The sequence below is a fragment of the Tachypleus tridentatus genome, chromosome 9 (genome assembly GCF_004210375.1).
Source record: "Tachypleus tridentatus isolate NWPU-2018 chromosome 9, ASM421037v1, whole genome shotgun sequence".
In the NCBI taxonomy this organism is placed as follows: Eukaryota; Metazoa; Arthropoda; class Merostomata; order Xiphosura; family Limulidae; genus Tachypleus; species Tachypleus tridentatus.
This window is the reverse complement of record NC_134833.1, coordinates 72811631-72951766: the sequence shown is the minus strand read 5'-3', so window position 1 is coordinate 72951766 and position 140136 is coordinate 72811631. Positions and strand designations below refer to the sequence as shown.

Sequence of the window (140136 nt, the reverse complement as noted above, 5' to 3'; positions counted from 1 at the left end):
TTAAAATACCTGTAACAAATGTTTATATTATCTTCTTATAAGGTTCATCAACGCTGCTCAGACTTAATAATTAAATAACTGAATAATCTATACGTTTGCAAGAAATCTGCAAATTATGTTTCTGAACAGACATTTTTTTTATATTTAAAGTTTGCTAACTTCAAAACATTGAAGTTAAATTGAAGTAGACTGTAGAGCACCATTGTCCAAAAACCTACATACGTACGAGCACAGTAGAATAAGTAGTGAATAATATTTTATCCTCAAATTTTACAAATGCGGCAGCTGTTTTGTAAATTATGTATTTTTTTGCCATATCAAAGGCTTAGCAATTAAAAGTTTGTTCGTGAGAGTTGCGATATGATTAAAGTATAAACTCTTTCTCCCTCAAAACAACTCGGATGAAAACATGAGTATTTTTCATTGATTTCTAATTTAACAATATAGATTTTGTTTTATTTGGTAAACTAGCATGATTACTCTAAAAATATTAAATACTAACAGAGAACGACCTGATCGAATGCTCAGTGTAAAACCGAAGTTGAAATGAGTGAATTCTTTTCTCTATACCAAATTTTAATTTATATTGTAAATCAGTATCTCAAAATGGTTAAAAACTTGAAACACTATCGAAACTGAGTCAGGTTAAAATTAAGCTTGAAGTGGATCTTTAAAAACTTAAAATGGAGAAAATATAAGCAAATATATACCCAGACGAGACTAAGTTTAGCTGTTTATAGTGCTTTGGAAACAATAATATGCACGTAGAAAATAGATAATAGTTACACGTTTTGATTTCTTTTTTTTGTATGCTACTAGAATTTATTAATTTAGCTACTGGAAAATTTTGATGCTCAACTTGTCACATAAATACTCAATATTTATTTAAAAGCCAGTAGATAGTCTAAAAATATCTTTAATTCGAGTAACAATGATATCTGTAACAATAAAAAAGAAGGTTACTGTAGAAGGTTATCAATATGAAAAGGGAATATTTGTCTTCGCCCATGAGAAGTTTCCGATAAATTAATGAATTTAGAATTATTCGCAGAAAATATTCCAGGAAAAATGTTTTTGTGTGTTATAATGTTCTTCTTCATAAATACTATTACAGAATTACTCTAAAATATGAAAATTTAACAGGTTAGCTTATCCAAGGCCATTGTAATAAAACATTCTGTCTCTTCGGTCTTACAAAAACTATACTAATTATGCAATCGTAAAATTTAATTTTTAACAATAATAAACCTAACAAAGTTTAATTTATTCATACTGTTTTCAACTTCAGCACTGTGCTCAGATGTAAGTTATTATTCAACTTGATAAACGTCCAAAGTTAAATTTTAAAAAGTTCTTTCAATTTATTTTGGAGAATAAAGAGACGGTTTTTTCCTACTTATTTTGCTCAGTTAAAATTAAACGATTATAAAATAAAATATTATCTACGTTATGCAAATAGATGGAGGTATTTTGCTATTTTAAAAAATGCATTAATTAACGAATTATGATTTCAGAGTGGAACTTTAGAATTTTATTTGAATACAGTTTCTATCTAAGAAATTAAAAAGACCACATCAATTTTTATGGAAGCATTTTTTAAAATGAAATTCAGTTGAATTTAAAAATATTTTACTTTTACTGAAGTATAATATTTTCTATCTTTTTGAGATTCTTATGGATTAAGAATTAGTTTTTATTACCACTTCTCTTTTAGGATATCCCATTCTTTTATTGATAAACTTTACAGCTGTTAGTGATATTATTATCACTAAAACGTATAAATGATGTTCTTTCACAAAGCGCAGGTGGACGTTTCCATCTGCGATTTAGTTCAGAATCACTTCCAGTTCTTTGCCTATAGTATACACAAAAGAGTGTTGTGAAAAATATTTGGTTGTAAATATATATTTATCTGCTACACACCTTCTGTTTCCGTAACAGACATTTACTTCCGTATACATGAGTATACATGAGTGCTGGATGTAATAGCAAAAGTATTTTACACTTTAAATGATGGCATTTGTAATTATTCCAAAATAAGGTTTTATGTAAATGTGTCCGGTAATTACTATAATAGCTTGGTTACACTGAATTGCACAAATAAACATTTAAATACATTTCGGGAGGGCAAATGATTCTAAATATGTAACTATTTTGTTTATTTTTACTAATAAACGTTTATCTGCATGATTTGTTGCCAGTTGTTACTTTCTTTCAGATATATAGTTTAATAATACTCACATAAAAAGTTATTTTTATTATATTTTTCAAATCTAGTTATCGTATTTTTTACGTAATCCATTTTTAAGAAATGAAAGTGGTTGTCACTGAACTGATCTAAAATGAAATCTACTTCATTATTTTTCTAATATTTGAAAAATTATTATTCTTTCCCCATTCACAATACCTTAATCAGCCTTCCGTATATGAGTCGTAAGAAGCTATGTCGTGTATATAAATGTATATATTAACACAATTTTTTGCAACGACGTAATACTAATAGCTTTTAAATTGCCATGAGATTATTTGTCCTTAATGCTTTCCTTATATTTCAGAATTTTTACTGATGTGCTTTATAATCCGTAATATCATCATCACTTCAACCATGTTAACACATTTTGAAAGTAAATAATAACAACAATTATATTTTATAAAATGCATATTTTGATATCCGCAATTATCAATGGTTTTCATGTATTTTATATTAACTGTATCTATTTTACTTAATAAACAAAACAATTAAGTCACGTTTATTTAATTGTGAAACGTTGGATAAGAACTTATTTTAAAATTTCAATATCATTGTTGTTCATAATTACCACGTGGTTAAAAGTATTGTGAAATTCAATTCGAACAAACAGTAGAATCATAAAAATAGTTGACATTTAGAGAACTGGACACTAGATGACAAGGTTAATATTTTTGGGTATAAAATAATAATAATAACAAAGTAATAGTAGGTAGGATGCTTCCAGCAGCAAAAAGTGTATATAATCAACTGACTATTTCTACTGATGCTTCTAGTGTTTAATTATTGACCAGTGAAGCTGTCTTCAATTTCAAAAATGTGGGGTTGGCAAGTAGCAGATGTTGTTAAAACAATAATGCAAGTAAAAAAAATCGTAAAACGCAAAATGAAAATTTGTGTGTATTTTCCATGGACCTGAGGAACCTCTACACCAATTTTGGTGAAGAAACATTCACACTCTGCGAAGTATTTACATGGACATACAACAGATAGTACTATTATATTTATATAGGTGAGGCCAGTGCATTAGATCTGAAGTGTGTTATATTCATGACGTTGTATGTACACCCAAAGAAGGGAGAAAAATAAAGTTTTTCATGACAGGAAACAAAGGCGAAACGGGAAATCGTGACCCCTGTTGCAAATCTACATGCATAAAGGACAAACATTTCACGAAATTTGGGGTTGCATATCGCGTAATAAAAACGTTTTTCTATTATTATTCAACCAAGAGTTCCATTACTGTATGATACATAGCGTGGGATTAGGAGAATTTTTTCTCCTTAAAGGCTTATTTTTAACTTTTAATAAATATGGTATTGGTTATCAGTTTGATTTTATATTTTGAACTTTGACTTTTGCTATTTAAGATCAATTTCTTATCCTTATGTCTATGCTATTCTTCTAATTAGCCATTAGTTTTTCTCATTCCAGTGTACTTCAACCTCAAAGTTCTTTTAACACTGAAAATGTTAAGAAGAAATTAAGAATTTACTTTTCCCCAAAAAACTTGATTTCGTAGCTGAATTGAAGATTTCATACGTTTGTCTGATATTTGACTTGGCTGAGCTCATTGTCAGGCCGATGCTGAAATCTTTAATAACAAATATAAGAACAATTAACTATATATCGGCATGAGAGTTTTGCATTGATTTTTATTTATAAAGGAAAATATGTTTTTAATAAAAAATGATGCTCATTCGAAAGTATGTATTACATCTAGTAATATTAAACTATACTTTATTTGGTTTTAACATTGCCACTTAAAGTGAATTTAAAGCAAAACATTTTTATAACTGAACAATTACAATATTTGTGATGTACCCGTCTGGTTAAACTTCTGAACAATGAGAATTCATCTGATTTTATACTTTGACTTTTGCTATTTAAGATCAATTTCTTTTCCTTCTATCTATGCTGTTCTTCTAATTAGCCATTAGTTTTTCTGATTCTAGAGTGCTTCAACCTCAAAGTTTTTTTAACACTGAAAATGTTAAGTAATTAAGAATTTGCTTTTTCCCAAAAAACTTGATTTCGTGGCTGAACTGAAGATTTCATACGTTTGTCTGATAATTGACTTGGCTGAGCTCTTTGTCAGGCTGATGCTGAAATCTTCTGAGGTCGTGCAGACTCTATCAAAAATTACAGTTCTGGCAGAACAAAAGCCTTCATAGGCATACACGGCAATAATGGAAACAAACACACATCTCCTCAACTTCCATAATACTGAGTCTTCAAGTAGTTCCGCAACAGAGAACTTCATTATTACTAAGTATGATGATAGAGGATTTGGTTAACTGATCACAGAATAATCAATCTTACTCCTGAGATGTCCTGTTGCAGAGGTGCCACTAGCAGATGAGCTATCACCTTCAGCAGAACCACTATATCCCCAATCCTCCAAAAACTCTTTTCGGATCTGAAATCTTACCAAAGTAAACAACTCACTGTGATAATCTCATTGAGGAGGATTTACAAAAGTAAACCAGCCATCAAGATCACAAAATCAACAACAGATGTTCCAGCCATAAAAGCCACTCTGGCTAATGAGACCTTACTGCACATCACACTTTCACCATTACGAGTGGAAATGAAGCTTCAACCTCAACATTTACTCGAGATGATGAGATGATGCAAGAGGTTTACACTGTTCAAGGGGCCCGAAGATCAGCTTCAGTGTCAAATGAAAGTCAAAATGTCGATGACACACCAACTACCTTTAACAAATGACTAGCCCTTCATCAGACTCGGCTGATAAATTGACACTGTTTAAACATGGCTGTATAATTGGTAACTGCTTGGGCTATGTATAACAGAGAAAAAGACCGACCGACTCAGCCGAAGGAGTCTGCCAGCTGCAGATGGAGATGGTCTAGACAACGAGAGTTCTGGCCTGGGCTCACGAAATTACCCATGCCACTAACAAGGCTGTACAAAGTTTATAGAGTCTTTAGAGGATCGGTTTTAGGGGTTAATATGAGGGTGGGAGGAGGCAGGCATTAATGATGCTGTTGAAATAAGAATATACATTGTATATTGATCTAAGTATATGTTATGTGTATCTCTGTAGCAATAGATCTTTTTATTCTGTGATTCACCTTCAGAGTTGAACAATTTGTTTCTTTTTTGCTTGTTCGTATAAGCCCAGATATACTTCCCTTTTATTATATATATATATATATTATTTTTAGAGCATTTCATGTAGTTTTTGTCTATTTTTATTTCTTTTAATTGTTATTGCATTTATGTATCTAAAGGGTTTGTTTATTTTGTGGAATGGTAATTTATAATCTATATTAAAAAGTTTATTTATTTGTAGTACTGGCCCTGATGAAGTTGCAATGGCTAAAAGTTTGCTAAAATAAAAGGTTTTTATTATCTGGACAGTAAAGGTCGTTTTTCTCTTTAATTTTATTGTCAGAATGTTAGAAAACCCTCCAGTATGCACAACAAATTATGTAATATAAAATATTTTCATCAATCGAGATAATCCATCGTAGTGCTGCAAAAAACTTCGATTCTGCTAAACGAAATCTTTTTACTTTTAAAGCTCTTGATAGATCATTCGCGGTTCCAAAACAGTTATAGGCTTCGCAATTCTAATAGAGCGGATACTATTACCATGAAATTCATGGTACAGCTGAAGAATCACTAATTTCAATATAATGACAATGTTACAACTGAATTCACTTGATTCAACTATGGAAACCCTAAAGGCTTGGAGACCTCTTAAGAACAATAAAATATTGTAAAAGATGTGTGGGTGATCTTATTACTAATCTTAATGAAACACTACAAAATTCTTGGACCACCTCAACAGCATTAACAATAAACATATAGCCGAATGAGAACGTCTAAGACAGTAACATTATTAGATATTAATACTAAATAAAACAAATAACGGAACCTTAACTAATACCATATATCGGAAACCTCAGAATTAGAATGTTATCTTTATTTTACTTCTTGCCACCATTCTTCCCAGAAAATTATGGTTATTAAATTTTGTTTGTTTCAATAAATTACGTCAGTTTTAAGAAAATGAGCATTAAAAAAAGCCTAAACTTAATGGATATCCTATCCAGTTTATTAAACAAAATAAATTAAATAACAAAATAAATCAGAACTTGTAGTCTGCAACAATCAAAGTATTTCTTATATCAAAGGATCATCTGAGCAGATTAAGACATTTAAACAGCACTAACATTAGAACAGCATAATGGCCTTGCATAAATTTAAGAAATATTTTAGTTGACCTAAAAAAATCTTCCCATCGAGCTCGAAAATAGGATTAGTTATATGTCACACATGTCATAGAATCTAGTATGGCGGCAAAACAGACTGAATAATGGTGATATCAAGATTAGCATGACAAGGCGGATCTAACAATAATAATATCAAAATTAACATGGCAAAATAGACTAAAGGTTAGTGATATCAAGTTTCTATGAAAAAATTGACAGAACAATATTGATATCAAGCTTATTATAACAAATTGGTCCTGACGTTAGTGATATCACGTTCTCAAATACTGTTTATTTAGGATTTGCTAAATAAGATTAGCTCTTGCTTTTTTTCTCTCTCAAGAGAAAATAAGTTAAAAAATATTGACCTATCCTTATAAGGTAAATTTTACCCCCTGCAACCATTCTATGGATCGTTTTCAATAAGTCAATATTCATTATTCATACTAGGTGGCCTCTCATCTATATTAAGTATGTGATTCAAATTGATATAATCCAAATGCATTATCATGCAATTATCATAACTGAAACCTGCTTGTAAAATTTCAACAAAAAATTATATGACAATCGTTGAAATCTCTGCATCTTTTTGTTTTGATCGAAGACTGATTTACATCTTTTAAAAATGTTTTAAAGTTATATGGCTGGAAAACAACAAAAACAAAAACTGAAGATACTGAGGGCTGAAATCAGATTACAATATTAAATATTTTATGGGGTTATCAAAGTTCTAGGATCTGGAAAGGTTTGAAATGATATAAACGTTACATTGTATTTGATTTAAACAAAATGTAAAAAAAGTGTTAATTTTTCTACACTTAAAAATATTTATATGCATCAAACTAGTTACTAAGTTCTGGAAAATAATTTTGTTTTATTTTTACTTCCCCAAATGGGTTATGAAGGTTTCCTGGAGGACTATCTGTTTTAATCACTCTCACTACAATAAAATAGTGTGTTGTCTGTCAGTCAGTTAGTAGACACTAAAATGACGTTACATAAGGAACACTTAATGTTGCAGTTTGTACTTTCATGACGTCAGTAATACGTGCGCATACTATTAATCACGAGAGAAATTATACACTGTATAGGCTCAACACAGCATAACATATGAATTCAAAAGCAAGAAATAAAAATATTTGTTACTTTTGTATGTATTTACTTTAATATTGATGTTTGTGCGAGTTAAATATATATTTAGAAATGCATGTAACTTATATTGTTAAATGTATAATGTGAAATTCTCGCCTACTCACTATACTTGTAGAAGATTTGCAAGTGTAAGAACCAATAATGTACACGTGATGGAAAACAAAAAGTGTCCCCTGTAAAATGTTATTAATTTGTTATATCTTTTATTAGATAACAGAAAAATATGCAAAACCGTGTGTTTTCAGAACGCATCTCTCGACAGGATCTGTTCAAATATGATCTCAAATCCTAATTTTAACACAAGCTTTCGTAAATGTTTGAGCTTTTCATGACTGTAGTTATTTGTTCTTATAAAAGGTGTTGTGCACTAAATGTTTGAGCTTTTCATGACTGTAGTTACCTGTTCTTATAAAAAATGTTGTACAATCTTCTTATTTCAGTTAACTTACAAAGCGATCAAAGAAGTCTTTTGTGAAGTCGTTAAAAGATATCTTAAAAATAACGAAATTGACGTTATGAAATGGCCACGTTAATCACCTGATATCAATCCGATTGAAAATTTATGGGCTAATTTAAACCGATTAACGAAAGATTGCAAGCCAAATATGGAAGATGAACTTTTTTAAGTCATTCATTCAGAAATATCTGCATAAACTCATTGAAAACATACCACATTGATGTGAAGCAGTACTGAACCCCATGGGAGTGCCGAATAAATATTAACTTGTGAAGCTGGTTTGTGTTATTTTGAGTTTCAATCGATTGCAGAGAAACTTGTTTAATCATTTTGTAGGCCAATTGGAATTAGGAGATCTAAGAAACTACAGCAGGTGTACAACACTTTTTATGAGAAAATGTAACTAAAATCATAAAGGTTCAGATATTTACAAAAGCCAGTAATAAAATTAGGATTTAGGATCACGTTTGAATATTTCGTCGACTGCGTTCAAAAAACATATAATTTTACATATTTTTGTGTTATATAATAAAACATACAACAAATCAATAATATTTTCCTGGGGGGTATTTTTGTCCGCTCCTTGTATATATATATATATATGTAAATACCCATATTGTTGCCAACTTAAATTTGGAGAACCTCGCCTAATGATTATAAAAGGTAGTCATCGTAACATGAAGAAAACCAGTTTTGTATTGTTGGTTTGCTACAGTTAGTATACTATAAACCTTGAAAGTTGTAACTGTGATAAACGCTTATTAATCGGAAAATTACAGATATTTGACCAAGAACTCTTATAGCCTTCGAACATTACAAACCGTTTAACTTAATAGGATTAAATTCGGACGTTAGTATTTCTACGAAGACATTACATAACTCCAGCGGAAAGAAAAAGGGATAGCTAACTACCCGTTAAGTGAACTCTACAGATATCAACTTCAAATTAATTCGCTCACCGTGAACCGTCGATAAAATATTTGGTTCCAGACCAAATAGAATACTCAGTATTGTTTATAACATTGTAAAAATTTTGTATATAAATTATTATTTATAATAACCGTTATTTGTAAATTGTATTACTGTTTGTATATTAAAATATATTTGTGTTAAGAAAGTAAACTGTCTCTCCAGCTGAGAAAAGCTGAAGCCAAGACTTTTGGAATCTTAATATTAAGGAACAATACAATGTTTAAACGCAAAATTGTACTTTTACATAATAATCTCAAAAAATTATTTTACTTACACTAAGCCAAAGTACTGCCAGTTAGTAGTACCTTAACATTCCCCTTGGTTTCTCATTAGATAGAAATTGATCTTTAACTATCCTAAGGTTTTTACAAAAGTTTTGTGACTCTAGAATTCTACAGTGAGATTTATTACAAATAACTGTTTAATATTTTCCAGAATTAAGTTTCTCAAAATGTGGATTTTAACACATTGCAAAAATAGCAATACTTTCTAAGTGATATCTGAAAAAAAAAACTTACTAAAATTGTCACTTGGGTTTTTATTACTATGTCTTTAAAAAAGCAAGTCTTTCCTAACATTTTTATTATTTCGTTTGATGAATTATTAAGTTATTCCAATCATTTGTAAAGTTCTTGAAAACGTAGCATAAATTATGATACCGGAATCCTTGTCGTGTTCGTGTAACCTTGATCAACTCTTCTCATTGGAAGGGGCAGTTAAGGAAAGTAACCCGACTTTTTCCGAGGTTGGTGATCTAAACATTTCAAGAATCAAGAGTTGAACATTCGTTCATGAGAGTTACCAGCTCATACACCTGGAGTAGTAATTTCCGACCTGGGATACACATGTCCTAAGGGGCATGCGCGCACCTTTTAAAAACATTAAAAAAATAAACCTCAAGCTCAAAATTGAGGGGTAGTCTCGGTGAATTACCAGTGTGTTCCATTATTCAGCCCACAATTTCATATGATTTATCTTTTTGTTATTATAAATCACTCTTATTTATAACTGTGGCACAGTGGCTTATAGAATGGCTCTGAGGATTTGTTTTTTGTTGTGTTTTTTTCCAGTACATACTTTTAGCTCATAGCTCTGTTATCTGTTGGCCGATTTAAAATATAATTACAGTTTTAAACTCGGGAGATCAAACCCTTTCGACTGATGTGCCTGTTTGTTTGTTTTGGAATTTCGCACAAAGCTACTCGAGGGTTATCTGTGCTAGCCGTCCCTAATTTAGCAGTGTAAGACTAGAGGGAAGGCAGCTAGTCATCACCACCCACCGCCAACTCTTGGGCTACTCTTTTACCAACGAATAGTGGGATTGACCGTGACATTATACACCCCCACGGCTGGGAGGGCGAGCATGTTTAGCGCGACGCGGGCGCGAACCCGCGACCCTCGGATTACGAGTCGCACGCCTTACGCGCTCGGCCATGTTTTGTTATCAACTGGAAATGTTACATCAAATTCGTTGTGAAAATTGTAAACTTTATTATTCCTAAAAACTTTGTTACTCGAAAGATACATTGATTTATTATTTGCTTTAATCACTGCAAATTTCAACTCCCAACTTTCATTAAATTCTCGTTTCACATTTTTCTAGTCACGCGCCATTCTCTTTTCGGAAGTAATGCAAGAATCAACTACTTTGTCTTTATTTTCTGAGTGTTCCCCATCATCTGGATTCTTTAGTTTTCGAATTATCCACTTATCCATATTATGAAATTAAAAACAAAATAAATTTAAACACATGAAACTTGTACAATAAAATATGTTTGCAAGTACATGCAAAACAACTCACACTCGATAACAAACATTTAAACCAGACTTACGTTACAAAATGGGCGGGATCTGTGGCGGTTATGAAGCGTGCGACAATAGCGATAACGTGAGGCAGTGCAGCTGCTGATTACCAAATTTGCGATAAAAAATAAATGGTGGAAAAAGTTGATTCCTAACATCGAACTGGCCACATGTGGCCAGCGGCCATAAAGTTTCCCACCCCTGGACTAGAGAGAAGGCAACTGGTTAACAGCGCCTTCAGTAGGCAACACCTACCCATATCATAGCTTACAGTTGTGTGGTATAATTACAGAAAATAAAAGTCTGGTTAATATTTATTCTTAAATTGCTGTTACCTTCTTGATCGATTAGAGACGGTTGTAAATCTAACGTAATAAAAAACGCACAGAATAATATCAAACAAACAAAATAAAAAACAACCTATGCAATTGTGGTATGCAGGCAAATTATACGCTTTCTACTTCCTTGTTAGTTATTAGTTAGTTATCACCATTAGATTCCATCCAGGAACATAGGGCCGCAATCGCCAGCGGATTCTTCAACAAATATTTAAGTGAGTAGGTTGTTAGCCCACTGCACCGAGCCGTCCCTAATCTAGTAGTGTAAGACTAGAGAAGGGGTTCCCAACCGGTGGGTCGCGACCCCCTGGGGGTCGCGAAGCCTTGGCAGGGGAGTCGCGTAGCCTTGTTAGAAGTAGCTTGGGATAACATTAATTTTATTTCATCAATTACATTTTCATGCTCTTACATTTTTTTTGTTTCGGTGCAAAGCAAAACGTGTACTACGTTAGTTCAATGTCATTAGGTGATATTATGGGTGTATGTATGCGTGCCTGTGAGTGAATGTGCCTGTGTGAATGTGTATGTGTCTGCAACTGTATGTATGTGTGTACTAGTGAGTAGCAAGTATGTGAGTGCACGCGCATGTACGTATGCTTGTGTGTATGTTTAGCTGTGATTAAGTGTGTGTGTGCTCGCTGTCGACACGTGAGTCACATGTCCGTTGCTGATTGGTGGATGACGAATCGCGCGACTGGCCACGCTCCCTTCTCTCCCAATACTTACCCCATCAATACTCTACCTGCACCCCCCACAAGTAGTCAGTGTGAGATTTACAGTTGCCAAAGTGTTCATTATTCAACATTTTTTATTTTATTTTAACAAGGAGATAAGTAAGCAGTAGAGGTGAGTTGTGTCCATGGCTAAACGGCGCAGATACTCAGAATGCTACCTCAACATTGGCTTCACCACTGCTCGCCAGCGACGGCATCGAGAAACCACAGTGTGTTTTGTGCCATGCTGTCCTGAGTGCAGAGTCAATGAAACCATCAAAATTCAAGCGTCATCTCGAGACGAAACATCCAGAACACGCAAAGAAGGGTTTGGATTTCTTCAAACGGCATGAACGGTGTCTTAAAAGCCAAAGAATCGATAGAAGTGGGTCGTTTCAGCAGGAGAGTGCAGCCGTAGTGGCAGCTTCATATGAGATTGCATTCGAAATTGCTAAACAAAAAAAGCCTAACACGATTGGAGAAACACTTCTTAAACCCTGCATGATGAAAGCAGTAAATCTTATTCTTGGAAAAGCCAGTGTAAAGAAGATGCAGCAAGTATCCCTGTCAAATAATACTGTACATAGGCGCATTTCTAAAATGTCTATGGATGTGAAGGAACAGGTTTTGACTGAAATCAAGGGTTCTCCTTTCAGCTCGACGAGTCAACAGATGTAAGTTCATGTTCTCAGTTGCTTGTCTTCGTGAGATACATTAATTCAGGTGACATCAAAGACGAATTCTTATTCTGCAGTGCACTTGAAACCACAACAAAAACTGATGATGTCATGGAAAAAGTTTCAACTTTTTTTCAAGACGAAGATCTTCAATGGGAAAACGTGTGTAGGGTTTGTACGGATGGGGCACCGGCTATGCTGGGATCGAAATCAGGATTCCAGTCGAGAGTGAAGAAGCTAGCACCTCAACCAAAGGGCATCCACTGCATGATTCATCGATATGCTCTCCCTGCCTCTCTGCAGGAAGTGCTTGAATCTGTAATCAAAATTGTAAATTATGTGAAGACTCAAGCACTCAACACTCGCCTATTCAAAGAACTATGCAAAGACATGAATGCTGACCACGAAGTCCTTCTCTTCTACACAGCAGTACGTTGGTTGTCGAAAGGAAACGTTATTAATCGTGTCTTTGAAATGAAAGATGAAATAAAGCTATTCCTGGAGACTCAAGAAAGGAAAGATCTTGTAGCTCACTTCGAAGATGAAGCATGGAATAAAAGGGTTGCGTACCTAGCCGACATTTTTGACCAGCTGAACAAGCTCAATTTGAAGCTTCAAGGAAGGGAAACACATGTTCTCCTTTTTCAAGATTGTCTTCGGGCCTTTGTTTCCAAACTGCAGAACTGGCGTCGGAAAACTAATCTTGGAAACATCGCTATGTTTGAAAAACTTTGTGGAGTGACGGATGAGCCTCAGATCCAACTGGATCAGTTCCTCAAGGATGAAATTACCGAACATCTTCAGTCTCTAGAAAAGGAAGTCGAGCGTTACTTCCCTGAGCTATCACAGGAACAGGAGGCCCTGGTAAGGAACCCATTTTGTACCGAACTTGATGTATCCAGCATCCCAGATGATATCCAAGATGAATTTCTGGATCTAAGAAACGACTCTTCAGCTTGTGATCTCTTCAAGGTGAAATCCGTGACTCAGTTCTGGTGCGCTATGTATCAGATATATTCCAAAGTCAGCATGATAGCTTTACGTGTCCTTGTTCCATTTGCTTCTACCTACTTGTGTGAGGCAGGATTTTCCACTCTTGTCAATATAAAAACAAATAATAGGAACAGATTGAATGTTGGAGATGTCATGAGACTGGCTCTAACAAACGCTCGGCCACGAATTTCAAAGCTTGCTGCTGAAATGCAACATCAGGCATCTCACCTTCTTAAAATTTAAGAAATATATGTTCTTTTTGTGAATTCAGGTTGGACCAATGTGATTTAATTTGCTAATAAATAATTACAGAATTTTTAAATATTTTTTTAGATATTTCTTTCCCTCTCCTTCACAGAAAATAAAAGAAAAATTAAGCTGCTCATAGTAAGCCCTAAGTAGGGGGTCATATGGGTTTCAAATTTTTAGGTAAGGGGTCGCGAGTGCCAAAAGGTTGGGAACCCCTGGACTAGAGGGAAGGCAGCTAGTGATCACCACCCACCGCCAACTCTTGGGTTACTCTTTTACCAACGAATAGTGGGATTGGCCGTAACATTATAACGCCCCCATGGCTGGGAGGGCGAGCATGTTTGGCGCGACGCGGGCCAAAAACCCGCAACCATCGGATTACGAGTTGCACGCCTTACGCGCTTGGCCATGCCAGGCCACACTTCCTTGTTACAATGTGTAAAATTTGCAGTTTTCATTTAGTACGAATATATGCAATTTTTGCATAAATATATGTTACAGAGTCTGAACCATTAATGATGATGGTGGCTTACAAAACCGAAACTTTAGTGAGTTTTTTAGGCCTGATTCTTATTTTTAGTAAATTATTTATCGTGCAATTATCTTAACGCTGTACTCCCTTTAATTGTGTATTAATTGCATGAGCGCTATTTAAATGTATTTATCTAACCATCAGGTTAACTTCACTTTAGCTCACTTAATTTCTCTGTTGTTATCTAGAGATAATGTCTGCTCTGCCTGCAAGGATATTGCTAACGCTGCTGTACCCCCCCCCCGCTAGTACGGCGGTAAGTCTCCGAATTAACAACGCTAAAATCAGAGGTCCGATTCCCCTCGGTGTACTCAGCAAATAGCCCGATGTGGCTTAGCTATAAGGAAACACACACAAACCGTAACGCTGAATATATTACGAGAAAGTTAATATCAGCAATGTTGTAGTGAAAGACTAGATGGAAGGCAGCTAGTCATCACCTCACCCCCATCGTTAATTGTTGGACTACTTTTTACGAATGAATAGCGAAATTCATCTTCACATTATAGCGCACTAACGGCTGAAAGGGTGAGGATGTTTGGTGAGACAGGGAGTCTAACTCGCAACACTCAGATTGCGAGTCATGTGTCCTATCCACCTGGTCATACCTTCGAAGTTAATGAAAATGTATTTCTCTTCTTTTTAACCGGATACATTTTGAGTAAGATGTTTATTTTTGAGTAAAATTAGCACTAACAACTAATTTTGTAGCCTGCTCTATGGCCATGTAGATAAAGCTTTACTATTGATATGTTATATCTGTTATTGGGCGTCCTTTTTAGGAGGATCATTGATGTGACATTTAGAACAGAAACTTCGACTAAAAACATAAAAGTAAAACAACCCACAAGTATCAGAAAGAACAAATATACACTATTCTAAACGAAAATCTATAATTCAATCATAAAAGAAACAAAAAAGCTTTTTAAAATTCATCGTTGTTGGTTTTACATAGAGTGAGGGGAAAGGCATAAGAAACAAAATTAAAACCAATACTATTTGTTATGTATGAAATAACTTTTGGGTTAAAAAACCTTTAATTTTGAGATCGCTTAAGATTCATTGAATGCTATAGTTCATAAGCAATAAACACAATAGATTGCATAAAAACTTAAATTGTTTATCTCTTATTTTTACAAGCGATGATAATAATGAACCAATACGTAAAGATATTGTTGAAGTTAAGATGTAGCCACAAGAGCAAAAGAACCTTTATTACTTGAGATATAATGCTGGCTTGTGTATGCCAATATATATATATACACACAATTGTGCAAATTAGTTGAAACAAGACGGCAAATTACGATTTTTTATTTTCTTGCGTTTTATTTCAGAAAATCCAAAAATTACTCACAAATTAATACATGATATGACCGCCTTTATTTTTCAGAAGATCATTAATCTGCTTTGGCATCGAGTCCACGAGTTGACTGCAATTTTATTTTTTACTAATTTTTGGATCGCGGTACCACACCTCAATTATGGCCTCAATTAGCTTATCTTTCGTAGTACAGTTTCCTCCCCGAAGTCTTTCTTTACAAATCGCCCAAAGATCAATAGGATTTAAGTCCGGAGAGTTTCCAGGCCAGTCCAGCACCTGTATTCGCGTTGTAGTCATAAAATTCTTCACAAGTTTTGATGTGTGGCACGGAGTCAGATCTTGCTGAAAAATGCCAGATCCATATAGAAATCTCTTTTTCAATTATGGAACGACTCTTCTCTGCAAAACTTCGATGTACTGTGGTCCTCGCATCATACCTTCTACGATATGTAAGCCTCCGACGCCACAGTAGCTGAAAAAGCCCCAAAACATCTTCTTCAAGGGATGTTTTACGAACTGATTGATGTGAGATTCTCGAAGTTTCTCATCTGGAGATCTGCGAACATGCAGACTTCTTTAACCCCGTACGAAGAAACGAGTTTCGTCACTAAATAACACCTTCCTCCATTGTTCTTGCATCTAGTTCTTGTATTTCAGACCCCATTGATATCGTTTTTCTTCATTGAGTTGGTAAGAAGTTGTTTTTTTGACTGGTCTCCTTTCCCTTCTAACGCAATTTTGAATGACGTAATATTCTTCAAACTTTCGTCATATATCCCAAAAATAGATCGACCGTACTGCAAAACACAGCTAATGATACCGTCTGTGTGAAAAAATGACTATTAAAGGAAATCGGCGGGTCCAGCGAGCCTACACCGGCCGCCATGCTAAAAATATTGTAAAATGACCATTTGTTTCAATTAATTTGCACAAGGGTGTATATATTTGGATAATTTCAAACTATTCCTTGTTAAATCCAGCTATTCTAACATTCATGTAGATTTTTATAACAGACAAAATTTAGTAACTCTAAAGGTAAAGATATAACACGAGAAAGAAAGTACAGTCGACAGATAAGTTAGCGGTTTTATGTGTGAGTAAAATGAAAAGTTTTTATTGTTATTATTAATTAAATAATAAACTTTCGCATAATTTATTTTCCTTTCATTTAGTTTTAGATTAACGATATATATATATGCAGGACTTGATTACAATGGCTCATAAATACATTTTTATGTTCATTGCTAGCACTTTCACGTCGTTACATTTGGGTATATTGTCGTGTCTGTTTACCCTCATAAGATAAAATCGATTTATGTTCATAAAGATTCGTTATACGACAGAGCGAATGACAGAACACTGACTTATCTGCTCAAAAATATGTTATTTTCTTTGTTTAAAATTAAGCACAAAGCCACACAATGAGGTATCTGTGCTCTGCCCACCACGGATATCGAAACACTGTTTTTTAGGAGTGTGAGTCAATAGACATACCGTTGTGCCTGTGGAGGGGCAAACAGGTTACGCTAGGAGATTAACTATATGTTAATTATCTGTGTGTATCCCGCTAGTACAGCGGTATGTCTCCGGATTTACAACGCTCCAATCAGCAGATCGATTCTCCTCCGTGGATTCCGCAGATAGCCTGATGTATCTTTGTTCTAAGAAAACACACACTTATCAATCTGTGTTACCCATTCAATCAAATCAAACTTTAATATCATAGAAAAAGAAATAAAAGAAAGGCTTCACAGTGTGTAATGATATGTGTATATATACTGTACCCACGTTCACCATTTTTAAAGTGAGAACTGACACATGGGTTTAGAACCTGGGACTATTTGAGAAGCAAACGTCTTAATCACGAAACTAAGTTTAGGTTACTGCAGATTTTTGTTGTTGTTATTAGTCAATAAAAACAGAATTTGGCAAAACTCTCTAGCAATGTTGATTTTAATCAATAACTAAAAACCAAACATTCACGAGGAAAAAATCTCGTTATGATTCGGAATTCAGCAAATGCTGAACAAAGTAAAGTGAAATAAATAAGTTGGACTTATTCATTTTTCTGAACAATGTTCAAATTCGTACTGAAACAACCCAGTACGAGTGGGTTTCCGCCCCTGTATAAAGATTTACGGAGGTGGTACAAAACAATCTACAACATCTGACTGCAGGTTAACGAATCCAGCGAAGGACAAGGTGTTATCGAATTAACTCTTCAAGGTAAAACTCGAAGAACAGTTCTATAAAATGGTGTAGAAAGGAACTCCGTAAGAACATCGGGCACGCAAGACTAATAAAACAATTTCCATGCATGAGAGCTCAAAAAGAGAGAGAGAAAAAACAAAACACTGCTAAAATTGTAAAACCACTGTGTGTGAGCTATTCGTTGTCTGGATACACATCGTCAAAGTTAATATAAAAAATTCCAGTGTTATGGGTGAAAAACAGACAACATATAAAGCGGATCTAAATAACAGTAATTTTTACCTAGATATCTATAACTGGAAGTCTTGGGTTTCGACAATATGAAGAATTTGCTTCTTTTTTTTTTTTTAATAAGGACAAATGTTTCCAATAACACAACGGCCTAGAAAAATAATGTTTTATTTGATTTCGTTGCCTGTAGATTTGTCTATAGCACTGTTCAAACCAATTTATTTTTTTTGCATGCGTCTCTAAAGTATTGTTGGGGTCAATTTCTTGTGATTTTGCTGACAAGTTAATGGCGAGTTCAGAAGCCATTCACGTTACGCAGTAGATATTAACAGAGAGAAGTTCTTTTAGTGAAGGCTGTATTGCAAAAGAATTTTTCTTTAAAGAAAACCCAAATTTCTTAACAACAAATTGTGTGCATGTGTAAACATTTAACATCGATTGATTGTTTAGAAGCCTGGTTTCTAGGGAAGTTGGTCCACAGATATACCACAGTGCTGTTGGGGAGGGGGGGGCAACACTTTGCATCTTTCGTTTGTTTTGATAATACATTGTCCATAGTTTCTCTAATATTTAATGGAACACAGCCAAAGAATGGAAATAATTGAGTTGAAAACTAAAAACAACTAAAATTGGTTAAAATAAATAAATATATACATATATATACACAATAAATAAAAAAACAAAAACACAAAGTTTCGCAACCGTTAACGTGACATCATCAGGTACTTTACATGATGTATTTAATACACCCATTGGCGACGTCATGAACACAACCTCGATATCAGCATAATATACCTCCACTCCTTGTATTTCATTTATTATAGGTCTATGTTGTTTTATTCAAATAGCTTCTTTTATTTTATGTTTATTAACATTAGGTTCGTGTCTATATATTGGGACCTTATGCATTACAGGTAGTAGTTTTATAAAATACAGAACATTTTACTAAGTTATTGAGTGCATTTAATCCTATAGTTTTTGGTTAGTTTAATTAGTTTTGGTTAGTTGTTGTGTTATTATTTACATAGTGTCAATCAACGAATCTGTCAATTCTTTCCTAGTTCATGAAAGATTAAAATCCAAGAACACACCTTCTTTTACAAGTTTTAAAACAAACATTCATATTTGCAACAACACAAACTTCGTTTCAACATAGTAAAGAGTTTTTATGATCAAATTAAGGGAATATCTACGGTTACTCCATGAGCGCCCGTTTTAGCTGACATTTTTATCAACATACTTCATTATAAAACTAAAAGTAATGTTAATTTACCATTATGTTTTTGTTTGTAGAACAAATAGTAGAACAATTTCTAACATTTTTAAGTTCATTAAATCTACTCACGAGAATGACAAGGGAGTGTTATTTCTTAACTTTATGCTTAATGAAGTTAAAAATCCTTTTAAAACAATTTTGGAATAAAGCACATGATGATTTTTATTTGAACTATTGATCAGCTCATCACAAATATAAAAAAATATAAATTATAATTTCTTTTTAGTATAACTCAGATTAATAATAGGTAGGCAAACAACGATTTGTAAGCATTAGAAAAAGTTTTATTCATGATGGAATTTACTATCTGTTTCGACAGAACATTGGTCTGTCTTCTTCAGGTAGGTTAGTACTAAATATTACATTGTTTATATGTCTCTGTAACGATATATAAACCTGGGATTGTTTAGTACTGATCATATCTAAAGAAGACAGACCAATGTTCTGTCGAAACATGCAGTATATTCCACTATGATTAAAACTTTTTTATGCTTATGAATCGTGTTTGCCTACCTATTAGTATATTAGAATAATGTACTTCCTTATCCATGTATAGCTAAAAAGTTAAGAAAAGAGGTAGATGAGGAAAGAAATTATCTGGAAACTGTATTAGTAAAAACAGAGTGATTAATGCAATAATGTGATTGAAAATGCTTAAGTGATATATTGACAAAAAACAGATTTAAGTTTGATTTACTATGCACCTGGCTTATTAACCATGATAAAAAGAATGTAACAAGACATGGGGAAGATATATAAATTTCCAGTTATGAGTCTATTCACCACGAGAAACAGAAATAAATATATCGCATTTGGAAAAGAAGTATAATGTAGTATAGGATATAAGGACCGTAACAGTAGTTGAAACCAAAAAAAATTTAAGAACGGCGGAACAGAGACGTATTCCATCATATGCTTACATTTTAAAGATTCACTGTAGTGAAAATAAAACTGTAAAAATTATTTGCCGTTAACCCAATGTTAATAATCGTAATATAAAAGAAGCTATTTTAATAAAATAATACAAACCTATAGTGATTAAAATGTAAAGAGTAGATGTATATTTAACCTAAAAACCAAGGATATGTATACGATTTCAAGATTGATTGTATTTAACGCTATGCTCAGTTGTGTTCGTGCTTTATTTTTCTATCTAATTTTAGCTGTATTAAAATTTTAAAGTATGGAGGATAGCCCCAGTATTTTTAGAAAAAATTGAGACTACAACGTAAACTTTGGAAATTTTATATTTTACTTCTGTTTTTATAATTATGCTTAAGAATGAATGTATATTTTTGTTTTTACCTTTCTGCTTTTCAGTCTATTTTGGATAAATCTGATTACTTCACGCTTACAATATGGTTAAGCTTATTTTCCTTGCATGCAAACAGCTGAATTATAACTGTTCGATACATACATAAGTATACGTGCATGTTACAATAATATTTATAGACGATTTAAAATTCTACGCCACTGTAATTAAACAGTTGGCTTATCACAAATAAGATTGTTCAATCTAATCGACAGTATTTTCATAACTTTAGAAGTTGATCATATTACTGGTTATTATGTTTCAGTATCACAAGTTTTATCTATTGGTTGTTTTTTTTTTTATTTATGGCAAAGTTGCTATAACTATCTATTTCTGTCCTTAATTTTGAGCTGCTGACCAGTGGAAAGCAGTCAGTCGGCAATACTCTGTCATCCACATTAATACTTCCATTCTTATAAAGCAACCACAGTGGAAAATACATATCTGGTGGTATCGCACGGACTAGAACTGAGCTCGCCAGCTTAAAAAATCCAGAGCTTTTCTAAGTCATTCGTTAGTTTGAATGTTCTCACATGAGCTATCTACGTTAACCATCCCCAAGTTTTAACTGATAAAACTAAAGGGAAGGCAGCTGGTATATATCACACAGCTACTCTAATCTAATGATGACTCGTCACTTTTATAAACACAAATATGAACAAAATGGACCTCAGAATCATGCTAATTTCAACATCATATTAAATATTCAGTGATAAATCTATATTGGGTGTATCTTTCGATATCGCTGAAATAATTCTATGTAAAATGTATTTAAAAACTCAGATAATACTTGTTTTTGTTTTTTAAGAAACACCATATTCTGGAACAATGGCAATATATTCAAAGTCTTTTTTTATTTGATAAATTAGTTTAAAACTCATCATGATGAAATATAATGGTAAACATGTTACTAATTTAGCTCTATTAGTATTTTTGTTTATTTGTAATTAAGCACAAAGCTACCCAATGGACAATCTGTGCTCTGTCCACCAAGGATATCGAAACCGAAATTTTAGCGTTGTAAGTCTGCAGACATACCTTTGTGATACTAGAGGTTTTGGTGTTTTTGTTAAATTAGGAGTGAGAGAAATTACTAATGTTACATGGAACTTAAATCTATGTTTGTGCATGGTGTTAGTGGGTCTCAATTCTGCAACTCGAATTTCATTACCAATAAAAGAAACATTTTAGAAAAGAAAGTTAAAATAAATGTTATATTCGAAATTATAAAATATCAAATCGTATTCAAAACTCAATATAAATTAATGAATATAATTTGTTCAGTCGTTGATCTTTACGTCGTTCATTTATTTTTTGTTCAGCACAATACCCATTGTAGGGTGTTCACCGAAGGAATGAAGCTCTGAATTCTATCATAATAATACCTTAAGCTTACTGTTGAGCCATCTAGTACACATTTTACTTAACCTCGATAGCATAAATTCCACACTGGAAGGTTTTTTTTTTTTTTTTGAATTTCGCACAAAGCTACTCGAGGGCTATCTGTGCTAGCCGTCCCTAATTTAGCAGTGTAAGACTAGAGGGAAGGCAGCTAGTCATCACCACCCACCGCCAACTCTTGGGCTACTCTTTTACCAACGAATAGTGGGATTGACCGTAACATTATAACGCCCCCACGGCTGGGAGGGCGAGCATGTTTGGCGCGACTCGGGCGCGAACCCGCGACCCTCAGATTACGAAGCGCACGCCTTAACGCGCTAGGCCATGCCAGGCCCCACTGGAAGTAAAGAAGATGTTCGTAACTTGAAGCACCATAAAAATAATCGTCATATTTCACACATTGGGTTTTAACAAAAGTGCTTTAATATTAGTAAAAAATCTAGCAAACATTACGTCCTTATTGAAAAGTAGGCTTTTGAAGCTTCTAAAGAATCCTTGATTTTGATCTATTCCAACTTGATTAAAAATCCAGAATACATCGAAACACAAGATCCAGTGTCAACATCAATGTTATTTAACATTTTTGACAATATTCATCCAATAGCATTGAAGTTAGTATATTTAACATGCTACCTTCCAGTGAAGCAATTTATGAAAATACAAATGTTCATGTGGATGAAAAACACGTCAAGTGAAGAAAACACATGCGTATTAATGAATGTATAATGGAAGTTTCTCAGTGAGGATTATCCACATAAAAAAAGGAATAGTTAAAATAAATACTGAGAAGCATTCCAAGCTACAATATATGAAGTGAAAACCAACAGTTTATTTACATTGAACAGATTAAATCGTAGGAGAGAGAAAGGCTATAGAAAGTTTATATTATATAATCGACACTAACTAAAGAAAGCGAGTCTTATAAAAAATTACTTGCGGAAATCTTGCCTGAAAAGAGACGTGGAAAAATACATGTCGATTAACAGCTTTTGACTATAACCAATTATCGTTTATTTTGGGTTGATAAAATATCGGAATCAATCCGATTAAATAACAGATCCACTTGAAAAGTGAGCACACAGCGCTAGTTGAATCATTATATAAACACAAAAAAACATGAATAAAAAGTAATGTTTTTGGTACCCAAATTAGGTATCAACAGCGAATTAAGAAACCAGGCTAGTTGGAAAACGGTAGTATTAGGATCTACCCAGTACATTAAGCATACAAACTGTCTAAAAGCGATGTATAATGTGTGAGAATAACATGATGTTAAAAGATAACTCGCTTATCGATTCAGAAAGATTTATTTGAAGACATAATAGCTTTAAGGAGAGATATTTTAGAAGTGTTAAACAGATTACATAAACTAAACCACGTCTGAATGTATCTCACGTAATGTTTTAATTAATAATCTGTTGGTTGTGGCGCTACATTTAATGAATCTTATTGAAGGTTCAATTAATGAAATAAGAATTTGGTGGTTTTAATGAAGCTTTTCGAAACAATTTTAGTACTGTGTATGCTCAACTCGCGACTGCGTAACGTGGTTTTAAATAAATTCATTTGTAACTGGGCTAAAAATCGAAACCCAAACGGCTAACCTACCAGTCTCTCATTATACCAGCATAATACAACTCGTACGGCAGGTAATGCACTTACTGTAAACATAAACGTATGTACACACAGTAACTCGACTTGTAAATTTCATGTATAATAATGTTTTTGCTCTTAAAAACGTACAGTGATAGATAGGCTATAGATGTTTTGTTATAAATTTCACGCAAAGCTACTCGAGTGCATGTGTGTTAGCAGTCCTTAAAGTGATAGCCTAGAGAGAAAGTAGCTAGTCAACACTACGTAAAGCTCTTGTTATTCTTTACCAACAAAGAGTGTGATTGACCGTTACTTTATAACGCCCCCACGGCTTAAGTGCGAACATATTCTGGAAAGGAATTCGGATCTTCGATCTACAAGTTTGCGAATCGATGCCTTAAAAAACTTTTTCGTGCTAAAGATATTTTATATTAACGTTTACACTACAAAGTAAAATTGTCCCTGCAAAGTTTTAGGTATAAGGCAAGTCACAATTTGGTGTTAAAATACGCAAATATTTAGTAGTATTAAGTTTCGGTACGCCATAACGAGGGATAAAATATCTAATTTCTCTTTAGAGGCAGAAATATAGTAACACTACCTGTCAAGGAATACAAGGAAAATAATGTGGTGTACATACAATTATTTTCTTTCAATTTTAATTTCGCAGGGTTTAGAATAATTATTACTATAGTAATCAAATTAGACAAGTAATTGTTTGTTTTGGAATTTCGCACAAAGCTACTCGAGGGCTATCTGTGCTAGCCGTCCCTAATTTAGCAGTGTAAGACTACAGGGAAGGCAGCTAGTCATCACCACCCACCGCCAACTCTTGGGCTACTCTTTTACCAACGAATAGTGGGATTGACCGTAACATTATACGCTCCCACGGCTGGGAGGGCGAGCATGTTTGGCGCGAACCCGCGACCCTCAGATTACGAAGCGCAAGCCTTAACGCACCCCTTTGCTTATGGTTAACTTTCATATGTGAGGAGTGCTAAAAGAACCAAGAAAACGCACATTTCTTTTAAATTATCTTTTGAATTTCATTATTACCACTGTTAAAACTAAAAATTCGTTTTAATACAACCTTTAAGAACCACACAAAAAAAAAAACTGAAACCTTTATGCACCAAGGCTGATATGATATGATATACATATCTAGACTGTTTTATCAGCGATTTGTTACAAAGCTTTGCTAATAATATTTAATTCGAAACAGTGCGCAATGTTGCGAGCTTAAAGTTATTTAGTTTGATCAAATATAGATTCCTGCTAATTCCAGAAAGAAAAAAGTTTGATTTATTTTGTATTTTATGGTGGTTACGAACTGATCAATGTGACTTACATCACATAAAAGTAGGGTTAGTATATGTAGCTCATAAAATATGAAGATTTATCGAAAAATTTAGAAGTTTATTTCAGAGGTGTTAGAGATTCTACAAAAGAAATTTGTTAATTTTAGGGCTGAGAAAAGTGTTCCTAATTTTGAAATGAAAATCGCTTCACACACAGAACAGTGACTACTTTGACTACATGTATAAAAACTTCTAGCACAAAATAAAATATTTATTGAAAGGTTGCCGAATTTCGTGAATACATAATTTGTAACGTATCAGACGATGTATCGATACAACCGTATCACGGCTTCAGAAAACGATACTCGTATTGTATTACTGTATCGACACGCTTTTTAACATTTACCTACAATTTTCGTGACGACAATAAACCTTCTGCTAAAACGGTTTTGTGAACATGTGTAATAAATGAACAAATCTAATAAAACATAGTTATCTGACTGGAAAACGCTCCTACTGTTGTGATTAAAACAAATATACTACTATTTTATGCAAAAGATTATGGCTAACCCATATTAACTACTGTGGGTGATGTTAAAACGAACATTCAACTAAAACACTCATATGTATTTGTAACTAGTCTCTTTTTATTACATATTGCAGGTTATTAAAACACTCCATTGGAATACACGTATTTATTTTCAACTAACTTATACAATCATCTTAATTCCATACATTATTCAAAACATACTTTCATCTACTGATACATACGACATCAAAAAATTTACACTTCCACGACTTAACAATCCAGTCTCTAATAGGAACTAATTAAAGACCCAACCAATTCAAAACATTCAATGAAACGCATCCGCACATAACAATCAAAGTCAAACTTAGAATAATATGTCGAAAATCTACATAACACGGAAAAACAATGCCATTTACCAACATCAACAAATATGCACCTATACGTAACATAAATTCGAAACTACAATAAATGATATCAGTGATACGTTTAATCTAAAACACAATAAAAGGTAAAAATCACACAGAGAACTTTATGCGCTTAACGTTTCGTTTGTTTCTTACTTTAATTCTGTTTTAATCCATAAGGTGTGTTCTTATACCTACTCTTCTTATGTTTTTATGATGAGTCAGTTCTTCAATTATTTCATTCTTTTTCATCATACAATTTTAGGTTTATAATTCTTAATTTCTGAGAGTCCATAGAAATATGCATACACTTTCTGCTTTTCATCCAACTATATGTGGTTAAATTACCTCTCTTAATAAACCCCATCTGTAAAATGCCCACCGATTTAATATAATCAACAAAATATAATAACACTGCATATTCTAAAATTTCATTACCTGCTCTTTTACTATAATATTCTTGCATAATTATACTTACTAAACCTAAGATGAGTTAAATATCATTTGCTATTTTTAGGTTTAATTACCTACAGAATCAGCTCGAAGAGAACGTTATAGTCGTATCTAAGGCAGTAACACACTCTTTAAATGTAATGGGAGATATTTTTCACGATAAATAACTATTTTCGTACTATTGTCATGCATGGTTAACTTTCGCTTAGTATGTAGCTTGAAAATGGACTTACAGACATTGTAATACTACTTTTAACAAACACTTCAACTGCCAAAAACACTTCAGGGGAAGGGTTATGTGAAGATACCTTGAATAAAATGACAGTTCCTTTGACGTATCCTGTTACAACTGTCCTACTTTTATATTACAAATACTGCTGTCTCACCCTTTTAATCTAATATACACCGAAAATATTATTATGAGAAGATCATCTAATTATAATAGTATAAATTAACACACAACAGCTACTCCAAGTAATATGTACCATAGTATTTATATATATTTTGATGGAGATCAACTCCTTAACCAATCAGTTCCACTTAATGGCAATGATCACAAATTTTATTTAAAATTTTATAACCCAAGAACCCGTTTAACATATCAAGACAATATAATAAAGGCCAAACTTTTAATAGAAATAAAATGAAAATACAACAAAGAAATTTTGAAACTCTGATTTGTCCATGCAACTATAAACTAATACCACAAATGACTGCCAAACAAGTATATTGATACACTATGTATTAAATGTTTAAGCCTAAAGTGTTTCTATTAACATTCATTTTCACTTCAAACAAAATCAAAAACAAATATACAAGCAGCCTTTTCTTTTCAAAATTTAAAGAAACTTTACTTTTAACAGTTCAAATTTGTTGTTGGTGGTGGTGGTGTAAGAAGCTACAAAAGAACTACAAGAGAATAATTTTTGTTATTTAGTTAACATTAAGTATGTCATAAAATTATGTGGTTAATAACAAAGTTAAAGGAGTCAACAAAATTCTCACGTTTGAAAATCCCACTTTTGCAGCAAGCTAATGAAAAATTGATATTTAAAAAAATTAGCCAAATCAGGCAAAGTCAAGAAGGGCATTAATCAGTGATGTCGAGAAACCCACTTGTTGAGATATTTATATGCAAAAACAGCTCGTTTGGGTTGAGAAAATATTTTACATAGAAGAGCGAACAACGTTTCGACCTTCTTCGGTGAACCTGACGATGACCGAAGAAGGTCGAAACGTTGTTCGCTCTTCTATGTAAAATATTTTCTCAACCCAAACGAGCCGTTTTTGCACATAAAGAAGGGCATTAGTTTCTAAATTCTTTTTTTTTTAATAAAGAAAAGAAAATGTAATCAATTAAGATCTATATTGTTAGCCACATTAATGCACATTCTATACATATATACATAACAGCTGTGAAAATCAAAGAACTACATTTATTATTAGGTCACAAACATCAAAATCTGATATCCAACTGTATATTCAAATTAGAAAACAAGATAAAAGAGGAACCTGCCCCTTGTCTAACAAAGTCGGAAGTAATCACAGCACATACATATGAAACATTCTATTAAGGACAACAAATGACCTAACTTAGCAAACCCATATGTCTTTATAACTGAAATTACCAATGGAACTAGAAACTTACTCTTGAATTCAGTGATAAATATACTGGCTAACAACTTCTTATTTTTTAGGGTAAGATAATTTTTTGTGATCAGAGATCTGCTACAGATATGCATGAATTGTAAAACTATATGAAAATGTAAAAGAAAAGCTAAAATCCCCAAGTATTATTACGGTCAGGAAACTTGAATCATGCTGATGTGATGATTAAAAACCTCACGTGATGGAGAAAAGAGAGAAGCTGGTGATGACCTTTGACTTCTCTGATCAATAGCAAAATCTGACATGTCAGGACAAGAAGAATTATTATACTTCCAATCTGTTTGTTCACATTCAAGACTTCCACAGCTGAAACGATTCTGAAGCCTCTCCTTTTGCTCATTCTGAGACAGTTTCATTTTACGCATATGAGGCTCATCAAAATTAAACTTGGTACATTTCATTCTATTCATATTATTAAAGTAGTCTGGGCTAGGGGATGGATTAAACCATTCAACAATAACTGGACAAGACTGGGCTCTATACAAACCCTTGTTGTTCTTCTTTGACTCTCTCAGAAGAAACCTGTTATCATTTGCAAAAAGTTTATGATTTTCTGAAAGCATTTCCAACACTGTTTTCTGTAAGCTTTGGTGTTTTCTATATTTTTCTTCCATGAAACTTTCTTCACAGTTTTCTGCCTCTCTAGTAATAAATTTATCAAGACACCTTTCAGGTTTTCTATATGGGATGCCATCATGAGAAAACTGCAGAGGTACTTCTATTAAGGAAGGAGAAGCTGGAACCCCTGAATCATGTCTTTGAGGAAAAATCAAAGTGGTCGTGACTGCATCACTTCTTTTGGGTAAAGAAACTTCATCTGCAAAGTATTTAAAATAAGCACCTGTACTAAGTCCAATTTATTTCTAAACTGGAGTTATCAAAAACTTTGTCGTTTACATAAAAATACAACAAGCAACATAAATCAATCGTTTTTAAATTGCAGCTATGGTGGTGGTGAATTTTTTTAGCAAAAATATACATAATGGACTATCAATGCTGAGTCCATAATATCAAAAATCCTATATTTTAGCAATTTAAGTCTGTAAATTTATCACTAACCCAAAAGGGGGGCCAAAGCTATGGAAAAGAAAGATTTAGCATGTGTCAACATACCACAAGCTAAAACTATACATTAAACAATTACCTATTCAAATATCACTACTGATCATATCTTCTACTGAGTCAACATCTGTTTTGCATATCATTTTTGTTAATTAATTATGTGTTAGTTTTACTTATTATTAAAAAAGAGCATTTTTTAAGTAACCTCATTTAATGTAACTTTGGTTCGTGCAGTCTTTGTTTTGAAACACCTATTTGTTGTAACTAAAGATATTGTTGTATAAAACCATGATTTAACAAATTATATCCTTATAAAGGAATTGATCATATTTAAATAATTGAAAGTGAATTAATTAATCGACAAACAATTTTATGATTTTTCATAGTTAAAAGGCCAGACTGATTCAGCTTAATCAGCTAAATCATGAAGTTTAAATGTTACATTTGTGTATCAAATAATGTTAAACAGGACAAAAAAACGTTAAAAGTACACAAAGAAATACCATTTTTAGGCAAATCCTCAATATTCATGAACTCTTCAAAGAGATGTCTTTCAGAAGGACTTGAAGCATCTTCAATTATTAACTGTTTATTTGAATTTTCCTTTGGAGACAAAATCAACTTACTGATTTTTTTGTAATCCGTGTTAATAGATGAGCTTTCCTTTGTTACCTGCACTGTCTGTAAAACATTTGTAAATTTTCTTTCACATCCTGATTGGTATAAAGATAAAAATGCCAAATTCTGACATTTACTGCCAAGAGGTGCTTCTTCTGGATATCTTATCTCTTTGGTATTATGTTCATCACTTTTGGTATCTTTAACTGATAGAAAAGGAGAAGAAATAGTTTGTTTTGAATAGTCAGACATTCTGTGATCTTTCAACTCGTGATGTTTCACTTCCAATGGTGTGTTTGCCTCTTTTTTAAAGGGCTTTTGACAGTAAATTAAGGAGGATTTATTTGGGCTAGCTTCACGAATAGTTGCAAAAGAGGTAAATGATTTTCGTCGAGGACAAGGTAAATTTGAAATACCTGATGATGCAAAGCCAGAATCAACAGTGGCTACATGCTGATATCTTTTACTAAGTTTTCCTTCTGTATCTTTGCCAGTTTTGGTAATTAGTGTTGATGTGTATATATTAGTTGAAAATTGATAACTAGAGATGTAATTTTTATTCACTGGTGAGTCACTGAGCTTTGAGTCATCAGTATTACTTTCCTCTATTTTGACATGAGAGTCTGTCAACTGATTATACATAAAGATAAAACTGTTGTCATTATAAATGCCTGGTTTCCTCCTTTTAGTGTTGTCTTCTACAACTCTTCCAGGTTGCTTTCTTTTGCCAGTTTCTTCTGGGTCTCTTTCATGGTTCTCAAAGCTGAGCTTAGAAAGGGCAGTAGTTGGAGATTGGTCTTCATTAGATGAGTTCTCCCCACCAAGGGATTCAGTTCCAGGTTTAGGCAGACTGAGCCTAAGGTTATGTTGCTTTTTCCTCTGACAAAAAGACCTTTTATCATTCCCATCTGATGGTGCAGACATTACCTCCAGCTTAGAATCCAGTAAACTATCTTTGAGTAACTGTTTCTCAAATTCAAGTAACTGACCCAGAAAGTTGAAATTGGGAGAAATGGTCACTCTTTTTGACTTCACGTATCTAACAATAAAAATAAAACTAGTCAAACACTCATTTATATGCAAACTGTACACTGCAGATGTACATTTTAAAGTAAGTATTTTAAACATAAATGTATACAGGGTGGGGATAGAACTTACAATACAGTTGGTTCCAAAGAAAATATAAGAAAGACAATTGAAACTAATTTTTTTTACTTCAGAGCAATAGTTGGAAATTAAGTAAAGAATTTTAAAATCTAGTTTTAAGTTGTTTCAGTGCTAGTTATAATCAATGATTAACAATGTTAAGTACAAATAATCATTAGCTAGTATGAGAAGTTTATGGCAGGACTGCATTTCATACACTTGTTTTTTGAGAAGTGTATAAAATAATGCCATTACTCCAAACAGGACAAGTACATAAAACTTGTTTACAAAATGAATAGGAGGGGCAAAGTTCATTCTCAGCACTGTTAAACTTCAGATTATTGTTGACAGTCTAAAAGTTATAATAATAATAATAGTAGTAATAAAACCGCTAAATAATTCGGATTTCAGTACTAAAACACTTTTTGGGAAGGAGAACAACTTAGGCACATTATGATGAAACAAAACTCTACCAAAGACAATTTTTATGCTAATATGTCTCTAAGCAAAAAAAAATACTTAAATATCCATTAAAGGTGATTACATCTTTTTAGCACATAACAGGAAAGGTTTAAAGCAAGCTCTGTCTCTGGTGCAATGTCTCATACTGAAGCATTTCATGAATCTTGCAAGCAACTTATCTAATGAATGGAAGAACAAGTTGTCTTAGCAACTATGCTAATAGCTTAACAGTAAATCTTGCCCATGAATTAGCTTCTTTAGCTGTTTATGCTAATGTGCCACAATCTCTTACCCTTCCACATAAGAAAGTGCTAAATGATATTCTGATACATCTATGATCTTCACTAATAAGCTGAATTGCAAAATCCTCACCACAGCAATAAAGGTATATCCATTGGTTTAAAAAAATGAATATCTATTAAAAAAACAACTAAAAATACAATAAAAGGAATGAAACACTGTCTGTCTTGGAACTTCAATTAATAGATTGACTTAGTGTTTTATGGCACAAAGCAGCTAGGCTATCTGCACCAAATGTCTGGTAAGAAGGTAAAAATAAATTAAATGTAGTAAAATACAGAAAAGGAAATGAAGGTAAAACAAAACATCACTGAAAAACAGAAAAAGCATAAAACCAATGTTGACACCTAGTTTACAATGGTAAGAAAGAAAGCAGAGTAAAAGAAGTTGTAAAGTACTTACTCTAGCAAAATGGTAATGATCATAACCTGCCAGGAAGACTAAAAGGTAAGTTCATGAACCACCGTCAGTCACCTGAAGTTGGCCTTTCCAGTCCTGGTTCAGGGTTATGTGACATAGCAGCCATTATCAAAATGTAAAATAATAGAAGTTTTAAAAGACAAAAAGCAATATCGTAATAATGAGTAGCCAAATGTCCAGTAAAAAAGTAAAAGTAAAGTAAATGTAGTAAAATTTGTAAAAGTAAACGAAGGTCAAAACAAAACAGCAATTAAAAACAGAAAATTGTATAAAACTGATGTTGACATCCAGTCTATAAAGTTGTAAAGAACTTCTGCAGCAGAATGGTAATGATCATAAGCCGCCAGAAAGACAAACACGCAAGTACCAGAACTGCCGTCTGTCACCTGAAGTTGGTCTTTCCAGTCCTGGTTCCGGGGTTATGTGTCATTATGGCCAGTACCAAAGGGTAAAGTAATAAAAGTTTAAAAGACATGCAGCAAAATTGGAATAACAACTCCCCAGGACAACTAACGGGTAGTTCAAACAGCAGCGTTAGTCACCTGAAGTTGGCCTTTCCAGTCCTGGTGTCGGTTATTTAATGTTCTGGCCATTTTTCAATGTCAAATTGAACTAGAGAGAATGAAACTGTGAAAAGGTGTAATGAATAAATATCCAACACTTAAATGAGATTAAAAAGATTAATGGCCATTACAAAACTAAAAACTTTATCAAGGTGGACAGTGTCACCATCACCAATAACACTGTCCAATGTTACAGATAAACCCTGGGAAAAAACATGTTTAAAATAGTGCTGTTGTTGACAATCGTAACAATGGCAAGAAAGTAAAATGTGGCTGATAGTGATTTGAGTGTTACACAAACTGCACACTGGTGCATCAGTTCCAGATAAAAGAAAACAATGAGTCAAAAAACTGTGACCAATGCGTAGTCTAGGAAAAACAACTTCCTCCTTCCGAACCTTAGGGAAGCTAGATGGCCAAAGCCCAATATAGGGTTTTATTTGAAAAAGCTTGTTGTTGCATTGCTCACTCCAAGTGCACTGCCAGCTGGCACGGAGCCGAGCCTCGAATACAAGACCATAGTCCATGTACGGAATAGGCTGGATAGAAACTGGATAGAAGTAGCAGTTAATGAAAAATGGGCCAGTTGGTTTTGAATATCAGCGAGAACAGGGTGTGAGCCAATGTGTAGCGATTCCAGGGCCAGTATAGAACTAAGCGAGTCAGTATAAATAGTGCAGTTGGAGTACTGCTCAGCTTCAATATGATCCAGGGCAAGAGATATGGCATACAGTTCAGCAGTGAACACAGAAGCTGTAGAGGGGATTCTGCGTGCAACCACCGAACTGCAGCAAACCATAGCAGAGCCCACTGAATTACTTGATTTGGAACCATCTGTATAAATGGGAACGGAATGATTGTTTGAAAGATGTTCATTAAATAAATGACGGTACTTCCAATCTGGAGTATCTGCCTTTTTCAGATGACTGAAAGAAAGGTCACATTTGGGGGCTGTAATAAGCCATGGTGGGATGGGCTGACCTGTGGAATCTGCAATGTTATCCAAGGACAGACCCAAGTCATCCAAATGCGCCTGGATGCGAAGGTCAAATGGAGCAATGGCAGATCATCTGTTCTGAAAAAGTATGGCCCACTGAGGAAGGAAAACACATCCCCAGGTGGGATGCTTTGGTAAGGAACGAAGTTTCAAAGAATATAGTAAAGATAGTTGCAAACGGTGAAGATACAGAGAAGGTTCATGAAATTCAACGTATAAGCTTTCAACTGGAGAGGTGCAGAAAGCCCCAGTGCAGAGTCAAAGTCCTTGGTGATGAATGGGGTCTAGCAACTTTAAGGCCGAGGGTCTGGCAGAGCCATAGACCATATTGATCCATAGTCGAGTTTTGATCGAATAAGAGCACGATATACCTTTAACATAGAACATCAATCTGCTCCTCAACTGGATGTAGAGAGGACATGGAGGATGTTCAGTGCTCTTGTGCATTTGACCCGTAGCTGCTTTAAGTGTGGTATAAAGGTCAGCTTACGGTCAAAGATAAGCCCCAAGAACTTGGCCTGAGGAACCACTGGCAGCGAAACTTCACCAATATGAAGTTCAGGATGAGGGTGAATACCCTGTTGGTGGCAAAAGTGCATGCAAACGGTTTAAGAGAGAGAGAAATTAAAGCCGTTCGCCAGAGTTCACTTCAGTACACAATTGAGGGCAGTTTGTAGTTGCCGCTCAATATATCTCATGTTCGACGACTGACATGAGATGTGAAAGTCGTCGACATACAGCCCATTCGCAATAGTGAGAGGGAGTTGTTCAGTGATGGCATTTATCTTTATACTGAAAAGTGTGACACTCAAAACACAGCCCTGAGGGACTCCAAGTTCCTGTACAAAAGAACGGGAAAATGTCGAACCCACATGAACTTGGAATCTCCTGTCCATTAAAAATATTTTAATAAACATGCGTAAATGGCCACGTAACCCATATGTATGGAGGTCTCGCAAAACGCCATACCTCCATGTTGTGTCATAAGCCTTCTCAATGTCAAAGAATATTGATACAAGATATTGGCGTTTGAGAAAGGCTTCTGTGATTGATGTTTCAAGTCGAATTAGGTGGTCTGTAGTGGAGTGCTGTAGTCAGAACTCACACTGAGTGGGTGAGAGGAGGTTGTTTGATTTGAGGAACCAAACAAGATGAGCATTAACCATCCTTTCTAAGGTCTTACAGAGGGAGCTCGTCAAAGCAATTGGACGGTAGTTTGAAGGAATCTTGGGATCTTTCCCTGGCTTAGAGAAAGGTAAAATAATATCCTGCCAGATACGGTTAAAGACAATTAGAAGGACATCAAGAGAAGCAGGAGACAGATGGTGCAGCATGTCATAGTGTACATCATCAGGTCCAACAGATGTACTGCCAGACCGATGAAGGGCCATTTTCAGTTCCACCAGTGAAAAGGGACAATTATAGTCAAAGAGACAGTCAGTTCAAAATGAAAGAGGTGAACGCTCTGCCCGAGTCTTGATTGCCAAGAAGGTGGAGGAACAAGCAGAAGTGCTAGATATCTGGCAAAAACTTTCACCTAGAGTATCAGCGATACTCTAGACAACAGCCACCTCCTGACCATCAGAGAGTAAGATCGAGAGGGGGACAGAATTGTAGTGCCCACTAACCTTTCAAATCCTGTCCTATATGACCTTGGAACTGGTGGTAGAAGATATGCTAGTTGTGAACTTAATCCAAGATTCCTTCTGGCTTTGACGTCTTACCCACCTAGCATGTGCACAGGCCCGTTGGAAAGTGATGAGGTTCGAAAGTGTGGGATATCTACGAAACGTATCCCAGCCCCGTTTTTGAGCCTTCCGTGCTAAGTGGCAAGTAGGATTCCACCATGGACGAGGATATCGTGGAAAACGTGTCGAGGTTTTAGGAATGCACTGAGTAGCTGCTTGTATAATACAGCCAGTTACCGCTGCCAGACAGTCGTCTATTGATGGCTGATTCATGATGGCAGGATCAGGTTCTGCGAAAGCAGTAAAAGTGGACCAGTCTGCCCGATCAGCTTCCACCGTGGCACGCGGGTAGTGTGGCATCGACCACGGCCAGTCTCTCTCAAAAGTATAGGAAAATGATCACTGCCTAGTGGATAATTGTCAACCCTCGATGAAAAATGGGAAAATAATGAAGGGGAGCAAACTGAGAGATCAATAGCGGTAAAGGACTGACTAGGTGCATGAAAATAAGTGGAAGAAACAGTATTGAAAAGAGAAAAATTGTGATGAGAGAGCATACGCTCTACAGAGCGACCCCTCCCATCAATAACAGCACTTCCACAGAGGGGATGATATCCATTAAAGTCCCTCAGGAGTACAAAGGGAGACAGCAACTGTTCAATGAGAGCATCAAGGTCTGATTGATCATATGTCTCTTCAGGGAACAGGTAGAGAGAACAAACAGTGATGGCATGACCCAAGGAAACATGGATGGCTACAGCCTCCAAGAGTGTGTTGAGTGACAAAGACAGGGTGGGCACATGCTGATCAACCAATAGTGCCACCCCTCCATGTACTTGTCCATCACACAGCCTGTCATTTCTGTACAAAGAAAACTGCCGAATGGTGACTGTATCAGCAGGTTTTAGAAATGTTTCTTGTAAGGAAAGACATACAGGATAGTAGGAAGCAATCTGTGTTTTGATATCATCCAGATTAGAACCTAAACCTCGACAGTTCCATTGTATCAAGGTGGCCATTTTTAATGACGGGTAGGCGAAGTGGCTGGAAAACCCTTCTGTTTACGACCATGTCTTTTTTCCTTACTGCCCGTAGTTGGAGGAGGTCTATCAATCTCCATGGTCTTTGTTATTGGAAGGGGATTCCAGTGACTGAGGACACGAGCTAATGATTGTTTTGGGGTGGGAGAAAAAAGATATATTAGAAGAAATGCCTGTATTTGAAACTAAAGGATGTGGATCTTGAGATTTGTTGGAATGTATGGGAGGAACAGAGATGGGTGTGGAAGTCGATTCATCAACCTTTTTAACCATGGAGGTCAAAAGGCTTTTCATTTGTTTTGAAAATGATTCTCTTGGAGGCACAGAGAGATCTGTCTGCACTCCCACTGTAGTTGTGGAATGAAGTGCAGCAGCATATGTCCAAGATGGAGTGGTGGGCAGCAATTTCCGAGCCTCAGGATAACTAATGTTATGTGTCGTTTTCAAACGCTCCACCTCTTTTTCCTCCAACCATTTTGGGCAAGAATGAAAGTAAGAGGGGTGAGAACCATTGCAGTTTACCCAATGTGGGTTCATGTCACAGTCATAGGCATCGTGGTCCTTGCCTCCACAACGAGCACGTGTCAGGGAACCACGACAAGATGTCTGTGAGTGGCCGAACCTCTGACATTGGAAACATCGGAGAGGGTTTAGAATGTATGGCCGTACCCTGCAAATTAGATAACCTGTCTTGATGGTGGCAGGTGCACGTGATGATGTAAATGTCAAAACGAGGGTATTTGTCGGCAGTATAACTCCATCTTTGCGAGTGGAGATGCGCCTCACTGTAAAAACTCCTTGAGTGGAGAGACCAGCGAGAATCTCCGACTTGGTGACATTCTTCAAATCCCTCTCAACAATAACTCCTCGTGATGAATTCAAGGTAGCATGAGGGGTAACCTCAATAGGTAAATCCCCAATTGCCGTTGAATTCAAGAGGAGTACACTGTGGTGGGTTGTGGATGTTTCAACTAATATGTCTCCAGATCAAAGCTTCTTTACTGACTTTGGAGAGCCAGCAAGACCCTCTAGTCCATTCTGAATAAAAAAGGGGGACAATTGCCCTAAATGTTTGTCTGAAAGAGAATGTAATATAAGAAAATGAGGTATGTGTGTTATAGATGTTGAAGATTGCTGCTCAGAGTCTTCAAGACGTGGTCGCTTACCTATTGACTGTTTTTTCACTATTTTATTTACATTATTTGAAGGAGAACCCATAGGAAAAAAGAAAAATTTTGGTACCCACTGCCCCCACCCACTATGGAGCCCTACAAGGGGACGCACTACAATGTCATGCAAGGACAATGCAGCAATACCAGGGTTTCGTGAGCACTATACCCAAACACCAGCATCAGGCACAATGTCCATAACACCCGCTGAGAACTTCCAACACTGACATTTGGTTGACTCTAGCCCAAGTGGACCAGCCAATTGACCCAAGGGGGCCACTCAAAAGTCGCCCGTCTACAGGAATTCAAGGCCAAAGTGGTGTGTTAGGGTTGGACCCCTCAACCACCAGGATCCTCTCCTCCCCTTCACTGGTTGCCACACACAGCAAACACGTGGGTGGATGTTTAGGTCCCAGAGAAGGTAACCAGACAGAACAGAACCTTCCCTGGGAGGTCCCCTCACGACGTACAGGAATCCACACCGAGGGGGGAACTTCAATTAAAGTGAAATACTAAAGTAAAATAAAAAGAAGAATTATATTTACTGAAATAATTATTATGAGATACATCTTATTTGGACTTGCAATTAATCACTGAATAAGAAATATGTGGCAATTATACTGTACTGAAGAGCTTTTTCACAAAGTTAAAGCAATTCAAAAGGTTCAACAAAACACACACATTCATAACTTGTACTAACAATAAAAAGTTCCATCATAAATTTACTGGATACATTTCTGAAATAAGCCAGAAAGGTCAAAACTTCAAACATGTTTTACAGATATAATTTAATTTTTGAGTTTTCAAAGAACTACAAAGCAACCCTACCTAATCCACTTGAAATGAGTGACAAAGATGAATCTTTAGTTCCAAAAATTAATACCTTAATAAGCAATTTCTCAAACAAATTAAAAAATTGGTCTGTTAAGAAAAAAATTTCAGAATTATTTTGTTAGTAATCCTCTAGAATCTGAAGTTAGCACAATGATTTATGTTTCTTTGTTTTGATGTTAAGCACAAAGCACCACAATGGCCTATGTGTGCTCTTGCCCCCCCACAGGCATCAAAACCCAGATTCTAACGTTGCAAGTCTACAGATATACAGCATTGCAACTTGGGGGCCCAGCAGAAAGAAACTGATTAAATCCTCTTAGAAACAACCAAAACACTGTTACCACAAAATTGACAATGGAAACTATGATATTTTTTCCAACCAAACAACATCATTCCCTTATGTGAAATAGACTGTATGCACACAATCAAACACTGACCCAACTCTAAAAACAAATTATTCATAATATTATTAAAACTTATAATATGTAAATTGAAAACTTTTATTTTTTCTATAAAAATTAATCTATGAGCACCTAAAATCTCTGGGCATCAGCAACTCTCTGGTCCTTAGAGCACAAGATCAAAAGAGAGGCAGAGGTATACTGCCAACTGACCTTCCAAATCTCATCTCATATGACTTTGGAACTGGTGGTAGAAGAAATGCTAGTTGTGAACTTAATCCACAGTTCCTTCTAGCTTTCATGTCTTACCTTCTGAGCACGTGCATGGGTCTTCTACAAAGCTATGTGGTTTGAAAGTGTAGGATATCTAAGAAAGGTATCCTAGACCTGCTTTTGAGCCTTCCGTGCCACCATGGAAAACTTGTGGAAGTTTTAGGAATAGAATAAGCAGCTGCTTGGACAATTTAGTCTGTTACTGCTGCCACAGAGTTGACTATTCATGGTTTACAGACAATGGCAGGATCAAGTTCCAAGACGGCAGTGAAAGAGGGCCAATAGGCCTTGTCCAATTTCCACCATGGCATGTGAGTCAGGTGGCATTGACCACAGCAAGTCTCCTTCATTATGATAAGAAAATGATCACTGCCCTGTGAATCACTGTCAAACTCCCTAAAGAAATGAGAGAAAAGTGAAGTGGAGCAAACAGAAAAATTACTAGCAGTAAAAAAGACTGACTAGGTGCATGAAAATAGGTGTAAGTACCAGTATTGAGGAGAGAAAGGTTATGATCAGAGATTATATGCTCTACAGAGTGACCCTTCTCCCATCACAGAATCTGTCATTTCAACACAAAGAACACACTGCTGAAAGGTGACTGTAAGGAATGACACACAGGACAGTAAGAATCAATTAGCACTTTGATGTCATCCAAATTAGAATGGAAACTATGACAGCTCCCACTGTATTAAAGTGGCCACTTTTAATCATACGAAAGAGAATTGGATGGAGAGCCCCTCTGTTTTCAACCATGTCATTTCTCTTTATTAGAAGGTCTATCGACCTCCACGGATCCTACTCTGGGTCGAGTGAGCAGGTCTCTTTCAGTAGATGAAGAATCCAATGACTGCTGGTGTGAACGCTAATCATTTTGCATCTCATGGCCAAAGGTGAAGATAGACCTATGAAAATGCCAAAAGCCATAGTCAAAGGAAGTGGATCCAGGGAGCCACTGGAAGGAACAGTGGGGAGAGATAGGTGATGATGTTAACTTTTCAACTCTCTTAACCATGGAGGGCAAAAGCTTCTTTGTGTGGTTTGAGAACAACTCTGTTGGAGACATGGAGAAATCTTTCTGCATTCCCACTGTAACAGTGGAATGGAGTGCAGTAGCATATGTCCGAGATGGAGTGATGGACATTAACGTACAAGCCTCAAGGTAATAAATGTTTTAAACCATTTTCAAATGCTGTATCTTTTTTTCTTCCATCAACCTATGGCAAGAACTACAGAAACAGGGGTGAGAGCCACTACAGTTAGCACAATGAGGGTCCATTTTGCACTTGAAGAGCCACTTCAATTAGCATGTGGCAAGGAATCATGACACGATATCTTCAAGTGACCGAACCACTGACATTGGAAATATGAGAAGGTTTGGAATATGTGGCTGTACCTTGCAATTCAGATAACCCTCTTTGATGGTGACAATTGGACGTTGTGATGTAAATGTCATAATTAGTACATTGGTCAGCATCATAATTCCATCTTTGAGAGTAGAGATACACCTTACTGCAGAAATTCCTTGGGTGTAGAAACCAGTGAGAATCTCTGACTCAGGGATATTCTTCAAAACTTTCTCAACAATAACTCCTCATAACAAGTTTAAAGTAGCATGGGGAGTAACCTCAATGGATATATCTCCAATGACCTTCAAATGCAAGAGGAGTTCAACTCTGCTTTGAAGTGGATGTTTCCACCAAGATGTCCCCAGAACGTAGCTTTTTGACTGACTTAGGAAAGCCAGCAAATCCCTTCTGAATAAAAAAAAGAGAGACATTTGCCCTAAACATCTGTCTGATAAAGAATGTAATATCAAAAAATGAAGTACAAGTGTTAAAGAAGTTGAAGATTGCTGTTCAGAATCTTCAAGATGTGGTTGTTTACTTACAAACTATTTTTTATTATTTTATTTTTATTTTGAGAATATTTTCATAATAAAGAAAGAATATTTTGGTGCCCACTGACCCCACCCACCAAGAAGCCCTTCAAAGAAACACACTACCATGCCAAACGAGGACACTGCAGCAATGCCAGGGTTTTGTGAGCACTATGCCCAAACACTAGCATCAGACATCATGTCCACAACATCCATTGAGAATGTCTAACACTGGTACTTGGTTGAACCTAGCCTGAGTGGACCAGCCAACTGATCCTGAGGGGGTCCACTCCAAGGCTGTTTGTCTACAGAAATATAAAGCCAAAGTGGTGCATTACGGTTCGACGCCTCAACCACCAGGATTTTCTCCTCCTCTTCACAGGGTCACAACACACGGCAAATACATGGGTGGTTGTTCAGATCCCAGAAAAGATAAACTGAAAGTACAGAACCTTCTCTAGGCCTGAGAGCCAATAGCTATCCAGTAGATGGTACACCTCTTTACAAACTTGGGCAGTCACTGGCAGAAAATTCCATGAGAAATAGTGAGGGGTTTATAATGAGATAATTATTTGTTTAATAAATGACAAACTGTTCTAAAATATATAATTATTAAGGGAAGATGGATAAAATATAAATAATACATGAAATAATTTGTGAGAAAACATTTCACCAAAATTTTCATTATTGTTCATCTTAACTCATTATCCTCCAATTTTGGAAAACCTTCTTGATATTCACTTGAAGGTTAAAATCAAGATTTTACTTTGCAAGTTTTGTAGAATTGCCTGGTTTGAAGAATTATGAAATTTGGTGTGAAGTACAAATATATTCAGTTTTGTTTCATGTTACATACATGAGTATGGTATCTGGACTCCCTAGCATATTAAAAAACAAAGTCCAGTGAGATATGGGCATATACGATCTCTAGGCCTGAGAGCCAATAGCTATCCAGTAGGTGGTACACCTCTTTACAAACTTGGGCAGTCACTGGCTGAAGATTCCATGAGAAACAATCGCAGAAGCCTGAAAATCCTAGTCAACTGGACCTCTCCTTATTTAAGTGAAACTGTGAGGCAGTACTCAGGTTCCCTAATCAATGTACAGCTGTGCGTCACTGAATTAGACTCCTGGGAGCTCAGAGGATTATGACAATGGTTGGTATGATAACTGACACATCTTTCACACTATGTAGGTGTGGCAAAAAAACCCTTTGGCAACAGAGAGGAGGTAATTATAGAAGGCTCAAGGAGCTTGAACCCATTAGTCTAAGCTCTATTGACTGGAGCAAAAACTAAACAAGGCAGTCTTATTCAAGGACATCACTGCCTACCTCTTCTCTGAGAAGAACCCTAAGAAAAACAGAGTAAACAAAGCTCAATCCTCTGAACCCTGGCTAGTTTGTCATAGTTGGTGAGCCTTCATAGTTGCAGTCAACAAACATCACTAGGATATTACATTTGCAACATATAAACCCTGATAGACATCTGTTTAAACAACATACATGGAAAAAGAACTGCAATTACTGACTGGGAACTAGCAAAATATAATACTGAAGTTGCAGCACTCCAGCAGGCTTGCAAATCAAGAAACTTCTGAGAGAAAATAATTACACTTTCCTTTAATCAGAAAAAAAGAGTTGTGACACATGAAAGACAAGAAGTGGGTTCTGATGTTCAAAACAGTTCACAAAATAGTCACTCTACTGCCATCTGATAGATTAACATCCTAAGGACTTCTAATTCATTAAGGCAGACACGTTATTGTCATCTTTATGGGAGGAAATTGTGTTCAAAAGTAATGTTGATCACCAGTGAAGCAGCTCCATGATACCACTTATCAAAAGTACTTAAAAGTTTTCAGTAAAGACTGATGAAAAAATTCCTAATTGGTTTTACAAAAATGATATAAAAGCTTAGAATAATCAATTAGATACTGATGGTTCTTAAATTCACACATATAAAGACAGTATTGCCACTACCAATCACTGGAAAGAGCACTTGCAAGACCTATTAAATCACTCATTCACTACAAGTGTCAATGTTCTAAAAACAATTAAAAACACTTTCAGTCCAAAAGGAGCTTTGAAAACATTCCAACAATGTACTGGTTCAATGTTGGTTTGATATCTTGTATAAGTAGGGCTTATTTGATTTTACATTTATTTCTTTGTTTCCCTACTTATTTCCGTTATTTTCTCTACTTTAATTATGCAAAGTCTGCCAATTTGACCAGTCTCATAACCATCATAAAAAAATTAGGAAATAAGTAAAAATTATGCTTTTCACCATGCTAGAATGACTACAAATTATAACAAGAAAACACAAATATTCAGTCTGAATTTTAATATATATATATTTATAAGATTGACCTTCCAGGCATACCTGGCTAACACTACATAACACTTGCATTGATGCAGTGCATATGTTTTCATGTTACCATATACAGTGATATAAAACTGACCTTATAGTATTTACAAATTGGAATTGGCTGTGTTTTAGCGTACTAGTATTTTATAATATATTGTCACATTTCAATTACTATACATTATTACTATTTAGCAACAAGTTATTGAACTGATTTTTCTTAAAATATAGAACAATAAATAAAAAGTAAAGCAAACATCTGTTCTAGCTATGACCTTTGAACACAGTTGCTGCTGGATGTAAGTTGCTATATCTTAAAATTTCATATGTGGAAAATATGAAACAAAATATTTTAAATTTTTATATATATATTATAACCATAAATTCTTAAGCCATAAACAGAGCACAAAATATGCTGCATATTTTAAAAAAGGATTCTAGGGTTCAAGTTACAATGTGGGATTACAAAATGTATCCTAGGTTTTGCAGGTGACTGCAGAATAGAACCTGCATTGCAGTGGGGATACACTGTCTCTCAGTCTTAAATCCAACTTGTTAGAAATAGGAGAGCAAGATGTGGGTGCTTAAGCCCACAACATCCCACATGTATATCACCCTTCACTGCCTGCAAAGAATTGTGGGAAGGTGACTGCTCTCCCAAATGAAAATAAGAATAAGAAAAAGATAAACAATAAATGAAAATATGTATATATACAGTTGAATAACCCACATCATAAATTGCTATATCAATACCATACAATCTACTTGAATTTATAAAGCTTAGTAACTAAGCTGTATTTATGGCTTATACAAATATGAAACTTAGCAGATTGAAGATATAAGCCTACCTTCTTGAAACCTTGATTTCAAAAAAGATGGTAGCTTTAACAAATTAAAATGGTTGAGAAAACCACTAAGGGGGACATCCTAAACCATTGATTGGTTATTCATATCATATACTAAAGTAAGTGTATACAAGGGAAAGAGGTGTGTGTGTGTGTGTTTTCTTTAAGCAAAGCCACATCGAGTTCTCTGCAGAGCCCACTGAGGGGACTCATACCCCTGATTTTAGCATTGTAAATCTGTAGACTTACCGCTGTACTAGCAGGGGGCTGGAAAAAGGTGAATGAGGATCATGGTGTTTGATTCAGTATGTAAGCCATATCTCAGCAAAATAAAAAGATATCAGGTTCTTATTTTATATTATAGCTTTTCAATATTAGTTATTTGAGTTCCCACTTTGTAGGAAACTACAGACTTAGTATTTTGATATCACAAGTATCTTATTTTAACCAGTGCTGCATTCTACAATTTGATACCAAACTTAGACATAAATTAATAAAATAGTACTTCAATAAAATTTTGAATGCAAGTCAACAAACATGATGACATGGCCTTTGATCCATCACCCATCATGAAAAGTTAAAGGAACTGGAAAGAAACAACTTCATGAATGGAATATATTCCATCAGATATTCTTAAATGCAGTAGCATTGAAAAAGTTGCATGAGAACTTAAAAGTGCTATCATTATCTTCATCTAAGAAAAAAAGAATGTTATCAGGTTATTTCTCTCTTCTTTATAGCTGGATAAACCTTTTTAAAAATTATCCTGAAATGCCTACAAATCACTGCAAACAGATTCCTCCAAAGAATCAATGGGGTTTCAGAACTAACAGATCAATTATTGAAATTATATCCATGTTGCACCAACCATAAGAAAAAGTGCTCAAAAACATCAAAACATGCTTTCTTGATTTTACAAGGGCATTTAATTCAGTATACTGAGAAACCTTGTGGAAGCTGTTGAGCTTATGAGGATATCCTGACAAGCTGGTGAAGATGATGATAAGAAATCACAAGTCTCTGTTGGTGGTGAGAAGTGAAATCCTTGATGCACATCATGGGATAAAGCAGAAGTGCATCCTCACTCCAGAGATGTTCATAATATTCTTCAATGCAATTCTAAAAATCAATAAAGAGAGGAAGCTCAAATGTTATTTACATTAGCATAAGAATAGATGGTAACGTTTTCAACCTTAGAAGGTTAAAGGAAAATATAAAAGTGCATGCAGTTTATGTAAAGAAACTTTTGTTTTCATGAACAATTCCACCCTTGTGGCCTATAATTTAGATGATGTACAAAGAGCTCTCAGTCCTTTTATTCCAGGAACCACAAAGTTTGGCTTTACCATCAATACAATGGAAACAAAACAATGAAACATGTACCACATACACACCTCTCCTATAAATCTGGGGGTTTCTCAAACTTTAGTAAATATAGAAGTTGTTTACAAGTTAAATTGCTAACATGTTTGAAGTTATTGATTCAAAATAAATGAGGTTACACACACACACAAAATAACAGAGAATCAGAAGCATTACAAAATTCCATCCATGTCAGAACCAAAAAGAGCAATAAACAGAAAAATGGCACTTGACAAAGATCTAGAATTACAGATCAACAGTTAATGGAAACCAATGATAAAAGAACAATACAGACCCATCCATTCGAGCAATAGTCCTAGCAACTAGCTCTTTAGCATGACTGCAGAATCTCCACATCAAAGGTGAGCATATACAAATCACAAATCTAATAAAGAAGCAATGAAGTTACAGTTTAATTACTTTCAACTGCATGTTAATTGACACCTGTTTTTTTCAAACAACAATCCAAATAATAAACGGATCACCAAGAAAACAACTGTAAAGTTATGAAGATATTTTGAAATTACAAATTCCATTGTTAGTGATCTGCAACAATATACACTGAACATAATATACATAAAAATCATCGTTTCTCGCAAAAACTGAAAAAGATAAAAAAATATATAGATATACACACACACACACACACACACACACACACAAAGTTAAAAATATGGAAGCATAACACAAACACCAAAAAAGATTTACAGAACAAAGAGAACTTGGAATTTATACAAGTTAAAAAAAGACCACAATCCCTAAAATGTACCAATATATATTTTACAATCAGATATTCTAGTACTACTTTTACACTTTTGATTGTAGTTATCATTTAGACTTGGGTATAATGTCCAGAACTCAAAACCTGAAACTGACTTAGAAACAAGTTCCAACCCAATTGTCTAAATTGATCTATTTCAGTAAGAGTAAACTGCCACTTTCAGTGTAGACTTGGTCATGAACTTACTTATTTCTATGCAAAAAATAACCAGAATCATTAGAATAAGAGTAATAACATATAAAGTATATATGACGATCTTTACAAAATGCTTTATCAAATGAAACAAGGCAAGACCTTTATTAACATTTAAAATACCATCTTCCAGATCCAAGACAAGAGAAACATTTGTTTTTGAATAAAAGGAAACAATATTTAAAATAAAAAAATTGTATTCCTTTAGGAAGCTCTTTTTCTTGATAATTTTATTTCAATGCATATCCCATCACAATCACATAAACTAACTACATTCATTGTAAATGAAATTCCATTTCAGTCTGCAGTTGTAAGTAACAAAATGTGTAGGATCATTTCTTGATGTTTTCAGTGTTTTCCACTTGCTTTCTAAGCTTTTACTAGAAACAGCATATATAAAAAAATGACTTTTACTTCAAACAAAAAAAAAAAAAAGGATAATACTGATCAAAGAAAGGATAAAGAATGCTAATAGCTATGCAGTCACTACCAGCATTTTGTCTTCACAGAATGGAAGCCATGATCCATAGCTATTATTCTTGCATATTTTAGAAAATTCAAACATTTTTCAGATGTTGCAGGTTAAACCACAATTTTAGTGTTAGTGTAAAAAGTAATAATGAAAATAAACCTTACCTATAAGCCTCATCTGAAGATAGTCGCAGATAGTGCATGACATATGCAATAGCAATTGTAGGTGAACGGGATATGCCAGCCAAACAATGTACTAGCACACAACCACTACCCTCTCGCACTTTGTCTATTAAAAAAACATCCAGCTGATTATGGTGAAAAAAAGCTATGAATAAAATATATATAATTATAATTAGCAATTGTCCTATTGATAAGTAAGACCTTGCACGTAAATCTTTTTAATCTCTATTACAAACAGAATATAATGATTTGCCAAAAATTAGAACAAAAATCATTATAACCCTAACAGGACAGACCTGTATATCGGCAAGATATCCTGAATTAACAGAAGCCACAAATAATTAAAGACTAGTAGAGACACGCAAAACATATACAGCCAAATCAGTATGTTTAATACAACAGTACTTTTCTTATATAGAAGATTTTTAGAATACAAAAGAAATGTAATTAATAGCAAACCCCAAAAATGACAAGTCCACTTGTTTTAGGCCTAATATTAGTTAAGGTTTTAATAAGCATGACATGTATTTGATAGAGATGTATATTACCAGTATAACTTCATTGCACTTAATACTATTCTTCAACCTTATTGCAGACCTATACAGAAACATTACGTTTTTAATATGTTGTTGTATAAAATGTCCACTAAAATATATTTACATCCACTATAATGAAGTGAGTGCACATGCACATTTACATAATAAGATGAAGGTGCATTTTAGAACACAGAAATTAGGTGTTATTATACCAGATGTTACCTGTTTTTGTTTGTCAGTGAGAAAGTTTACTAAATCATAAACTTTTACCATATTAAAAATGCTTTAGCATCCATATTGATAAATATAATTTTAAAGGTTTTAAATTTATTATCTTTTAATTTTTCTCTTCAATGTTCAGGTTATTAGAAATAAGGCTATGGAGCAACTATACCATCTCTAAATGCTTAATTAATGGTTAGAGAACAATCAATTTGGCAAATACTGAAAACGTAAAGCCATTTTTTCTGTAATCTCTGAAGTACATTTCGTTTCACTATGTATAATAATATCAGCTTGCTACTAAGAAAATGCATTTAACACATTGTTGCTACAATAATCAAAGCAACCATTTTACTCTGAGAGTTCAAGTTTGTTAATGCTCATTCTCATGAGCTGTTTCTAGTACCTACCTAAGAATTGGAAAGCTTTAGGAAAGAATGGCAAGAGCTTCTCACTGTAGTTATCATTGACAGAAATCCTCATGAAATGTGTATCTTGGATAAAGTCTGGCTTTGGACAGTTGGCACTGACATTCAACTCATATGTGATGTTATGATTCTGGGAAAATTAAATATTCACAGTTAAATTATGACAAATATGAAAATTTGGTTTGAGAGAATTCACAAAAGTTATTATCTGTTCCCAGAATTATTGGATAACTTTTATGCCTACTCTCTCATTTAACAAACACACACAAGACTTGTTGTGTTGTGTGTTTTTGTTAAATGGAAGGGTAGGCATAAAAGTTATCCAACAATTCTAGGAACAGATAATAACTTTTGTGAATTCTCTCTCTAGTGTTATTTAAACTGGAGCTTAAATATTATCTTATTTGATAAAAAGGTTATGCATTTCTGTTACAATGGTTAAAAATGTTAAATAACTTGGCTGAGTTCATTTTGAAATTGTATTATATAAGTAAGGATGCAAAGATGTATGAAGGATATGAATATACATATGCTGTTGACAAAAGCCACAAAAGCTATACAATGTCAACTAATGACAAAAAATAGCAGCAGGACTCAACAAGCATTACAATACAATAAAATCAGCATACTACTTCATATCAGATGTCACAACAATTTAAACCACAATTTAGTTTCCATGCAGCACCAAGTACATCACTGAATACCAAATGTATGGCTATCTTTGACCACATCATGTATGATATGCATAGCAACTGTTTATTACTTCAGAAATGAGGTCTTGGTGATGAGAAACCCAGTTGAAATAAAAATATATCTCAGAGCAGTTAGTATGGGTGTTAACACTTTTATTCATAAGCAGAGAACAATGTTTCGACCTTCCTAGGTCATTTTCAGGTTAACGAAGAGAGTCAGTAACTGATTGTTACCTGACATGTGTTAGGAATGAGAGTATAAATGGGTATGAGAATGTAGGGGGCTATGAAGTTACATGTTAGGTTATTAATTAGTATAGGTATAAAGGTGTTCCTTTATATTGGTTTAATTTTGGTTTCAGTTGTTGTTTAAGTAGGGCTTGTTTGATTTTGCATTTGTTTCCCTAGTTAGTATCTGGGAGTTTTCTATGCTGTGTTTATTTGATTTGCAGTGTTCACCCCAACATTAAGTTTACCTGTGAACAGGAAAAAAAAACACAACTAATCAAATAGCATTTCTTAACTTCAAGATCACCAGAACTGATACACAATTCAAAACAGAAATCCACAGAAAAATCACCCATACTGGATTACACATTCCCTGGGACTCAGCACATGAAACAAAACAAAAACTCAACATATTAAAAAGATCAAATAAACACAACCACAAAACTATGCTCATCCAATAAAATCAATGATGAAACCAACAAAATAAAAAACACTTCATCAACATCAATTTCCTCAAAAAACTGTGGAAAAAATTATACTCACACAAATAGAACAACAAAAAACAAAGAACAATAACTCCCAAGATACAACAAACTACAAAACCTTATACTGCTGCATACCACATGTTGTCGACATCAGTGAAAAAATAACCAACATTTGGAAGAAAACATAACAAAACACAACATTCCAGTAAACACCAAATTTATTAAAACACCAGGTACAAAACTAAAGTCCATACTATGTAAAAACTACACTGACAAACACAACACCAACATAATTTATAAAATACAATGCAACAGCTGCCATGACATCTATATTGGAGAAACAAGTAGAAAAATGGAAACTAGATTTAAAGAACACAAAAAACACCTTCACATGTTTTTGAACACTGCAAATCAAATAAACACAACATAACCATAGAAAACTCCCAGATACTAGGTAGGGAAACAGATATAAACAATGCAAAATCAAAGAAGTCCTACTCATACAACAATTAAAACCAAAATAAAGGAACACCTTTATACCTATAATAATTAATAACCTGACATCCAACTGCAACACCCCCTACAATCCCGTACCCATTTACACTCTTGTCCCTAAAATGGGTCTGGCAACAGTCAATTGAAGGCTCTCTTTGCTAACCTGAAGATGTCCTAGGAAGGTCAAAAAGTTTTTCTCTGCTTATCAATAAAAGTGTTAATACCCATACCAGCTTTATGAGGTACAAACATGAGGTCTCTCTCTTGGAGCTCAAGCAGACTGATTTACAGGATTAAAACTTAACTAACCAATGATCATTAATGAGTAAGCTATTCTTGTTTATGTTTTCTAAGAAAGGACAGAAGAATTCTCCCAAATTATCTAAATGATGAGACTCATCAGAACTAAAGATTTTGACTTACAACTGATGTTTTGTTTTTGTGCCTAAACATGTAATTGGAAACACAATACAATCCATATGCACTAATGAAGCAGCAATAAAAGAAGTTTTCAATTTGATTCAAATGGGTTTAAAAATATACTGTATTATATTAAGATTAGATTATAAGAATATTTGGGTAAATTGCATTTTATAAGAATGATATTCCAAATATTTAGCTGCTCTTGAAACTTCATTGTTGACCAAGCTGAATATGATGGTCATTATTATGCACTACTCCAAATACTGCAAATTACAAAACCATGCAAACCAGAAGAACAATTGTTTATTTATATTGTACTGTGGCCATTGAATCAAACAAATTGGTTTTCTCCACTTTTTTGGGTTATTTTTCTTTCCTTGTTTATTATCCACTTGTTAGTATAATGTGATATGCCTAGCTTCATCTATGTTTTCTTCTTTTAAGGTTATAAGAGCTCACTTTCATTAACATGGCATTTAATTTGCAGCTTGCATTGTGAAATGACTGGAAATTCTCCATGAAACAAACATATAGATGATAAATGCATTGCTCACAGAATTAGCCCTTTGTAATAAATATACAGTCATTTAAGCTGTCGATTTGTGGTATCAGTACATGCCCATGTACTCTCTAAATACTATTATTTCATAAGTTTTAAGAACTTTGTCAAGATGTAACCAATATGTATACAAATGGAAATTGAAAATTTTAGTGAAAATTTTCACAAACTATCTTTATTGAGAAAAACATAATTGTATGCTATGAAGAACAATTTATTCTGCTTTAATGAAGAAATCTGTATAATAACCATCTCACCGTATTATACTGATTTTGTATTACTAATTACAAAGAAATATCAATGTTTTTTAAAAGTTTCCAGTTGGAGTTCCTAATAGTATCCCCCCATTATCATACACCTTCATTGGCTCAACAGCAATATTTAATCTAGAAAGCTGATGACGCAGCATTTTTACTCCATAGTTTTGCAGTCTATCTGCTTATTTTTTAACATATATAATATACAACTTAAATGCAAATTATGGCCTTATTTACAAAATTTTTTTAACAACATATATGTAGTAGAAGATACTTTTATGCTAAGAACTAGTTTTAGTTATTTTTACTTGCCTATAGCTTAAGTTACAGGGATTACCCACCTTTAATATTTCTTTATTGAATGCATCACTTTGGGAACCAAGGTACATGAATGGCAAAATTTTGGTTGGCCCTTGGTGGGTAACTGATAGACAAGGCTGTGACAGGGATGTTAATGGTGTGCATTTCCATGTTTTATCTTCACATAAATTAGGATAAGCAGCCTGGAATTCCAGAAAACCTCCTGTGTTGCATAGTAAAAGAATATTTGTAGCAAGGTTAAAAATCAGTTCATTATTACAATTTTTAATGTACTTAATCCTAAATTACAAAAAATTATCTTTTACTTTTTAACAACTCAAAAAGAATAATAAGACATAGTCAACATGAATACTTGTTACTATGCTATACCACCATTAACAACATCACACTCCTATTCTAAATGTTTTTCATTAAACACACACAAAAAATCAATGTATAGGCATGTACATATGTATGATATTTTAGCATGAAGCTGCAAATGCCTTGTCAATGTTGTATCCACTAACTGAATCAAACCCTAAATTACACAATTTTAAACCCTAAACGAAACTGCTAAGCTGGGAGATAATTAGTAAATAAATATTATTCCATACTTTACTATGTACATAACTGAAAATGTTTAAAAATAGTAGATTTAATGATGTCACAACAGAAAAATATGGGATTTTTTTTAAATGAAAAAAAACCTCTCAAATTCAATGAGGCCAAATAATTTAAATATACACTTTAAAAAACTCAAAACATTCATAAATTTTGTTTCTATGCCTTTAGAGCTAGCTAGAGTTAAGTGTTTGTGTAAAAAAGCATGAGTGTTATTAAATGCAAAGAAATTTCAAAAGAGAAATTATTTGTCCATACGTCAATCCAATCTTGGGAATAACAGAATAAATATAGAAAGTGGGAAATTTATAATTTTATGCCTTTTAAATGAACTGATGAACTGACAGTTATCCATTCCATTGGTAATTGTTTTTATTTTACCTAAGCACTACTTCAACACACTTGTAAGACTGGTAAAAAAATAATGAGAAAGTTAAAAAGATTCACACACAATAAAGTTGACAATGTTTCTTCATCAAAACTACATTGTTTGAAATTATTTCTTTCATGATTTTACATGCTCCAGGTTCAAATTTTACCTAAAACATAAATGCAGATGAAATACGAGAGAAAAATCTAAAGTGTTTAGTGAGTCTTGAAATATTCATGAAGTTTTTCTAATGAAAGAAAACAGCTCTATTGATAGGAGTGTCATTTGGCTGACAGGATAGTGACAACCTTTTCACAAGGCTTAATGACAGTTTTTTGTCTTTCTCAACCTAAAATATCAGCAAAAATAAATTTGATTTAGATTTTATACTGCTCTAGTATTTAGGTTTAAGACATTATTTTACACTAATCAGTCATTTTCTGCCTAGATATATTGGTCACTTTCATTTAAAAGCCAATACACTACAAATATACAAAATTATTCACTGAAAAAAAATTTACTGAATAAGTGCTTCTTATCAGTAATGAAATGCATCTGGACTGCATCCTCAATCTCAAAAACACCCTTACCACAGTGGATTTACAGATTGAGGTAAACTCCATCCTGTGATTCAAGTTTGATTCTACAGAAATTATATTTTAAAATAAAAAAGGATTTCACAATTAAATGTGTTATTCCAAACCCTCTGTGTTTCAGCATGTTTGAAGAAAAATTTCAGTTACCTCAGTCAGTTTGTGTGTTTTGAAAAAAAAGTTCAATGTATTTCAGATTAATCTCTTTTTGAAAATGTCCACTATAACGTTTATGTTATAATGTTTAGAGACTATACTGATGATAAACTTAATGCCTCTGCAGATAATCTGGACAGATATAAGGCTTGCTATAATTTTCTTGTCAATACATAAAAATAATCTAGCAAGACAAATTTTATGGTAATAACTACTACATAATTTTGGAACACTGTGATCATACTATTCTCTACAACTACAATATGAAAATGAAATAAATTTACTAAGACATTAATAAAATAATTTTATTCCATAAAATGTACATGAAATAAATGTCTCACAAATTTTATAAGTAAGTAAACTTTAGAACTCACCTTTGACTAAATTCACACTTCTAAATACTTGTGCCAATTTTGTCATTAACACAGCTATGAAAGTATCAGTGGCATTTATGTCCACAGAATATGACCTCTGGTCATAAACTACAACATCATATGTTTCATCAATATCAAACTGGCAAGTATGTAACAATAGTTCTTTCACAGAAATCTGAAAAAGACAAATCAAACAAAATTTAATTAATGTACTCAGAAAATCATAAAAAAAAGAAGTTTACCAAACGCACCAAAGATTATAAATTTGTGCCAGTTTGCTAGTTAGTTCTGTAACTACCCAATTTGATAACAATGACATTTTGACATGCAATTTTTACATATTAGTATAATAAAATTATTGATTTGTTTAAATATTGTGAACATAGCCATTACAGCTGGGCAGTTATCTCTAATAATCAACATAAGTTACCTATAAGAATAGCTGACATCAAAGAGTCATCACATAAAATAATCAATTTGTAGAAATCATGATTAAATTGACTAATGTAAAAGAAAGTAATAAACTAATTAAAAATAGTGTTTTTGATTACATGGATAGTTGAAGTAATCAGAAACTATAATTATTAATTATTATCATTATGAAGCCCCTCAAATGCAAATAAAATATTTACTGACTTTCAATAAATTTCTCTAGCTACAGTTCACATATAATTTTTGCATATCAAATATTCTCTAATTTCACACTGTTCATTATAATATTTGGTTCTGCATTTTAATGAATAGAAATTTTGTAGTTATTGAAAAATGCACAATCTTTATTATGTAGTGACACAAACACTATGTGTACCTGTTCAGACATTTTAAATACACTGAGCCATCATTTTTCCTTATCCTTCCTTCAAACTAACAAAATGATAACTGGTACCATACTATGTAAACAAACACAAACTAAGCAGAAGATGAAATTTCAGACTAGAATGACTAAATGTAACATATTTTATTGCATGGAATCTCATTTATATTCAGAGTGCCACATGTTGCTCACGTGATTGGTTATTCTCACAGCAAAATTAATGGGGTTGTAACCTCTAGATATTATATGAATAACCATGGGAAAAACACTGTTATCAACATGTTTACACAGTGTGTTATATAAATTAAATTTTGCCAACACTGAAAATGTCTTTCCAATAATACATAACTCCACTGACAACATAGCTATTCAGCAACATTGGCTTTGTCCATTTAAATATTGGTCTCACATGCTCCAGTTTCATATACCCCACTTAACTGCTCTTGGCAATATCTGATATGCAAATTTCTCCACCCTTATCAATGTGCCCTCTATCCTGATACTGTATATAAGCACCTCATTTAAATAATGTAATCACTTTTTGATACTTATAGTGACTCTCAGAAGGGAAGTGTGGCTGAAAAAGAATCAGCGATTGGTTGGTTTGGTGTTTTATGTTACAAAGCAACAAGGCTATCTGTGTCAAACATCTGGTAAAAAGTTAAAATTAAAGTAAAATTATTAAAATTCATAAAAGGAAATTCAGGTAAAACAAAACATAGTTTAGTTTTTGAAGTAAAAACTAAAATAGCAATCAATCCAGATTTTACATCTAGTCTACAACAGTAAGAGAAATACTACAGTAATACAAGCTGTAAAGGACTTACTGCAGTATAACTGTAATTATAATAAATTGCCAGGATGACTAACAGGTAAATAAAAATCTGAGTTACACACTTGGTTTTGAGTTATTTGACTTTATGGCCAATTACAGAAAGTAAAGTAATACAAGTTTTAAAAGACTTGTAGCAAAATTTTAATTATTATAACTCACCAGGACAACTAACATGTAATTCAAACAGGTAGTTCAAAAAGTCTAGTTAGTCACCTGAAGTTGACCCTTCCAATCCTGGTTTTGAGTTATCTGATGTTATGGCTATTTTCTAATTTCAAATTAAACTAGATGTATTTTGATTCTTAAAAGGGAATCACATTAAAAAAAGTCTAATAAATAAATTAAAAAACTTAAATAGCATTAAAAAGCCTTTCAAAACCTAAAATCATTTCTAAGGTGGACAGCGTCACCATTGCCATTAATGCTGTTTAACGTTACAAATAAACCATGGGACAAAATGTTTAAAATGGTGCCATCGTTGAGAGTCATAACAATGGAAAGACATTAAAATGTAGCTTATTGTGACCCGAGTGTTACACACAAAACACTGGTGCATCAATCCCAGATAAAAGAAAACAAGTAGTTAAAAAAATTGTGACCAATGCATAGCCTAGTTAAGAAAACTTCCTCAGTGATGTCAAGAAAACCCACTTGTAGAGAAATATATATGCAAAAATAGCTCGTTTGGGTTGAGAAAATATTTTACGTAGAAGGTCGAAATGTTCAGTCTTCTACGTAAAATATTTTCTCAACCCAAACGAGCCGTTTTTGCATATAAAAGGGTGTGAACTAAAAAGAAACAATTGCAGAGCCAATAGAGAGCTGAGTGAGTCAGTATAAATAGTGCAATTTGAGTACTGCTTAGCATCTATGTGATCCAGGACAAGAGAAATGGCGTAACAGTTCAGCAGTGAACACAGAAGCTGTAAAGGGGATTTTGCCTGCAACCACCAAACCACAAAAAACCATGGCAGAGCCCACAGAGCCACCTGATTTTGAACCATCTGTATAAAAAGGAATGGAAAAGTGTTTTGAAAGATGTTCAGCAAATAACAGATAGTACTACCAATCTAGAGTGACTGCTTTTCTCAAATGACTTAAAGATTGGTCCCACTTGGGAACTGTAATAAGCCATGATGGTGTGGGCTGACCAGTGGATACAGCAATGTTATCCAAGGACAGACCCAATTCATTCAACTACACCTGGATACAAAGGTCTAAAAGTGCAATGACACATTGTCTGTTCTGAAAAAGTATGGCCAACAAAAAAGGAAAACACAACTACAAATGGGATGCTTTGGTAAAAAATGAAGTTTAAAAGCATATAGTAAAGACAGTTGAAAATGGCAGAGGTGCAAAAAAGGTTCATGAAACTCAGCATATAACCTCTGAACTGGGGAAGTGCAAAGCCAAAGTCCCTGATGATAAATGGGGTCCAGTATCTTCAAGGCCAAGGTCCTGGCAGAGCCATAGACCAGTGATCCATAATCTAGTTTTGATCGAATACAACCATGATAAATCTTCAGCACAGAGCATCAACCAGCTCCCCAAGTGGTGAAAGAGAAGACACAGAAGATGTTCAGTGCTCTTGAACATTTGACCCATAGCTGCTTGATGTGTGGCATAAAGGTCAGCTAACAAAGATAAGCCCCAAGAACTTTGTCTCAGGGAACACAGGCAGCACAACTTCACCGATATAGAGTTGGAGATCAGGGTTAATACCTTAATACCCTGTTGGTGGCAAAAGTGCATGCAAATGGTTTTAGAGAGAGACAGGTTAAAGCTGTTTGGTGTGGTCCACTTCAGTAAATGATTGAGGACAGTCAGTAGCTGCTGCTCAATATATATCATGTTTGACGACTGACATGAGATGTGAAAGTTGTCAAAGTAGAGCCTGTTTGCAACAATATGAGGGAGTTGTTCAGTGATGGCATTAATCTTTATACTGAAAAGTGCAATACTCAAAATACAGCCCTGAAAGACTCCAAATTCCTGTAGAAAAGAACAGGAAAGTGTCAAACACACACAAACTTAGAATCACCTGTCCAATAAAAATTTTTAATAAAAATTGGCAAATGGCCAAATAACCCATATAAATGAAGGTCTAACAAAATGCCCTACCTCCATGTTGTATCATAAGCTTGCTCAATGACAAAGAATATTGATACAAGGTGTTGTCCTTTGAGAAAGGCTTTTCTGATTGACATTTCCAGTTGAATCATGTGATCCATGGGGAAGCGTTGTCATCAGAACCACACTGGGTGTGTGAGAGGAGGTTGTTTGATTCCTCAAGTCAAAGAAGACAAGCATGAACCATCTTCTTGGAGGTCTTACAAAGACAGCTCATCAAAGCAGTTGGATGGTAGTTTGAAGGAATCTAGGGATCCTTCCCAGGCTTAAAGAAAGGTAGGGCAGTATCCTGGTAGCAGGAATTATGAAAATCATTCTCCTGACATATCTGGTTAAGAACAATCAGAAGAATAGCAAGACAAACAGGAGATAGATGGTGCAGCATTTCATAGTGTACATCATCAGGTCCAACTGATGAAGGACCAGTTTGAGTTCCACCATCACAATTACAGGTAAAGAGAAAATCAGCTCGAAAGGAAGAAGGTGATCAATCACTCTGTCAGATTCTTTATGGCTAAGAAGGTGGAGGATGATGCACAAGTACTTGGCACCTGGCAAAAGTTTTCACCTGGAATACATGCAATGTTCTGGGTATCAGCTACTTCCTGGCTATCAGAGGGCAAGATCGAGATGGGGACAGAATTATACTGCCAAAAAACCTTCCAAATCGTGTCCCATATGATTTTGGTAGAAGATATGCAGGTTGTGAACTTAATCAAAGATTCCTTCTGGCTTTGACATCTTATCCACCAAGCATGAGCACGGGCCTGCTGGAAAGCGATGTGATGCGAGAGTGTGATATACCTACAAAAAGTATCCCAGGCCTGTTGTTTTGATCCTTCCATGCCATGTGGCAGGCAGGATTCCACCATAGAGGAGGATATCGTGGAAAATGTATCGAGGTTTTAGGAATACACTGAGCAGCTGCTTGTATAATACAGTCAATTACTACTGCCACACAATCATCTTTTAATGGCTTACAGACAATGGCAGAATCAAGTTCAATGAGAGCAGTGAAAGAGGGCCAGTTTGCTTGATCTAGCTTCCAATGGGGCATGCAGGTCAGGTGGCACTGACCACAGCCAGTCTCTCTCAAAATTATAGGAAAATGATCACTGCCTCGTGGGTTATTGCCAACCCTCTAAGAGAAGTGGGAGAGTAGTGAAGGGGAGCAAATTGAGAGATCAACAGCAGTAATGGAGAGACTAGATGCATGAAAACAAGTATAAGAACCACTATTGAAAAGAGAAAGATTGTGATCAGAGAGTATATGCTCTAAGGAGCAGCCTCTCCCATCAATATCAGCACTTCCCCAGAGGGGATGATGAATAATTAAAGTCCCCCAAGATTAAAAAGGGAGATGACAACTGTTCAATGAGAGCATCATGGTCTGATTGATCATAGATCTCTCCACGCAACAGATAGAGAGAACAAACAGTGATGGTACAACCCAAGTAAACACAGATGGCTATGGCCTCCAAGGGTGTGTTGAGTGCAAAGACAGGGTAGGGTGGGTACATGCTAATCAACCAACAGTGTCACCCCTTCATGCACTCGTCCATCACACAGCCTGTCATTTCTGTACAAAGAAAACTGCCAAAAGGTGACTGTATCAGAAGGTTTGAGAAATGTTTCCTGTAAGGAAAGACATACAGGATGGTAGGAAGCAATCAGTGCTTTGATATCATCCAGATTAGAACTTAAACCTCAACAGTTCCATTGTATCCAGATGGCTATTTTTATTTATGTGTTGGCAAACTGGATGGAGAGCTCTTCTGTTTATGACCACATCTTTTTCCTTTATTGTTTTTATTCGAGGAAGGTCTGTTGACCTCCATAGATCCTGCCCTCGGTTGACTGGGCAGGTCTTTGTTGTTGGAAGAGGATTCCAGCAACTGAGGATGTAAACAAATGATCATTTTGCATCTTGGGATGTGGGAAGAAGAGGAACCCAGAACCAAAGGAAGTGGATCTTGATGTTTGCTGGAATATATGTTAGGGACAGAAATGGGTGTTAAAGTTCATTCATCAACTTTTTAACCATGAAGATCAAAAGACTTTTCATTTGGTTTGAGAACGATCCTTTTGGAGGCACAAAAGAAAACTGGTACTGTTCTCAGTACAGTGCCATCTGCACTCCTACTGTAGTAGTGGAATGAAGTGCAGCATCATATGTCCGAGATGAAGGGCGGACAGCAACTTTTGAGCCTCAGGGTAAGTAGTTTTGAATAGTTTTCAAATACTGCGCCTGTTTTTTTCCAACCATTTCAAGCAAGAACAAAAGTAGGACAGATGACAGCCTTTGCAATTGATGCAATGAGGGTCCGTTTCACACTTATAGGCATAGTGGTTCTTGCCACAACAATGAATGCACGTTAAGGAACCACAACATGATGTCTTCAAGTGACTGAACAGCTGACATTGGAAACATCTAAGAGGGTTTGGAATGTATGGCCATACCTTGCAAGTTAGATAACCTGCCTTGATGGTGGCAGGTTATGTGGTGATGTAAATGTCAGAATGAGGACATTGGTCAGCATCATATTTCAATCTTTGCAGATGGAAATATACCTCACTGCAGAAACTCCTTGGGTAGAGAAACCAGCGAGAATCTTTGACTTGAGGATGTTCTTCAAATCCCTCTTAACAGTAACTCCTCATGACAAATTCAAAGTAGCATGAGGTGTAACCTCAATAGGTATATCCCCAATTACCTTTTAAAGCAAGAGGAGTTCACTGTGTTGAGATGTGGATGTTTCCATCAATATGTCACCAAAGCAAAGCTTCTTTATTGACTTTGGAAAGCCAGCAAGCCCCTCTAGTCCCTTCTGAATGAAAAAGTGAGATATCTGCCTTAAAGGTTTGTCTGAAAAAGAATGTAGTATAAGAAAATGAGGTACAGGTGTTACAGATGATGAAGATTGCTGCTCAGATTCTTCGAGAGGTGTGTTAGGGTTGGGCCCCTCAACCACCAGAATCCTCTCCTCCCCTTTAGGTGTCACCATGCATGGCAAACACGTTGGTGGATGTTTAGATTCCAGAGAAGGTAAAGTGAAAGAACAGAACCTTCCCTGGGAGGTCTCCTCACCATGTACAGGAAATCCACACCACAGGGTAGTGTCAGCAAAGGTGAATATTACTAGAAATACATTTTCAGTTTAGGAAAATGCTTCCAAAACATACCATTTGCTGACAGTATAGTTAGAATCCTATACTGGGAAAGTGGAGAGTCCTGTGCAGGCATGGTCAATAGAGAAAGCATCTGCACAGAACAATAGTGTACCAAGTGGTACATGAGCAGGGGAGCCACACTATATCCAGAATAGGTATGCACTTCACCCACAACTGAGATCCTGTATCAAGGATGTAATGGTACACAAGTAATCATTATAGACTAGCCCCAACTAGGTAGCCAAAGTTCCAAAAGTCAGAGATGGAATTAAGGGGTCTTGTTCCCTATATCCCACATTGGTGGCTAAGGCTACTGGATTACAATGTCATACACACACATACATTTGGTTGGATCCCAACCTGTAGCCATAGAGTAATGCATTTCACACTACCAGAATCATGAGAAAGTAAGCAACAATACAGCAGACAAATTTTCTCCTCTACCTAAAGAAGTCCAAAAAGCTATGCCTCATTCTTGGAATGACTGGATCATGTGTGCCTTACTCAACCAAAGGAATGGATCTCATCCAATATGGAATTATGAACACTCATCCTCACTCCTCCACTATGGACCTACAATAGCACTACTTCACATTTGGACTTATGAGGAGATAATGGATCTCCTTCCATGAATAATATACAAAACCGATATTGATAAAAAATGTGGGCCATGCATTCCTCAGCCAGATAGCTTTGTGTGAAATCTGAACCACAATTACAAGTAGGCTCCTGCAGAGGCTGGTGCCTCTCCTAATGACATGGGAAAAACATCTAGGGACCCAAGTAACATGGCCCTCAACTTTGCTCTCTTCTCAAAGATGAAAGAACATATACTAATACTTTGGAGGAAAAAGCTATTATCCACCTACCCTGCAACTGGAAACTAGGAGTTGAAAGGAATCCTTAGCTCCACTAGTAGAATTTGGCATGGGTAAGGGGGTAATGTATACTGGAGAATCCTGAGGAACAATGCTCTGGAAACAGAGTAGTAAGTAAACAATGCTCTCAAAATTTTTAACAGCAAATCAATCCCTATTTATTCAATCTAATGACCATCAGAGAGAGGTAGAATTCCATTTAGATTTACACATGATAGTCCATTAGTGACAGCACAGAATAATATAGTAATACCATCAGGTAAGCAACTATATGGTCTTATGGAACATCTCTACAGAGCCTGCTGCAACCAGTAGTAATAATAATCAAATTGGTTGATAGTGTGAAATTGGACTGAGTGAAGCACATGTTTGGGCAACATTCCCCACAAAGTGGGATCTACTGAAAGTAAAATGTAATGGACAGTAGAAAATAGAGACAATATTGTACAAAAGTATCCCCTCCTACTCAGCACACTTTGTTAAAAATGGCCATGAAGTTGGGAAAAAACTACCAGAAGAAGGTGACCCAAGAATGTAAGAGAAAATCAATGGAAGAAGTCTGTAAAAAATCCAACACTGAACAGCAAAAAAAAAATGTGGTGAGTCTGTCATGATGTAAATTGGAAGATATCTCATTTGTAATAGAAACCAAAATATGCAAAAATGGATATTTGGGAATTTCCTTCTGAGGAAGTGGACAAATTCAAGAAAAACTGAGAGATTTCAAAGAAAACACAGTCATGTTGAGCACCACAGGAGGAGGTAAAGTGGGTCACATAATTCCAGGCATGATAGGCCAAAACAATTCATCAAATAATCAACTGCAGAGGTGAGAAACAGCTGACAAAAGAATTGCAGAGATGGTCATATCCCCTTTCTCCTAATTACCAGAGGCTTAGAAAGAAAGGACTTATGATGTAGTAGGACTTAAGGGGAGAGAGAAAGTCCTTCGAACATTATAAGATTTCCAACTAACAATATCAACATATCAGCAGAAAAAAACAAACAAAAAAAAACCCATAAAGAGGCAAACAACCAAAACAGACAAAAATGCAAGAAGGTCTGTTTATCCTAACATGTAATAACACAAAAAATCTCCCAGCCTGAACCAGAAAAATCAGGGAGAAGAAACTAAAGTCATCCCCCTTCACTAACAAGAGAGTAGCAGACTGTAGTAGACCTAAAGTGGACAAGGAAAAGCCCCAGAATCTCACATTACACAGATAAAAAGGAGTATGAAAAACCAACATAGGAAAGAAAAGTGCCAGAAGACACTCTCCCACCCTATCTCTTCACTAAGAGCCTGTCTATCTCTTGGTATAGAAGGCACACTGATGAGGTTGTAAAAATTTGCAAATTAGGTATTGCTAATGGAAATTAAGTGTGGTATAAAGAACTGAAGCAAGCAAGACCAATGTTCAAATCGGCAAAGATGACGTCGAAGAATAGCCATACTGTCAGTGGGTAAGTATGTTTTTAGAAAGCAATGTTGTTCCCAGCCAACAGGTACTGTTTACTTTTTTGAGAATAACAAATGAACAAAGGTAACTTGAAAAATTAAATTTAGTTTTTTGTCCACATTTTACGTGACACTTGCACACATAAAAGAATGAATTCAAAATAAATATTACAATACTATAAAAAAAGATAAAAACATAAAATATATTTAAATACCACGATGTATCATAGCAGTGCAAAGCATATAAAAGTGTAGCCATACCACACCTAGTAATACTGTAAATCCAACCATGGAACCTAGGACAAAAACACCATTTGACAAACAATATTCCATGCAAAACCTTATGTGAAGGTCCTATGTTTCAGTAAATTGTTTGTTTGTAGTTAAGCACAAAGCTACAAAATTGGCTATCTGTGCTGTGCTAACCAAGAGTAATGACTTTTTTTTTTTAACACTGTATGCTTGCAGATGTATTGCTGAGCTAATGGAAAGGATATATGAAACTGACACTGTTAATAACAGAAATGGAAAAGCTAATTGACTCTTTTTCAATTATTTATAGTACACGGCTTTATACTTTAACACCTATGACAAAGTACTTTTAATAAAATCTCAGTAACATGTTTTTCAGCTACAAATGAACTTGCTCAAATAAGCATCATACAAAGTTCAATGCTTTTACTACCCCAAAAACCAACTTATTCCAAACTGCATGTAAAATTTCAGAGTTTAAGTAATAATAATACTAACAACTATTTGATGAACTTTAATTCAGAATTATCTTTAACATATTTATACACATACATACATGTGTGTGTGCATGAGTGTGTACATGTACATATAAAAACACAGTCATTTTCTAACATTTTTTTGAATGAAACAAAGCAAAATAAAAATTTTCATTTAAGTGCAGCTTTGAGGAGTCTTGTCTGGAAACAATACACTTGTAATTTCTTTTACATTTTTTTTTAACCATGCCAAATCATAATTTTGTTTTTGTAAGAAATTATCATCCCTTGAAAATATAATTTTGTTGTTGTGATTTTCCTTTTTTTTTGTGGTTTCATTCTCACCCTTTTTATAATCTTGAGTCATGTGATCTAAACTATTAATGAAGCTCAGCTTGAAAACACAACTGGATAGAGCAGATTATAACCTATTCTGGATGATGTATTACAGAGTCACTGTAAGTGTAGGGAAAAGACCAAGATACTCAAAAAATTTAATAAAATATGCAAGCTAAAAGTCAATAATGACAGAATTTTACTTTAAAACAGTATTTCCACTTACTTAATTTGTTTCTTTACTCAATAAGCTCAAAAAAAAAGCAAGAAACCATGACTATGATACTAAACCAGAAAGTGACCAACCTACTAAACTGTTCATCATTTCTCTTGTTTCAGTTGAGATAACTCTACAACAACTTTATCCTTAAAATAAATTGAAATTTAATTCCACTTTACATAATTCTAGACAGTGAACTATGTCATAATAACTGGTAGTATTTGAAAAAAAAGAAAGTCATAATTCTAAAGATAATGTCATTTACACTAAAGTTATCTTTCTTACAGAAATCTAATGTTTCATTAAAAAAACTTGAGTACAGAGTGGCACAAAAATTGACACTCAATAAGAGACAAACATTAGATGACTGTAACATGTGAAATAGTCACTGCTTTGTACCCTATAAAGTCATATACTATACAGTCAGTGTCTTTAAGGAGCCAACCCCTACACTGTGTATTAAATAAAGAAGTAACAAAAATATCAATACACAATAATACATTTTATTAAACACATTCACAAAATACACTAATTTTCAGTCAGGGGAAAACTGTCACAAAACAAGTAATAAGAAATATTTTGCAAGTGAAAATGATGTAGGTATGTTAGTGCCAGAAATCATGCAAGAAAGATTATAGGGATATTATAGCTATATATAGATCATCCATAATATAAACTTACAATATTAATGTTTAATTTATACTGTAAAATACATAATTTGACTTTAATATAACTACAGTTGGATATTATATATTCTTGACCGTTGTTATGCACTTATTGAAACTAAGATCCAAGAACTTGTATACAAGTTGAGTCAAAATGCATCTTGAATATTACTCACTGCAAGGACAGTTGAACTGACAAACCTCATAACCATTTTTGTACTTATGCATTTTACAGTGTAATATTAAACCTTAAGACTGAAAATGATTCTTGTTTGCATTCTCTTTGGTACTACCATCTCTATAATTTTACATTTATAAAATATTTTTCATTAGTTGTAGTAAATAAAGCAGCAGGAAAATTATGTTACAGTTTCATGGAAAAGTGACCAGATGGAATGTTATGGAAAGAAGGCTTAGTAACAAACCACAGATCTGAGTTATTTCTACGAAGTAAACTGTACCTAAAAAATATAAAAAAAAACTTTGTGTAAGTTATATTTGTTTTAATGTTATGTATTTTTTTTTTAGAAGACATTAGGCAAACACCAACAAATGGCATAATATTTTGTTGACCCTAGTCCTTATTGATTATTATTAAGTGTATTTAAACAATGTAATAAATAAAATTTATTATTTATCAAATAAAATTATGCTTATTAAGCATATGTTGATTCTAACCAAGAAACTGATTAGCAAAAATATAGATACATAGCCTAACCTGGGATACTCTGAAAGGTCAAGCCCTTGGTCACTGAGAAAGCTTTGTCACATTTTGCATCTTTTAAAGATTTATAGCCAAAAATGGTAACTAACTCAACTGAGAAAATAAAGTATTAAAACAAAATATTAATGAAGTTTAAAATGTCAAGAGTATATAAAATGGAGCTTTCTGAACAACAACAACAAAACTTAATTCCAAAATGAAAAGAAATATTTTTTCTTTAAGAAATGTCATGTCATTGGAAATAATAGAAAAGCTAGTTGAAAATATTTTTTGAAAGTTTATTTTAGTATTTATGCAGTTTAGTTGAGTATTTTTACTGCAAGAAAAAACAACTAGGAATTACTAGTGATACCACTGGCTTGGAAAAATGTTAAGAAGAAAGCATACTGATATTCTGAATCACTTTGAATTACTTAATGCAGAGTATATATATAGTAATGGAAACAAACTTCAACAATGAATTGATACAACATATTGATAATATTTAAGTTAACAAACTTTATATAATTTCTGTCAGACATATTTTCATGAAAGAAATATAATTTAATAACACACATGACACCTTCCTGTGAAAAGGTAAAAAATAAAGACTGTACTGTTGCATTCTCAAATACACTAATTTACTAAAGATGAGAACACCACCAAATCTAATGAGACATTCATAAGGATATGTATTTGAACCAGTCAAAAATTCCTAGCTGATTGAGTTCAACAAAATGGCTGGTGACACGCTTGCAGCTCATACAAAAACTTTTTTTTTCTAGATACAACAGATGAACACACTCAATAAATGTGTGCACAAAACAAAAGATGGAACTTTTCTCTAGCTGTTGACAGAAAACTGATGAATCTTAGAGAAACCTGAATATGATAGTGAATCAACCATTACATACATCTTACAGTAGGGTCAAATTCACCTACAAAGTATTTTTCATCCATTACGTAAAAACACAGTTGACAATGCCTCAATGTATTCCACTGTAAAAACTGCTGGATGAATTTTTAAAAATTTAAGATGAACTTTCTATAGATTAGATAAATTTTATAACATAGAATATATCATTAATATATTACATGTGATATCTGTTTTAATCCACAGCTTTGAAAAGTAAAAAAGATTTCATTATGATACACGTTTTTCAAAATAATAAAAATGGTCACCTGTGTTTTGGATTTCAATTACTATTTTTATACCTGGTAATATAATAAGAAATAGTTTTATACAATACAAAAATTGAAAGCAAGCTCACTTTATTTTTTAAATCAGCATTTTTTCATTTTATATATTCAATACATTTTAAACCCATTTTTATATTTAATTTTTTTATTAATTCTCTTTGGAATTTTTTATTGAACCCTAAACAGTTACTCAACCTCTCAGCTGCAGAATGTGCCATATGGTGTGATTGCAAACTGACAAGCAACCATGAAATGTGCATATGGTACAACTGTAAACTGACAAGCAATTGTAGAACACACTATATGCTGTGCTTTAATTTCTTTTGAGCAACAGCATGCAGAACACACTCAACTGATTACTAAATTTTGATTGGTTAATCATTTATTTCTGCTGATATGACTGGCTCACCCCCTGGCTCCTTGCATGCTGAATTACTTTTATAAATATATACTGAAATATTACATAATACAAACAAAATATATCAAACTAAAAAAAATTATACAATTCTTGAATTCCACACTGTGCAGTCATTTTAAGTGAAAAACTCCACAGCTAAGGAGTTAAGTTACAAGTGTAAATATGGCCCAATAAAACTGCAGACTTGTCAGTGAAATGAAACTACATGCAGTCAGATGCCAAATGATTTACATGTGTTCTATCTCATCTTATTCCATGAAAAAATATTTCTCTATTGTAATTAAACATTATAACTCAAAGTATAAAATTATGAAGCAAGTTTTTCAAAATGTATCTCAGGATGGCTGGTATGGGTATTAACACTTTTACCAAAATACAGCAGATTGTTATATTATGGAAAAAGTGTTAATACCCATATCAGCTGTCCAGAGATACATTTTTACCTCAAGTGGGTTTCTCGTCATGATGAAGTTTTTCAAAATCTTTATAAAAACACCTGGAAAACAATGGTTCAGAAGCAGTAATTACTTAAAACCAATAAAATTACACTTATATTGCAATTACAAGGTTCACATTGGCATTATGTTCTTTAAAACTATTTTGACTGTCTTCCTATAAAACTATAAATTGTTGTATTTTGCTCAAAAAACATTGTGTAAAAAACCCACAAAACCTTTAGTACATTTCAACTTATGTATTTAATAAAAAATATTATTTTCAATAACATTTTTATTCAATGCTGTAAATCTACCTTAGAGCAACTGATGTATCCAGTTAGGTGCAAGAGTTAAAAGTTTATAGGCATATGCCACATACACATACAGATGACTGACAGTTATAAATTTTGAAAATTGTCGTGAACAAGAAATTTTCACATTTTTAAGCTAAAAGGAAAAAAAAAGACCTGGTATTTGAAACATACAGCATTACAGTGACAGATGGCAGAATAAAATTAAATTCTTTAACAGAAAAGTAATGAACATTTGTGTATTTAGAATAAAGCTTTGTTTTTTTAATATTTGTTATATAAATCAATCTTAATTACTCTTAGTGTGAAAAGCAGTCTTGAAATAATGAACTGGTTTAAAAATGAATACCATTTCTGGCAAGATTAGATAACAGCACATTACTTAGCTGCTAATCTAGAGAATTTATTTTATACAGCTATCTAAGGCCAATTTAAAACTTGTGGATAACACTCATTTTGTCATATTTATACATAAACCAAAATGTATCAAAGAAGCTTTATATTTTAAATCAAGATATACAGAAAAAATGTAGCAATAGAAAGAACAGATAGAAAAAAGTTTGAATCTGACTCAGAAAAAACTAAACACACCACTTAATAGTATGTAGCACAAACAAAATCTAAGTAGATTACTCTAACACAGGTAAAAATAGAAACATCATAGTTGTCATTGTTTTTGAACACACATACAATAAAAAAGCTGCTATTTTGTAATGTGATTAAAAGGTAAATGAATTCTTCAAGACACATTTACCAATAAAAAATCAAAATGTCTGCTATAATTTCAATCCCTTCAAAACCTGCCTAATTTATTCAAGAATATGTAAGTTTTACAGTACATTGTTCAACTACATAAATGAAATTTTCCTTTAAAAAAAAGTGATAAAATCATTTTCATATTTTTTAAGTCTTCTAATCAAGACATAAATGATCTGAAGAAGACATATGAAAAGTCAAAATCTAGTAAGAGATGAGTGATATACAAAATCAGCTTTCACTGGAATATGGTTAGATACCTAATTTTTGAAACAATAACAAGGATACCACTTCTAGTAAGTTCAGTTAATTTTAATAATGGTCAGTGATAGTAGAAAATGGTAATAGTTTCTACTTTACTCTTACTACTAATGAAATTTAGTTCAGTGCTTATCAGCAGTACTACTGAGATGGACAATTTGTAATAAGATTATGAAACTACCACTAATAAAAACAAGTCACGACTTTCAATTACTTTAATATTTTTTTATAAATAATACTATCATCATTAAATGAAACAATACATCTAGTTTGTATGAAACATTCTAACGAATCACCATTAAAAAATGTAGTATTTCAAAAATACCAAAGATATTTCAACAACTTCATTGAAGAGTTAATAAACTTAGTATGAAATTATAATAATTATAAAATATATAATCAGTGAAACATGTGGACAATATAATTCACAAAAATACACATTAATCTATTAAAGAAAGTATTACAATTAACCAACTTCACATTAAGCAAAGATTTTTTATTTCAAGAATGTTTATGAGAATTTATACATCCTATTCCTGAGATACAGCCAGCACTAGGAAAAATAACAGTCAAAACTGAAAGATCTGAAAATGAAGGTTAAGATTTTTCATGGGTAATTTTTTGTAAAAATATCAAACATATTATTGATAACATCTGTAAAAGTTAATTACAATTATGCTACATAACTGACAAATATTTTAATAATAACAACAAATGTTAATTTATAAAATACCTGAACATCTTGAATTTTATAATAAAAATAGAAAATGTAGATGAAATTATGTAGTGATGAAATATGAGTGAAATAAGGCATACTGACCATGTTTTTGTAATCAAAAGTTGCAAATTATAATAATTTATTTTTCATCTATCAACCATGAATCACAAATAGTAAAATGAATATCTTAAGTACATGGTATACATAATATAGCATGTTCACTCACTTGTGTATCTTAAGTAATGACTGAAGAAACAAACTGCATGAGCAATTTTTATTTTATTTATTAAAACTAATTTTGTTAACTTATTGTAAATTATTTAGCAGTCCATTGTTACAGAACACTAAAATGAATATCTTTACTGTTTCAGTATCCAGTGATTCCAAATAATTTGTGTATTAATGGAAATTTGTAACTTAACTCTATTAGTCTTCGTAAATGCTAATAGAATAAAAGATTTTGTACACTTTTAATTATTTTTAATATCTGGCAAAAATAACCCATTGAAATTAATGTAAGCTGTTTTGTACCAATCAAAAATGACAGATTCTGTTTTTGCTGGTTAATTCTACAAGTTAATGAGCTACAAACAATTCAGTTTTGTTAATTGAATAAAAAAGTAGTTGTTTCAAATTTCTCATAACGTCTGGAGGTAATATCTAAAGTATTAACTTAGTTGCAAAAAAGGTTAAGCTGTTATAAGTGATTTGAATAATTAGAGAGTAATAAAGTACATACTGGTTCTGTCAATTAATTTCAAAGATTGATGTGATACCAAATGCAGATATTTTAAATTTTAAATATTTTAAAGTTGAAATATTTGTAAAAAATTGTAAAAACATCAAATGGTACAATGCATGAAGATATTATCTTGGATTAGTACTATCTTCTTTTTTAAATGGAAGTATCTTTCTACTGACCAAAACAAAAGCTCAGAATTGACTTCTTGTCAACTTTGAACACTTATTTTTAAAATTTAAAACATTACACTAGCTATGTTTGCAATAAAAATATAACCTAATAATTAAAAATGAATTTTAATTGATGACTTGCAGTTGTATATGCACTTATGGAGTTTATGTATAATTTCACATTTATGTAACATACAACAGTAAATGTAAAATTATACATAAACTCCATAAGTGCATATACAACTGCAGGCTTTTAAATTTACTTTTAATTATTTGAATGTATTTTTATTGCAAACATAGCTAGTGTAAAGTTTGGAGGAGCATTTATGTAAAATTTTACATTTATGTAACATACAACAGTAAATGTAAATTATTAATTAAAGCCTTGCATTAACCACAAAAAACCAACAAACAAAGAACACTAAAACAACTGAAAAAACTTTTATTTCAGCCACATACTTAACATTCTACCTTTTCAAATATTATGTGAACAAAAGTTTTTCATCTTACCTTGTCCTGTTGTAATCTACGTTTCACAAGCTTTGAACAGCAAACATTAACAGCACTGGCAACATGGCAGGTATTATACTCGAGAAATGACCTGCTATCAACGATTAACACCTGAAACAGAAATGGCACAAATACAAAAATAGTGTTTTCATTTTACTGAAAATCTGAAACTGTTTTTAGTTTTGTAGCTTCTTGAATGATACTGTTTTCAATAAAACTGACACAACATAATAAACCATTTTAGTATTTTCCTCTGAATTATATTAAAAAAAAAACACCCAAGTTTCTCAAGTTTTGTTTGTAATATTATTCTGTCAAACACTAAGTTACACAACATAGTACAACTAATATTAAAATAAATAAATTTAAGCTTAATTTTAAACAAGACAACCTACCTTAGTTTAGAAACCTTGTTTACTCTTTGTGATTCAGTTGATGTTAACCAGGTATTATATTTTGTTTGAAAGCTTACTCATTCAATATGATAGATTCTTACAAAATAGGTACTATATGGTTACAAACATCAAATAAGCTAAAATTACAAATTTCCAATACAGCAGTGGAAACGACAACATTGATTCAAACACAGTTCTCGATGTTGTTGAATTTTTCTGTCACGTGGATGTGTGCATTGCTTTAACACACAGCAAGACAAAATCTTGAATGTGACTACAGTGATGTTGTCCTACCTGCTAATCATCACAGGTTCTCCTCCTATGGAGCTTATGATATGTCCCACAGAAGTTGTCACTATAGTACTATATGGTTCAGTATCATACAATTTCTCTAGTGTGTCATGGTTTAGCAGCATTTGGGAAAAAACTACTCTACTTTTACTAATGACTAAACCACACTCAAGTGCAGGGTAACACACTCCATGAATTTTGGCAAGTCATCACAGCCCACAAATTTATACCATATTAATTTACCTCAATACTGATTTATTTTAAGAAAAGTTCATTATGTTCTTTCCATAACTGGTGGGAGTTTTCATAGATACAACAGAAATGTTAGACAGAGCATATTTCTTCCCAACCTTGCTTATGGGGATAGCACACTTTTGAAAAGATAACAATATAATGTTTTACATACTGCTCAGTTCCACCAGTTATTTTTCAGTATTTCCTTCAGATTTTGGCCAAATCTACTTTTGATGTCGAGAGCTTTCAACACTAGCTAAAGTAGTATTTTCCATTGTCACCGTAAACTCATCTTACTTTACAGTTAATAAAGTTTATCTTTCAATTGTTTTTTACAATGTGTTAAGTCCCCATCTATAAATCACAGTAAAAATTTCAGATTTCACCATATGTAATATTTTTTGTTATTCCTCAGGCTATTACAGTTACAACTTAATATCACAAAATAGTTTTTCCTCTCTTTCACAAGTGTTTATTAGCAAATAAGATACAGTCTATGTAATTTGTTGTATCTACTGCCATATAAAAGCAATTATAACAACTTCATGAAAAAACTGTCATTTTTGTACTGTGCAGCAAGTAATATATTTAAGTTAAAAAATAACTCTCCATTCTTTATGGATGTGGATCATCTAATAAATAAAATAACCCTGTTCTTTATTTGCTGCATATTATGAAAAGATAATAATCTGTACAAACAACTGAATCAAAATGTTACACCTAAAAAGGCTGCTGGCATTTGAAGAAGCTAAATTTATCAAACTATGGATTTAGCAGAACCAACAAAAATGCACACACTGCAAATTAATCAATTTTCTTTTTCAGATTTCTCAAGAAAACATGACAACAATGAACACCAGAAGTCACTTCAAATGTTTGTAGCAATTTGAAAAACATCTATGAAACAATTCTTTACTTATATGAAACAAGAGATTTTTACATCTTGACTACACAATTAAAAAAAAAATTCTAAAATTTGGATTCCAGACCCCAATGTGGTATTATTATTTCCAGTTTAGCTAGACACTGAAAGAACCGTTTCTGTAAGAGATTAAAAACATACTCAAACATACCCACCAATATTTCTAACCAGAAAAACCCCATCCTCTGGCTATAACATTCTACTGTCTGATTAACTGTGGTATATTTTATAAGTAACTAAACATACAACATATTACAAAACCTAAATTTTTACTTTCTTGACTAAAGCATTTATAAAATATTTCTTTATTTTTAACATAATAACACATTAAAGTTTGAGAGATCATGCAAAATCTCAGCAACTGTGAATTTACAATATTTGTTGCTTAAATGAGAAATTATGATTGGTATGAGGAAGGATATAAATTTGAAAAGAAAATTTCCTTTTCTTTTTCATAAAATATTAATATCTAAACTGTAATCCCAAAGGAAAAAAATTATGTAAATAATTATTAATTTCATTGATTATTTTAACTAATTAAATTGGATATATCCTGTAGGCTAAAGAAAATCTATATTATTATTGTCACAAAAACTTGCATAAACCTTCACATCCCCACCAGAATGACATTTTCCAGTGAACTGAAAAGGTATGTCAGCTAGTAATTTACAACTGGAATTGTCTTCCATAAATTTCTTTTCCTAAAAAATTGGCAATCCAGGTAGAATGATTTACACCACTGGAATACCTACAGTATTACTTGTTTATAAACTTGATTCTCAAAAAATGCTTATATAATAAATTCAAAAAATTTATTCTTTAACTGGTATTATTTGTATAACATACAAATAAAAAAATGTTCTATTAATAAGTTTAAAATAATAAAAAACCTTTAAAAGGAGTGTTATAAAAAACAGTGAAATTAGAAGTGAGAAAATAGGTTATTTCTTTCAAGCTAAAGTTCACGTTTTTAAATTTTATCAAATAAAAGATTAAGAAAAATAGGTGGTTGTTCAACAGCTAATTAATCAAATAAGAAATAATTCTAAATTTAACAGGAGATTTATATATATTAATTTTTTCAGAATCAAATCACCATGAATGTTTTACAACATTACCGATTGCGGTTTTACAGTTTACTTTTTGTTAAATACTAAAATGGTTGTTATAATTTCATTAAAAAATATCTGAGCATCAAAAAATTTATAAATTAAATTTACAATTTGTTTCATCAATTAGCAATTACATATTTTTTCTTGTACTTGTCTAAACTTCTAACTCAAAATATTCCTTGAAATTTATTTAATATGTAAAATTAATATCCTCAACATCTTCAGGATTAATGTTAGTACAAGTTAATTCTTTCACCTTCTCTTAGAAAATAAATATCTATAGTTTGCACAGGTTGTGAAAATTCTGAGTCCTGGAATTTTGTTTTTCAGTATTTTTATCATGAGGTCCTGGAGAAGTCCTTTAGAGTTTAATATGATTTACAAATCTACTGTTTTTATTGACAGCAGACTGCATCATTGTATTTATCTCAGTTCTGCAAAAACAATGACTTGTAAAATGAGGAAAAAAGCCAAACTTAACACTTATCAGTAACAGATTTTGAAATATGCATATCCACCTGCATGTAAATATGTCACATGATGATTGTTGGAATATAATGCAAAATAACCTCAGAACAAATTTGGAAAAAATGAATTTGTTTGCAAAATAAATAACATGAATTGTTCTTATTCCACCTTCAGCATAAATACTTGAATAATTGAGACATTTCTAAATTAAATTATTCATTAGTTATTCCCCCCAATTTATTAAAAGATAAAAATTCCAGCAATCAAATAAGTGTCATATATCTAAATTTCACACAAAATGGTCAAGTATTACAGACAACCCATCAGTTTATACATGATTAATTTGCGTGCTATTTACACACTGATCAAAATATGCCAGGATATTTCAAGTGACATTTTAAGCCCTTACTAAATATTTTAGAACAATCAGGACTGTAATTAAAGTATTATAATGTATGTTATTAATACTATCTTGTCTATTTATGTTACTTTTCCCGATTTCAAATGAATAAAGCTCTTGAAAACTATAACGTTGACCTACACGGTTTCGAATTCTTTGTTAGGTGAAATTGCAACAACAAACTGAAAAAAACATCTTAAAATAATAGAAAACAGATATAAAACAATTTAATTTTGTACAGCAATATAAGTGGCCTCAGTAAAAATAGTGCAGTGGATGTGTTTTGTTAGTTTGGTTATGTGGCATGATTTACATTCAGTAACAACTGAGGTACCATTTGATTTGTAATTCTACTGCTGAGTTTAAATAATGTGTTTGATAAATATCATTTGGTTTTAACTGTGTATCATGTTTTTTTAAAATTATAATTAAAGCATAGTATTTGAGAAAAAGATGCAAGGTTTTAAAAATGATAAATTGAACTTCTGATCAGTTGAAGTATACTTAAAGGTTTGTAAATAAATTCATTAGTGCTTTGTTCAGTAATGCATTGGCATTTAGAATTTCTTTTAACTTCTTGTTTCATAGTCATTTTCTTGGTTTAAGTTTCAAGAAAAGCTTGAGTGTTAAACACATCAATATACTAATGTACAAAAATGTAATTTAGAAAGCATAAAAAATTAGTTTGACAGGTTTTGTCATTCTAATTAAACCATGTAATTAAAACTACATTATTCCATTTATAAAGTGGTGCTTTGTCTGTATGAATTATTGCTACAAATCTAACATGAACTTGATGTCTATTTTGAATTTAAGTTTTTAAGACTCAAGAACAAAACATTAGCAAATTCATACTGCTAGTAAGAGGAATGCACATTTTTGGGTTTGTATATGTACACAAGTCATTGGTTGTTTAACACTGAACAGAAGGAACATTGTGTTCAATGTTTAACTACAGTTACTCATTGTTGTTTAACTCTGGTCAAGTCAAGTTTGTATGAAATCAAGCAATCAACTGCAGCATAATAAAGACATAAAAATGCACAGTAGTAATAAATTTTTTACTTTTTAAATGACCAATACAAGTAAACTTTTTTAGAACAAAGTACACCACATCTTTTGTAACTGACTAATATAGAGTAAACTTGCAAACTCTCTATGTTGCACATCGATTTTGTATGTTGACGTTCTTTTCCACCATTAGTTATTTTGATACTGTCTCTACTTAGTTTTGCACATAAAAGATACCATTACAGTGACTGTGAAGGTTAATAAATTATCCATGTCTTACTTTTCAGAAACACCTTATGGGATAACCACATTTCTTCAAAACCACTTCAGACAAATATTATGTAGTGCTTCAACACAGGTTACATAAGCTTGTTTGTATATTAAAGAATCATTGTCAAAACTCTGAAAGAAAAAAAATTCCTTTAACTGAATAAATATATGTAATCTGTTTGCAAACTAGGATGTTACATAATAGTTGATTTTTACCCTCAGGAAATGTCTTCACTGAGAAAAACGTACTTTGAGGGTACACAGATATAAAGTAAATTACTTATTAAAGCCAGTACCAGAATAATTATTTGCTTTCAATATGCTACCTTTGTATACTTAAGTGAAAATAGTCCAGAAATAAAATTAAGTTTTTCTTCTCTGGTATTCACATGCTCTCAAATCCAACTGCTGAGTATCTGGTCTACAGTTGAAATGGACTGCTAATAGCTTCACAGTTTTTTTGTTCCTTGTATTGTTTTACCTCTGGTAATAGGAGATACTCTGTCATTCACTGTTGCAGCATTGTGGAAAAAAAAATGTCCAGGTTAAAGTATGACATTTCAGTATCAGTACAGGGGATAAATTAGCACTTTGATAATGCCATTGATACACACATCGAGAAGATCTACTTGTTTTCTGCCAATGAATTTAGTAATGTCATGTACATATGACTCAACAAGGTCAGATTTTCATAAAAGCATGTCTACAAAAGTCATAATTGTTGGGAGAAAGCAAAAAAGGTATTAAGATATTCCTTGTTTCATTGTTGTTGATTAACGTACAAAAGATTTATGTTCTTCCATAACTTCCATAGTCCATTCTTTAGATAATCCATGAGCCTTGAATACTTTCATGGCAAGCTAAAGTACTTTTGTTCCAAGATGCATTATAATGAACTTCAAGAAGAAATGGACATCTGTACAGTTACCAGCAATGTTGAGCAATATTTTTAGTGTAACTTCTGACTGTGTGGTTGGCCTGTTTGACCTTCTTCAACAGACTGGTGTGTATTTTTATGCAACTTTCTTACAAACAATCAAATCACCATTACCAATAAGTATCTTATATAACAATTTCAGTAGTATTTATGCTTAGTTGTTATTCCCTCTTTCTCCATTTCTGGTATATATGCAACAATATTCATTTTGAATGCTGAATAAAATACATTTGTGTAATGACTAATTATGTCCGTAACTTAAGTATTAAAAGAGCAATCATGACTGTAGATTCTTCTTCCCCAGCCAGAATCAGCAATTACTTTTATCCTGAGACCTTAATTAGGACCAATATCTGCTGCCTTTTAATATAATCTCTGTTATTCCTTTCTTTTTTCTCCCATTTTCAACTGTATATATTCTTCCCATGTCTGAAAAAACAAACAATTTCAAAGTAGTAATAATATAATTTGGGAGATTTCAAGAAATATATATTATCAGCTAGATTATAGGCTTAATGTTTAGTGAGAAATCCATTCAACTGAATAATTAGTTCAAAAATATAACTAACTTTCACAGCAGGTAAGTTCTGATTTTAATAATTACAATGTTTCAACACATAGTACTGAATCACTATCAGGCTGTTTGATGATTATTGGCAAAAAGCAACTAGGCTATCTGCACCAAACAACTGGTAACAAAATAAAAATAAAATTATTAAAATACATAAAATTGATTGATTGATTTAGTGTTTTATGGCACAAAGCAGCGAGGCTATCTGCGCCAGACATTCGGTAAAAATGTAAAAAAAAATAAAATAAAAAATAAATGTAGTTATAGACATAAATGGAAATGAAGGTAAAACAAAAAAGTATAAAACCAATGTTGACACCTAGTCTACAATGTTAAGATAGAAGGCAGAGTATAAGAAGTTGTAAGGTATTTACTCTAGCAAAAAGGTAATGATCATAACCCGCCAGGAAGACTAACAGGTAAGTTCAAGAACCCCCGTCAGTCACCTGAAGTTGGTCTTTCCAGTCCTGGTTCCGGGTTATGTGTCATAGCAACCAGTATCAAAATGTAAAAGAATAGAAGTTTTAAAAGATACATCTGCAATGTTATCCAAGTACAGACCCAAATCATCCAATTGCGCCCGGATGCGAAGGCCAAACGGAGCAATGACAGATTGTCTGTTCTGAAAAAGTACGGCCCACAGAGGAAGGAAAACACATCCCCAGGTGGGATGCTTTGTTAAGGAACGAAGTTTCAAAGAATATTGTAAAGATAGTTGCAAACGGCAAAGGTGCAGAGAATGTTCATGAGATTCAACGTATAAGCTTTGAACTGGAGAGGTACGGAAAGCCCCAGTGCAGAGTTGAAGTCCTTGGTGATGAATGGGGTCCAGCATCTTTAAGGCTGAGGGTCTGGCAGAGCCATAGACCATTGATCCAGTCTAGTTTTGATCGAATAAGAGCACGATATACCTTTAACATTGAACAGCGATCTGCCCCCCAACTGGTAGAAGAGAGAACACGGAGGATGTTCAGTGCTCTTGTGACCCAAAGCTGCTTTAAGTGTGGTATAAAGGTCAGTTTACGATCAAAGATAAGCCCCAAGAACTTGGTCTCCGGGACCACTAGCAGCGAAACTTCACCGATATGAAGTTCAGGATCATGGTGAATACCTCGTTGGCGGCAAAAGTGCATGCATACGGTTTTAGAGAGAGAGAAATTATAGCCATTTGCCATAGTCTACTTCAGTACACGATTGAGGGCAGTTTGTAGTTGCCGCTCAATATATCTCATGTTCGACGACTGACATGAGATGTGAAAGTCGTCGACATACAGCCCATTCGCAATAGTGAGAGGAAGTTGTTCAGTGATGGCATTTATCTTTATACTGAAGAGTGTGACACTCAAAACACAGCCTTGAGGGACTCCAAGTTCCTGTACATAAGAACGGGAAAGTGTTGAACCCACGCGAACTTGGAATCTCCTGTCCATTAAATTTTTTAATAAACATGGGTAAATGGTAAAGTAACCCATAGGTATGGAGGTCTCACAAAACGCCATACCTCCATGTTGTGTCATAAGTCTTCTCAATGGCAAAGAATATTGATACAAGATGTTGGCGTTTGAGAAAGGCTTCTCTGATAGATGTTTCAAGACGAATTAGGTGGTCTGTGGTGGAGTGCTGTCAACGGAACCCACACTGGGTGGGCGAGAGGAGATTGTTTGATTCAAGGAACCAAACAAGACGAGCATTAACCATCCTTTCTAATCTCTTACAGAGACAGCTCGTCAAAGCAATTGGATGGTAGTTTGAAGGAATCGTGGGATCTTTCCCTGGCTTAGAGAAAGGTAAAATAATAGCCTGGCACCAGGCATCAGGAAAAACATTCTCCTGCCAGATCCGGTTAAAGACAATCAGAAGGACATCAAGAGAAGCAGGAGATAGATGGTGCAGCATGTCATAATGAACATCATCAGGTCCAACAGATGTACTGGCAGACCAATGAAGGGCCATTTTCAGTTCCACCAGCATAAAGGGACAATTAAAGTCAAAGAAACAGTCAGTTAAAAAGGAAAGAGATGAACGCTCTGCCCAAGTCTTGATGGCCAAGAAGGTGGAAGAACAAGCAGAAGTGCTAGATACCTGGCAAAAGCTTTCACCTAGAGTGTTAGTGATGTTCCGAACATCAGTCACCTCCTGACCATCAGAGAGTAAGATCGAGAGGGGGACAGAATTGTAGTGCCCATTAACCTTTCAAATCCTGTCCCATATGATCTTGGAACTGGTGGTAGATATGCTGGTTGTGAACTTAATCCAAGATTCCTTCTGGCTTTGACGTCTTACCCACCTAGCATGTGCACGGGCCCGTTGGAAAGCAACCCGGTTTGAAAGTGTGGGATATCTACGAAAAGTGTCCCAGGCCCGCGTTTGAGCCTTCCGTGCAAAGTGGCAAGCAGGATTCCACCACGGATGAGGATATCGTGGAAAATGTGTCGAGGTTTTAGGAATACACTGAGCAGCTGCATGTGTAATACAGTCAGTTACTGCTGCTACACAGTCGTCTATTGATGGCTGATTTACGATGGCAGGATCAAGTTCTGCGAGAGCAGTGAAAGTGGACCAGTCTGCCTCATCCAGCTTCCACTGGGGCACGCGGGTAGGGTGGCATCGACCACGGCCAGTCTCTCTCAAAAGGATCGGAAAATGATCACTGCCTAGTGGATTACTGTCAACCCTCCATGAAAAATGGGAGAATAATGAAGGGGAGCAAACTGAGAGATCAATAGCGGTAAATGACTGACTAGGTGCATGAAAGTAAGTGGAAGAACCAGTATTGAAAAGAGAAAGATTGTGATCAGAGAGCATCCGCTCTACAGATTGGCCCCTCCCATTAATAATAGCACTTCCCCAGAGGGGATGATGTCCATTAAAATCCCCTAGGATTAGAAATGGAGATGGCAATTGTTCAACGAGGGCATCAAGATCTGATTGATCATATGTCTTTCCAGGGGACAGGTACAGAGAACAAACAGTGATGGTATGACCCAAGGAAACACGGATGGCTACAGCCTCCAAGGGTGTGTTGAGTGACAAAGACAGGGTGGGCACATGTTGATCACCCAACAGTGCCACCCCTCCATGTACTCGACCATCACACAACCTGTCATTTCTGTACAGAGAAAACTGCCGAATGGAGACAGTATCAACAGTTTTGAGAAATGTTTCTTGTAAAGAAAGACAAACAGGATGGTAGGAAGCAATCAGCGTTTTGATATCATCCAAATTAGAACGTAAACCTCGACAGTTCATTGTATCAAGGTGGCCATTTTTAAGAACGGGTAGGTGAAGTGGCTGGAGAACCCTTCGGTTTACGAACACGTCTTTTTTCTTTACTGTCTTTAGTCGGAGGAGGTCTATCAACCACCATGGATCCTGCTCTGGGTTGGGTGGGAAGGTTTTTGTTATTGGAAGGGGATTCCAGTGACTGAGGACGCGAACGAATAATTGTTTTGTCTCTTGTGGTGGGAGAAAAAGATGTATCAGAAGAAATGCCTGTATTTGAAACTGAAGGACATGGATCTTGAGGTTTGTTGGAAGGTATGGGAGGAACAGAGATAGGTGTGGAAGTCGATTCATCAACCTTTTTAACCACGGAGGTCAAAAGGCTTTTCATTTGTTTTGAAAACGATTCTCTTGGAGGCACAGAGAGATCTGTCTGCACTTCCACTGTAGTTGTGGAATGAAGTGCAGCAGCATATGTCCGAGATGGAGTGGTGGGCAGCAATTTCCGAGCCTCAGGATAACTAATGTTATGAGTCATTTTCAAACGCTCCACCTCTTTTTCCTCCAACCATTTTGGGCAAGAATGAAAGTAAGAGGGGTGAGAACCATTGCAGTTTACGCGATGTGGGTTCATGTCACAGTCATAGGCATCGTGGCCCTTGCCTCCACAACGAGCACATGTCAGGGAACCACGACAGGATGTCTGACATTGGAAACGTCGGAGAGGGTTTGAAATGTATGGCTGTACACTGCACATGAGATATCCTGCCTTGATGGTGGCAGGTGCACGTGATGAAGTAAATGTCAAAACGAGGATATTTGTTGGCAGTGTAACTCCATCTTTGCGAGTAAAGATGCGCATCACTGCAGAAACTCCTTGAGTGGAGAGACCAGTGAGAATCTCTGACTCGGGGACATTCTTCAAATCCCTCTCAACAATAACTCCTCGTGAAGAATTCAAAGTAACATGAGGTGTAACCTCAATAGGTATATCCCTGATTGCCTTTTAATTCAAGAGGAGTTCACTGTGTTGGGATGTGGATGTTTCAACCAATATGTCGCCAGATCGAAGCTTCTTTATTGATTTTGGAGAGCCAGCAAGTCCCTCTAGTCACTTCTGAATAAAAAATGGGGACAATTGCTCTAAAGGTTTTTCCAAAAGAGAACGTAATATAAGAAAATTAGGTACGTGTGTTACAGATGTTGAAAATTGCTGTTCAGAGTCTTCAAAACGTGGTCACTTACCCATTGACTGTTTTTTCACAATTTGATTTAAATTTTTTGAAAGAGGATCCATAGAAAAAAGGAAAAATTTCGGTACTCACTGACCCCACCCACCATGGAGCCCTACAAGGGGACGCACTACAAAGTCATGCAAGGACAATGCAGCAACGCCAGGGTTTCGTGAGCCCTATACCCAAACACCAGCATCAGGCACAATGTCCACAACACCCGCTGAGAACTTCCAACACTGGTACATGGTTGACTCTAGCCCAAGTGGACCAGCTGATTGACCCAAGGGGGTCACCCAAAGACTGCCCGTCTACAGGAATTCAAGGCCAAAGTGGTGTGTTAGGATTGAACCCCTCAACCACCAGGATCCTCTCCTCCCCTTCACGGGTTGCCATGCATGGCAAACACGTGGGTAGATGTTTAGATCCCAGAGAGGGTAATCAGACAGAACAGAACCTTCCCTGGGAGGTTCCCTCACCACGTACAGGAATCCACACCGAGGTGCAGATCTGATTAAAAACAATCATAACAGCAAGAGAAGCAGGAGATAGATGGTGCAGCGTTTCATAGTCAACATCAAGTCCAACCAATAAAGAGCCAGTTTGAGTTCCACCAGTGTAAATGAATGATTATAGCCATAGAGATTATCAGTTCGAGAGGAAAGAGTTGATCGCTCTGCCAAAGTCTTGAGGTGGAGGAAGAAGCAGAAGTGCCAGTTACCTAGCAAAAGCTTTCACCTAGAGTATCAGTGATGTTCTGCGTATCAGCTACTTTCTCGCTATCAGAGAGCAAGATGAAGAGGGGAACAGAATGATATTGCCCACTGACCTTTAGAATATTGTCCCATATGACTTTGGAACTGGTGGTAGAAGATATGCTGGTTGTAAATTTAATCTACAGTAAACTTTTCACTATTAATTATCTAATGCAATTGTACTTTCCTCTGAAGATCAAAAGTTTTGAAATAAGATTAATAAAAACTGGTATACACTATTTCTGAACTTGTGCTATGATGTTTATAGAAATCTGAAACTTTTTTTTTAAAAGATAAAACCACATGCTTTACGGTCATTATGTTTAGATTTACTACATAAACTTTAATCCTTTCACATATATTTCATTTTAAAAAGATAGTACAATGTACTTCAAATTACCTTTAAGACTGTGAGCTGAAAATAATGTTCACCTTCACATACAAGTGGAAATCTGCAGTGCAATCTCACAGTATTAAAAATTAAACCAAACCATCAGTTGTACCTACTGTTCACACAAGTACAAATAAAGCAACATTTTTCTAAAACCCATTAGAACAAGATTATATATTTCTTCTCTTTCAAAAAATAGTACTTAAGAAAATGGCAATTTAGTTATAAAATAAATATTTTATGAAATACTTTAAATTGGTCAAATTATTCTAAGAAAACATTTTCAATCTTTTATAACAATAATTGAAACTAAATGTCTTACCCCTTCTTTACTTTTTTATAAGTTTTTTTAACACTTTATAAAAATATTTTTTTATTAACTAAAATGTTGAAATACTTAATGTAATAACAAAAAAATTATGAAATGAATGTAAACACTATTCATAAAAACTGGAAGTAAGTTTGTTTTTTCATACTCGCATTTAAGGACTTGTAACACTAAAATTAAAATCCAATGAATTAGTAGCTCTTATTTATAGCTTGTAGAATCATTTCCAAAATTTCAAATATTTTTTGTACAGTAACAACAGAGCAACACAAGTTCAAATGCAGGGCTGAAAATGTTCAGTTGAACTGTATTTAATTATTGTAATTAAGCTGATAAAATCTAAAAAATTTAGACCTCAGAGAGCTAGAAAAATGGCCTTTCCTGATTATTAAAATTTAAAAAGGCTTATGCACCAAACATCCATTTCAAAACATTTTGAGAAAATTGAGAAGTATATACATCACTACGCTCATAAAATCTCCATTATAAAAAAATAACATTAACCAATAAAAACAAACAAACTAGGTTTTAAGGATATAGATAAAGATTTTTGTCAATTTATTTTAAACCGTATTGTATGTTTTTTTTTTACATTTTATTGAAATTCTGTAATTGGATTACTTTTTAAGAATACCACATTACATATCTCCATCTAGATCTAATTTCTATTTAGCACATAATTATGAAAAACATCAGTAAATAAGATAACTATATTAAAAGGGAAGATTTATATGTTCATCATTTAAAGTACTCAGATATTTCTTATAGTTCAATTGGTGTGTGTAACTCAAATCATTTGTGCTTAAAATTAATTCCAAGATATTTTAAGTTTACTTCTATAAAATGTTAAAATTACAAATTTTCAGTCGGAATTTAGTTATATCAAACAAACAAAATTCGCAAAAATACATTAAAAATTCTGTCAAAACATTGACAGTCTTAGATTAGAGAAATCCTGAAAATTAACTGACTATTTTCATTTGTACCACTACTTAACTTCTTTTAGTATTTCAATTATGAAAATTAACTAAGAAAACATCAGAAATGCAAATTACTCTAATGCTTATCAGCAGTACTATCAATATTATATCCATAAGGTTTAAATCAGTAATTCAAGATAAAAATTTTTATGCACTAATTAATTTAAATTATTTTGACAACTTCCAAAAAAGTTACAATAGTATAAGAAAACAAATTATGAAATTCAAATTTTCCAACTCTATAGAATTCTCAGTATTATTTTCACTCAGTGGAAAATTACATAAACTACAAGTTAGAAAACGTTTGTTTTTTTTTCATCTAACAGGAAAGATTCTAGAATAAGACAGGACAAAAATATTGTAAAGCAAGAGGTGTAGGGCATCTTTTGCTATTGTATGCAACAAAATTTTTAGTCCTTGAAATTCTGTAAGTTTGCTAGCTAGGTTAAACTTTAGTTGACACACAAGTAACACAATGCACCTAAATAACTGTGTCGATTATTTATAAAAACAACAACACCTAACTCCTAAAGTAATAAATTGTTCTAAGTTTTAAAAAATGTAAAAGTGAAATGTAAGTATGCAACAAATCAGATACACAAAGTTCATTTATGTACATTAATAAGTATATATAAATAAAGAAAAAAATTTATATCAAATTGTTTACCAAAACTCTTTCTTCTTAAATCTTATATCTTCAGCATAACATCCAAAAACTTTGCAAATTTATCAACACTGAAAGGAAAATGAACTTTTTTGCTCAAAGACATGTTTAAAATGGCTAACATCATGAGTGTAAGTTACTTACTTAAAGGTAACAAATGCTAGCCATGTGTGTAATTAGAATTCTAACTTGCTTGTTAAGTTTTATTACAAAAAATATATTCAAACTGGAATTATACCAATTTAGTCTATTAAGAGTAATGAGATAAACAAATCTGCACATGTAAGTTTGTTAGCAAACCAAATGGAAACTTCATCACTTATAATTTATGGTAGTTTCACCATGACTATGTGTATAGCTTTCAAGTTGCCATGATGCTTACCATGTCTATCTGATTTCTCACCACAGCAGCTAGCTGATGCACATCAACAATCGTAACAGGCAAAGACTTAGGAGCCATAGTATGAAAACACAACAATTAATTGTTTTCTGAGAACCTGGCCAGGTCACTCTCACTATGGAGTCCTATACATTTTCTGTGTTTTAGGTACAAGTTGCCCATCATTTCTTTGAATAAAAGAAAGTACATATTACAAAAAATACAGAAAGAAAATATGAAAACAATATTTTTATTACAGTTTTATAGTTTATTTGTATGCACGTCATTCAGGAAAACTAGTTACTACATATTCATATATAAGTAACATATACACATTAAGATTTTTCTTAATGGTCTACACATGGAGAGATTAATCACAAATGTTAAGGCTGTTAAACACTTATCAAAAAATGAATGGTGTTCCCTTACAGGTACTACAGAATCATAATGTCTACACCTTTCACATAACCCATTTTCAGTAATAAATGTGTACTGTCAAAGAAACGTAACATAGGTAAACTATAAAAACACTAAGATGTCTACCTTGAGTAAAATTCACTTTTTTTAAGCACAAAACTGATGACAACATTACAAGATGTATAACGTAAGTTTAAATAAGTTTTCCAAGAAATTGATATAGGGTTAATATCTAAAGCACAAACTTAAAAGCTCATTTCACTGGATTAACAACCCTATTGAGCCTTATATACAAATTATTTCTGACTGGAGGTGTGTGTCACTGATATCCTTTGATTTTTTTTCTTTTCACTAATATCACTTTCAACTTGTTCTCATTTTATAATACCCTCACAATTGTGCCGGAAATCTGAATTATCTGCAACCTTGAAATCACTAGTTAACACAATCATGGTTGGAATGCAATTTTATAAGATGAATTATATAGCTCTAAGTGTTAAAGATATAAATGATATAAAAACCTGTAAACAAAATGAGAAAATAAGAGATGAATCAAATATTTTAACAAGTTGTGAAGATAAAAACATTTTGTTTCCTGTATTTCATACAAACATTTCAATACTAAGCTCATTTCTTCTCACAGAATAGTTTCAATAATTTTCAAATGAGCAGTTTACTAGAAGAGTATTTTTATGAATGAAACAAGCATCTGAAGCAAATCCCAAACAAATTCCAAATTTACACTTTGTTTCTAAGTCTTCACACCATTCTTCCCTGCAAAAAGTCACAACATGAGAAAACATGGACATACTAAGTAATAAAAGTCCCAAGAGTAAAATAAATTCATTCAAACACTGGAGGAATAGCCTCTTTTCATAACCTGTGATTGAAAACCAGTTGTGGTAAGGACTTCTTAGCTTCAAGATAAAGGGAGTAAGAACTATAAAAGAACTCTTAAAGTATGGTGTAAAATGCTATTTAATGTCTTTCATAAGGATGGAAGGTGGGAGTTTAATTAGTAGAGATGTTAGGGTGGTTTCATTTGTACTTCAAGAAATTTAAGAGTGACTGACTTCTCACAACTGGCTATAGACAATGAAATGTAGTAGAAGCCAAGACATTGTGTATGTTACCACTCAGCTACTTACCCTTACTTGAGTTTCTGGGATGGGTGGCTAGTTTAACATCAGCATCTGTATTTTGCCTGATACATGGGATATCCTCAAAGCATATGGATGTTATTAGCCACATATGTATACTATTACAATAATTTGACAAACTTGACTGCTAATGGTAATGTGACACACACACACACACACACGTGTATCACTTAATCAATAAGTAAACTAAAAACAAAACTATTACCAGACATCTTATTGCTCACAACAAAATAACAAATGCCAATAACAAATATTTAGAGAAATTAATTTCTATTGTAGATGCTTACAGCAATAAAATATTGCTGTCTCAACTTCTTAACTATAAACCTTCAGTAGGAACTAAAACAATCAACTTTTGAAAATGAAACTCAGAATTTATCATTAATTGTCACAGTTAAAATAATGATCCCCCCTTTCAATTATGCATGTGTAGATTTATGGCTAACAGACAGACAGACATAATCAATTGAGCCTAGGAAATATGAAAGATCTTACTACTATGGAAAAATAGGAAAACCCATGAATTAAATAAAACATAAGGAAAACTGTAAGTACAATTATATGCAAGTTTTGATCTGTACTAAACAGAATAACAAATAAAATAAGGCGAGCACGAATGACAATGAGTATGGGCAGTGTGTGTGTACACCTACCTAGGCAACACTTGCCATACAGTGGGATCTTCGGAAGAAACACGAAGGGGACCTTCAAAACTAAAAAAATTCATTATTAGTAATAAAGATACTCTCAACTCTTTATAACTTAGCAGATGTGGTTAAGCCAGCTACATGTGGGTATTTGAAAATCCTCAGAGGAAGACAGTGACAGACCACGAAAATAAGTATTGGGGAGGTCCACACACCAGATACTAGCCCTCATTATGGTGTCCAGTAAGGAACTCAACCAGGCTGTTAAAGACACAGAAATGTGACAAACCTGATGAGATATAACTTGCAGCAGAATTCTCAATGCCTCTATAGACAGCCCAGAATAAGTGATATTGATTAATCTTTGTACTCATCTCATAAAAGTAACCAGGAAGAAATACTAAGAAGAAGTATCCTAATGAATAAAATGTCTTTGTCTAGCACCTCTAAAAGTGTTAGTGTGGGCAACTTAACAGTTCTAAGCCCTCAATGGACATAAATGATCAGGATCTGATCAATCATACATGCAAAAAATAATAGTCCAATCAATTAGTTAAAAAGACTTATCCCCTTCCCTGGTTGCCAATGTCTTAGGTAAGAAGGGCCTGTCTTGGTATAGAAAGATGTAGGTAGAATGTGAAAAGTATCCTGTGTACAACTCTTATCAATGATGTCAACAGGTCAGTAGCAACTAAAAATAAGGGTGAAGGTAAAACATAGTACATGATGCTAAGAGCTGAAATGGATGTTCAGAAAGAGCACTTAATACCACCTTATTATCCAAGTTAGGTAACCAAAATGGTCCTTTGGGATGAAGGACCTGAAACAACTTGAGACTAGAGAGCACTGGGAACTCAACTAATGTTTGTATCTTCGAACATCTAAATGTAACTGATGACAATGGTTAGCATGAGATTAGTAGGCTTAACACTAATTTCTGCTCCTTCAGCACTTTCAGGAGCTCCCACCTTTTTCACTTCCTCTATAGCCATCTCTGTGGATGCAGTCACAATCTGACATCGTACGCCCAGCCATCCCGAAACTGAAAAGCTGGTTCCAGCAGTAGTTAATTGTCCATGGAATTGTATGTGCGTGTGTATAGGCCTAGAGATAAGAAGGCTTGTAATGATTTAGCAGAACACGTATGGTGCTGATACTAGTCCAAAGGGCAAAGCCCTGAACTGCAGCACCCAACTCTTGTGCATTAATGCAGATATACAATGACTCCACTCTGGGAATTTGCAAGTTTGCATTGGTGACATTGAACTTCATCAGTCATAACTCTGGTGAAAATGCTAATGCAAAGTGAGGGATGACTCCATCATGAACCTAAAAGGATCTAGAAAGTGATTTTTTAAAAAAAATCAATCACCAAATGCTATTCTCACATCTTCTTGGGCACAAAAAACAGACAGGAGTAAAATCACGGAAAGACTCAGATGACTCTCTCCATTGCCTCTTTCACTCACAAATCTTTGGTAGCTCTAGAATGAATTTCTGAAGGTTTAGGATCTGGTAAAGGTGAAAACACTGTAGGTTGGTGGGGGATAAAGATGGTGGTGATGTAAACTGAATGATTATTCTTATGCAAGAATGTATAAATACAAATAGATCTGTGGTAAAGATTTTCCATACATCAAAAACTCCCAGACCTGAGTCCCCCCCAGTCCCCAAAAGGTATATAGTAGTCATTGTTCCTACAAGCAGCATTCCAACCAAATGGAGAAACCTTGTGGATATTGACAGAATCTATTTTGAGTATTAATGTATTAAGGGGCTGATGTTTGGGGACTGGAACACTTGAATAGGAGTGGAACTATCACCCCCCCCCCTCTCAATATAAGTTGAGACATTGTATCAGTCTGCTAACAGCTCCCTGGACTGTGTGGCAGTGACTGTTTACAACTCTCATACAATTTTTAAACACGAAGAACTGCTTTTGCAACTCACAAATTTTTTTTAGAGTGAAACATTTATAATCTGATTGCCTTATACTAGTTTTTATACAACTTACCCTGTACAAAAAAAATTCAAACAGGTACTAGCTTAAAATAGCAGAACTTATTTCTGAATTTTAACTTTTTTTTTATTGGTTTTAATTGTGATATGATATTTACAACAAATTTTATGGGGAATATGGTCTGAAACAAATGCACTGAAACATTTTATTTATGCAGCTAAGGCAATTAAATAATAACATTAGAACAAAAATATGGACCCCAGATTACAGAGTCAAAAACAGACTTTTTAATTCAACTTTTGTTGTTACACTGATATCTTAAACATCAAGTTGATAGTGAGACAAGTAATAAATGCAACAAGTTACAGGCACCCTAATGTTACATAGTACATGTACAAGTATCTTAAAAATTGACTCAACAGCTTTTATTTAAGTTTATACGATTTTCTTGGGCACTTTTTCATTCTATTAATGAGGTTAATTTAGCAAATTATTTGCTTTTAACTTGAAATTGTACTGGAATTGGCAATCAATAAAGTTACTGCCATATAAGCAAGACTAAAAGAGAATTACTTTTGCATGCGTGTAATAAAGAAATTAAGATTTTTTTGGTTTGAATTTTGCACAAAGCTACACAAGGGTTTCCTGCACTTGCCATCCCTAATTTAACAGGGATTTAAATTTAAAAGCTACTCTTTTACCAATGAATAGTAGGATTGACAGTGACCTTATAATGTCCTCATGGCTGATTATGAGTCGAGTGTCTTAACCACCTGGCCATGCCGGGCCAAGAAATTAACACTAAACAAATATTATAAGAGTTCATACAATGCAGCTCTTTATGCATAAAAAACAATGAATCGAAAATACAATAAAGGGGTATTAAAGTTCAATTAATTAGGACCACACAGTACAAAAATGTTCTATGCCTGTTTCATGATTCAAAATGTTTGAAATTCAGAAACCTCTGGTAACTATTTTCTACAACAAAAACAAGTATTTAAAATTTTTCCAAAATGGTAGGACAAAACATACATGTGGAAGAGCACAGTGCATCCAGAGACAGTTCTCAAGCTGTATCTGTTACTGCAGGTAAAATGAAACTTGATTAGTTTGGACACCTAAAACCTGGATTATTCATGATCTGAATGGCTTTTCATCTACAAAAACATTCATAGCAGGATTTTAATCAGTAGTTTAGTACAGTTTTATTCTGAAACAGCTATTTTTCTTAAAAACAACAAGCACTTCCTATGGATATATATATATATATGCTTCTGTAATTCTACGAGACTCCATGACATTCAATAAGGGGTCAATCAGAATATGAAACAAGGTGATATTAATGACTAAAAGCAACTGCATATGCAGTTTGTACTGATTTACACCTATTTTTTTTATAACCTTCACATCCCTTAACAATAGGGATGTATGTATAGACTATGACTGATACTAACAGGTAATCAGTGATTTATGATAGTCAAGTCACAGTGCTCCAAAAGACATGTACAAATATCAGCATCATTAAAACTTGATTTTATACAAGAAAGCATGTACAACATTTTCTATTCAATAAGCCATGTGTTTCACTAAGCTATTCATAATTTGGATTATAATTATTTGCATTTTGTTTTAATCAGTTGTATGCCCACCCTTACCTATTTGCACCCTTATCTTTTTCAATTAATAATCATGTGCTATTAACAGCACCCACTGTATTCAAAGTGACTGATTTGACAAACCAGATATCTAGAAAATCTTGAAAAACAATTTCACTGTAAATGCAATTACAATGTCTTTGAATTTTTGGTCATTTTTAACTCACCATATAATAGCATACGTGAAAAATATTACGACATTTATTTGATATTATACAGCAATTAAGTATTTAATGATTATTTTAGATTTATTTCATCAAAAGTAAATTTAAAAACAATCTGCATTATATTCCTAATGCACTCTTTGATTTCCTGTTCCTTCTGCTGTAGAATGCAGTTTTGCCTATTCAAGGCTTATCAGTTTGAATCAGCAATCCACAGGAATACTTGGTGACCAACAACTCAATATTTCAATAATTAAGTTCAACTCAAGTTTCTATAAAAGGTTTCCAGAATTTTAATGACCTCTAGATAGAACAAAGACTAGTCCAATTAAAGTAACAATATGCATATTACAGAGCTCCTGTTTTTCTCTGTAATAACAGCCCTTTTTTATTTGTTTGTCTGCATAAAATTCCACAGCTTGAAGGAAATACTGTCAATAAAGGGCACACTAGAAGTTTGAGAATGTCAAACATGGAATATAAAGGGAAATGTTTAACAGTTCTGACATATAATGAATCTTTACTTAGGAATTTATAACAGTGCTTATTAATATTGCCCAGACATGTGCACATAAAGCAGCAATGAGTTTAAATTATTATCAGCTAGCTTTACAAAAATGTTTTTTTCACCTAATACCTTAATTAAAATATCTTTTCTTTCACAGTTTAATCCTTTTACAAAGCCATTTCATATAATACAGTGACTTATCTGTTCATGAGATTTTTAAAACATTCATAATTCAAACATCATAAGTTTCAAATATGTATTCCATGTCATCTGTATAACCATTTCAGTTCTAACTTGTAGAGTTTACTTTAAAGCTTTATCATGTCACCCCGCCTAAACTAAGAAAAATAAGGCCATGAATTTAACAATAAAACAAGCTTTATTATTGGGGTCTGTTGTGATGTTAATTCACTAGATGCCACCTAGTTTAAAAAACTGTTTATTTAAACTAGTCACAATTTTCAAACTTAGATTGCAATAATAAAATATATAGAATGCTTAAATGTACTTAATCCTGTAAGACAAACTCTGAAAAAGAAACCAGAATAAGGTAGATTATTGTAGTATAATATTCAGTCTTTTGAGTTGAAAGCATCATCATTTGATTATTTTAATTCTGTGCTATTTCACTATGAAAATAAAAAAAACTACAAGATACATTTTTTGCATTATATATGACTTTTAGTTAGTTGGATTATTTTTAGGAAATGAGAGGGAATTCAGACAAGTTTCTTTCATGACAAAAAAAAAAGGAAAGCTATCTTTATTTGTATAATTCATACATTGATTAATTTGAAAAACAGGGAATTAGAGTATTGTACATATATTAGTAAGTCTGTTGACATATTGGAATTATTTAAGGACTCATAACTATTATCTTTTCCTTAAGTCTTCATTTCCAAATCTCAAATTAAGGATGTTATAATGTACAAATCATGTAATATAAATACAAGTACTCACCATAAAGTTCAAGAAATCAACAGATCTTGTAAAAAAAACATTTAGAACTCTTGAATTAGGAAAGCAGGCAGATCAAAATTCATTGACTTGACAAACGTACACTGCTGAAGTTGTCTAGAAGAAAAAGTATTTTCTTTGTGTACAAGGAACTTTTCTATAAAAGCATTATAACACTAAATATATATGTGGGACTTTCGCAGGTTATTTACAAAAAAGAAAAACAAATAAACTTCACTGGTTTTTCCCATGACTTTCAATGCTATAAACACAGGAATATCTATCTTAACCACAGCACATTGCTCTTTGTCAGGATTCCAATGATATAAATTTCTTAATCATAAAATCCTTTTCTCCAAAGATGTACATCTTGTTGTATAACATAGTAGGTAAACCAAATTTATTATCAAGTTACATGGCACATTCAATAACCAACATGCACAAACATTACAGTTTGTGGTAAAGTCATATGAAGCACAAAAGTATGGAGTAATTATTCACTTTGATTTACAAGAAAGTCTAATATTAGATGAGATTGCATGAAATTAAAGAGCCATGGATAAACCAGAAAATACATCTGTAAAAAATACTACTGTTAAGATTATTTCTAGCCTTTAAAAATTTCAAGACTCAAAGAAATATAATTTCCAAAGCTTTACCTCATTTTTAAGGTTCTATATGAACACTGCATATTAGTTGTAGAAAAAAAATAATATTGGTAGTTTCAAAATACTGTATGACTGATGATATTCTCAATGATATAAGGTCAGCTAACAGTTAATCTTCAAATTCTCATATTTTAGCAATAACATTCCCAATGATTAATTCCTTTCAACAAAATATAAGCATGTAAAGAATTACACATGGTTCTCACAGATTTTACAAAGAAAGGTTTCAGGACTTTTTCAAGACAATACTCAAATTTCTAATACTCTTCAAATTCTGTTGATCACATACATGTACCAGCAGCAACTAGAATAGTTGAGTACCACAAGGCACAACTTTTACAAAGGCAGTCATAAAATATAAGCAATTCCTATTTTAATATGGATTCTTTTCATAATTAAGCAAATCATCATCATCAAAACTTAAATTTCCAGACTTTGGCTCATTTCAAGGACAGATGAAAACTGATAATGTGTACTAAATATTAAAGCTCAACTATAGTCACCTATGAAAAACACACTTTCAATTGCAACTGTAATGTCAAAATTGACAAAGTCAAAATTTAATATAATTTAACTTTAAATATCAATTCAATACAAAAGTGAAAAATGGAATATCTTGTTTAAAACCAAATGCTAGCTTTCAATCTAAACTTGTTAATCTGTCTTTGGTATGTCCTAACTCCTTGATCTTAAATTTACACAAACAATCACAATGCAGTGAAAGAACAAAATCACCTACTGACAAGGACCTTGGAAGTAACATATTCATAACAGTCTACTGATATGCAATGTAAAATAGAACTATCAAAAGCTTCTACACTTTTGTACAACACAAATGTACAAATTATCAAACATGTTCAAAACACACAAATTTTGCTCAGAAACTACAGAATCTCAAGTAATATATATACTAAGAGTCTACTGTTTCACAGCGTACATAAAAATAAAAATTAAGCACTCACTTGATGAAAGATAAAATTTATCACTTTGATGATTGCAGTGGCCCTGAAATGCTTCCACCTTCATTTTGTGCAAACAGGAACAATTACCCCATTTAACTAACAGAACAAGCAAAAATAGAAAAAGTGTTGTGGAACTTTTTCCCTTTTATGAATAATACTAATTTATTCATGATCCACTTGTATTCCTAAATTATCAAGATCCATAGTTCAGCCAGTATTTCAAGTGTTATTAGATAACATCAATGTTGCTCCTGTAAAAACAAAGTTTTTCAGTTAGGGCAACCATCTTCCTTTTATAATGAACAGTAAGGTTCACTTAAAATCACACCTGTATAAACTGCTTTATATTTAAAAATCCTAAATTATACTTTTGTTGTAAAAAGTGGAGTATATCACAAAACATTTGATTTGTGAGAATCACTGAAATATATTTCATTCATTTTACCTTTCTTTAATGTTATGACATATAAATTGTTTGCTACAGATAGTGTGGAACAGTTTTAGTAAAAACTTGAAAGAGTTAATATACTGAGTTATTGTAGAGCTCGGATACATTTTAATATTTAGAGGTTACTTACCCATTATGTTATCTTTATAAGCAACTTGTTTAATTGAATTGGTAAACTTAATTCAGATAAGTTGTTACAATTTATGTTTCTTCATGAAATTCAACTTCTAATTTTACATGCACGAGTTGTCTATTAATTCCCATTTCCAAAAAAAAATTCAAAGTGAAGGTGTAGTACATAATTATTTCTGAAGTACATTATGTTTGATGACACATACTATCATGTTGATTGTTTATAAAATTTGAAATATTTTTCTCTTGTGTAAGTGAATTGCCATTATATTGGGTACATTTGATTTTTGTGTATATTGTAAGAAAATACTCACATTACCGTATTTTATCAAACTGAATTAATTACTGGCATTACTTTTACCCAGATATATACATACAAAGAGCATATGAATAACCTGGGGTACATACTCAACCAGAAAAAATATCAGATATTCCCAATATTGTACACATTAATGTCATGGGGTTTGTATAATAAACAAATTATACCAAAAGAAATAAAAAGGGGAAAAACACTTAAATTGAAAGCAGATATGAACAATAATGTATCATTGAGAAGTTACAACTGTGGATAAATGTACACATCTTAAACAATACATACTGTATATCAATTATATATGAAATATTAGTACTAAGATCCATTCAAATATACCTTTTGGAGCAGTACTACTTGTATTTGAATACTTTGGTAGGGAAAATTAAGGTATTTATATTAAAATTCAATGAAATATTCATTTTTCCTGAATAGTTTAGTGAGTACTTAATATATTAAGAGTAAATATCAACTTTTGTACTCATCAAATTTCTATACTGTCATTATTAAATCCACAGCATATTAATTTTTCCTTCAATACAAGATTCATTGAAGAAGCAATAAATTTTATCCATGATGAGAACATTGTTACCTCCAGTTGTGTTTATGGGTTGATGACTAAGATTGACAGCATTCAGTCCAGATATAATTTAAATCTTATCTCTGCAATAAAGAAATTGTTCACATCCAGCTGACTCAATATGAGCAATGCTTGGTTATGGCACTGGATCCAAGATTTAAACTTGATTAGCGTTTCACTCGATCTATGATATGTGAATCTAATCAAATGCTCTTGTAGCAAGAAGTCAGTTTCCTCTTAAGATAATCCTACAACCATAGAACAAAAAGAGAACTATAAATCTCTCTCTTACAAAAAAAGCTCTTTAGTTTCTTTGCCGTTTTCATGATATCAGTCACTTCCTTCAGAGGATACAGAGATTAACATTTACCTCAGTGGTCCTTGCATTCTAGAAGAAAGCAACCCTCTAGATCAATTGAAGATCCATGAAAAACTTTCCTATCCTTCTCTACTAGCCAAACCTGAATGTTCCAGGAATGTTCCATGATTATTGATCTCCAGTACTGACCCCATCCTGACATGAATAGTTCAGTTTCAAGAAAAAGGAAAAGTAGCATGTATTTAATGTAACTAATGATAGAAATAAGAACACAAAGGATTTTTATAAAATAGAATTGATTATCCATTAAATAAAAAACATCAAGAAAAAAAATTAAAAATTTATTCTCCACCTTTAAACTCATCTAGTACTTTCCTCATAAGTCTTCCAAGTATATATAAAAAAACTTTTGAAACTTGTATCTGGGAAATCCCATCCTGTTCATTGTTGCACCAAACACTGGTATAATATGTGAAACAGATATAGCACTCTCCATATTTCTTTCCTCAATTTATCATCCAAATGTTTTATTTAATAGTACTTTTACTAAAATTTTATTTGCATTTAACATTAAGTTAACTGTTAGCAAAATAATACAATAAGGTATTTATGCAGTCAAATAAATAGGTTATATACAGGCAGTACAAAACAGTTTTACAAATTACATTATATATAAAGTGCAAACATTAAAAAAGATAAAGCTTTAATGATGAACAAAATGGACAAATGAAAGAATAACAAAAACAGTAGAACAGCAAGAACACCGAGCTTAATGACAAGTTACTAAAAATGAATAATAGGGAAAATAGATATGGCTACAGTCCAAAGTTTGTTTCAAATATCAAACAGTTGCACAACAATAAAATAATATAATCAAGGTACAGTAGATAGGAAAGGTGTTCATTGCTCACTGATGTCAAGTACTGCATAAATTTACATTACTTTAATATTTTCAGGAAAACAATTTAAAAAGCTTCCATTTCCAAATAAAAACAACTACTACTTAAGTATCTAAATATTCTACAATACTAAATGTAAAATTAATGAAATTCTTCTTTAAGTTTGTAAATTCCACAAAACTGTAGTGAACAAGTACTTTGGAAAACTTCAGACTTTTGTAATATAACAGTGAATATTTTTGAAACCATAAACATTCAGTGATAATGCATTTAAGAAAATTTAAAACGTTTATCAATAGATAGTTTTAAGAACTTAGCTTGGCAATCCTATGTGTATAATTGTTTTGATCAAAACATAAAATGAACTGAAATCACTCAGCAAATAGCTATTTCATCAAGAATATTTTCAGTTAATGTGTGTGATCGCACACGCATATATAACTAAATGAGTAAAAAATTATATTTTACATCACCTCATACAATTGAAAAAGTGATGTGACCAAAAAAACTGAACAAATATGACAAAATAAAATTACAATATACAATATTTTAACACCAGCAACACAATAATTTTAGTTTACATCTTTTATTATTACTTTTGAAACCATATAAGGAAATTGCTGAAAACACACCTTATTGATTCAAAAGAATGTGTGTGTGTTTTCTTACAGCAAAGCCACATCGGGCTATCTGCTGAGCCCACCAAGGGGAATCAAACCCCTGATTTTAGCTTTGTAAATCCGTAGACATACCGCTGTACTAGCAGGTGGCAATTTAAAAGAAAAACTTTAAGTTTCACATTTAGGCAGTCAGTGGTAAGTGCTGTTCAATTTAATACATATAATTCTTACTCTCTAAAATCATCAACAAAAGAAGCAAAATCAGTTAGTAAACTAGAAGTCATGATAAACAGTGATTGTACTGTTTATAAATAGTACTGGTGCATGCTTATGCAATTGAGTAATAATAATGACAGTCCCACACTTTCAGCAGGTGTGAGCCACACCCCTGAATATGTTATTAATTTGAATTTAATTTTTCTAGTATTTTAAAATTCAAATTACATGATAATAATTTACCTCCTAATATAATGTAAGGAAATTCCATTATAGTAAGTATTTAACTAATGTACATATACTTTTTCTTTACGATAACTTGTTCATCAAATTGAATTAATCACTTTATACTTTTCCAATAAAAACATATCTTACATGATTTATTTTAATTCTATACTTTGGAAACACTACAACATGCACATAACTTTTAAAACTGAACAGCTAATTTTATACAACAATAACAAACATATATATTTAGTAACAAATAAAGCTCAAAGTCCCTAATACCATCATGATTCAGTTGTCATTTTTGCTCTGACAACATGGGTACTTTTTATGTACAATCTTCATATCAATATTTACAGTGAACCTTTGTAATTTAAAAAATACACCATACTATATACTACCTTCTACTGCAATGAAGTTGTACAGTGTTTGCATGAAAATGAAATTTTCTACAACACTGCAAGTATTTAACACTAATCAATTCAAAATATGTTCATATGTATAAAATTATCCTTCAAATAATTACTAATTGTAGTAATAGATAAAGCTTAGTTTTAATAATTCCCAGCCAGTTTATCATAATTTTTACAAATTTTCTGTCACTAATGTAATAATACTACCTAAACTCTAATATGAAATATGTTTTAAGATTTTGGGAGTAAAGTATAAAATAACATTGAGTTTCAAAGTATATTACAGATACAAGATCCAGTGGTGAACTATTAATTTATTAATTTTATAGTTGTTAATTTTTTGTGTTGAATGTGCACAAATTCACATCTATAAAGTTGTTTTTATGTGATGTCTTGGTATGACATCATGCTTACTTTTGAGTATACAACTTCAGAACCATCCTCTAGTTTAATTTTATCACTTATGCACACTCTTTTGACTTGGTTTGTCATTTTGTATGGGTAAAGGGATGATTTTCAGAGCTGAGATTTTATCTTTTTTCTGGGATAGAAAGATATGCTTATTGGCCATCTTAGTTCACCCTGTTTCACTTTGATTATAATAGTTTTCATTTCTGAACACACCCTTCACATTCAAATTACTTTCAGATAGGAGTGATAATTTAGAAGATTGAAATGTTCTGTTTGACAGGACCTAAGCATAAGTTTAATTTTTAAATGGAAGTATAAGAAGGTACAAAGAGAAGGGAGGTACATATGAGCTGTTCTCATGTGCAGTTGATGACAATCATCTTTGTCCACTTATTTTATTTGAATGAATGAATGTACAGTTCAGACCTGCATAGCAGTCAACTGTGCTTATGGTCACCTGTTTCCTCAGTACCAAGCTCTCTCTGAGCTCAGTATTGCATCCACCCAAAACACCATACTATTACTTACAGTCTCAAAAACAAGCCCAGGTTACAACTAGTTTGAAGAAAAGTGAAGCTACAAATACGTGTTATTGGCCAAGAAGTACAAATGAAGCCATTTTAACTCTCTGTGAATCAATGATATTTTTTTGTATTACAGCTATTGATTTTTATACAAGACAAAAAAGATAAAGAAAGCATTACTTATATGGTTTACTAACAGTGTATATAACAAGGCTAAAACCTTATTTAAAATATTTTAAGATTCAGATACATGTGGCAAATATAGTTGTACAAAATAGCACACTTAAGAGCAATAGATATCCATAAAAATATGCCTAGTCAATGACAAGTTATGCTTCATAAACTGTAGAAGTATCAATCTTTCAACAAAAAGACTGAATTTAATGAAATGTGTTGCAGATTAACAACTGTAATGTACGTGTGTGTGTGTGTGTGTGTGTGTGTGTGTGTGTGTGTGTGTGTGTGTGAGACAAGGAGTTAAAAAGTTTGGAATGATGAAAACATGTTAACTTCATGGAAAAGTTGTGTAACAAAACTTTCATTACCTCCCAAATTTTAATGAAAGAAACAAACAGGTCACGTCACAGGATACTGCTGGTTTACCAAAGTCATTATGTGTATTTAACTTTTGCTGAAAAATGAACAGTTTGTTCCTAATAGTATCCATGTCTTCAGTTTTATTTTTGTTGTTGTATTTTTTAAATCAAATACTTCAGAGGATATTCTGTGCACAACCACCAAACCGCAACAAACTGTGGCAAAGCCCACACAGTCACCTGATTTCGAACTATCCATACCAATGAGAATGGAAGGATGGTTCAAAAAAATGTTCAGCAAATAAAAGATGGTACTTCTGATTGGGAGTATCTGTTTTTCTCAGCTGAGTTAAAGAAATGTCACATTTGGGTGACCAGTAAATACAGCAATGTTATCCAAGAACAGATCCAATTCATCCAACTGCACCTAGATATTAAGGCCAAAAGGAACAATGGCAGATCTTCTGTTCCAAAAAAGCATGGCACACTGAGGAAAGAAAACACAACTCCAGGTGGGATGCTGAAGGAAGAGTCAAAGTTTTGAAGCATGCAGTAAAGACAGTTGCAAATTACAGAGGTGGAGAGGAGATTCATGACACTATGTATAAGCTCTGAACTGAGGAAGTGTATAAAGCCCTGGAGCAGAGCTGAAGTCCCTATTGATGAATGGGGTCCAGCATCTTCAAGGTTGAGGTCCTGACAAAGCCACAGACCAGTGACCCATAATCTAGTTTTGATCAAATAATAGCATGACATATCTTTAGCACAGAACATTGATCCGCTCCCCAAGTGGTGGAAAAGAGGACATAGAGGATATTCAGTGCTCTTGTACATTTGACTCATAGCTGCTTGATATGTAGTATAAAATGCATGCAAACAGTTTTAGAGAGAGAAAGAAAGTTAAAACTGTTTACTGTGGTCCACTTCAGTAAATGATTGAGGGCAGTGTGTGGCTGCCGCTCAATAAACCTCATGTTCGACAACTGACACGAGATTTGGAAGTCATCAACATAGAGCCCATGTGGAACAGTAAGAGGAAGTTGTTAAGCAATGGCATTAATCTTTATATTGAAAAGTGTGACACTCAAAACATAGCCCTAAGGGACTCCAAGTTCCTGTAAAAAGAACGGGAAATTGTTGAACCCACATGAACTTGGAATTGCCTGCCCATTAAAAATTTTTTTAACAAAAACCTGCAAATGACTATGTAACCTATATAAGTGGAGGTCTTGCAAAATGCTATACCTCCACGTTCTATGATAAGCCTTCCCAATGTCAAAGAATATTGACACAAGATGTTGTTTGAGAAAGGCTTCTCTGATTGATGTTTCAAGTTGAATCAGATAGTCCGTGGTGGATCGCTGTCATTGGAACTCACACTAGGTGGGTGAGAAGAGGTTGTTTAAATCAAGGAACCAAATGAGATGAGCATGAAACATCCTCTATAAAGTCTGACAGATAGCTCATCAAGGCAATTGGATGGTAGTTTGAAGGAATCTTGGGATCCTTCCCAGGCTTAGAGAAAGATAAGACAATAGCCTGGCACCAGGCATCAGGAAAAACATTCTCCTGACAGATACAGTTAAAGACAACCAGAAGACTAGCATGACAAGCAGGAGAGAGATGGTACAGCATCTTGTAGTGAATATTATCAGATCCAACTGATATGCTGCCAGACCAATGAAGGGCCAGTGAGTTCCACCAGCATAAAGGGGCAGTTACAGTCATAGAGACAATCAGCCCAAAAGGAAAAATTATCGCTCTGCCAGAGTCTTGATGGCTAAGAAAATGCAGGATGATGAAAAGGTACTAGATACCTGGCAAAAGCTTTCACCTAGAGTATTGGCAATCCTCTGGGTATCAGCTACTTCCTGGCTATCAGAGAGCAAGATCGAGATGGAGACAGAATTACACTGCTAACTGATTTTCTGAATCTTGTCCCAAATCACTTTGGAACTTGTGGTAGAAGAGATACAGGTTGTGAACTTAATCCCAGATTCCTTCCGGCTTTGATGTCTTACCCACCAAGCATGTGCACAGGCCTGCTGAAAAATGATGCAGTGCGAGAGTGTGGGATACCTACGAAATGTATCCCAGGCCTGTTTTTGAGCCTTCCATGCCATGTGGCAGGCAGGATTCCACCATGGACGAAGATACTGTGGGAAACGTGTGGAGATTTTGTGAATACATTCATCAAGTGCCTGTATAATACAGTTAGTTGCTGCTACCACACAGTTGTCTATTGATGGCTTACTGACAATGGCAAGATCAAGTTCTGCGAGAGCAGTGAAAGAGGACCAATGGCTTGATCCAGCTTCCACCTGTGCACACAGGTTGGGTGGCATCAATCACAGCCAGTCTCTTTCAAAACTTTAGGAAAATTATCAATGCCTCGTTGGTTATTGTTAACCCTCAAGGAAAATTGGGAGAATAGTGAAGGGGAGAAAACAGAGACGAAAAGCAGTAAATGACTGACTAGGTGGCAAAATTACGTGTCCTGATTGTTAGATAAATTAACTGAGTGCAAAAAAAATTCTCATTTTCTGATTATGGAATACAACACTACTAAGGAAAAATTCATTTTAACCTTTTCAACACTCAGCATGTGTCCCTACAGAATGAGAAATTATCTAATAAAGAAAAAACATTCTACATTCATTATTTTTAAAAGGAAGACTTCTACATTCTAGACACACTAACTACATTTGACTTTAGCATGTATATACCAAGTAATACCAATGTAATAAGTAGCACAATTACATGACATACATCCAGGTTAAAAAAACATGTCGATAAATCACAAGTATATAGCTACAAAAATAACCTACAATCTATCAAACACTCCTGAAACTCTATACATCATGATGTTTAACCTAAAAAAATTGAATTTGTTTACTTTGTTTGAATAGACTAAAATAATATCCAACATATAATATGCTATATTAATAGATTAGAGGTAAGATGTGCTGAACTGAACTACTGAAAAATACATGTAAAAACAGCTGATTTGGGTTTAGAAAATTTTTTATGTAGAGGAGCGAACAACGTTTCGACTTTCTTCGGTGAACCTGACGATGACCAAAGAAGGTCAAAACGTTCGCTCCTCTACGTAAAAAATTTTCTCAACCCAAATGAGCCGTTTTTACATAAATATTTTTCTTTACAAGTGGGTTTTCTCGACATCACTGAGCTACTAAAATTTAAATTATTTTTTTGTATCAATTGGAAAACAATCTCTTACTTTGCAAGCTATATGTTGGTTTTATTATTACATTATGATTTTTAGCTCTTGCTATTGAAATGCTTAGGGCTGAGTTACATTTATGTGGAATGCTTTCCATTCCCACATAGGGTATAGTTAAGTTTTAAATGTGCTAATCATACACTAAATAGTGTTAGTAAAGGACTTGATACTTTTCATAAATTTATTACTTGTCTTTAGCTTTTTTGTTTTATATACATCATTAACTGTAAAAATAAGACTTAGAGCAATGACATTTAAATATGAAGTCTGAAATAAGCCTAAAAATTTCATTTTTTGTTAATTATGACCAGCTACTTTGAGATAATTAATGTACATCAATGTAACTAGTGTTGATATAGCAGCTTTTGGTTTTTGATCTTTAAATCTAATTAATTGCCTGTAAACTATTATAGTATTGTAATGCTTTTCCTTTTCCACTTACAATGGATACAGATGGTTAAAAGCTAGTTTCAACTGTCTTAGGGTAACTGATTTTTTTTTAAAGCTTATAAAACAAATTTTAATGTTGGCTTTTGAGAAAAAATCTGCATGTTTGTGTGAAAAGATAGTTCAGGTTACAAATTTAGAAGAAAAAATATGAAAAAGTCTTAATGCTAAGGTTGTTTTCTAAATTATTAGGAGAAAAAGGTAATTTTACTAAAGTGCCTGTAGAAACTAGTACCAAGGGAACAAGCCTTTAAATTGAACAAGTAATTGATTCATACAGCTTTGAGTTGTTGGTAATGATTTGGGATAAAACACTCCAAATGTGTCTGTAATAGGTGATATAGCAGCTTTCTGTTCTTGATCTTTTTTAACTCTTATTTATTAGTTGCCTGTAAACTACTGTAGTACTGTAATGTTTTTCCTTTTCCAGTTACAATGGATACAGAGGGTTAAAAGGTTTACTGAAAGGTATAGCTGGTTGATTAACTCAACTAGACTATTACCTATAATCTTCAATTAATGTCACAAAAGCAATGAACTAACCAAAATTTATTATTATTACTCTAGCTATACAACTGATCAAACTATTACCATTATGATTTCTCTTTTTTTTATTATTATTAAAGTTTGTTTAGGCTACTAAACCCATTTGTCACCACTCCTAACTTTGAACTTTCAGCTAATCAGAAAGAAGGCAACTGGACAGCAGCACCAAACTCTTAGACTAATTCTCATTAGCAAGTAAGAAGTAGAATGGATCATCACATAACACCTTAGTAGCTTTGAGACAACTTGCATTTGTTCAGTTTCAGATGCATACCAATACTCAGTACAATAGCTAGAACTATTTCTGTTGATGCAACTGCATATAACAATATATACACAACTCATAAACTTGAAGGCATGGCCAAGTTGCCTTTGGTTACATAACTAGTCAGAGTGATGCCTACTGAGTTCATCTTAGTTGGACTATACAAACTAACTCAATTTATTGTTTACTACCAACAAGGTATAAATATTCCATGTCATTCAGGATAAAACTGAATCAGTTAAAAATGTTAATATTCAATGTTATTTGTTTGCTCAAAGAATTTTGATTGCTATATACATTGATTATTTAACTGCATTTGTCAGAAATTACTACAGTAAGTAATAACAGTAACAATATAACATTAAGTGATTAACCTATTTACACAAATTGTTTAATAACAACTAGCACTAGCTAGATAAGCAAATACTAATCTTATGAGATAGAAAAATTCTTGTTAAATGAAGCATATAGTTATTTAGTTAGTTAGCTTATAAAAATGTACAAGTAGAAACCCACAGAAAGGTATTAATCATACTTCTACCTTGTTACTGGTTTTGTATATTACATACATAATACATTTTCATGTACAATGGTTTGGAGTTACAAATGCAAATTCTAAACTACTATATCTGATAATGTGTATCATATTAAACAGAAGGTAACTCAAAACTGTCTTAAAAATTTGAAAATATGAAGATTAGTTTCATTTCTGAATAATGAAGTAGAAAATTCCTCTAACCACCTAGCTCTACCACAAAATAAGTATGCATTTTAGTGCATGGAAAACTATGACTCGAATTTGCTTACTTTGAGTGTTTAAATATTAGTAATTTCAAATTCAGTGGCACCTCACTTATGCAATATACTGGCTGAATAAAAAGTTCAGGTACAGTCATCTCCAGTTTAAAACTGGTATTAAGAAAGAATGATATCAGTTCATAGCCCCTTCCACTGTCATTGGTATTATTAATTGAATAGTGACACTGACTGTTAAAATTACATCCCTTCACAGCCAAAAGTGAACAGCATTTAACAATCTATCACAAATACTACCATGCATGATGCTGTGCAGGAGAAATAAACTTTTAAAGATAGGTCCTGAGGAATGTGCTTGTTTTATTATTCATGCCACAGTTAAACACAATGGTGCTAATTAATGAATGGCAAAAGAAATAGATTAACAAGAAACAAAGAGCAACGTCGCTGCTTTAAGGATAAAAATTTCTGCATGTAGTATATGTAGAAATTTAAGAGCTTTTTTGTGTATTTTTAGGTACAAGCAACAAATCTTAAACAGGATGCAAAAATAAAATGACAGATAATCAGAGAAGTCTGAATCAAGAAACAAAATGTTTAGATCTTGTGAGACAGCTTTAATGACAGCAAGATGTTTACAAGTGATGGATTTCACTTAAGCAAGTTAGAAAACTAACCAAATTTTATAGATTGCTTAAACCAGGGTAATCAGAGGTGCATAGATAGAGCTCCGACCTTGGAAACTGGATAATTTTATGGATAACATACAGTAACTGTAAACTATACTAACAACACTAATATTAAAACTATACAATTAACATGTCTGATTTCATGGTATTATTTGAATGAGAATATGAAGGTTATTTTGATAGTTTTAAGGTAAGGGTTAATAATTAATGATAGTAAACTACTGAACTGGTTACTGATGCAATTTAACTATTAAAGCTTAGAAAAAATTAGTAGTGTACATTTCAGAAGAAAAATTTATAGAACTTTCTTTGGATCATTACATTGATGACTGCATCTCAGTCATTTATACTGCCAGGTTCTAAGTATAGAAAGTTACTATAATTGTGATTAATAAGATTGTTTCACTTGCATATATTATGCTGGTTTTACAATCCTCATTTCAGCTGCATAGCACACCCAGGCTACGTAACAGAAATTGAGATAGTGAAATTACAGCTTAAACTTAACTGAATCGTTGCAAGACATGGGAAAGCTAGTTCAACTTGCACCAACAACTTATGTAGCCCATATCAATGGGAATGCACTTCAACTATTCTTCCCCATGACAAAAATAATGACAGTCAATTCACTATTTCTGCCTGTCCTCAATTTCACATGTGGTTAAACAAAAAAAAAGTTACAGACATGGATTAGTTATAGATTTATGGAATGATCTGCCTGGTGATAATGTAACCCAATTTAGTTTTTTGTTTGAAAAGCTTTAGTACTTTTATGGTGCCTTAGTTTCTTGTTTAGGTAAATGGAAAGAGGAGATGACCTCAATGAGTCAGCTGGACTTCTGGTACACTACTCTGCTTTACATTCTTGTGATATAGTGCAATCCTTAGATTTGCAACTTCAAAGGCAACTATAAAACTAATATTAAAAGCAAAATTCTTCCAAAAGTTTAATAGCTCTCTGTACATTATCTTAAATACTAACTTTTGTACTCTCAAAACATGTTTGGGTGATTTCTTATTTTTAACTTGTTTTCATTCTCATATAGTGTCTTCTTTTTACAAATAAAGCAAGTTACTTATTATGGAATAATCACAACTATAGTAGCCTCAATGGTGGCTGGAAGTTAACTTCCAATAAAATAGTAATCTAACAAACTAAAAGTTCAAAAATATCTGAATGGAAATTTACTAAACTACATTGATTAAAAAATTTCTTAATTTTTTGTCAGAATCAAATATCTTCACTTAAAATTAGAGTGGCACTTCTCCGGAATTTATTTTAGCACTATCTACATTCTTTTACTTGCTTCAGACTTAAAATTTAAAGATATAACATTAAATTCCTTATTTGTCAAACTTATGATGCAAATCACAACCTACATTAATGTAGACTCCGGTACAAAAAACAAAACATGTAAATATCAAATAATTTACAGAAAACACATTTTAACCTTAACAACGAAAAAAACGAAAGTCATAGCACAGTACTAAAATAAAGGCAAAGTTAATACAAAAAAAAATTAAGAAGGCAAAATCAAATACCTGCGTAAATTGAAATGACAGCGAGTGCCAAGTTCGTATTTCTTTCAGACATCTTGGGTATGCTAAGTATAACTCGTATTTTTAAAATAAAAATTACTGTTAATTAGAGTACATGTGTACCATGATAAAAAAAGAGCTTTATGCCTTAAATAAAAAACCTCATCCAAGCCCTGCCTACCTGTAGAACTGTTTGCCTTCCTCACGGAAAGAGTTATACTACTCGTACGTCTCCAGAAGAGACTAAAACTCGGAAGCCATTAACCTCAACAAATTTGTCCATCTTCGTATTAATTTATATATTTTCCCATGTTATTTGATTGTAATATGAATATTTTCGTAATTATCTGTTACTATAAAGTAAATACGACCACTACAAATACTTTAACAACACGTAAGTGACATTGATCTATAATTAAAGTTTTACGACTGTCAAAATTTCACCAATCTTACATCACTTGCTAAATCGAGCTACATATGATGTCAGCTATAGCCAATAAGAAATGAAGCAGTGCGCATGTCATGATATCATTATCATCCAATAAAAATATTTTGACAAGTGGAAACATTTGCTTTAGGCCTATTTTGTGAAAAAAAAATTAACGAAATATTTAATCCGTTCTCATTTGAGATTAGATATGTTGGCTTATCAAAAATTAATTTTTCCTTTTTTATTAAATGAAACCTCTGTGGATAAAGTTTGGACGTCTACCACTAATGGATGTTTCATCACACTTATAGGGGAGAAATCACAGTAAGTGTGTAAATGCCTACAATGTGTGGGTACTATTTTATATTTTCGAATGATTGATAATTACACGATATGTAAAATTGGCTTACACTCTGCAGTAAAGACATGAAAGCGCGGGGGCGTGTATAGCGGTAACTTCTGTCTGTTCTGAAATTATAAGCTTCAAGTTACTTGATTGATTCACGATACTATTATCTATTAGAGTAATAGTAATACAAGTTGAAATTTAGTAATTTTGAAATTCATCTGCAAATCGTTTAGTTTTTTATAGTTACAGTGCGTTTGCTTGACGTTAGTACTAATAGTAGAGTTTCAGTTAAGTTAAACCCAAAACTTCCTCGTAGTCAATTTCAATGCAACTCGCAAGCGGTGATAACAATTTGAATATCAATAATTTAGTGGTGATAAAAATGGCACAATAAATTAATTGAAGTGAGGATCCAACTGGGTAAAGACTTAAGTGACAAAGTATAGACTAATGGAGACCAGCATTGCACCTTTTATGTTAGGAAAATAAGGGTTATTAAAATGTATACGTGCTTGAGATGATGTCAAGAAGATGAGGTTAAAGGAGTAAATGGAAAAGTACAGGTAATTGCCAAAACATTTACGTGTAGAGGTCATAGTCTGATATTTTATGGGTGTGTTGCAGAAGTTTAATTGGTCAAGTAGGCCAAGGAATAAGTCATATGTTGGAATATATATGTCATTTTAAGGAGTTTGGGTATATCAATTTAAGATGCTTTTTTCAGTGTTTGTTGAAATGTTTTGATGGAGTGGATGTTTTGCAAAAATGCATCTGAGTAAGATTGTAGGTTAATGTTTGGACAAAGGCTATTAACTTCATTACTTTTGTAGTGAGAAATTAACTGTTTCTAATGTTGTCAAGGTGAAGTGAGGGTGGTAAAGTTGAAAGATAATGGTGATGGAGGTATCAGTACATGCCTTTTTCTAGTTCTGGAAATCTTCCATCCTGTGTGTCAAACTTATGACAACTATCCTTGGTTTTCTTTGTCTTTAGTAAATTAGATAGATAGGTAGTATTTTTGGGTTTTATGTCTTTATGAGTAAAAAAAAGTATTAGTTAAAACAAGTTTTTTTAATAACTTTCAATGTACAGTTAAGTTAATCACATATTGAACTAAGTGAATGTAAATTGTTATATTTTGGTAACTTTATAAGTTTATGCATCTGTTTAGAACCATGTTTTAACTAAAATCCCATAAACATGTGTAACTACATATAAATGGTTTTGCCAAATAGTGAGATAATCATAAAGGCTAAATTTAGATAGTTTGATTGTTCTTATTAATTCATGTATTCAGAATCTTGGTTTTATCACTAGTATTGCATAACAAAAAACAACAACAATAGGACAAATTTAAAAGTTAAGTACAATGCAATGTTATTCTCTTAACTCTTGGGTTGTGTTTATGCAGTCTTGCTTTACCACATCACATCCTTGCCTTCCTATGCTTGTTTCAAAACATACTGCACATTGTAGTGTGACTGATAATGTTTTTCTTTATAATAAACCTTTTCTTCTCAGACTAAAAAAAATTAAAAAGGAGTACATGTTTCAGATTGATTGTTGTTTTAAGTTAAAAAATCACTAAAGATATGACAAAAGGTATATTTTTACAACTTTTTCTTTATACCTAAACTATGAATGCCTTTAGAAGTTTGTTGTTCCATCAAAATACAAACAATAGTTTTTTTGCTTAACCCTATCAGCATGGTTAGTGACCACAGTAGACTTGAAGGCTCAGCGTAGCAGGCAACCTTCCTTTATTCCTGTTATTCTTATGTATTGAATTTAACACTCCTACGAAAAGTGAGGCCTAATAGGCCCCAGAGCAACTTGAAAGGTTATTAATATTAGGCTACTAAATTTGTATTTAAATGAAATTGCCATTTCATTCTACTTTTCGTAGGAGTGTTAACATATGTAGTATTGGGTACAATCACTGAATATTTCAGGGACTTTTGTTGAGTTATTGCTGAGATATCATGCTTTTAGTACTGATACCGTAATTAGTTCAAACCTATATATTCAGCGCCATGCCAGACATTAAAAATTGTTATTCAGCCCCGAAAGGGTTAAACCTTATGTGTGCTATGGGCTCTAAAATGTCACTTATATTTTCAAAGTGTGAAATTTAAATGAATATTGATATGCTTCTATATGATTTAAACTTCTTACTTTGTTAAAGAATCTTACAAAAAAATAAATTAGGGTCAAAAAATTAATCTTCCGTATTATATAAGTAATGTACAGATTAAATTATATCAATTTTATGTCTATATGCATTTTGTAGGTCAAATTAATTTTTGCTTATATTTAATTAAATGAAATAAGTGAGATAATTACTTATGGAGAGACCCCTCAACCATACCAGTAAAAATGTATTTAATTGATTTCCATGCAGTAAAATAGGCTTTATATAATGCATAGCAGAACCATTCTGAATCATATATGTTTTGTTCTTTGAACCTGAGAATAAATTGCATATTTTGTCATGGCATTGTTGTTTAACAGTTGTTTCAAAGTTATGAATTTTTTTTATGTATTGAGCTACAGTTAGTGTTTACACAGATAAAAAGTTTATGCTGTGTGTTACATTGTAAGTGGAACATGGTTAAAATTTTGGTGAAGAAAAAACTAAATTTGTAAAAACAATTATACATTTTTTGTACAGCAATAGAAGAAGGAATTTCTTCACGTTATGTTTTACATTTTATGGGAGATTTGTTTAATGCAACTTTTTCCAGGTGTAAAACATCCCTGTTATTCCAAGCTGCAGTAACTCTTTCAACAAAGAATGACCAAGTAATTTTTATTCGACCGCAACACCTAGATAAGTTACCTTTGCATGTTCATGGAATGCCCTCTCCAAAGCCGCTGGCAATGCATCATGTAAAATTTATGTATGTTAAATCTTGTACTGCATTCATATTGTAATGAAATTAATTACAAAAATCAGTTTATATTCTACATTAACCTTTTAATACATGGACTCCGTAACTTCTTACCATTTTAATTTAGTGGTCATAAATTCATGTAGATAAAAACAAATAATGGTCGTGAAAATGTATTCTGTGTGTTAAAACTTGTTTCCTTGCAACTAAATTTGTATAATTTCTACTTTTTGAGTTACAGCATGTATGAAGTTTGTGTAACTTAAGTATTGACAAATATATATGTGAACAAATTACTAAACTAAAATATTTTCCTAAATATTTGATGTGTTCAAAGATTAAAGAAATTTGTGGTATTTAGGGTGTACTTCATGATGACAAGAAAACCCACTTGTAGAGAAATTATATATTTAAAAATGGCTGGTATTGGTAGAGAAGGCACTAATAGAGGAGCGAACAATGTTTTGACCTTCTTCGGTCATTGTCAGGTTTACAAAGAAAGAAAGGGTTACAGACCAGTAGCTGACCACATGTTTGAAGGTGGTTGTGTAATTGAGTGTAGGAATGTAGAGGGCATACTTAGATGTTGGATATATTTATTAATATAGGTATAAAGGTGTTCCTTTGTATTGGTTTATTTTTGGCTTGAGTTGTTGTATAAGTAAGGCTTCTTTAATTTTGCATTTGTTGATGTTTGTTTGTTTATTTAGTATTTGGGTGCTTTTTTATGGTTATGTTTTGTTTTTTGATTTGCAGTGTTCAAAACATGTGAAGGTGACTGTTTATTTTCTAAACATGCCCTCTACATTCCTACATTCAATTACACAACTGCCTTCAAACATGTTGTCAGCTACCAGTCAGTAACCCTTTCTTTCTTTGTGATCCTGATGATGACCAAAGAAGGTCGAAACGTTGTTCGCTCCTCTATTAGTGCCTTCTCTACCCATACCAGCTGATTTAAATATATAATTATGGTGTACTTATTATTGCTTATGTGTTTTGTAACACATATATAGATAGTATTTTTATACAGTGAAGTATTGGTAAATCATTCAAAGCATATAAAAACATTACTCAATACTGTGCATTTATGAAACAGTAACTAAAAATATGGTCAATAGCATGTAATGTATGAAACTTAAGCAGTAAGACTATCTAGTTCTTATGATTAAACTTATTTTCAATATTACATGAGATGCATATTTGAATAGTTATTAAATGAATTATTAATCTTTGTGAATGTGATTAGTTAATACTTTTTTATTTAAACTTTAAAAAAATTATACTTATGATGTTGCCAGTTAAACAGTTTATTTGGGTGTAAGAAGTTATGTAACTTGTTTTTAAATACGTGTTTGTATTTTGCACTATTATTATTCAATGATATGTACAAGTTTTCTTAATACCAGTTACTTACTTGTGATAAGTGGTTTTTTGCTTATTCCCCCCATCTTTTCTAGTACTTGATTCTTAATATTAACTTTTAAAGATGTTATTGTAAAATACCAGTTTTTATGCAATTAATAGATGTTTTTATTTTTAAGTAATTACAAAATGAATTTAAAGAATATATTGTTAAACATTGTTTTAGGTATATGTGGTCAGTATCTGAGTTAGTGCAGTACTTGGCCAGAATACACATCAACTCAGTGATCCCTGCAGCAATACTAGTGGATGATCTTGATCATTACATTACTCAGCTCACTAAAGTAAGTACTGTTGTTTAATATACACCTCCATGTTTGTTTAAAACTTTGAAAATTATGTGCAGATTCAGAGAAGAAACTAAACTTAGTATGTAATTGTGAATATAAAATCAGCTAAAATAGTGTAAATTTACTTACTTCTATACATGACTGATTGACAACTAACTTTTTAACCACATAGTAACCATCAGAATTTCCATACTACAGTAAAACCTGTTTCAGGCAAAATCGTATGGGACCAAGTAAAATTTCCAGCTTAAACAGGTTTACTGGCTTAGTGAACATGCATTTCCTTAATTACATATAATGTTATACTTGCTTGACTTAGGGAAGTAAGACATTTGTGAATAAAGTTATTATACTATTTATGCTATATTTATTAGAATAAGAACAAAAATAGACATTCAAAATATGCATAAGTACACAAAATTTTAATCAAATTTATTTGAAGAAAGTGTCCAATTTCAACTGTTTCAATTTTTTAATGGGCTTTCTCATGTGGTGAAAAGAGAATGCCAATTCTACAGCTTTTTCCTGAAGTTCATTTTCCCCCCTCATTTTTGCATATAATTTGAAAGCATCAATATAACTTAACACTTGCATGAAGTAATTTCTATTTCCTCACTAGCTTTTCCATTTTGTTCATCTTCTGAATCTTTCACACTGTTACCATCTTGTGATTCTATTTCTGTTAAAAAATTCTTGTCAGTATTTACAAAACTTTCGATGTTCACAGAATCATCTACTTTGATGTTCTCAAAGTTTGGATTTCAGTAGAATTGTTGTAACAAACAACTTCTCTGCAATCTCTGTCATTATCAAGAATAAATCCACAATTTTAAAAGCACTTTATTTCACATTTGATTGAATGACTTAAAAATGCAGTTGCATCTAACAGATCAATTTTCATGGTCATTTCAAATGCTCTCTTACAGTCGTCCATATTTGCAATAATATGCTGAAGCATCAATTTTCTGTATTTCAAATTTATACACTGTATAATTTCATTATCTAGTGGCTGTAGAACATGGAGGTAGAAAGACTAAACAAACATTTGAAAGTTGAACTTTTGGGTGACAAGTTGCATTATCTAGGAAAAGTAGAATATTCCTATTTTCTTGTTCCATTCTTTTGTTTAATTTGTTCAAAAATTCCTTGAATGTAGCACTTGTCATCCATGCTTTATTATTTGCTTTCCATTCCACAGGAAGTTGATTCTTCCTTACATTTTTGAAACAGCATGGATTTTCCACCAGCAAATGTGACCAAAAGTACAATCAATTGTTCTTTCGAAGAGCAACCTCCAGAATAATGATGGCAGAAAAAAGAATATTTAACCATTACTTACTGTAACAAAATGTCCAAACATTTATTAACATTTTAAACAAATTATTAATTAAACAAGAATTTATTAATATGTAAAGAAAGTATTAATTAAATAAGAAATTAATATCTAAACAAAAATATTTTTCTGCCTTACTCAGGTTTTAATCCTATATTATGATAGATGAGGTAGGTGAAAGATGGTTTTTCTTCCACATTACCCAGGTTCTGCCACATAGAGGGCCTTTCATAAGAGAAATCTTAAGATAGTGCTGCAAAATTTTGATATTTCCTGTTTGTACAGGTTTCTGCCTTGTGCAATTTCTGGCTTAGATAGGTTTTACTGTATAATGTTTATTACGTTTTCTGTATCTTTACAAAATGTGGCTAACTTTTGGTAAAGATTACAAGTTTTTTTTCTTTACATAAGAAATCTGTTTTTTTAGTTAAGTATTTTTTATTAAAGATTTGCATTTATATCAAATTGTTGGCTACTCTGAGTACAAAGCAATTTTCATGTTAAGATTGAAAATACTTTATCTGAAAATTTTAAAATTTCGTTTACATAACTTCTAAAACTTTCTAGATGGGTATCAAATGTATGTTTTTGTAAAACTATGTTTTTCTGTTATTTTTATACCATAACCATATACAAACTCTAACAATTTGACCAAGTTTGTAACTACTATAGAAACTACACATTACATTCAAGTTTAAATTACCCTTTTTCTTTCTAAAATGACTGCAAGTTATAACAGACAACTACAGTTGTTTATCCTAAGTAGTCTAAGGCTTGGAACAGTGTACATCTGTTTATACTTAATTTGATTGTTTTATTGCACTTTGAATAATGTCAAACTAATAATCCAGCAACAAGAGTTGTAAATTGTTCAGCATATGCATGCTCATATTACCATATTGAATGATGTAACACATTGTGAAAAATGTTTTATTTTAACTGTCTTACTTTATCTCCATAAGTTTCTAATTTTTACATTTTAGTTACTTTTAGAACCATAAATAAAGAATATACATGAAAAGCAAGAAATATATAGTACTTACTTTTGGCTTCTTATTTTCTTTAGCTGCTATTTCTTTATGAAATATAAGCATACTTTTTTTTTAATGATACATAAATACAATAAATAATTTTAATTTATTTAAGTAATGCACCTAAGGACACAAAATAATAACATGCACAAAGCAAACAGCATCCTATAACTATTATAATTTTACTGGCTTTCTAACTAGAACAAGGAGGACTTAAGTTAATTGTTTTTTTGCTCAGTTTGAGCATGATGAGAAATTTTCCAACTGAATTGACAACACTGTACTGGAAATAATGTGGCATTATATATAACGTAATAGATTAAAATGTTGACTTTCTATAGGTTATAAATTATATAGTATAAAACAGCATAAAGAATAATTAGCAATTTATGAAAGGGAGGTGGTAGGTAGCTCTGATTTTCTAGTTTGTAACTCCATCAACAAAAAAGATTCAAGGTTATAAAAATTAGACTTTAGTATTATCTATATTATGATGAGTAATTTAAACTAAATTTCTTACTTCAGAGAGGGTTGGTAAATTAGAGAAGAAGAAAGACCTAGAGAACAAATGTTGCAGTTCTCACACTAGGAAAGCTTGAGTATTTTTAAAAATTTATTTCTCTAAAACTAAGAACTTTATATAGTATTAAAATATGGTTTAATAAGTGTTTTGATTTCAAGTTTATTTGTATACATTGATAATGTAAAGTAGTTTCATTAAACTTTGAATGTAACTCTGTAAAAGGTTGTGAAATGTACACTTTGACCTACCTAGTGCAAAAAGGTAACTAAGATCATTATCATTTGTAGAACAATTAACATTTTAATGACATTAATGAATAAAACAGATACAAACTCCATTTAAAAGTTGGAATTATATCAAGTTTGATTCATCATGCTCATATGCTTTAAATTCTCCAATATATCATTCACAATCATTGTGTTCATTACATAATTAGCATCACTACAAATGTTCACATACCACACTGGTTGTGTGACATTCACTTAATTTTAATTTTCATTAGAGCAAAAATGAGGAACTAGGGTCAAAATGCAGATCAAGTGATAACATTCCATAATGTCAGTGACCTTGACCTCATGTGACAGCTGAGCAAATAATGAAGTGATCCATTCTTTGATGTATTTATCATAGTATAACTCTTGTGACACCTTGATACACCTCTCAAATGCCAAATAAAGATCCCTGGTTAAGGCACACTTTTACTATGAAATTAAATGAAAATTGTTTTGGTGTGTTAGTCCCTGCCATCATTGCTAAAGTGTGTTCGATAATTTGAAACATCCAGAGAAGTTTACTTGAAAATGACTTTGACTTGCCATTAGTCACTATACATGAACAGTCCTCTGAAGTGGTTGTACACAGTGCATTGAGAAAGGTATTGTAAGTTTATTGCAAACTGTTTTCTCCAAAATGTTAAATTTTGAGCATAAGAAAGGTATATCTAAGTTAGAGTCAAACAGATATTTAGTTGTTAAAGAAAAACAAGTGAGGAAAAATGTTTATTAGAAATGTTAGCCATTTTAAAAAGAAATGCAAAGATCATGCTTTACCAGTTGATGATGATGTTAGTCAAGAGTGTTGTGAGCACAACCATTCTGGCAGTGCCACTGGTATTGAAGCTAAATATGTAATACACATGATGCACTAATTTATATTTTCTTACGTGCATCATTTGGCCTCAACCAAGTTGCCATCCATAACATAATAAAATTATTTGGAGTTTATGTGGGAAACAAAATCTGGGGCTAGTTACTCCAAATTATCAAAGAGATATTTTTCCAGAAGAGTACACTGAAACTGGGAATGGAGAATAGTTTTTAAAATTTGATTGTGATGCAATAGATGATCAAATATTGATTTTCTGTACAAGAAGGAGCTTGATTACTGGCAAGTTGTGATCATTTGTATACTGATGGAACGTTTAAGACAATAGTTCCTAATATTTTTTAATAATTTTTGCAACAAATATTTGCAAATTTTCTAATTATATATAAAAGTTCATTTCTATAATAAAGAGGGAACAAATTCTGAATGAGCTACATGTTGACAAACTTTTCAGTGCTCAGGCACCTTCTTCTGCTCAAAAAAAATGTCTGTACAGAAAGAATAAAAAGAACTGTCAATGCATTTCAACCAACAAATAATATGAATGACTATCTGTGTGATATTGCATATAATTAAATAAATAATATTGATTTTTTTTAAATATTGTTTAACAATATGATAAAATTGTTTATTGTAATATTGTGATGTAATATTCTCCATTCTGATTAAATATCTTTTTTTTTACATATGTATTTCTTACCTTGTATATTAAATAATCTCACTTATGAAACTCATTGAAAGGAGAGTTATATGCCTTTTTCTTAATTTTCTTACAGTGCATTAATTTAAATTAAAAATATCTAAAAATTGGACATTGAATTAACCTTCATTTTAAATAACTGTTTTTTGAAGCATTTTCTGTAAACTTATAATGCTATCAGAGGGTAATATTGATGCAGTTAGATACTTCAGAACTATCTCTTAATTGCTTGTTTAAAGCAAAATCTAACTCAGCAGAGTTTGTTGTGTCTTCCAATTGTTTAGTTCATCTTTATTAGCTTAATTGGTTTAACTTAAGGTACAGCTAATTTAGACATGATGGCAAATTCTAGAAAGGTAAACTTGTAATTACAATATAAACAAGTATATATATATATTTTTTTGTGTGCTTTAACAATATAAAACTAAGAGTTGAATTGGAAAGTTATTTGGCTTAGTGTGACCAGGCGGTTAAGACACTTGATTCATAATCCAAGGGTCACGAGTTTGAATCCCCGTCACACCAAACATGCTTTTTATGGAGGCGTTATAATGTGATGGTTAATTCCACTATTTGTTGGTAAAAGAGTAGCCCTAGAGTTAGCAGAGAATGGTGATGACTAGCTAGCTGCCTTCTCGCTTGTCTTACACTAATAAATTAGGGATGGTTATTGCAAATATCTCTCCTGTAGCTTTATGTGAAATTAAAAAAAATAAAAAACTTCTTTTAAAAATTAAATGTAAAAATCAAATGTTGTTAAAGTTTAGAGAGAGTTCTACAGAGGCTAATATGAGACAGTTTTAAGGCATCAGAATGTGGTTTACCTTTTTGTCTCAGATTGTTAGTTTGTCAAATTTTTTTGTTACTTAAAAATACTTGGACACAATTCATTTAGAGCTGAGCAATTATCAGCAGTTATTTATTGGCAAGTTCAATAATCAATGACATTTGGTTAATTTATTTATTTGCATAGTATGTTCCTATAAATGATAAAAACAAACGTTATGTGCTTACACTCTTGACATTTTCAAGTGCTTCATTATTCTAATATGATATTAATTTCCTTATTTTTTTTATATTTTTTTAAAGTAATTTTTAAATTCCCCCTGCTTTTGTATGATAGATCTCTTCTGAAAATTGCCATATGCACATTTGTGAAAAACCTTTTTTTTTTATCTGAGATCCTCAAATCATAAAGCATCCCTCCCACTCATTACATAGCTTTGAGCTTAACAATAAACAAACAGCAATATCTGATTAATAAATTATTTTTGTGAAAACTGATTCTCTTATTTTCAATTCATCTGTTGTTGGAACAGTTTGAAACTAATAATTCAGGAACACTGACTTCATTTTGCTGATTATTTTCTTGGCATTAATTAATCATAATTTCAAATAATTGATTAGTTTATGGGACACCAATTGATGTAATTAATACACAGGTTGTTACTAGATTATCCACCTCTAAGTTCACCTGTTCTACACAATGAATCTTGAAAAGTTAAACATTTCTTGTGAGAATGTCAAAAACATGAGGTTTTAGACCTGAGTAATTTAGCTAATTAACTGATAAATTCAGTTACCTGTTAACAGTGACTACATCAATTTGTTATGTAAACTAAGTAATTAATTAACTAAAATTATGAAATTAGTGATTCTGATTGTTCCAATTATCCAAGTAATTGAAACATTTACTATTATGTTTATGTGTTGTTAATGACAAAGCTATGTGATGGGGTATCTGTGATCTGCCCTTATAAGATTTTTTTTTTATTTCTAGTTCATCAGCCTTTTTTGATTTAGGGTCATTGTGATTTGAGGATTTTAATTTCAATTCCCATTGACATCACACTTGCTTGTCCTACTTTTGTTATGGCAAAATTGCTTTAACACAATACCAGTGGCTTGTACTATCTTATTATGAAAAATTTTTTTCTACATGAATGTGAGAGTTTAAAGAAGATTTTCAGTTTAGGTGAAATTGTATACCATTATAATTCCAAGAGTTGGCTATGGGTGGTGTTAACTAGCTGACTTCCCTCTAGTCTCACACTGCTAAATTAGGAATGGCTAGTGCAGATAGCCCTCATGTAATTTTGCACAAAACTCGTAATAAATAAATAAATAAACAAAGAAACAAACCGTTACCATAATTGATGTAAATGTATGGTGATAAAGTTAATGATTATCACCCATGACACACAATCCAGTTATAAATACAACAATCCATTTGCTGAAAGAAAAACCAAAAGAAAACATGACATCTTTTCATAATCCATTGATAATAATTAATCTAATTATGTCTGTCAATACAATATACAATAAACATTTTTCTTTGTTTTGACACTAACTTTTGGATACAACTGGTGCGCATAATTGACATTGAGAAATGAGAATAAACATGATAATTGGCTTATGCCAAATTATACTTGAGTTGGAAGAAAATGGATAAATGTGTATAGTCTCAGTAATTTGATCAGCTTATTTGGAGAAGTTAGAAACTATGTATGATGGTACTGTGTTTCATCTTCAACAAGGCAAATGACTGACTGTGCTTAAAAGTAACTCAATTTTCATAGCAGATTAAAAAAAGAAAGAGAAAGAAGAGATTAAAGGCACTTTGCTTAGTTATGTGGCATAGACACAATTTGTGTTGAGATTTTAAGTGGGATTAAAGAAACTGTTGTCATAATTAGAGTCATGATTTTGTAGTGATATTTTTTGTTGTGGTTCTGTTTTTGTAATTTTGTATTTTTCTAATTTATATAAAAAATAGATTTTTTGCCCATATTTTTATTGAAAAGTTTTAAAATTTGGGTATTAATGTGATGTTATTGGTTAATTAGAACTATAACTATTTCTAGTTGTTACTGTTAGTGTATTCCAGTTGTTAAAGTAGTAAAAATACTGCCATTGTGATTTATTGTTATTATTTTCCATTATTTCAAGGTTATTCAGCTTAATCAATGAGTGCCATGACTCATGAAAATAATTCACTCATTGATATTATTGTTTCAGAATATATAGTCTCTCTTAAATTTGGTAGCTTGAACTAGTTGTGGACAGTATTCTTTATATTGTGATTCATGTCCTTAATGTTATTGTTTGTACATGATTTTGTTTGGAAGAAAACAGCTTTCCAGACAGGGATTGTTTTTTAGCTTGTTTAGAAATGAATCAAAACTAATTAATTTAGTCAATTGAAGTGTATTTTCCAGGATAACTACCTAAAATTTAAAAAAAGAACTTCATCAAAGGTGTTTAATGCAGTATATTTCAGAAAATTTTAAGAAAAAGAGACAAATTCAGAAAGATGAAGATTTCAAAAGATGTTTTATAAAACATATTCTGATTTTTTAAAAATAAATGCTTATTTGTGGTTTGACTACTGTTGTGTGATGTATATTATTAGCAAATATTCTTGTTTCATTTGTTTGTTTTTCATTTAGATTTTATAATTGTTATATGTACTTTATATACTCAACCATTTGAAAATTTACAAGCAACTGTTAAGAGAGAAGGGAACAAAAGAAATTAACTAAGCCAGTGTGTACACAAAGATTATAGAAAATGATACATTAAACAACAAAGTGTGAATTCTGAACTAATGCAAAATGCATTTATCACAGATGTTAATGTCATATGGAATTTTAGATTCAGATGAAACACAATTCATATTCAGAAATGACTGTTTTTTTGTTGTTGTTTTTTTTACCATGTATCACTAGATAGGTTTGAAGCAAAAAAGAAAGTATGGTTTTGAACTTTTCTTGGTCAAGATATTTGAATTTCAAGAAACAGTAGAAAAAATGTGCTAGGAAAGAAATGGTGGTTAGTCATGAAAAGTTTAAGCTAGGATTTTTTACAGAGCTATTCTTGGTGTTATTTACTTCAAATGGTGTAGTGTGAGTTTTAGAACAGGTGAAGTAATGCCAAAGTGTTTCAGAATGGTTAATAAATGAAGTTGGTAGGTAGGCCAAATGAAAATGATAGGCTTGAAGCTTTTCAAGAAAATGACTAAGAACAGCTAACAATTAGTGATCTAATGTTAAAGATGAAAAAGTATTTAGGTGAATCCAAAATCAAACATTAAAGTTCCACCTGAATGAAAAAGAAAATAATGAAAGGGGAGAGATTCAATGAATACATAAATGCAGAAATTAATGGCATGGTAGAAGTTGTAACACTTATGCCTACAGTATCTTATACTCTGTGTGATTTTTGTTTTACTTAAAATTGTAGAGGCCTATGCAAAGATGATCAGAAGTAACTTAAATTTTGTGATACAGTGAATGATTCTTACTTGGCCAGTATTGGTGTGCCCAGTGTCTTTTTGGATTGGAAAGGGCACCTTGTTTTTCTTTTTTTTTTTATGGAAAACAAGGTTTTCAATAAAAGTTTCATCTTTCTTATTGTTCATTTGACAAATGAGGATGGACCGTTTGTGGTAATCAGATGATGGCTAAAAATTTCAGTAAGCCACCTACACCAGATTTACTGCTTAATATAATTAAATCTATTTACAAAATTTTTGTTCAAATCTTTACAGAAGTTCCAGGAATCATGGAACTAACATGTAGCAGTTTTCATGGGATGAATTTTGACAATGCCATATGTCTTGGTCTTATTGATATTAGTGATGAGTATTCATTAAAATAACGTATATGAATGCCTGTCTGCATTTTTTTTTTCAATATTTTCACAACTTATTTATAAAAATGCAGATTTACCCCAAAAAGTTTTGTTCTATTCCTTGGATTTTTTATATTTTTCAAGATCATTCTCTATCCAATTGAAAGGCACCATATTTCATTCATATTGCATTGTAGAGTGCACATTGTTTCTAAATTTCACCATTACAGAAAAATATATATATTCCAGGAAACAAGTATAGAATGGGCCTTTGCCAAACTGGGAGTGCTTCTCAAAGATGCAGCTGATTTTTGCACTAAGAAAAGGTAGAGTTGAAAACATTTCATAACTTTCATCTTACAGTTAGTTGAAATAGGTTTTTATTTTAAATAACTGACATTTTAACTGGTATTCACAACAGCTGATTATTGTTGTCTCTTTAAAGTAGTTTTATGCATTAACAGTATTGCTATATTCCTAGCTGTCAAAACTTGCATGTATATTTTGTGAAGGAAAAGTTTAGAGTATGTTGTAATGACTTGTTAACTGAAATAAAAGTTAAATTTAACATTAATTAAATTTGCTCTTACATCTTGAGCTTTGGACATTACAAGTGATAAAATTTAAAGGTATAGAACTATCAAACTATTGTTGAGTAGTATATTTATTGTACTGTTTAAATATTAACTGAAATATTGGTTGACCAAACTTGGTTTACATTGAGTGTTAGTTATGAGAGGAAGTATATATAATTTTAATATAATATTTCTATCAATACTATGTTTATGTAAATTTTCAGGTATTTTCATTTAAATTTTTAATTCTTAGGGATGACCAATGTTTAGTATTGGCCACATGTAAACTTCCTGAACAAGGTAGTCTGTTCCATTCTATTTATGAACAGTTTGGTGATGTATGGAACATCAAGTGTGGAGAACTCTCTACTCAAAGACATAATTTATTTCTTACAATGTCTAGTACTTTGCAGTATAAAACATTTTTCTACATAGAAGATGAACAGATATTTCTTGACAGGTTAACAAGAAAAACTGGCCTTTTTTATTAATAGATCTTATGATAAGTACACATGCTTAAAATGAAATCAACATGTATTTCCTTTTTACTTTTCATAAGACTGCAATTGGTATCACAGTAGAATACCACATAAGTTTAGTTGTGAGATTTAAAAAGTTTGTGGTTTGAATAAGAATTAAGACTATTTCCTTAGTTGGACCCGCTTATTAATGTTTCTTTTTTTCAGATTGTCAGAAAGAGAGATATATTCTAAGGTTTTTCTTTTCCTTCATAACCAGATTAAAAGCTAATGGACTATTTGTTGGGTACAATTATGAGGAAAAGTTAAAATATCAGTCATATCCATGTGTGTACAGGTCTTGAAATTTTTTAATTTAGTATAGAAAATCAAGAATTATTCTTAAAATAATGAAATTATTTGTTGATAGAATGAGCAAGGTTTTTATTGACCTGGAGAAAAGTATTGAAAAAAAAAGTAATAAAAATTTGGGTAAATAAGTGGTACTTGCTTGTGGAATGCACTTTATGAAGTGTGTAATTATGTGCTACAAGATAAAAGATCAGTTTTGGAAAATATAAAATTTTCTTAGTAAACGTTAAAAAAAATGAAGAAAAAGTGGTTACTCTGAAACGTAGCAGAAGACTGTCAAATACTGTGATTTTGAGAAAACAGTCTTCAAGGAAGATTCTACTGAGTGATCAGTGATATTCTACCAGCTATTAACAAAACATTCACTTTCTAATTCAGTGTTTCTTGCATATAATGTATTATTTCCATGTCTAAGTACTTTCTAACAGTTGTACACTATTGTAAATAGTATTACTCTATTTTGTAACTGGAGAAGTATGAAGTTGTCCATAAATTGTATTATTGTATTATTTGGAATAAACAGTACTAAATTTTAATGGGATTTGTATTTTTGCAGTGAAACATACCACTTTGTAATTATATGTGTGAACTATAACTGATCTCTGTGATATTTTTCTACCTACTGTCTGTCTGTATGTATGTGTGTGGAAAAGCATAAAAATCTGTCTGTTTGTTATCTTACTACTGCTAGGTTATTGGGCCAATCTTAAAAAAACTGTGGAATGATAGTTTAGGACAAGGGGCATGTTGCTGGAGGTTCACAACCTGCTTTACTGCACATCATTGGTATTATTGAGCATTTACTGGGTGTAAATTACATTAAAATTTTCTATAACATGATGTACACACAGTGTGGGGGTGGGTCACACAGATATCTTGTATATCTCAAAATGTGTGCTAGCATTCTGTATGAAGGAATGCAATGAGAAGAAATTACTTCCACTATTAAAATACATAAACTTAGGTGAGGTTTATACCACAACAGCTATCATAATGCTGATATAAAGAGCTGTTTTTTGAGTTACACACATGCCTACTTTGATCTGTAACCTTACAATGTCATCCCATCAGGTGCTTCTGTATCCAATGAACGTCAGTTAATCATGTGAAATACTGTGAAAGGACCTTAAGAGCTAGATGTTGAAAGCAGTTAAAAGAAAACCTGTTCTGTCACTTTTGCTTCTACATCTTCAAATAAAGTCACCTTGATCTATGCACAGTGTACACCATGTCTTAAGAATATAAATTGTGAGTTCTTAAGAGCTTTTACAAACCTTTGGTGAGATAATAATAACTGTAATAATATTTTAAAGAAAACTTAGTGAAAGTTAATATTTTTGTAATATTTATCATAGCATCCACCCCCAGACAAAGGATGGGTATCAGCTTGTTTATTAATAAGAGCAAAATAATTGCACAGTTTTCAAACAAGTTATTGAGTAATAATAAAAACAGTTTTTCACTTTTACTGTATTTCAAAGAACAGGAAATTTAGCTTGGCTTAGGAGTTAGTTGTGATAAGGTGCTAGCATGTGTTGGGACTTCAACTGTTATTTTATAAATCACTTTACAATGGAAAAATTCCTTCCAATTACAGTAGGAAACTGTAATTTGATGCCTAGTTTTTAAAGTTTAGAAGAAAGAACATGGGAAATAATATGCTTATTAGTTTAACAACTGTCATCAGTAAAGAGCTATAATTCATTTTTAAAAGTAAATATTTTAGAAAAGCATTTCATAAAATCAATATAAATAAAAGCTGTGTCAGTCGGTCTAAATAAATTTCTCCAAATTTTGCAAGTTACACAAGCCTAATTCCACTTTTATTATTGTCTCTTTCCAATTTAATTGAATTTAATCACTAACATAGGTATAAAAAGCTTCTAATTTTTAGTACTTTTTTCTGCTATATATTATAAGAGTCTGTCAAGGAGGAAGTTCCTGGGACTGGATCAGGCATAGTGTTGTGTGTGTGTGTGTGTGTGTGTGTGTGTGTGATATATCATCGATATCATGGTAAAAATTAGTACAGATCTATGCTTGGGAATTATTAGAAAAAAATATTTTGATAAAACAAACTGAATATACCAATTATCTGTAAGGAAGAGAACAAGTACTTGCAATAACATGGTCATTTTATCCAAAGACATCAATATGTATACTTTTCCTCAGTAGACACAAAAAGGTGTGTACAATCACATAGTCATCATATGTTTTAATATTTTATGAAAAGGCACTGGTATGTAGCACATTTACATTCTTTAGGTAAAGGAGATATTGCTTATGATAAGCATTAGTTTCTAAAAGCTGGAGAGCCTGGCATAGCCAGGTGGTTAAGGCACTTGACTCATAATCTGAGGGTCACGAATTAGAATCCCCATCGCACAAAACATGCTTGCCCTTTTAGCCATGGGGGCATTATAATGTGATGGTCAATCCCACTATTCATTGCTAAGAGTAGTCCAAAAATTGGCAGTGGGTGGTGATAATTAGCTGCCTTACCTGTAGTCTTACACTGCTAAATTTGGAACAGCTAGAACAGATAGCCCTCATCTAGCATTGGGCAAAATTCAAACTGAAAGGTAGAAGGCCATTTATTTTTCTTTAATCTGTTTACAAGTGGCAAAGTTGCAAGTGCATATTGGAGGGTTGGTTTTTTTATGGGCTTTTTAAATTATTATTTAATAAATTGTATTTGGCAAGATTTAAATAAGAAGCTTTCTTTTATTGCCAACTCATCAGAATTATTGAATAGTGTACCTGCTTTTCTTGACAAAGACATTGGCTGATGCTCTATGTACTCTATCTTCTGATAGCCTTTGAGATTAATTATGAAATTAGATATATAATGAATGGTGGAAAAGTGAAAAATGAATCAACAATAAAATAATAATGTTAGAAAACAGTATGGGAATGAATGGACATTTTGTTTTTAAATAGATGTGTTCATCAAGGTTCAGCTATGAGACTTTTGTTTGTTTATTTTTATTAATGTTAAAAAATTAGAGTTTAATGGGTGGTAATATTTTCTAAGTTGCAGATACCAGTGTATTTTTGAAAAGATGAATAGTGGTCATTTTTCTCGATTAAAATTACTTGGATAGACGATGTAATATTAAAAATGATTTACTTGAGATAAAGAAAGACTTGTGATATAGAAAACAACTGCATACTCTATAAAAAGAAAGGGTTTAAGAGTTATTTCTAGAAACTTGATCCCATTCACTAAGTTCATAGCTATAACTAATCTGTTTTAGTTATTGAAAGTTTGAATTGAGAAGTAAGACATTATTGTAACATTGTATAGCATATTGGTGATATCTTTATTTTAAAATGCCATGTGCACTCTTGAGGCTCCTTTACTGGATGAGTAATTGCATGTTAAGAAGAATATACATTCTAGAGGCTACTAGAATGGAAATAGTTGGTTTAACAATTGTAGCTGAGAATAACTTTTTTATCTTTGTAACTAGAAATAAGTATTTAAGTGTAATAAAATGGTTAGGGGCTAACTGATCTGGTAATTTTTGAATGGGGTAGTAAAAAGTTGAAATATAAACTTTTAATATGAAATTAACAACTTAATGCTTTAATGTCTGTAAATGTGGATTTAGTCTTCAGCAAAAAGATTTAAAAACCTGTGGAGATGTTTACTTAATGTGGGATGTGCTGTTTATCCAAATTATGTTAATCACAAATAGAAATGAATACTACAGGCTTAACTTAGCTTCAATAAATTTAAAGTGTTTAAAGGTGGCTTAAGTGAATAGAATAGCCTTTTATTTTTGTTGTTATTTTTATCAAGAAGTGCTTCTTGATTTTGGAACAACTTATAATAAAAGTCTTATGCAGCTATTTTGTCAGGAAAAAAAACATTTTTAGCCTATTTTTATATTGTCCACTTTTATTATTAATATTCCATTATGCATCTGTGTAAATTAATCACAAGTTCCTATTTCTCAACAACAGTATGTAAAGCTTTTTTTATTTATTACATACTTTTATTGTGATGTTCTCTTAATGCATCCATATGCACAAAAATGTGGCAATAAAAAGTTTGTAAAGTATGGCAATGTTTTTTTTGTATTTGATATGAAAAGTTACCATAATTAATATTTGCACTGTAGTTTTTGTCACTGTAAAATAAAAAGTAACTCCTTTGATTTGGAACAGCATTTCAAAAGTATCTTGCACTATCAGTGTGGTGTGGTTTGTTTTTAATTTTGCGCAAAGCTACACGAGGGCTATCTGCACTCAATGTGGTGTGAAAAACTAACATGAAACGGTGTTATGTCATACTTTGCATATGATAAAACCTTTTATGAGTGGAATGTATGATTTTACTTCACTGCTATTGTTTTATAAACAATTCTGAACATTGAGTGTTTTTGTCGTTAGATTTGTGTTTTACAAAATATTTTCACAAATGGAACTGAAAACATTCATTTCAAGTTCTCATGAATTATTACACGTATAAAACAGAAATCAAAGTCCATTCATATCTCAAACATTTTCACAAATTATAAAATCTGTATTTTATTCTTACAAAAACTTTCAAAAGTAATAAAGTAATTCTTAGTCCTTAAATTAGGGATATCTAAAAATAGTATAACTTTGGCTCTCTTTTTTTTCAATCAGTACATTCAGAATAGATATATGATTCAAAGTTCAATAATGCACCAAAATTAAAAATTAATAAAAGGTCTTGAAATCAGTCTTTGTCTTTATTATCTCTCCAAATACAGTAGTTCAAGACAGAAGCTAATGTAACCCATGCAATATATGGTATCATCAGATATGATGCTGTGTGATTGATTGGCCAGAAAGTGAAGATGCAACCTCCAATTGTACCCCACAAAGTTATAATATCAACAAGTGCCTACAAATGATAGAAAAACCAAAAAAAACAACAACTTAGAGTACACCTTTAGGACTTTACTAATGCTTATACATCATTAGTGTTATGGGACAAAGGAAGTTCGAGTGCTTCATTAGGCTAAAAGTATTTAAAATATGCAAGTTTAAAGTTTGAATTTTGCTGATATTGGGAACATTTCAACAATTATATCAGCTTATGGTCTTTGGCAATAATGATAGCTTTCCTAAGAAATGCAGAAAAATACATTTACTTGTAGATATGACTAATGATATTTGTGTTTTTGTAACATGGATGGGACTAAGCTTTTACAAAAATTTGAAGCTCTTGCATGTAGATATAAAATATGACAAACTATTCACTCATAAATATGACTGGTATTCCATGTTAATGTCAGGGCTTTGAATGTCACCTTTACAATCCAGACATAACCACAAAATAGGGAGAGCAATTTTTTTTTTTCATTCATGGGATGCAAACTAGAAACCTGCAGAACAATGACCATTACATTAAAACTTTTAGAATGGAAAATAAACATTTCCTTAAGCATCTAATGGCAGAATTAAATGGAAAATTAAAGTTTTGACAACATATAAAACCAAATGTTAAAAAAAACAAAAAACGCAACAGGTTTCAGTGAGCTCACTTACTGAAGTAAAAGAGGGGTTAGTGCATTATATAAAAATGATTTTGAAAACAAGATCAACAAGTTGCATGACAACAATGGCTGATATAAAGTTGCAGTGGAATGGAATGTACCAGAACATTTTAACGTTGTCATCTCATAGGTAGTGAGATTCCACCAAACTGATCATTTAAGCAAAACCTTAATACAATCAGGTCATAAAGATGTTTCAAATTGAAAAAGAATATTACAGGTAATGATTAACCTTTCACTTAATGGCACTGGAAAACAAAGGAATTTTGGGCAGCAAAACAACTCAAAGGAGACTTGTCAACACTTGCCATACCCATCAGTCCTGTGCAATTCTCATACAATCACTGAAGCTAGACTACAACCATTCCATTACATCTGTGACCCATTTTCTCTACAGCTTCCACTTTGCTCTTTATCAAAGTTCTTTTAATCTTATTTGTTCAGATAATGTGTCAAAATACTGACACTTTCTCTTTTGTATATCTGCTTTGTTTTCACCATTTCCAATATTTTATCTTTTGTTTTATACTCTATATGATATTTTAATGTGCCTCTAAGCATCCACATTTCTAGTACTATATTATTCCAGACTTCTTTGGTTAATGTCCAAGTCACAGGAAAATGGATAGTATGTATAAGTTTGTTCTCTGTCTCTTCTCTAGTTTCATACATCTTTTATATGGATGAAACTTACTCTTGCAATTTCTATGTCTCTTGCTTCACATTTACTATCTTCAGTTATTAGTTGGTCCAAGCAGACAAACTTGTCCACTTTGTGGTGACAAGAAACCCATTTGAAGTAAAAATATATCTCAGGATGGCTGGTATGGGTATTAACACTTTTACTAATAAAGCAGAGAACAATGTTTTGACCTTCTGAGGTCATCTTCAGGTTAACAAACAGTTTCCAACTGACTGTTGCTAGGCACATGTCTCAGGGATGATAGTGTAAACAGGTACAGGACTGTAGGGGGCGTTTCAGTTAGATGTTAGGTTATTAATTAGTATAAGTATAAAGCTGTTCTTTTATATAGGTTTAATTTTAGTTGTATAAGTAGGGCTTCTTTGATTTTGCATGTGTTTATATTTGTTTCCCTACTTAGTATCTGGGTGTTTTCTATGGTTATGTTGTGTTTATTTGATTTGTAGTGTTCAAAACATTGTGAAGGTTTTTTTTTTTTTTTTTTTGTTCTTTGAATCTGGTTTCAATTTTTCTCCTCGTTTTTTTGCTCGTAGTAGAGATTTTGGATGAATCTTACATTTCTGTTTTGTGTGTCACACTTGGTTAACACATCTATTATCTTTTGATGGTACATCCTGTCAGAAGCATATCTATATTTTCTTGCTCACTTCAATGTATTTGTGAAAGAATGATCTAGGATTTAAAATTTCTTCTCTTTTGCCTATACCTGGCCTAAATCCTGATTGTCAGTTATTTCTGCCTCTAAATTGTTCATGATTTTCAGCATTACTTTCACAAGAGGGCTTTTTAAGTTTATGATTCTGTATTCCATTGCCTTTTGGTTTTTTGACAACTTTATAAATAAAGAATGGATTAAATCACTAGGTATGTGACCAAATCTGTAAATTGTGTCACATAAACTTGTTACTGTCTTTAACTCTGAATCATCCAGGACCTTCAGATGTTTTTTGTTGTTACTTCATCAATATCTGATGCTTTTCCTGTTTTCATCATTTTAGTGCATTTAACACTTCCTCCTCCATAAAGCTTGGACCAGTGTCTTCCTCTATCACTGCATTCTCAACAATTAGGGTGATTAAGTCACTTGTATACTCTGTCTGTCTTCTGGTCACTGCATTTCTTTTAAACAGCATTTTTCCATTCACAACATATCCATCCAATTGTTGTATCCCTCAAAAGACAGATACTGATACATTATTTGTTATTCCAAATGGAGACATATTGGCCATGTCGCTGGACTATGGTACCTATGGATTTTTGTGCAATTAAACTGTTTAAATGGGCATTGGAAAAACTGTTCTTCTTATATACTAGATGTCTATTGTAAATAACAGAGGAGGGATATGCTTTAGACAGAACAGCTTTACAATAAAGCCTTTGGCAATAGAAGTTATGCTGCAGTGATATTGTGATTATGCACAGCCATCAGACAGAGCGTGACTGGACATAGCAACATGAAGTGTAATGATGTGGTAAGACTCAAAAATCATTTCAACATAACATACTCAACATGGACAAATATATAAAAGTATGTTTGGAAAAATACACTGATACAAAGTTATTAAAATTAAGAATCCTATTTTTCTTCATATTTTGTTTCTTTAGATATTATATATGTACATGTAATTATATTTTCTAATAAACAAAAATAAAAAAAACACTTCACAAATTTAAAGGATCCCTAGGGTACAGGCTATGATATGAGATATAAATGTACTCTAGGTTTTGGAGGTGACTGATGAAGTATGACCTAAGATGCAGTTGGGATACACCATCAATCAGTCTTAACCTCCATTTGTCAGTCTCACATCAATAAATTAAAAATAATAAAATTAAAAAAAAATAGAAATTAGGAGAGCAAGATGTGGGTGCTCAAGCCCACAATGTTCCACATTTATATCACCCTTCATTGCCTGCAGACAGTTGTGAGAAGGTGACTGCTCTCCAAAGTGAAAAAGTTATAATGTACTATCACTTGCAGGTAAACAAGATAAACTTACCTCCTGAAGTTGGCATAATATGCCCCCAGCCCAGTAGATAAATTACACTAGTATAAAGGGGTACCAACCAGTTACCTAAACTAACTAATATATATATATATACACATATTTAGAAAGTTCTTACTCTTTATTATATTTTTCTTATTATCAGGTATTTATAAACAAAGGAATGTTGTAAAAAATTTACATTCAACTAATTATGACCTGTGTCACTTCATATGAAGCTAAAAATGTCTGCAATATATACTCAACATACATTTTATAAAACAAGGTGATGTTAGTTTTACACATAATCAAAATGTTTATTAGAACATGTGAATCCTGAGAGTGCACAATATGTATCAAACTTTTAAAAAAGCCTGCCTTAGCTGATACTAGTAATCTTTCACAATCTGTTTGATTTTAATTTTTTGAACTTTATTTTAAACAAAAATGTTTGAAATAAGTTTCAAAATAAATTTACCATGCCCTTTTTGTGTGATCCAAAAAATATTGGAGTCCATGCCCAGTTGAGAGCTAATTGTGTTCCATACAGTGCAAATGGAAGTTTAGCATCACTGCTGAAACCACCTCCATCTCGCCAGACAAGGTATGAAGCAACACCCATACTAGTGTACAAAGTTCCCCAAACAGGTCCAAACATCCAATTTGGTGGTCGCCAATCGGGTTTTCTCAAGGTCTATCAATACCATGAAGAATGATTAGTCTTTGCATTTATAATGACATGTATATAAAAGAGCAAAATTAATCTAACTATTCTTCGAAGCTAACAATTATAACAATTATTATGCTTTTCTTAACACATCACACAAACAAAACTGGCATAAAAATAGCTAGACAAATTATTTCACAACATTATTGACTGGTTTCATTTAGCAAAACTGCAAATTAAATTATGAAAGTTACCAAACTTTATTATAATAATTTTAACAATTTATTCAGGGTTTCAAAACTGAGAACAAACTGAAGTTCTAATGTAACTCGTCCATTTAACAAAATCCCCAATGCAATTAGATATTCAGAACTTACGTTGGAATCACAAATCTAATCCTAATGTGTAATTGACTTAAATGAATTGATACAAATTACAGTTCAACAGTTTAATCTAGTTCACAACAAAGTTGTTGTTGTTCAACATATAAACAGTGCCTCACCCACTATTATGTCTGTTATATCCCAGCCAGCCTGATTAATCCAGTGTTAGGCAAAAGGCTTCAATGGCAATGGATATATATTAGATACATATAGTGTGGTTGACTTAAGTTTTTCTTTCATAAATTTTTGCCCCTTGCTAGTACAACAATAAGTCTACGGATTTACAAGCTAAAATCAGGGGTTAGATTCCCCTCGGTGGGCTCAGCAAATAGCCCAATGTGGCTTTGCTATAAGAAAAACACATAAATTTTTATGATTTAATAAATACTGTCAAAAAACAGACATGAGAAGAAATAAAATTGTAACACTGAGTCCTAGAACATACAAAAGTTCTTATAACAACACTAGTTATTTGGAATATTTTGTTAACTTTCAAGCTCTTTGCCTTTAGGATGGACACTAATTTGTTGAAATGGGTCTAGAGAAGGGCTACTAGGATGGAGAAGTTATTATAAGAGGACAGGTTAAGATCTCTAAAAGTGTTTTATTTTGAAAAACAAACAAACACTAAGGTGTTTAAGTTTGTTAAGAGAAATGTCAATGCTGATACATTATCTGTTCTCACACTTAATGAGGAGAATGGTAGAACTAGAGAACATAAATATAAATGTTGGTAAGCTAGAAATAATATTCAACCACAACAGTTTATTTTTCTAAGTTATATAGTGCTTCTAATTTTTGGTTTTAACTGATAAAAAAATAAAATAAAATATGAAATTGATATTTTTTCAGTAAACCCTTCATATTACTAACATCTTCATTTCTCTAAACCACTGTGCACACTAGATTTAACCCATTCCATATGAGCTCATCCTTCAAGGAAGTTTGTTTTTATAACTTTATGTTAGATATTGGCTGCTCTTGCGAACTCTGAGATAAAATAGAACTATGTTTTGCATCTGTTATTACTCCCATTAGTATACAGAGAATATACAATATATACAAGATATTAAAGCCTAATCTTTAAAAAATACTGATTTTAAGGCATATACATAAAATTAAAAATGAATACTCTGAAAGATTTTAGGATATCTAAACAAAACTATAAATTAGCTAAAAATAAATACCAAAAAACAGAAACCCTTGTTACATACAAAGTCCATAATAGGAATAGTACTAACATTATATAAAACAAAAAAATAATACTCAGTATATAACAATGGAAGTATATATGAAGGTAAAGTGACTAGAAAAATTCTTAGAATTGTTTTGTTTCAAAACTCACATGTACGAAACAAAAAAAAAAAAGTCTTCCATCTAATTTATGGTGTTTTACACTTAAAATACATATAATTGAGCCAACTGAAATATAAAAACATTCCTTTCATGTTGAGATATGGATAATTTAAAACTCACTGAAGAGTAAACAACAAATATAGTTATGTCTGACAGTACTCCCATTATAAAAGTATACAGAACAACAACTGTATACAATACTGAAGAATATTTATCAAACAGTTCAAAATAGAATATTTTAATATTATTTGTGACATTAATAGCTCAAACAAACACAAAAATGTAACCCAGATAGATCAATATGTAGAATTTATTGTACTTCTGTGTAAAATATACTTAATTTTTAAGAAAATAGGGTTATTAATTTATGTAGTTTAAATACCTCAGACAACAGCAAAATGAAAGAAAAAAAAAAAAGAAGACTAACTACCTCATACCACTCAGGAACTTCTTGTTTGGTAATAAAAGCTCCAGCTATTCCTCCCAAATGTGGGGCTATCACTGCAGCTATCAATGGCCCATACTCTGACATCTGGGATACAAACAAGTAAACAAAACACACAAGAAAATGTTTCCATCATGATGCATAAAGAAAACTATAATTAAGAATATTTCCATCAATGAGCACCATGCATATATCAAAAATGAAACAAATATTACAACCATAAAATATTAAGATATTAAGTAGATGAAAAAGACAGTTGAAGAGTTAACGAAATTCCTCTAATCAAGTTAAAGACTGAAATATATTATCATTTCAATATAACTGGAAGTATTCAAATATTCTAACAATTAATTACTTTATGAATAACAGTTATACTACAAAACACATTAATAATGACAAATTCAATAGCTAAATATAAAAATGTAGTTAATACACAGTTTAAGAATGCACAGATATTGCAAAAAATTACTTTTTGTTAAAATTTATTTGAAAATATATAACTGATAAATATTGTTAATTATTCTTTGTATTTGCACTTTATTGCTTTGGTGACAGTTGCTGTCGTTTAATAAATATCATATACAAACAATTTACCAATGAGTTATGATGTTACATTAATACATAATAAAACTGGCTCTGAACACACATGATAAACAAAAAATAACATTTAACCCTCTGTACATGAACTTGGTCATGTTGACCAATCTTGTAACCACCATCTAACCATACAATAACTCTTGACTTTATTGAGTATATTCTTTATGAAACTTAATCACGCTTTTAATAAACATTACAGGTCTGTTTTATACAAAAAACTGGATCTTTCAATTAAGTATATTTTTCTGATAACTTGTCCATACATTCATTAGGCTTTCACTAAGTCATTTTCAGTGCAAGGTAAATTTTCATGTTAAAAATAAAAACTTAATTTTTTTTATTTCACTTGCATAACCACTAGAAACTGCCAAATGAATATCAGGTTATTTTCTAAACTGTACACAGGCTCAGTCCACTTGATCAAACTTGTAACCACCATGTAACAAAACCTTGTCAAATAAATCTACAAAAGGCAGAAGTCTCTCCAAACATCGTCCTCTACACTTGTGTCTCCACAAGAGGCAGTTGCTGTCCATTCTACACAGTTTCATCTACATAACCAATTTTTATAGTATAACTATACATTGTAAGAGACAGCTATACACTATTTATTTAAAAACTAATGTTTTTTCTTTTATATATTTACAGTTGCACTTATTTAACTCCTTCAGAGTACAGTAACAATTATTTATTATGTGGGGCAGCTTTGTGTCAAAACAAATGATTCATTTATTGGCATGCTCTTTGAATTACACAAGCAAGCTAAATATGTGCATGTTGTTTATTACAAGTGTTTTGTTTACTTTCATGTAAGTTTTGTTATCTAACCTAAATACAGTGATCTCAAAAATTTAAAAGAAATATTCAAATATGCAATTTAGAATAAAAAATATTGCCATGCATGTAAAATAGAATATACTGAAAGTGAAAGTCTGAAACTAATATATAATTTATGTGGCTTTCTAACCAAGAAGTGGCTTATACATTTCCCACACCTGCTCCAGCCGAGTTCCAACACTAGCAAACAAATAATAGAGCAAAACGTTCTGGACTCTTATCATATCAGTAATTTGAAACAATTTCCTTATATTGATTAGAGCTGTGTCCACTGAGGGAGATTGAACCCTTGTATATCACTAAAGCAAAAAACTTTAAGGCTACAACAATACAAAGTAATACTTCATCTCAGAGATATCTATAGCATAAATAATATCTGTTTGAAAATTATAAGTTTATATAGGGATAGAAAGAATATCTAAAATGAGCAATTCAGTGCAAACAGAAGAATATTCAAATACGTCTTTTTGAATTAAGGATTTAAAACTTACATAATATTAACATTTAAACTACATTTCTGACATCAAGTTTATTAACATACACTGATAGTAAAAGTGTATAATATAAACACAATCAGAAAAGTTAAACTATGATATAACGAACTTGCAGTCTAATAAGCTATAAATTTATTATGACAATTCTAATTGTTAACAAATGTATGGCAGAAGTTCTAACACTGTCTGCAGAAAACATGTATGTAAAAATTATCAATTAAGCATGAAACGTTTGAAATTTGAATATCATAATGTATTGTATAAAAATATATTAGTGATAGTAATAGTAATAAGTATAGCAAAAGAAATAATTTATAAGTTTTTTAACACAATGCAATATACTTCAGTACAATAAATAAAAGTAAAATAAGCATTTTATATTTGCGAGTATTAAATTTTAAAATATTTAGTCATTATGCCAAGAACTGGAAATGAGCCTAAAACTAAAAGCCTTTTCTTTCAAATAACAACTATATCACATCAGATGTTTTTGATAATATTTAACAGAATTTACATCTGATACTGTCATATACCTTTAAAGTGTGAATACTTAAAACATATAGTACTCCATATTGTGAAATCAGTTTTAAATTATTATACTGAGGAGAATGAAAACTGGCAATTTTCTTTCTATACAAACATAAAAAGAGTGTTCAAAGACCCTCGAAGCTGAAAGTAAACAAAGCATCATTTTTTTACCATTATTAACACTAACTGTTAACATGAAAAGATATAAAGAATAAAAGTGGTTTGTAAGAAAAAACTGGTTACTTATTTCCTTTAACATCGATAACTAGGTAATACATTGTCATAACTTACGTTTACCTTCGCCGTTTAATAAGATGTTTTCTGAGAGTAACGTTTTCGAAGATTCTCACACCTACTGCCTTGCGTAACAACACCTGAACACCACCTTAGCTTTTTCGAATTCGTAATGTTAGTTTTTATGTTACGTAAAATTAGTCACATCACACCTTTCCTTGGTTATATTGTCTTGAAATTTATACGTGTTTTGCTATAAGTCTTAGACGCTGAATCCGAAAATGATATTTCATTTTTCTTTCACGTACAGATTTTTCACAAAACTTGATACAAACTTTACACAAGGGAAACACTTTCATAGAAATCAGATCAGATTTTGTTATGCTTACAAAGTTAAAATGTTGATAACCATTGGCTATGGATTGCTCTAGACCAATCGCTACGTCAGAGCCTTATAGAATTCAAACATAATAATAAATATAATTTTCATTGTAGTAAACAAAATAATAATTTGATCTAAGGAAGTTTGTAAAAAATCTTAAGTGGTAGAAAAAATTAATAGTTATTTAGTGGATGTTTTTCTTATGATAAAGCCACATCGAGCTATGTGCTGACCCACCGAGGGGAATCGAACCCCTGGTTTTAGCTTTGTAAATCCTGGGACATACCGCTGTATTAGCAGGGTTGTTGTTTAGAAACCAGCTAACTTGAATTATGAAAAAATCTGTTATTAAAACCAAAACATTTAGTTCTGGATTTCACGCAAAGCTACACAAGCGCTATCTGCGCTAGCTGTCCCAAATTTAGCTGTGTAAGACTAGAGGGAAGGCAGCTAGAGATCACTACCTACTACCAACTGTTGGACTACTATTTTACCAAAGAATAGTCACATTTTAGCGCCTCCACACTTAAAAGAGTGAACATGTTTTGGGCGACGAGGATTCGAACCCCCAACCCTTAGATTACGAGTCGAGCATACTAACCATTTGCCCATGCTAGATTGGAAAAAAATATATATAACAACATCCCAACTTTTATTAATTTTAAATTTGCAGGCCAGTGTAACTAATGTTTAGATAACTATAAAAAGCCACAGATACAAATATTTATTTTTTAACACCACAAACTAAAATTTATGATGAATTAATGTTACATAAAAAGTCACAAGTAATTATATATAACTTAATAGCTATATATGTATATATGCATGAGGGTGTGAAGATCATTTATCTTAGTTTTTTAAATCCAATTCAGGTGTGTGCTCCAATTAAAGGAATTGTTAATTCCTTTCTTCCAGATGTGATATGCAGGCATATCATGGGTTTTATACATTCTACAGTAAAATACGAGGGCTGTTCAAAAAATACGCGGACTGTTTGAATTGCGCGGCTCCAGCTGGTTCCACGGGAATCCGCTTGGTGTTGCTAGGTTCGCACAAATCAGCTGATTACGACGCCATTTCCCGATTGCAGATATCTTCATTTGTGTATTAGCTACGCGGTTTTAAGTGAAGTACGATTTTTTCGTTTGGCGGATTTCAAAATGAATGACCTGAAGGAGCAACGACTTGCTGTGAAAGTTTGTGTTAAACTTGGAAAATCTGCAACTGAAACTTTTGCTATACTTAACACGGCTTACGGTGATGTTGCTATGAAGCGTACGGCATGTTTCAAGTGGCATGAACGTTTTAAGGATGGTCGACAGTCCATTGAAGATGATGAGCGTCCTGGACGTCCTTCCACGTCAACTGACGACCCACACGTCGACAAAATCAACACCCTGGTGCGAGCAAATCGACATCTGACTGTCAGGGAGCTTGCTGATGAGTGTAGGATATCAGTTGGATCTTGTTACGAGATTTTGACCGAAAAATTGAAGATGAACCGCATTGCTGCGAAATTCAGCCCTCAGAACTCGTGAGTTTTTGGCCAAACACTCGATCACTGTTCTTCCCCACCCCCTACTCATCTGACCTTGCTCTTTGCGATTTTTTCTTGTTCCCCAAACTCAAAAAACCCTTAAAAGGAAGAAGATTTGAGACGATTCCTGAGATTAAGGCAAATGCGACGAAGGAGCTGGAGGACATTACAAAAGAAGCGTACCAGGACTGTTTCAACAAGTGGAAACACCGTTGGGATAAGTGTGTG

The 140136-nt window shown here is 32.7% G+C and overlaps 3 protein-coding genes across 13 annotated transcripts; 1 reads left to right on the top strand and 2 right to left on the bottom strand.

The window, feature by feature from the left end:
• Nucleotides 1-25651: 25651 nt before the first annotated feature.
• LOC143225489 (uncharacterized) lies at nt 25652-108593 on the bottom strand. 5 transcript variants are annotated; one of them, XM_076454980.1, is made up of 13 exons: nt 108295-108565; nt 96835-96978; nt 96477-96712; nt 94995-95245; nt 93368-93481; nt 85897-86081; nt 71332-71442; nt 53870-54044; nt 51797-51978; nt 48299-48446; nt 47113-47236; nt 29644-30797; nt 25652-28895 (listed from the first exon to the last, which is right to left on the bottom strand). In XM_076454980.1, exons 6-13 carry the CDS (start codon nt 85972-85974, stop codon nt 28213-28215), a joined length of 2655 nt encoding a protein of 884 aa, XP_076311095.1. In that variant the 5' UTR covers nt 85975-86081; nt 93368-93481; nt 94995-95245; nt 96477-96712; nt 96835-96978; nt 108295-108565; the 3' UTR covers nt 25652-28212. The 5 variants fall into 5 exon arrangements, with proteins under 5 accessions (XP_076311095.1, XP_076311097.1, XP_076311099.1 ...); XM_076454982.1 differs by lacking the exon at nt 96477-96712; XM_076454984.1 differs by lacking the exon at nt 96835-96978.
• Nucleotides 108594-108651: 58 nt separating this feature from the next.
• Nucleotides 108652-128410, top strand: LOC143225490 (uncharacterized). 5 transcript variants are annotated; one of them, XM_076454988.1, is made up of 5 exons: nt 108655-108867; nt 111637-111792; nt 113375-113492; nt 123071-123147; nt 124083-128410. In XM_076454988.1, exons 1-5 carry the CDS (start codon nt 108752-108754, stop codon nt 124144-124146), a joined length of 531 nt encoding a protein of 176 aa, XP_076311103.1. In that variant the 5' UTR covers nt 108655-108751; the 3' UTR covers nt 124147-128410. The 5 variants fall into 5 exon arrangements, with proteins under 5 accessions (XP_076311102.1, XP_076311103.1, XP_076311100.1 ...); XM_076454985.1 differs by having other exon boundaries at nt 123650-128410; XM_076454986.1 differs by lacking the exon at nt 108655-108867 and adding an exon at nt 108939-109455 and having other exon boundaries at nt 123650-128410.
• Nucleotides 128411-128736: 326 nt separating this feature from the next.
• On the bottom strand, nt 128737-138737 carry LOC143225491 (translocator protein-like). 3 transcript variants are annotated; one of them, XM_076454990.1, is made up of 5 exons: nt 138047-138419; nt 136346-136447; nt 135285-135386; nt 132927-133142; nt 128737-129105 (listed from the first exon to the last, which is right to left on the bottom strand). In XM_076454990.1, the coding sequence occupies exons 2-5, from the start codon at nt 136445-136447 to the stop codon at nt 128938-128940; spliced, it is 588 nt and encodes a 195-aa protein (XP_076311105.1). In that variant the 5' UTR covers nt 138047-138419; the 3' UTR covers nt 128737-128937. The 3 variants fall into 3 exon arrangements, with proteins under 3 accessions (XP_076311105.1, XP_076311106.1, XP_076311107.1); XM_076454991.1 differs by lacking the exon at nt 136346-136447 and having other exon boundaries at nt 138047-138737; XM_076454992.1 differs by lacking the exon at nt 136346-136447 and having other exon boundaries at nt 138053-138416.
• Between the last annotated feature and the right edge of the window lie 1399 nt (nt 138738-140136).

What these genes read in the sequence shown, in the direction of transcription:
- LOC143225490 (XM_076454985.1), top strand. Translation starts at nt 108,752, where the DNA reads ATGTTGGCTTATCAAAAATTAATTTTTCCTTTTTTATTAAATGAAACC. An exon ending in ACATTACTCAGCTCACTAAA is followed by an intron (nt 113,493 to 123,070) that starts GTAAGTACTGTT and finishes TATATATTCCAG; the next exon opens with GAAACAAGTATAGAATGGGC. An exon ending in GATTTTTGCACTAAGAAAAG is followed by an intron (nt 123,148 to 123,649) that starts GTAGAGTTGAAA and finishes TTTAATTCTTAG; the next exon opens with GGATGACCAATGTTTAGTAT.
- LOC143225489 (XM_076454983.1), bottom strand. Translation starts at nt 85,974, where the DNA reads ATGGCTCCTAAGTCTTTGCCTGTTACGATTGTTGATGTGCATCAGCTA. An exon ending in TGAGAAATCAGATAGACATG is followed by an intron (nt 71,443 to 85,896) that starts GTAAGCATCATG and finishes TTTCTGTTTCAG; the next exon opens with GTGTTAATCGTTGATAGCAG. An exon ending in GTAGATTACAACAGGACAAG is followed by an intron (nt 54,045 to 71,331) that starts GTAAGATGAAAA and finishes TGTCTTTTTCAG; the next exon opens with ATTTCTGTGAAAGAACTATT.
- LOC143225491 (XM_076454990.1), bottom strand. Translation starts at nt 136,447, where the DNA reads ATGAAACTGTGTAGAATGGACAGCAACTGCCTCTTGTGGAGACACAAG. An exon ending in TTGTAGATTTATTTGACAAG is followed by an intron (nt 135,387 to 136,345) that starts GTTTTGTTACAT and finishes TTTGTATCCCAG; the next exon opens with ATGTCAGAGTATGGGCCATT. An exon ending in GATCACACAAAAAGGGCATG is followed by an intron (nt 129,106 to 132,926) that starts GTAAATTTATTT and finishes TATCATTTGTAG; the next exon opens with GCACTTGTTGATATTATAAC.